The 137,497-nt window shown below is 50.5% G+C and overlaps 7 protein-coding genes and 2 long non-coding RNA genes across 14 annotated transcripts in view; 3 read left to right on the forward strand and 6 right to left on the reverse strand.

The window, feature by feature from the left end:
• Positions 1–4,027: 4,027 nt before the first annotated feature.
• SELENOS (selenoprotein S) lies at positions 4,028–9,414 on the reverse strand. Its single transcript, XM_027466182.3, has 6 exons — positions 9,254–9,414; positions 8,777–8,914; positions 7,563–7,669; positions 6,999–7,088; positions 6,817–6,895; positions 4,028–4,855 (listed from the first exon to the last, which is right to left on the reverse strand). Exons 1-6 carry the CDS (start codon positions 9,330–9,332, stop codon positions 4,776–4,778), a joined length of 573 nt encoding a protein of 190 aa, XP_027321983.2. The 5' UTR covers positions 9,333–9,414; the 3' UTR covers positions 4,028–4,775.
• A 328-nt stretch (positions 9,415–9,742) lies between these two features.
• Positions 9,743–15,370, reverse strand: SNRPA1 (small nuclear ribonucleoprotein polypeptide A'). The gene is made up of 9 exons (XM_038185149.2): positions 15,155–15,370; positions 14,722–14,869; positions 14,150–14,228; positions 13,176–13,222; positions 12,949–13,051; positions 12,330–12,409; positions 10,903–10,978; positions 10,417–10,510; positions 9,743–9,908 (listed from the first exon to the last, which is right to left on the reverse strand). The coding sequence occupies exons 1-9, from the start codon at positions 15,234–15,236 to the stop codon at positions 9,850–9,852; spliced, it is 768 nt and encodes a 255-aa protein (XP_038041077.1). The 5' UTR covers positions 15,237–15,370; the 3' UTR covers positions 9,743–9,849.
• Positions 15,371–19,539: 4,169 nt separating this feature from the next.
• On the reverse strand, positions 19,540–42,771 carry PCSK6 (proprotein convertase subtilisin/kexin type 6). 2 transcript variants are annotated; one of them, XM_038185092.2, is made up of 21 exons: positions 42,525–42,766; positions 39,870–39,974; positions 36,597–36,707; positions 36,000–36,143; positions 35,715–35,791; positions 35,290–35,378; positions 32,780–32,952; positions 29,683–29,895; positions 28,575–28,675; positions 27,796–27,899; positions 27,468–27,585; positions 26,537–26,725; positions 26,238–26,374; positions 25,016–25,189; positions 24,559–24,661; positions 23,921–24,117; positions 23,462–23,549; positions 23,157–23,248; positions 22,146–22,275; positions 21,455–21,567; positions 19,540–21,068 (listed from the first exon to the last, which is right to left on the reverse strand). In XM_038185092.2, the coding sequence occupies exons 1-21, from the start codon at positions 42,726–42,728 to the stop codon at positions 20,971–20,973; spliced, it is 2,760 nt and encodes a 919-aa protein (XP_038041020.1). In that variant the 5' UTR covers positions 42,729–42,766; the 3' UTR covers positions 19,540–20,970. The 2 variants fall into 2 exon arrangements, with proteins under 2 accessions (XP_038041020.1, XP_038041021.1); XM_038185093.2 differs by lacking the exons at positions 19,540–21,068; positions 21,455–21,567; positions 22,146–22,275; ... (4 more) ...; positions 25,016–25,189; positions 26,238–26,374 and having other exon boundaries at positions 26,543–26,725; positions 27,468–27,581; positions 42,525–42,771.
• A 3,000-nt stretch (positions 42,772–45,771) lies between these two features.
• LOC101792996 (uncharacterized) lies at positions 45,772–55,754 on the reverse strand. 2 transcript variants are annotated; one of them, XR_005268646.2, is made up of 6 exons: positions 53,771–55,754; positions 52,716–52,798; positions 51,770–51,822; positions 48,945–49,063; positions 48,068–48,166; positions 45,772–47,864 (listed from the first exon to the last, which is right to left on the reverse strand). It is a non-coding gene; the product is annotated as an uncharacterized lncRNA (long non-coding RNA). The 2 variants fall into 2 exon arrangements; XR_003499836.3 differs by lacking the exon at positions 51,770–51,822 and having other exon boundaries at positions 53,771–55,751.
• Positions 55,755–56,048: 294 nt separating this feature from the next.
• PLEKHO2 (pleckstrin homology domain containing O2) lies at positions 56,049–83,902 on the forward strand. The gene is made up of 6 exons (XM_027465571.3): positions 56,049–56,317; positions 60,350–60,502; positions 67,017–67,133; positions 73,857–73,961; positions 76,669–76,767; positions 79,180–83,902. Exons 1-6 carry the CDS (start codon positions 56,309–56,311, stop codon positions 80,407–80,409), a joined length of 1,713 nt encoding a protein of 570 aa, XP_027321372.3. The 5' UTR covers positions 56,049–56,308; the 3' UTR covers positions 80,410–83,902.
• Positions 69,332–79,183, reverse strand: LOC106014384 (uncharacterized). Its single transcript, XR_003499701.3, has 3 exons — positions 77,006–79,183; positions 73,303–73,447; positions 69,332–72,692 (listed from the first exon to the last, which is right to left on the reverse strand). It is a non-coding gene; the product is annotated as an uncharacterized lncRNA (long non-coding RNA).
• A 13,367-nt stretch (positions 83,903–97,269) lies between the features above and the next one.
• On the forward strand, positions 97,270–111,570 carry ANKDD1A (ankyrin repeat and death domain containing 1A). 2 transcript variants are annotated; one of them, XM_038184800.2, is made up of 15 exons: positions 97,270–97,461; positions 100,416–100,519; positions 101,181–101,279; positions 101,855–101,953; positions 102,444–102,548; positions 103,159–103,257; positions 103,699–103,797; positions 104,783–104,881; positions 105,407–105,505; positions 105,745–105,843; positions 106,812–106,910; positions 108,026–108,121; positions 109,503–109,704; positions 110,115–110,246; positions 110,632–111,570. In XM_038184800.2, the coding sequence occupies exons 1-15, from the start codon at positions 97,428–97,430 to the stop codon at positions 110,691–110,693; spliced, it is 1,527 nt and encodes a 508-aa protein (XP_038040728.2). In that variant the 5' UTR covers positions 97,270–97,427; the 3' UTR covers positions 110,694–111,570. The 2 variants fall into 2 exon arrangements, with proteins under 2 accessions (XP_038040728.2, XP_038040729.2); XM_038184801.2 differs by lacking the exon at positions 97,270–97,461 and adding an exon at positions 97,590–98,297.
• A 225-nt stretch (positions 111,571–111,795) lies between these two features.
• SPG21 (SPG21 abhydrolase domain containing, maspardin) lies at positions 111,796–122,315 on the reverse strand. Of its 2 annotated transcripts, none has more exons than XM_027465569.3 (9): positions 122,252–122,315; positions 120,175–120,268; positions 115,965–116,126; positions 115,039–115,119; positions 114,307–114,452; positions 113,650–113,758; positions 113,059–113,166; positions 112,762–112,902; positions 111,796–112,443 (listed from the first exon to the last, which is right to left on the reverse strand). In XM_027465569.3, exons 2-9 carry the CDS (start codon positions 120,235–120,237, stop codon positions 112,321–112,323), a joined length of 933 nt encoding a protein of 310 aa, XP_027321370.1. In that variant the 5' UTR covers positions 120,238–120,268; positions 122,252–122,315; the 3' UTR covers positions 111,796–112,320. The 2 variants fall into 2 exon arrangements, with proteins under 2 accessions (XP_027321370.1, XP_038040730.1); XM_038184802.2 differs by having other exon boundaries at positions 122,196–122,309.
• Positions 122,316–124,365: 2,050 nt separating this feature from the next.
• Positions 124,366–137,497, forward strand: part of CLPX (caseinolytic mitochondrial matrix peptidase chaperone subunit X) — a 21,749-nt gene continuing 8,617 nt past the window's right edge. For both annotated transcript variants that reach the window (XM_038184950.2, XM_038184951.2), the window contains exons 1-5: positions 124,366–124,558; positions 128,383–128,543; positions 129,925–130,042; positions 134,835–134,989; positions 136,041–136,200. In XM_038184950.2, the coding sequence (XP_038040878.1) occupies positions 124,501–124,558; positions 128,383–128,543; positions 129,925–130,042; positions 134,835–134,989; positions 136,041–136,200 (652 nt within the window). In that variant the 5' untranslated portion in view covers positions 124,366–124,500. The remainder of the gene's footprint in view (positions 124,559–128,382; positions 128,544–129,924; positions 130,043–134,834; positions 134,990–136,040; positions 136,201–137,497) is intronic.

Below are 137,497 nucleotides of genomic sequence, written 5' to 3' on the forward strand. Positions count from 1 at the left end.
CTGGGCTAGGTGCTCTTCCAAGGTCCCTTCCAAACCCCGATTTCAGGATATCCATTTTTCCTTCTGTTCTCTTTAAATAGAGTTTGTTAAGTTCTTTTCCTCGCCCTCCCTACCTCGGTGTTACCCGCGGTACCAGCACTGAAGCTGAGCTCGGTAAGCAGCACAAAAGATTTGCAAACTGTGGCGGACACAGAGGAAGGAATTAAATTATTAATTTCTCACTGGAGATCTTGCTCCGTGCTCAAAGTGCCTTTTAACAGGTGTGCGCTTCAAAACAAAAGCAATCACAGAAGAAAGAGGAATCAGAGCAGAGGCTGCGTGCCTGCCACAAAAGAAATCTGCAATAAAATGAGTACACTCACACACAGCTCACCACCAAAACCGAGCTGAGGAGAGCTATTCCATTGCAGCCACTGGCTGCTTCATAAAAACTCATGGAAGTTTTTGAAGATGCTGGCTCCGGAGCTGGGAATATAGGCAGGGTGTGTGTCAGGATTGGAACAGCTGGGCTGGAAGCTCACAGCCATCCAGCTACAGCAGTGCAACCGGGCCAGGACACCACCCAGCCAGCAGCCGTATGCTTTTCCTTTGTGGTCGCAGAGCTGTTCCAAAAGCTAAGCTTTCATTCCAAAACGGGGAGGAAAAAAAGAAAGCCACATCTTCAGCCTATCCAAGCCTAGCCCAGCTTTTTTTTTTTTTCTACAGCTGGAAATTATATAGTTTCAGTGTTCAGTGACAGCACGGACAGCAACGCGCTGTGGCACGCTCCTGGCTAACCTGGCCACCGAAAAGGTGTCGCCTCATGGCCTGGACACGCTCAGAGAACTTCCAAAGCGTGGATCTGATCTGCTGTAGAGATGTGAGCTGATGTGCAGCCAGGCTTGAGAAAACGCTGCTGCCAGAACTGGGAACAGCCTCGCTGAGTGCAGGAGGCATGAATTAGTGTGAGGATGGTTCAGGCGCAGTCATTAACCATAGCACTGCTGGCAAAACAGCCCAGGGTTTGCCACGCTGGATGTCCTCTCGTTCAGAGAGCTCTCTGAACGCAAACACTCTTTAGCCATCTTCTTAGGGAGGGGGAAAAGACACACACAAAAAACCCAATCCAACCCAAACACCTGAACTGGGTATCAGCACAGCCCAAGGATGAAGCCTGACTGCATACAGAGCCACAGCTGAGCAGCCCCAGTCCTTGAGTTCGGAATCAAAACAACACAGGGCTGCATAAACCACAGTGACAGACAGCTGTTAGCTCTGTCCTTACACACCTACAAAGTCCCTGCCAGGAGAGCAGTTCCTTGCAGAAATGGGTGATCGTTTTCCTTCACACGATCTTGAACAACACACAGGTAATTCTGGGATGCCTGGGAACAGCTCTGCTAACAGCCTTCCTGTTTGTCACTCCCACAAGTCCATCTTCTGCTGTTATTAAATATTTCCAGTGTAAGAAACATTTCTGTTTGTTAACATCTACGTATGTGATGCATTATCGCTCTTAGAAGCTTTTCTTCATTTTACAGTGTTTTTGAAAGGCCCAAGTAAAGCCAAATAAATTTTGAGTGACGTGGCTTTTGCTCAGTTCTAATTCCAGTGCTCAGTACTTCTTGGTGAAGATTTATCAGAATGATGCATAGACCAAACCTCATCAAAAATTTAAAGAAAACAAAACCCTGTGTTTCTTCAGCATTTACCTCATCTGAAAGGCAACGAGAAATACTTACCTACATTTCTCAATCAACTGACATTTACAGAATGTTTTTGTACCTCTGTACATTGGTTGACTCGGGACTTTTCAATACCCATGACAGATTTACTGTTCAGCAGCTGAGTACCATTATGTGTAGCACATTAACACCATTTTATCAGCTCTAAGTTTATCTTGTTTCTTCCAGATAAAGAGATTTCCAGAACATCTGCATCAGTAGAGTAAGAGAGCTCTTGCATAACTGCTGTAAATGGAAAAAAAAATATATCTCCTGAAGGCTTTTTAATATGCTCTTTCATAATTTAAACTTCTTGGGAATTCATACCAAAACAGGAACAATGGATTTATTAGAGGGTTCACTTTCACCTAATGCCTTCTGCATGCTTCACTCTTCAGCTGTAAAGCAACAAGCAGCCACGTTTCCATACTTGTTTGTGGTCAAGGGAGATCTTTCTATTTGAAGTCAGAGGAAAAACCCTTCCATCTGTTTGCGTAGTTTGTGAGCCAAAAGGAAAAGTTTTACAAACTGAGGTTCTTGCTCCCACTCTGTTCAATAGCTTAGAAGCGTATGATCAAGAAAAATTTAAGGACTTTAGGGTTGGAAAAAAAAAATAAGGGAGAGAGAAAGTTGAAGTTGCAAGAAATATGTAAATCACTTTGTTCTCCCTGGATATGTCTCAACATCTTAAGAGTTGGGCAAAAATCCATATCCCAGCCCCGGCCAGAAGCAAGTTTTGGGACACAGAGAAAGATTAGCATATACTCAGCTCAGACCTGCTTATTTATTCCTTTAAATGCTTTTACTGAGCTAAATCAACCCATCTTCACCACTTCATCAAGACAAGGAATTCTGTACCTTTAAGACAACAATCTCCCACGGCTCTTTTTCCGAAGACACCACCTCAGACTTGCCTATTTCCCCAAACAGAAGGGGAAAACGTTTCTCACAGGCACGAGCAAGATAACTTAGCCCTCCCCCGGATGAAGATCTTGAAAAATATTTCCCCACCTCTGTTTTTTTCTGCCTTATTAAAGAAGAAAACCTGACGTGACATTCTGCGCTCTGTGTCACAATGGAAATTGAAGGTTATGTATCAAAACGCACAGAAGCCAGGAAATGAAAACTAGTTTCCATAGGAACCTTAATGGCCTTCTCACTTCATCTTCCACATGCATTTTAGTACACACTTCATAGGTCTGAAGGAAAAGGTAATCCACTTTTCCATTTCATTTCTTGGCTACTTTAAAACTCCCAAGTAACGTGCCCCTGCTACATTTACAGTCATAGGAAATCAGAGAGGATCAGGTGACACCTAGAAGGCGCAGTCTCTGCATGAGCAGTGCATTCGGAGCTGGCAGTCACACGTACAGATGGACACAAATAATTCAAACACAAGTGGAGACAAAAAAACAGTATGCATTTGCTAGTCATAGGCTCTTTTCAGCCTCCCTGCAGCCCACCCCCCCAAAAAAAAAAGAGAGAAAAAAAAAAGCTGCACCCTTTTGCGCTGCATGAGCTGACAGCAAGGTAAGAACACACCCCAGCATCTCACCAGGCTACGGAGGGCAGCGGGACAGCCACGCAACGTAGCAAGGCTCTCATTTCACACCCTGAGACGCCTTTAGAACAGCAAGTTGAATGCATTAAGTTCTCAGCGAACCTGAGGTGTAGCCCTGATGCTGTGTGGCTAAACCTACAGGCAGTCCTGCTGCCCAGAAACAAGGCACCGCACAGGTCTCAGCACAGCTCGTGGCTTCTCTTTTCCTTTTGAACATCTTGCAGCTCAAGCTGAACACGCCCATGTAAACACTCCTCCACAAACCCTATTTGTCAGTAGCAACTTGAAAAGAAACCCTCTGCTGTGCCAAGAGCAAAAGACTTTGTTATACATATTTCCTTGATTTAGATTCAGCTATAGCTGGAGAATTTAACAACTACTCATCCAACCTACCCCACCTCACAGTCACTTACTAGGGGTGGGGAATGGGGAGTTTCATTCTTTAAACTTGAGGAAAGTTTGATTTGGTCTTCACCTGAAGAAGATTCTTCTAGGAATCATGATTTGGAAGAGCACACCCAAATAAAAATAATAATAATAAAAAAAAAACTTAAAGGAACCGCTTAAAATGACAAACCAAACCAAAACTATTGTTTATGGTGCTAGCCAAATGAAAATCACTTCACTTGATCTCTCGAATGTTTTGCTTTACACATACACACAAAACGCTCTAGCGTTTTGCTTTGTACACATTTATTGCACTACAACATATGCCTTCTATAGAAAAGATGCCGTAGAAAAGCACAAGACTGTAAATACCAGATTTAGGATTTGTTGGCAATTGTATTTAATATTAACGGTATCTTGTTTTTACAAAGCAGTTGAAATTGGAAAAAAAAAAAAAAGAATAGCAAGAAACCCCCATCTGCTGTCTAGCATCAGTAATCCTCACTGGTTTGTTCACCATTTCTAAGGAAAACATCATTCAAGGTAGCTTGTCACAGAGACTCTTCTAAAGTAACTGGCCTTCAGTGCAAATCCAGGGCGTTTGTCAGGTCATCTGGGTTTTCTCAAAGTCCCTCCTCCAAATATTGAAGGCATCTGCCAATGACAATATTCTTCCCTTCTAAAGACCTTCCAGCCAAACACAGTAAATCCCATTACAGGTCTGAGGATGGCAAATATCCTCTTTTTACACAGGTAAACTGAGGCCTAGATCCTTCATTCACCAGCTCAAGGCCAGTCTTTTGAAAGGCCAGCCACAGAATCCTGCTCTCAATCACAAGTGACACATCTGGGCTGGAGACTAGGCTTCCTCACTACAGAGGGAAGAAAATGAACTGATTGTACTAACTTTGTTTCTTTCTTCCTCCTCTCTAAGAGAACCGGGTATTTTTCTTGTGTAGTATCGCCTGCTGTTAGTATATGCAAATGATGTAAAATCTGTTTTTAAATGAACACCTGCACTAAACCACACCCCAAAGGAGTCACTGTGACACGCCAACTGTAGGCAGTCAGACAGTGGGTAGGAGTAAGCCTGCTAGTGATGTGAGACACTAGGGAGGTTAGCCTCATCCACCTGCTGACGGGCCCCTGCGGCCTGGTCTCCAGGAACACGTTCCGCCTCCTTCTCCAGACAGGGGGTTATAGCCTAGAAGAACACACGAGAAATCCACCGTGTTAATACTCATCAACACACAAGTCCAAAATAAATTTCACAAGTATTTGCACCTTATTTTTACTTACTGCACAGGCAGCGACTTAAGGAAAATGAAAGCAGAGAAAATATCCAGACCTGAGATGGTTTATTTTATAGGGCTAACAGTAAAAGCCATTGCAAAACATTTCTGTTTTAATTTGACCAATTTGGATTAAATTAAATTGATTTCAATTGCCATATAATTTCGCTAAATCTGCATTAAAGCCTTAATGCTGCTCTGCAGTTGCTGTAGAGCAGTAAGAGTTTATCTGTTCTCCCAGAGCCCGACTAGTTAAGGACTTACAATAATCTTTAATTCCAGTCCTGTACCGAATATTTTGAAGGTCAAAAAGCAGATTCTACTACTACAAGATAATATTTAAATGAATTTGAGAAGCCAAGTGCACACAGTGAGGCAACTTCAGTTGAACCTCCCAATGCCATGCTACAGGCAACTTCATTTTATGAGCATGCACTTGGAAAGGTACAGCTTGGCAAACATATTTGATTTGTTCTGTACAAGGCAAAGAAAAGGAAAACCAAAAGCCTTGCTAACCAAGCAGGTTTCAAAGCAACCTGTTCCACTGAAACTTCAAGCACCACCTCCATCTTTGAAGTTTGTTTTTGTTGTACAAGCTAAGTTCTGCTTTCTAGCTTAATTCAGCAGCTGAACAGCGCAGATGGTTCTTTCACTTCATCCTTAGCTAACTCATGAGAAGATCAGAGACCTCTAATTCCATAATCCGTTAAACTTAAGCAAAGATTTTGCTTAGGTTGAAAATAGGACAGGTAGCAGCTGGAAGGATGCCTCAACCTAGTTGCCCTGATCATGTTTCTCAGCACATGAAAGAACCATGTGCTAAGAATTAGCACACATTTCTCATTCCTGGTAGCAGTAAATATTCTGTGCGACAGCTACAAAGATATCTGACAGCATCAGACATTTATATCAATATTAACTCATATCAAACACCCTAAAATGAATCAATCCGTAATACTCAAAGCAGAAATTTCAGCACTGAACAGTTACTGAGGTATAGCACATATAAATGAAGGATCTTCAGGTCTGATACATTTAAATGAAGTGACTTGTTCACTGCTGCACCCTAAGTATGTTTCCCTTTTAGTCTGATATGGTTGAGGTTGTCTAGGATGATCCCTTCTGCTATGGAAAATTGTAATTAGAATATTATATCCAAATTAGCACTCGCTAATGGCAAAGGCTGTTTGGCCAAGAGGAGAGGAAGGAGAGGAGCTGCCTGGCTGATCTAGAGCAGTGACCCTTACGGGGAGGATTTCTGGCTACAGAAAACAGTCAATCCATCGAAACAGATTTCAGTGGTTGACAGTGAGTTTAATGAAACCACCCTACGGTGGTTTGTCAGAGTTGGTAACAGTTTTATACCTCTGCAGGATTAGCATATTCAATAGGTTGTTACTGTAATACCCAATTAACAAGGTCACATCTACCTTAATGAGGTGTTTTGTGTCCCTGAGTCTACATAACAGAACGTAAAATATTTTCTTCCTGCATTGAGTTAGTAGTACAGGTGACTGGAAGACAGGTCAGATATTAAGTTATTGGACTTCTCCAACAACAGGGGAGGGTTCCCAGAAATATTGCAAGAACCTGTATTTTTGAGTACAACAATCTCCCTAAGTTATGGCAAAAGCATTTACAAGAAAACTGAAATATTGCCTCCCTGGGGAAAAGCATGACAGAAACTGCCCGCTACGTTTTGTACAAAGTGTAAGCAGACCACAATGGGTAAAGCAGAGAACTTGTTCATAAGGTACATTTTGTTTTCTCCCTGCACAAGAGGAAAATTAGAGGTAATTACACAATGACTTTGTGCACAGGTAGGTAAATGCTCCATTTCAAACTCAAAACATCTTAAGGATTTCATACTCACCACCTCCTCGCAAAGGCTTTTTGTTTGGTTTAGATTTCGGGACTGCTGCTGAGGTGGAGGCACCAGATTCTACTTCTTGCTGTTCACAAAAGTAAACGTTACTCAGAATTTAGTCAATGTGAGCTTTGACTAAACTAATCACACATACATAACCGTAACCTGGTTAACAACTCAGCCGTTACCTGACTCAGTTTCAGGTTTCCTTTGTAACTTTTTCCTTCTTGCATGCTTTCCCACATTGCTATCTTCTGCCTTCGCTTCTCTTCTTCAAGCTAGGAGACAAATTGAGGATATGTAAGATGATTTTACAACTAACAGAATTGCCCATGCTACAGGAACAGCTACAACAGACCCATCAAAACCCAGAGGATCTATCTTTACTTGATGCAGTACCTCAGCTCTGCGAGTACTCAAATCTTCCCAACAACAGGACTGCAACCCCCTCTTCCCCAGTACACACAAGACTAAATCTGCAACTTCTTTTGACCCCTTCATGCTTAAAAATATTTTGGAAGTAAAACAGAACTAAGTGGAAAGCTTAAATCATCAGTCTGTAAGTGCTGAGTAAAGAATGGTGCATCTGATGGCCATTTGAAGCACAGCGGGGGGTTCTATGGAAGAAAACCTGTTTTTTAAATGAACGAGCCAGCTACGTATTTACATCCCAATGTATTATCAAAGGTTCTCCCTTCTCTCTTCTGAAGTAATGAATGCAAAAAAAATAAATAAATTCATATTTAAGTTACCTGTCTTTGTTTTTCTTTGTATCTTTCTGCTTGTGCATTCAGCTCCTCTTGCATCCTGAGGCGAGCTGCTGCCAAAGCTTCCTGTCTCCTTACCACCAGGTCGGGCTCTAGGAAATTGCAGAATAGTTTGCAAAGCAGTTCGAAATAAATTCTAAATGGTATCCTCAAGGAATGGTAATAAGGAAAGGTTCCCATCCCTCGCTGCAGCAGTTTTGCAGAACATCACAGCTCAAGTCCAGTTTGCAGCTTATCTTTTACAGTAATTCATACACTGATTTAAATCTCATAATATTTGAATATTTTTAGAGCAATTACTTCAATGGACTTTTAATGAATACAGACACCCACGTAACAAACCCATCAAAATTAAAATTCCAGCTTCTAGAATATTTGCTTCTATTTCTGAAGGATTTGTTTGACACCAGTAACTTCAGAAATACCACCCATGCTTCGCAGGGATTCCATTTTTACCCGGAGAGCTTGTTTTGTGCAGAAGCACACGGCAATCAGCCCACGTTCCCTCCTGCTCCTTCTGGCAATGGGTCCTGCTGGCTGGATTACGGCAGCGGGGCACGGGCAGATTTGATCTGTTCCGTCAGTGGAGAAATTACTCACAAATCTCAAACATTTCAATGTAAGGACAAGTGAGTGACACTTTCTGAGGTCACACCAACTGCCGTGCCAGCCAGAGGGCTCAGTGCCAGGCACTTTTCTTTCAGCAGACGTGTAAGTACAGCTTGTGCTTTACAGCAGCAGGTCTTGGAGTGGGGCAGGATCATGTGTACTGTGTAAGGACTGCGTAAGGTTTTCCACCTCTGCCACGCTGCAGAAGGCAACGCACACAGGAGGCAGCTACACCCCAAATGTACATAATCCTGATGGAGTCAGGGCTCCTTCCCTCCTTATCATGTCACTTCCTAACAACCCCACCACAACACAGACTTTCGATAACATTTCTCTTGTTCTAACCTTTCCCCACCAGTCTCTTCAGCAAGATCTACAAGCTTCCATGGGCCTAAACAGGGCCTTCATAGTTAAACCCCCCCAAAGCAATATCTCTTTTTGCTGTCATTAAGCAAGATCCTGCCTGTGTGGAAACCAACAGCTGCCAGCCATCCAGTGGCGACTGAGGAGCGCCAGGAGGCACCTAGAGGCTGACACCCACATCCCAGCACCACCACACAGCCCCGAGGAGGACAGGAGGCTTTACTGACCGATATCTGCTGCATCAACCGCTCCCGCCCGGCCGCCCTGCCTGGCGGCCAGGCTTTGGGATATCTTCTGGACGATGACATAGATGACCACGCAGCCCAGAAGGATGTACCAGCCGTAGTTGGACAGCAGCGAGCCCACTGCGATGGGGACGAGGCGTAGGTTAGGGCGGGCTGCCTGCCACCGCCAGCCTCACACCCCTCCCACCCCAAAACGCCCCTCAGCTCCCCTCACAGCCCTCACCCTGAGCCTGGCTCCCCTGTAACCCACCCCCAGCACCAAATCTCACCTTCAGCTCCCCTCACAGCCCCCCCCCAGTCCCGTTTCTCCCCTCAGCCCCCTCACAGCCCCCCCTCAGCCCCGGTTCCCCTCAGACGCCCAGGCCCCGGCCCCCCTCAGGCCTCAGGCGCAGGCCCCAGCCCCCCTCACAGCCCCTCCTGGGCTCCGGTCCCCCCCCAGCTCCCCTCCCCGGTGCCCACCCGCGTGCCGCAGCAGCTCGGCACCGCCCGGGCCCCGCTCCAGCTCCGCTTCGCCGCCCCCGGGGCCCCCCAGATCCATCCCCGGCCTCCGCCGCCTCCCCCTCTTCCTCCTCCTTCTCCTCCTCTTCCTCCTTCCGGCCAGGCACCGCCCCGCCAATCACCGCCCGCCCCGTGCCGTGCCCCGCCCACTGGGAGGCAGCAGGGAGCCAATGATGGTAAAGGAACCCCGCCTCGCGGACCAATAGCTGGGCGCCAGAGTGGAAAGGGGGCGGGATCAGCACGGCGAGAGCCAATCAGGAAAGGCGAATGGACCAACGGGGGCGCAAGGGCAGGGAACGGTCCCACCTCCCTTTCGGCCCGCGCGGGATTTCCATATAAGGTCTGGCCACGCCCCCACCCTCGGAGGACCGCCCATTCCCACCATGACCACGCCCCCAGCCCCAAGCCACGCCCCCTTGTCCACAGACCACGCCCCCAGCAGCAGCTGAGCACCGCCGGGCCCCGGCCCCGCTCCTTTATTGAGGGCTGAGCGCGGCGCGGCCCCAAAAGACCCCCCCCAACAGCCCCACAGGCTGCAGCCGCCCCCCCACACCCCGCTAGGATCCGTTGGGAACGGTGTCTTCTTCCATCTCCTCCTCCGCGTCCTCGGCCGGACCTGGGGGGACAGGCGGGGTTCAGTGAGGAACATCATAATGCATAATAACCCAAATTGTTAACAAACGCCCCAAAAAAGGCTGATTGTGCGGGTCTAGGCTGCAGATGATGAGCGATGGTGGGAGCCTGAAGCTTTGGGGTGTCTGTTCAGAGGTCCCAAAGACCCCCCAGGAACTCCCAAAGACCCCCCGGGAACTCCCCGCGCCCCACCTAACGCTCCGTACAATAGGGTGAGTCCCAAAATAATGGGATCATTGTTTTTTAAACAACAATAGGGTTTACAGCTGGTGTTTTGGCACCTTGTTGTCCCCATGAGACCCTGTGCCAGTTCTGAACCGCACATGGCAGCCAGGCAGACCCCCGCTGGCTGCAGAGCCTTAGGGATGATCCCCGGTCACTCTGGCCACCAATTTATGGGAGTTTTGAAGAGTTTTTTCAACTCTTGCACTGTTTGGCCCTTCCACGGAATGGGGATTGTTTGGAAACCAGAAGTAGAAGCAGCGCGTGACCTGGTTTTCGCTCTCTGCCGGGTATCTGACCAGCCTGCAGCAAGCCTTTCAGCCTCTCCACTTCAGCCAAAGTCGAGGCATTCGCTATGGCAGTCTGAAAAACAGGCAAAAAAGCACAATGGATCTTCACACGCAGCACATCAGTCTTTAAAATAATCATACTGAGTTTTTTTCAGTGAAGTGAAGCTAAGCTTTTACATCCTAGAAGGTTCTACATATGACAAAGCACAATCTTACTTCCTCCCTTATTAAGCAAGCTGTTCTACCCTGGGAGAACTCTAAGCCCAGGACATTCGGTTAAATTCTCAAAAAACAGGCATGTCATAGAAGAAAACTTACAGGAAAAGCACCTGCAACAAACAGGATGTACTGTTCTGTTCATCTGAGCAGAGTCAGATGTTGCCAGGAAAAAAAACACTTGTTCTGTTTGGATTCACTATTTTTCTCCTCAATTTTTGTCCCCATGTGCTGTCCTGCCGTACCTACCTTAATTGCCTCCACGTCACCTGGGGAGGGCCCGGTTTTCTTTTTGTCTGTTTGCAGACCAGCGCCTGGATTGAAGCTTCAAAGAAAAAAAAAAAGTAAAGTATCATTACACCCTGGGAGGAGCAGGTGCTTCTCTTACTTCCAAACCAGGTTTGGAAGCATTTCAGTCAATCAAGTGTAGTATCTTATCTTTGTTAACAAACTGATACAGTGAATTGCCTCCTTCAGAAACACCAGCAACTTGTCCTCAGGGTCCCAATCCCCCCCCCACCTTTCATCTGCTCATAATGAGAGGCAGAGCATAATTTATGAAGTGTTTGATGTGAGCTGCTCGATTTGGATGTTGCTGAACACTCTGTTTTGTCTCTCACCATTACAAAAGCAGGGTGGATAAATACAGGGTAAAGGAAATTGGGGTTTCCTTTTCTTAAAGATCTAATATGCCCTTGTGGCAACCTACGTTAAAGCCTGCACTACTCTAGGTAAAATCTTAAACTGCTTTTCAGAGTTACCTGCTTTAAGAAAAAAATAAATGTTTGTAGTCTGAAAATGGGAGTTACTGACTAAGCAGCAGGAGAGAATTTCCTGAAATGCCAACCCAGCCTCAGGAACCTGCAACCTCTTCCGCAGCTACAGGGAGGTGTTTTTTTTTTTTTTTATATGTTTATCAAACTATTTAGTTTTAGAACAAGTAAATCAGTGATCTATCAGACCTGAACCCTTTTTTATTCACAAACCGTTGTGAAAGGCCACCTGTTACAGTTTTAGGTGATAAATACATTTGAGTTACTTCTGTTACTTTGCTAGGAATTTGAAAATGCTGTTGCCATGCCGGATCTGAATTCTGTTTTCCAAACAACTCGATGAAAAATTAAACAAAATGAAGGCCAGGTTTGATGGGGCCCTGGACAACCTGATCTAGTGGGTGACATCCCTGCCCACGGCAGGAGGGTTGGAACAAGGTGATATTTAAGGTTTCTTCCAACCTGAGCCATTCCGTGATGTACCATTTAAGAACCACACTAAATAAGCAAATATTTTAACATTTGTGAACTAAATGTTTTCCTCTGCATTTATCCTCCTAGTTAAAGCAGGTTCTACTGTTTATAGTCCCTAGCAAAACATAAGATTTTTCAGTTACCAATCATCTAGAGTGAAAAAATAAATACACAAATGGCCACCTCTTTGCAGTAAAGTCACAAAGGGGAAAAAAGATAAGAATCCACCCTGACCAAATATCTCTTTCAGAAATATTTCTGAGATGTATTCACCACCATCCAAAAATTAGCCAGAAGTGCCTCGTGAAATCACGCTACCAAAGTTAACCCCTCCTGCCAATGAGGGACATTTCGGTGCAGTGCGTAGTGCCGCACGCCAAGTGGTGTTTCTGAAGGAGAACGCCAGTGGAAATTTATTTTTCATCTTACGTTTTTGTTCTCCTGGCAATATCCTTTGCAAGCTGTGCACCCCGTTTGCCCTTGAACATTTTCTCTGCCTCCTGTCGCTCCTACAGCGATACCACACACACAAAGTTAATTTGAGAACATTGCATTTTGCAAAGTTGCTGTCTTTGCAAAGAAAGATGCTTTGGCTCATCTTGATCAGCGAACATTGGCACACGGAGAGCAGACGTAACAACAAGCACATAAACATTGCCCAAACACTCAGACTCAAGGCCTATCAGCCGAACGCTCTGAAAAACAACAGCTCTCCCACACTGCATCTTCACTGAGAACAGAGGGCTCCGCTGTGATTTCTCGTTCCTTTCTCCAGATCTCTTTCTACCAACAAAACTAGCCAGCCAGAAGAGAATCAGACTAAAACGATGGCAGTAAAACATAGTTAAACGTAATTAAGCAGATTAGATTCTTAACGGAATGAAATCATAAAAGAAAGCAAAGCATGTGTTTTAAAGCCACTTAGGATTCATAGTTCCAATACAACTGACAAATATGGAAAAAAGCTTACTGTTGCCACTAAAGTTTCAAGAACGTAACAAGAAAAAAGGTTTTCATCTTGTGCTGAATCAGAAAATGGCAGACTTACTTTGAGTTTGACTTTCTGAAAATCCAGGACTCTGACTTGAGGAACTTTGTGGATTACATACAGTCTGTAATGCTTCTTATTTGTTACAGGGTTCCTTAAAATGCTACAAAGTAAATAAAGTTTACAAAGAGGTACTTAATATGAAATATATTAAAATAAATTAAGATATATCTATATTCATATATAGAGGGGGGGGAAAAAAAACTTCTCTTTTCAAGATTACCTACCTCAGGTACGTCAACGATTTAATACTTGATAATGGATCCAGTTCACCCTACATAATGGGAACACAGAAACAATTTTGAATGCATTTAATAGGAATCCAATATTTCAAAACAAAGTTCCTAAACTTCTACCAGTCTTTTTTAGTTACTGCTTCATAGTCAGAATAATCTCACATTCATTTCAAGCTTAATTCTGTGAAAATGTAGACAAATAGCAGCATTTGTACTGTGGCAAAGGACTGCAGCAAGTCAGTAATGTTTCAAACAACACTCCTATATGCAATTTAAGGCAGCCAACTGAGCCAAAAGTCTTGATTTCTACTATGGAAAAGATGCATTCTAGAAACAGGGAGAAAAAAAGAGCAACAAATCAAGTTTCAGTTTTAACAAATAATTAAGAATTAGAAAGCTCCAAGGAGACCTGCTGGTTTAAGTCTGCTCAAATGCTACACAAAGGATTCCAATCTGCTCATCTTTACACGTAACACCACTAACAAAACCAATGAAATTGTGCTCAGGCTCTTGGCTAATGAATTAAATAATTCATACAGAGAATATTAGATGCACTTGGGTTTTCCAGTTTTGAATAAGTGACCAAAAAGAAATTTTAAAAGAGAATTTTCATAATTTTTTTAAAAACGGAGACTGTTTGTTCAGTCCAATATTGGACCTAAAAGTACTTAATTTCAAAGTAATTAGATCACCTTTGTGAATGCTCCTCACCAGACTCTCAAGTGCACTTTAGACATCAAATAGAATTAATTAAATTAACTACTGTTAAACAGGAAACCCTCCAAGACTTTTTTGACTGCTGTTCCACAGAACACTGCAACTAAGGTTAATTAAAATATACACACCAGTATACACACCACTCTACCAAATTCAGATGGTATTTCTCTAAATAAAAAGGTTAATTAGAAAGATGACAAACCACAAAATTTAGCACTGTTTGGGTTTATTCTGCATCAGTAGCTTACCAATTCAGCAATGTTATTGTTGGTGAGAACGAGCTCCGTGAGGCTGGGCAGAGCCTGTTCAAGTCCCTCACCGATCCGACTGAAGAAGAACAAAAATTCAAATGTTTAACTTAGGCTGGAAATTAGCAACGGTGAAAACACACAAATATGAAAATAGAGAGCTTCTCTCTTAAACACAACCAACTCTGACACAGACAGAAGTTTGGATTAGCATCAGCTACAAGACTTTTTCTAATCAAAGCAGCATAAAATACCAGCTGGCACTGTAAGAGCATTAGATGCAAAATCTGTGCTACATTTGTTCAATTACAGGTATGCCTGTTTGCCTGTTCGTTATGGGCATGGTAAATGAACTCCAAAGATTCTAGCCAAGTTCCAGACTCTGTGTGTCCTTATTCTGTCTGCAAAGTGAAGCCTGATCTGGGACAGATTTTTGCAATGAACAAAGCAAGCAAACCAGGGAGGTTATACAGTATTAATTGCCCTTTTTTCGCCACAAAACAAACATTTCTACAACTATTCTGCACTGGCAGACGCTCCTCTGCCCCAGGGCCCCAAGCACAGCCCCTCACCAAATCCTGTTGTTATTCATCAGGAGAGTTTTCAGCCTCCTCAGCAGGGGGAACCCATCCAGCTTGCGGATCTCGTTGTCAGAGAAATCGATGGCATCGAACTGGTCCAGAGTGGCGCCTAAATTCTCGATGACGGGGATTTTATAGCCTGGGGAAAAGAGAAACGCGAGGCGGGAATTAGAGGGTGGCTACAGGTGAGTAAAACATGGCGAAAAACAGGGCCTGGGGGAGATGCTTGGACAAAAAGATTGCTAAAAAAAACCCTGCAGGACGCCTTCACCCCGCTCCCACACGGCATAAATCCTCCACCAGCCCCCACAGAGCCAAAAAACGAATCCTTGGGCCCAAAACCAGCCCCACAAGGCCGGGCCCAGCTCCCCCCCCGGGGCCCAGCTCCCCCCTCAGGGGCCCGGCTCCCCCCTCATCCCCGCACCGCGCAGGTCGAGCTCTCGGTCTCGGACGGCGTTGGTGTACTGCGCCGCCTGCTCGATCAGCTCCGCCGTGAGCTTCACCATCCCTCCGAGCCCCCGTTAGGCCACACCAGGCCGCGCCAGGCCGAGCCGAGCCGATCCGAGCCGTGCCCGCCCCGCTCCGCCAGGCCCCGCCGCCCAGAGCCGAGCAGGCGCCGCCCGGCCCCCGGCTCCTCCTCCGCGAAATGGCGGCCGCGGAGGGCGGGGAAGAGAGGGGAGGTGCTCGGCTTTGGGTTCAGTTCCGTCACTTGAACAATAAATAAATTCTTCCTCACGTGGCGATGAAGCTTTTTGTGGTTTAATTTGTGCTCGTTACCCCTTGTGCTATCACTGGCCACCAGTTAGATGAATTTGGTCCCATCCCCTTTACACTTACCCCCCTGGTAATTATAGAGGTTGATAAGATCCCCTCTCAAATCTTCTCTTCTCTAGGCTAAACAGGTCCAGCTTGCTTAGTCCTTCTTCATAGGACAGATGCTCCAATTCCTAAATTATTTTTGTGGCTCTACACTGAATCCTTTCCAGAAGCTCTATGTCCCTTTTGTCACTGAATGATGGAGGAGCATGGAGTCCAGCTCCCAGCTCCACACAGGACCACCCAAAAACCAAACCATGTGTCTGAGAGCAGTGTCCTAAATTCTACTTGAACTCTTCCAGGCTCTGTGCTATGTCAGCTACCCAGGGTAGCCTGTGCCAGTGCCCAACCAAGTCACACTGTTCCCTTTTTCCCTCATATCCTCCTAGATCTCACCACTTTTAATGTCCTTAAACAGTGCTTTTCCATGCTTTTGGAACCTTGTCCCCCTCAGGGAGCTGGGGGGAGCGACACCAAGGGTCCAGGGGAGCAGCTTTGATCAGGTGTGGCCTTGATTTGGGGAGTTTGGGCAATCCCCCATAAGCGCAGCCATAGCACCGCAGCACTTCGGCAGCTCGTCAGCAGAGGGAACTGATGTCCTACAAACGCCTCAGCCTTTGGCCAAAGCAGCCCCAAGCGTCCCAGGGTGTCTCTGACACCCCTCACTCCCCAGGCCTCGAAGGTGGTGGAAAACTTTTGGTCTTTGATCTGTCTGTGGCAGCGCTGCTGAGAAGGGCAGCGATCCTTCTCTGTGGGCTCCTAGCAGCAATTGTGAGTGTTGAGGGAAAAGGTACAAAATCAGAAGTTTTTTCACCCCAAGCCCTCCTCTCATGGATGACATGACCCTGCCAGGGGCCACTGCAATCTCCTTTGTGGCAAAATCCATGTTGAGCTGCAGTTTCTCCACGTACCCCACGGCTCAGTTCTGTGCACAGCCAGAGAGAGAGCGCAGAGCCCCACATCCAGGCACATCTATCAACAGAGTAAAGGCTTGGGTTTGCTACCCATTAAACCCTAAAGCAGGCAGAAGCTGTTACCAGAACTTCCCTCTCTGCTTCTGGCATTACAGATCAGACTAGGTCTGCAGGAATCCAGGCAGAGCAGGCTGGAGACCTGCTCTCCATGGGCTGACCAGCAGCAAGCAGGCTGCTTTCCCTTGGACAGTAGCTGCTTGTGCTTCTAGCCAGTGGGACTGTGCTTTTTTCAGACAAATACTGCTCCTTTCCTGCTACACAGCCAGGACAGCCTCACACAGTAATTACAGCTCTCAGTGCTTTCCACCATCCCAGCAGCAGTTTGAGTTTTGCTCCTGAATACAGGGCTGCCCATAAACACCTTCCCACTGCAGCGCTCGAGACAGTTGCTCTGGCATCTCCACATGCTTTCCAGCTCCCAGGGAAGAAATGATGGGCTGGGAGCTCTGCAGGCTCCAGCACAGCATTCACCTTTTGCCTTCACAAGACAAAGCACACTTTCAAGTGGCATCACCCCCCTCCTGCCCCACTTTACGGATTTGGAAAGCTGAGGAAGAGCTGGGTGTATCTCTCGGGGAGCTGAGATGGCTCAGCCTGCCATGCCCGGGCAGGCAGCTTCACTTCAGTGTAAATCAGGTCCAAGGCTGGTGAGCTGCCTGGCATTAACGTCAGGTTGTCACAGCCAAGGCGCTTGGCCCCGTTGGCAGGGCTCGGCTGGCAGCAGCAGCGCTTTGCGGATGGGTGAGCCCCAGTGCAGATGACGCTAACTGGAGGTGGCATGGGAAGGAAGTGGTTGGTCACCCCCAGGTCCCCAAATCCTCTTGAATGTCACCAAGCCACCACCTCTGTGACCCTGGAAAAATACTTCTCCAGCCCTCAAGGCTCCTTCTGTGAGATGAGGCAGAATGATTTCTGCCTCTCCCGCTATCTAGGGAAGGATTTTATTTTTCTGGGCGCTGTGACATTTCTGTGAACTCAGAGGATGTGATGATAGTTTAAATGCTGCAGCCACGTTTGGCACCGCACAGGGATGGCTCATACTTTTCTTTTGGGAGCATCCAGCGGCGGCATCCTGTGAGTGACGCCTGGCTTGGTCCCCAGGATTACAGTGTCAGCGCTGGCTCCGTTCTGGCTGGCGATGCCTGCGGAGGTGTCGGCTGGGGTCACTTGGTTCCTGGGCTCCCTGCTAAAGAAACACCCTCACTGCTCTCTGTGACCAATGCTACATACGAAAGCACACAGTCAGGTTTTTATAACATCTGCGTTTCTTTAAAAGAAGCTAGGAGAGAGCAAGAGAGAGAGGTGTCATGAGCAGAGACAAAGAATTAGCAGCGTGGTTGCGCATGACTCAGGAATCACACGATGGGAAAGTCGATGCAACCTTCAGTCATTTCGGGCAGGCACTGAAAGGAGATTCTCTTCAGCCTCCTGGGAAGCAGGTCCTGCCCCTGACAAGGCTAAACAAAACGGGGACCTTTCTCCTTGAGCACAGTATAGCAGCGTGCCTCAGCTCCCTGGCTGTAATGGAGCCGTAACTGAGAGCAGACAGATTCTTGGTGTCAGGTACGGTACACGAGCTCTTAAAAGCCCCTGCTTTGTAATGGAAAGTCAAAACGATGATTTTTAAGATGTGTGTTCTCCACCTGCCAGCTATGAAATGGCCGATGGCTGCGAACGCAACCTCACAGCCAAACAGCAAATGAGGAGTCAGGCTACTCTAAGAAGATTTTCCAGAAAACAGCTATTATGGATCGGTCACTGGTGCCAAGAGACAATAGAGAAATGTGCTTTAATACACTGCCTAAGTATTCGTTTATCTTGAAGAGACAGCCACTTTGATCCTTGGAGCATACCAGTGTCGGAGAGACTTTAATAGCTCCAAGCTAGCATTGCAATAGCTTAGATAAATAATCTGAATTTTATTACTTTCCAAGAATGATTTCTGAGGGAGTTAGAGCCTTGGGAAACACTGGAAGCTGGTGTTGTTGCACGAACCCAATGTGTAGAATTTATTTCTTTTCCCGGCAGGCCGGAGGGCAGCAGAAAGCCAGATAAAGCTGCGACTGCTAGGCATTGGTCATCTTAAATTGCATTGCTTCACCCACGGTGTATTTTTGTATTTTAAGTTATGCCAAGGATGCAAGGGTAAACAGTTTTTTTTTCTCTTTTTTTTTCTTTTTTTTTTTTTTAGCATTTCAGTAGTTGTGAATAAACCATTGAGCAGCGTTACAGGCAGGCTGCTGTGAGCCAGAACTGGAAGTCAGAGCTGACGCAGTGCTCCTGCTTCACAGCTCCTGTTTTTGACAGTGACACAGCAACAGAAATTAAAGTTTGTTATTTTACAACCAAAGTGGCAGAAGCCAGAAGCATTTCACCCCACTTCTGACCTCTGGTTTGGCCCGAGACCAAAAAGGGGATCCCAGAGCAACAGAAGGACTCAGTACGTGATACATCATCTGGTTAATTCACGTTTATCAGATGATAAATGGGCAGAACTGCAAGACGCACAAGCCCTCAGCAGCGCAGCTCTGAGACAGCATCTTCCCTCGACTTGGACGCGCTGATTCTTGTGGCTCCCTTCCAGCTCGGGATATTCCACGACTCCCTCATGAGAGGGCTCAGTTCTTTCCTTTTTCACGCTTAAAAAGCTCAATTCCAGATACCCAGGCACTACCCTGGGTGCCTGACCCAGGGTAAAACCCTGTAAAAGAAACCCAAAAAGGCTCCACGGCTCCCTCCATCCCCACCACACCAGCCAGAGAGGGGAGGGTGGCCCCATGGCCACCAGCCCACGCTGCGGCCAGGACTGCACCGCGAGCTCTGCAGGCAAAAGACCTTTTTTTGAGAAGAAACACGAGCTTTTTTGCACGTGCACCATCTGCTCAGGAGCCGCTTCTCCTGCAGGAGCTGGGCTGATCGGAGAGGCTCCAGCGAGGGCAGCAAAGCAAAGCGAGGTGCAGCACCACCGCCCTGCCCTGCCTCCCGAGGTAGGAATTTGGAAAAAGCACAGACCCGTGGCTCAGGGGAGATCAATAGTTTATTAACTTAAAGGTCGGTTCGCCAAAGCTCCGTCTTTGCGAGGGTTTGGTCCGCCGCTGGCGGTGTGGCTCTCGCCCCTTCGCCTGGCGGAGGTAAGCTCTGTCGGGCAAGCCCAGGCAGGGCGCGTCGTCACAGCCGAAAACAAGCAGGGATTAGCCCAGCTCCGGGAGGAGGAGCGGGTGACAATCAGCACTGCGAGTTTCACTGGCAAGAGGTTTAACTCCTTAAATCTATTAACAATGAGAAATCAGAACATGCAGCGCAAGGGGAAGGCTGTTTACATACGTCTGGTGAAAAGAGCGTCTCGGCAAGGTCGGAGAGGATAAGGACGTAAGACAAGATTCCCCGCTCCCCATATAAAAAATAGTCTACAGAGGAAAACAAGGACTGTATAAGTTATTAAAAAAAAAAAAAATCCGTAAAACAACATAGCCAGGGATATTTTAAACACAATTATATAAACACCACATGACGCACTATTAAGAGAGAGCATGGAAAGGTTTGTTTCGGGGGAGGGTTTTGCAGAATTAAGAGCTTCCTGGCCAGATCCCTGGAATGTCTCTTTTTTTTTGAAACAGATGCCCGAGAAAAAAAAAAAAATCACTGCCGTGAACAGGAGGGTTTGTGAGAGGTATACCAGCAAACCGGGGGAAGGACGGTGATGCGAAATGCTGGGACGGGTTGGGAAGCCACCTCGTTCAGCTCCCAGAGGACGGCTCTAGCTCCTTCCAGAACTGAACTAAACAGCAATTAGGGAGGGAAATTAATTTTACAGTAAGGCTGCGGCCCCCCAGGCTGCTCCACGTGGATGAACCCTCCCCAAACCTCCTTGCGGATGCCCGGCTCCTGCCTGCCCGTGGAGCCACCGTGATCCCTGGAGCTCTGGTTACGGCCACGCTGAGGGCTGAACCCAAACGGGGGTGGCAGGGTGGGCTGCACAGCCTGCTCCCGAGCCACCCAACTCCTCGTTTTCCTGCAGGTGCTGAGCACGGTGCTGGCTGCGGGCAGTGCAGGGCGCTGGCACCGTCACCCAGCGGGGCTCAGCCCCGGCTCGTGTCCCAGCAGCCAGGATCCCGCCAGCCGCGCACATCAGTAGGATTTCTGCGAAGAACCAAGCTTGGGCACACGGATCACGCCTTGCTCCCTGCTCACGAGGAGTGTTTGAGAGTATTAATATCACCGCCTGCATGGTGCCTGAGCGGGCTCGGTCAGTCGGGCTACGATCCGATCTCTGCTCAACGTATTGCTATAGGAACGAGCTGACAGTGATATTAAAGCTATCAAACTTACGAGGGAACGCTTGACAGCACCATGTAAACTCTCCCGAAGCTGAAAAAATAAACTTTTGTCCTAAACGTTTGGCGAAACTGGGCTGGCAGTCGGTGGAAGTCCTGGATGCAGCCGCTGAACTTTACCCGGCCATGAGACATGTCTGACAGCAGAACTGCACAAACAGCTTCTTCTCACACAGCTTGTTGGATTTCACCATCTCACAGAAAGTCTTGTCAGCTGGCGAGGCGAGGAACAAGAGAAAAAAGAGAGCAGATTAACATTTTAAATAAACAAACATCGCACGGAACAGGCGGTGCAATTCGTTCCAGTGTTTGCGGAGAGAGAATTGTAAAGGAGTCGCTTCTTAAGGGCATCTTTCACGGGGGTTTGATGAAGGAACAAAGGAGCTTTGCAGAGAGTGGGAGAATTAGCCCCGAGACTAAAACACAGCAAAGTACAAACTCTTGGATAGGGTTGAGCAACAGGCAGACATCCAGCAGCTCTGCCAGCGTGCCCACCGCAGCCGTGCCCCGGGAAGCCGGCAGCTTTGGGCTTTACCCTGCAAAGGGAATCCCCAGAAACCCTCAATTTTTGCAGCCGGGGGTTAGGCCACGGGCTCTTACCGTTGGTGCAGGTCTCGTTGGTCACACAGGAGCCGCCGAGGAGGCTGAAACCTTCCTTACACCTGATGCAGGTCCCGCTGGAGCCCTCGCAGGCCGAGCAGTGGTCCTCACACCTGGGGACGAGACCCCGCAGCGCTGAGCTGGTCGCCCAAAACGGGGAAAACACCGAATCCTAACCTTCATCCCCTGTAAAGCCAGCACGTGGGCTAGGGAAACCCACAGCAGGCAGGGAGTGTGCTGTGAGACAGTTCCTGGAGTCCCCACGGTGCTTTTGCCTTTCGCCCTTCCCTGGCACGCCGGCCCTAAGGATGCTGCAGCAGGTCCCCTGCGGCACCTCCAGCCCCGTGCTGGGTGCAGGAACGGGTTAATGCCACGGCCGCAGGGCAAAGACTCTGGTTGAGAGCTGGAATATTTGCCTAAATATCATCACCCTCCCTCCCACGCCTCCCCAAGGAGCCTGGGGCCAGGGCTGAGCCCCTCCACGTAGCCCTAAGACACCTTGGCTGGGTGGCTCTTAAAAATAAATAAAAAAAAATAACAAAGAGGAGGGAGCCAGCTCGGCGCTGCCTTGCCCTATGGATTTATTTCCCCGTAAACAGCCCCAGCTGCGAGCCGTTTTCATTCCTTTTCATTTAATTTTGTATTTTGGTTTTGATTTTTCCCTCGTTCCCCACGGGAGGAGGCACCGTACCTCTTGCAGACCTTGCTGGGCAGCCCGTGGCTGTCGGCGGGGTAGAAACCCTCCCGGCAGGCGGGGACGCAGCGCCACTGGGGCGCGGGGGCCTCGGGGGAGCAGGGGGTGCACTCTTCCTCGCCTGGCCCTGTGGATAAACAAGGTGCTGATGGGGTCCTGCACCCTGCTTCCACCCCAAAAACCCAGCCGGCATCCTGCCCTGGGAGCCCTCTGCAGCTGGTAACGGGCTCGGCTGGGGACATCGCATTGAAATCCCCTCCCTGTTCCCTCCAGAGAAATGGTTACGTGGGAAAAGGAGAGAGGAAAGGGCTCGAAAAAAAAACCTGTGGTGAAGTATATTTACACTGCCTGGAATAAGAATTACAAAGGAAGTCGTTTTCTTAAGGGATTAGGAGTCCGTCCCCTTCCTCGCTCGCCAACGGGATCAATAAATATTTGGGGTTTAGTCCTAGGCAATTGCCCGCGTGTGATGAATGCGACTGAGCGCTGAGCCTGACTTGTCCAGAGATCACATTATCAGATCCATGATGATGCTGAGAGCAGACACAAGCACGAACCATGGAAAATAGTGGGGCTTTCAAACGGCAAAAAAAGGCAAAATTCAGGCAACTTGGGGACGCGGGTGGGTGTGGGGAGGGCAGGGCCCCGGGGCCAGCACACGTCGGGCACCCCACATTTCTACATGCTGCCGAGCCATCCTCCATCCCTCCGGGAGGGTTTCACAGCCTCCCCCGCAACCTTATTAAACCAAAGCACCTGGCTTCAGAGGGGAGAGCAGGAAATAAAGAACGGCTCTAATAAAAATCGAAAAACTCCCTAAAAGCCTTTCCAACGGGAACACATCCCAGCACCTGCAGCGTGCACGCGTGGGAGCCAGGGATGCTGCTGAGCTGCGTCCCCGGGGCGCTTCCCCACGGGCATGGTTATCCAGGGGGGTAAAAGCAGGGAAAACAACGCAGCCCAAAGATTTGGGGTTTTCACGTGCAGGTGCTGGGGGTGAGGACGTACCTGTGCCAGCGGGGCAGCTCTCGCACCGCCGGGGCTCGCGGCTGAGGTACATGGTGGGCAGGCACTCCGGCACGCAGCTCTCCCCCGCCAGGCTGCCAGCAAAGCACAAAGGACGTTGGCACCCACACCACGGGCTGCAGGGACCCGAAGCAGCCCGTCCCCAGCTCTCCCTGCACCCCGGCTGCTCCCCGAGCACGGCACCGTGGCCGTACCCCACTGGGTGCAATATTTCGGGGGGTGCTGGCAGATCTGCAGGGATGCAGAGGGGGTGAAGGCGTAAAACCTCACCCGTGCTGGTGTTTTACCTGAAGCCGTCTTTGCATGCAGTACATTTATCCGGCTCGCCCAGACATTTTTTACAGCTTTGGTGGCATTTCAGACAGCGTTTCTGACCTTTCCAAATTAAAAAAAAAAAGAAAGAACAACCAAAGAGGTGAGGATGGCACCTGGACAGGGATTTGCCATCGGTGGGCAGAGCCGCACAGCACAGGGATGGGACGTGTGGCCCCCCAGCAAGCCCCCCGTGCCCTTCTCTGCCACTCCGTGCTACGAATTAATACATTTAGCAGGCAGCTAGGATCATTAATAACAATTCCCTCTAATTAACAGCTCTGAGTGGCCACGTTTTGCCCCCTCCATCCTCAGGGACAGCAGGATGGGGCTGTCCCAGAGCCAGCGCAGGGCAGCGGAGGGGATTTCTCCTCCTGCAAACGGCGTGAGCACACCCGGGGGATGATTTACAAGTGGTTTACGAGCTCCCTTACGTTCCTCGGCGTAGAAGCCGGGCGGGCAGAGGGGCAGGCAGGCGCCCATCTCGGGGTGGTGGTAGAGGCTCCTCTTGCACGCCGTGCACTGGCCGGGGCCCCTGCCCACGCAGCTCTCGCAGCCCTTGTAGCACCGCCGGCACCTCCGCGCTGCCTTGTCGCCGAAAAACCCCGCGGGGCACGAGCTGACACACATCCTGGGGGGGAAGAGAGGCTCTGCGAGCTCCGTGCTCAGCCCCTGACTTGGTGTTGAATGTTTCCCATCCCTGCCCACCCCGCATCCGTCGCATCCCACACAGCCCAGAGAGCGGCGGAGCCTTCCCGAAACACTGCATCCCCCCTCCCTGCCTCGTTTTCTTCTTCAGGTTTCGGTTGTCTTGGATGCTGTGGCTCTGAAACGCAGAGCTGGGGATCCTCCAGCCCCGGCTTCAGCAGGACAATAACAAACTTCCCATTTCGGAAGTCATTTGGCACCTCAGCTCTGTCCCTTGGGCACCGACCCCAGCACGACTTCACCTCCAGCTCCGTGTCCCCCAAGCCACCCTACCCCGGGGCACAGCCCCCCTGTGCCTACCCCATCTCCCCTCCATCCATCCCCTGGGCTCCCTGCCCCGTGCAGACACCCCGCAGCCCCTCACCTGCCGCTTTTCACGCTGCCCAGGCTGTAGTGGATGCAGTTCAGGCACTGGTCGGCACTGGGGCCGTCGCAGCCCTGGTCACCGCACTCGGGGTGGCAGGGACCTGCGGGTGACACCAGCTCAGGCAGGGGGACCGAGGCTGAGGAGGGACCCCGCGGGCTGGGAGGGCACAGCCGGTCCCTCCCCGGGCAGCCAAACACGGGGACACATCTCACTGTGCACACCGGGGTGGTGGGCAGGGGATTTTTTTGGGTTTGGGTTTGTTGTTTTTCCTCCCCAGCCGCCCCCGGCACCAATTTGTGGCGGCAGTGCCGACAGGCTGCTTTTTTTTTTTTTTCTCCCCACCTTCTAATTTCGCCATCCTGCTGCCCCACGCACCACTCCTCCTCCCTGCCAACCCCCCCAGCCCACCCAGTTCATCCCAGTTTCTGTTTTGGGGGTTCTTGGGGGCTCTTACCCGCGTACTCCTCCTCCTCCTCCGCCACCTCCACCTGGCCCTGCAGGAAGGCCGCCCTCGACGGCTCCATCTCCGGGGCCTCCGGCGTCCTCACACGGGGCTGGGGGGCCCCCAGCGTGTTGTAGGGGTGCTCGGCCGTCCCGTAGAAGAGGAGGCTCCACTCCTTCAGCTTCCCTGCGGGGCACAGGCGCTGTCACCCGGACCCACCCTCACCTTGACCCACGCTGCGCTCCGAGCGCGGCGCCACCCAAAGCGCTGACCCCGCACCCCAAATTTTACCCCAATTGTGATAAAATCCCATTTGTCTTTGACTTTAAATTTTCGCCTCCCAATTTCACAACCGAGTGCCTACAAAGGGCAGCTCCCCACCAGTGGCAGAGGGAAGGTACCAGCCCTGGCCATGAGCATCTCCCCGTCCTTCCCTCCCGTTTCACCCTCTCTGCTTCTTTTTTACGGGGTGGTTTCGTGTGCTCCTTTTGGTTTTGTTTTTTTTTTTCTGTACAGCCAGGTAGGGCACAGCCCTGGGGCAGCGTGCAGCTCACTCCCCTCGTGGGAGGGGATCAGAAAGACCAGCTGAAAACTAAACCCAGGGGGCAAAGCAGCTCCGGGAGGGGGGGGCGCGTTTTGGTGCTGGAGTTCAAAAAGATTTCGGGCTCGTGGCAGCAAACAGCAACGCCTTCCCGGGCAATTAACCCCCACGTGCCAGACAGCGGCGTGGGTGAGGTTTTTAATTTGCTGCTGGCTTTCTGGCAGTGCTGAGGTGAATCTGCACGCCCCCACAAGGAGCTCCAGCCCGAGGCGTGATGTTTCGTGCCCCGCTGCCCCTTTCCTCGGGGTTGGATCCTGCCAGCTTGGCTCCTGGGGACACGGCGGGGCTGGGGACAGGCAGGGGGGGCCGGCCGAGGACAGGCACCCCCTGCCCGCACGGTGGCAGCCTGAGGGGCACCGTCCCCTCATGCTGCTGTTGCAAGACCGGCCCACGCTGCAGATGTTCCAGCAGTGAAGCCAAACAAACACCCAAAAATTACAGCTCTCGTCTTTCCTCCTTGTGCCTCGGTACGGTGTAATTTTGGAAACCTCGCTCTCGATTGCAGTAAATTCACCAGGGGGGAGAAGGAGGGGGGACACGGACCTGCTGCTGGCTCGGCCCAGCCTTTGCACAACAGCATTTGGGGTTTTTTGCCCACTTTGGGGAGTGCCCCCTGGGGTTTTGTGCCCTTACCTTGCGCGGCGGGGCTGCGCACCTGGGACGGCGTGTCCTGGATCTCCAGCGTCCACTCCCCCGCCGCCCTCTCCCCCCAGCAGTGCACCGTCATGAACTCCCAGCCCTTGAAGCCCTCGTTGGAGTGGTCGAAAACCCTGCAAGGAGCAGCATGAACACCACAGTCGATCAGAAGAGGTTTTGCTGAATTAAGGATGCGTTAAAACACCCCTGCGCGCACCCACCCTTGCGCGGAGCCCCCTCGCGCGCGCTCCCCACCTCCCCAAAAACCCCGGGCAGGCTCCCTTGGCTGCTCTCACCTCCTGGCCAGGAGCTGCGACCTGGTCCCCGCCGGCGAGATGAGGCTGATCTGCAGGTCCCCGCGGCGCGGGTGCGCGATGCTGAGCCGCACCACCACGTGCTCCAGGTACTGCACGTGCTGCTCGCGCTGCTCGCTGCAGGCGCTGCTCAGGGTGCTGGCGCGCAGAACGTGGTCGGGGCGGATGTACCTGCCGGGGGCAGGGGGCAATCCTAATTAATAAACCCCGCTGCAACTCCCCAGCACTCAAAAACACCAGGCGCAAAGGCGATGGCTGCTCCTCGCCGATTAAAAAACCCTTTTGAATCCCACCGATGGGAGCTGGGAACCCAAATACCATTAACCCTGGGTAGAAATGGCTGGAGCGAGGGGTTAATTATGCTCATGTTAAGCAGAGGACTAATTAATGAGACTAAATTTGGGATTATTTCCTTCGGCTCCTTCTTAACACTGCGTTCCCATCAGCAGACACCCGGTTGTGTTTAAACCTGGCCTCCCACTGCCCCATGGCAAAGAGCAGCAAACCATTGCCTCCTCCAGCACCAAGCCATCCTCCTCGCAGGGGGAAATGCTGAATTGCTCAACGGCAGCGAGCTGCTTTTGAACCGCCTCTAAGATCTACGCCTCACGGCTTGCAAGGGCGCTTCTTTATTGCAATTACCAGCGCAGCTCCTCTCCGGGTTGTAATTAGTGTCTGTATCAGATAAATAGTTTCATGCACAACCTTGGCTCCGAGTCCCTTCCTGCTTTGCATACTCACAGGCACAGAAAGGGAGGAATAAACCATCCCCTGTTGGAGCTGGTCCTGCAGGACCTCCTGCCCTAGTGTCTCAGACACCAAAAAAAGAGGAGAAATGTCTCTGGCTTGCCCACAAGGCTCACACTGACCCCAAATTCACAGCCCCAGTTCTCCCAAGGTGCCCGCCACTCACTTGGGCACCCTGTCCAGGCTTCCCACGCAGACGTGCTGGGGGGGCACCGTCTTCCACTTCTTGGCTTCCACCACAATAGCTTCTGCATCCACCAGCCCGAAGCCATATAGATGGCTAACTGGAAAGAGAGAAGGCTCAGAAACCCCCCGCTCTGCCTGCCAGACCCTCCTCTCCTCCTCGAGCATCCTCCGACCGGCCGGGGCAGGAGGTGCTCCAACACACGGAGCTCATCGACCCGCCCAGCTTACACCCCAAAAATACCCCAGGAAAACACCAGGAGCAGCCTGTGGTGGGACGCTGCTTGCCAAAAGGGACATCGAGTGCTCACCTTTATGCCCTGCTCCGTTGGTTTTCCAGTCGGCTGCCCGCAGGTGCACCGGCCGCGAGGTCCTGACCAGCAGGTGCTGGACGTCCCTCCAGGTGAGCAGGGGGCTGCAAGGAGACAGGGTCACGGCACGGCAGCAGGGACCCCAAAATCGGGTTAAAAAAGGGTCTTTTTTAAGCTCATGTAGAACGTGCAGTGGTTATTTCCATGCTCACCCCCTGCGTGGGGGGTGCCCAAGCAGAGGGGGAGCGCCCCAGGGATGCTGCGTGCATGGGTGCTGCAGGGATTTCTTCCTATAAAAGGTTATTTAGCTCTCACACTAAATATATTTATTATATATATATAAATACACACACGTGGTGCTGCACACTGAGCGCTGGGTGCTTTAGGCATCACCCAAAACCCCAACCCAGGGATATTTGTGCAGAATTTCCCATGCTTGCTTTCCTGACAGTCTCAGCGTCTCGAGCTGTGATGGATAGTGCTCTCAAAACAGCGTTTAGGAAAACAAAATTCAATTTATTCCTTCTCATCATAGCGGGGCCCGCAGCCTGAGCGTCTGGCTGTCAGCAGTTTCGGGGCACCGAGCGAAAACCCTGCCTTATCCCACAAAGCCCAACTCTCCACCAGATGGGAACGAGTGGAGAATTAGCTCAACAACACACCTGCGGGGTGATCAGCTGCCAAACAACAGCCCTGCATCAAACCCGGCCCCAAAGGAGCAAATCAGAGCGACTTTGCCCCGCTTTGAGCCACCCCAAAGGAAAAAAAAAAACACTTACTTGGCTTCCAAAGCCAAGGCGATGATGCCAGCCACCATGGGGGCAGACACAGAGGTGCCGGTGTGGCCGTCGGTGCAGCGGTGCCGGAGGTCCGTGGTGACCTGGGGAGAGAGGAGCTGCAGCCCTGGGGTGCCCGAGGTGCTCCCGGCACCGACCCCAAAGCTCCAGGTTTGCTCACGGTGCGGCTCACGGGGAGCTGAGGTCTGGATACCAAACCCTTGCCACAGCATCAGCCCCAAAAAGGGTCTGCAGGCACATCTGGCACGTGAGAAAACACCTATACTGACATTTGCCTTTGCTAAAAGGTGCAAGTATTTGAAAATAAAATTAAAAAAAAAATAATGAATTTTGCTGTGGATCAGCTGGAGGAGAAGTTGGGGTGGGAGCAGAGCTGGCAGCAATACGCGCCCACGGGCTGGGGTTGAGCCACTCCGAATCAAATGCTGTCCTTAAAAGCTCCTTAAAAGCTCCTCCAGCTCCTTGCATCAGGCAAGAATTCCCATTTGCATGGGGAGAAAAAAATAAAAACACAAAAGAAAGCCATTTCCAGCTCTTCTGTTTCAGGAAGGAGCAGGGTGCTTGAGCACTAGCTCAGAAAGCGGAGGTGGGCAGAGACGCCCAGTTGGTTAATTGTGTTTTTTTTTTTTTTTTTTTTTTTTTTAATAGGCTGCTGGGTTTTGAGTTATCCTGGTGATTTCTGAAGGGGATGTGGCACCTGGTTCCTGACCGAGCTGCTCGCCAAAATTGCTGCTGCCTGGTGCGCCCACCTGCAGCACGGCAAGGGCTTTGGCTGGGCTTAACGCATCCCCGCCAACCGCCTCCATCCCTCCTCTTCAATCTCTGTCTCAAGCTAAAATCCTCCAAATTCCCCACTTTTTTTTTTTCTCTTAACAACACGAAAGTGAGCACAAACTTTGGGGGGCAGGCGAATATTTCCATTTTTGCATTTTTTCATGGGGGAAAACAGATTTCCGAGCTCTTCCCAAGCACGAAACAACCGCAGCCGTACTGAGCAGTTCCACTCTCACCCAAAAAAAAAGAAAACCCAAACAAAACCCAAAACCCAAGCAAAACCCACCCGCCACGTCCAAGCAGCAGCCAAACTCACGATTTTCCGCTCGTAAAAGGCGCCGCTGCTGTAGGTGGTGGCCAGGGTGGAGGCGCACTCCTCCAGGTACCAGGGCTTGTAGCCGTTCTCGGTGGTGCTGCTGATGGAGATGGTGTAGATGCTGTTGGTGTAGCCATCACAGGAGCAGTAGTCGCCCTCCCGGCCGCCGTTTCCCGACGCCCAGACAAAAATGGAGCCCAGCCCCCTGCGACCCTGCGGGCAGAGAGGGGAAGGGGTGAGGAGAGGCGAGGTTTGGGTGGGATGAAGGTGGGGAAGGGTGCGGGGACGAGGGGACGGTGGTGGGGCACAGCCCTCGCTGTGCTGAGCATCACCCGGGGTTTGGGGCAGGGTTGGGGGGCTGGTGAGGGCACAAGGATGGGGTCAGGATGAAAGTACCAAGTTTTAAGTGTTTTTTTCCCCCCCTGTGCAAGAGCAGACGGGTCACCCCACCCCATACATCCAGGAGGAACATCACGACCACCCCCCAAACCTCGTGCCTGCTTCTCTGCAGCCCACGGAGCCCATCAGGAACGCACCCACCGCCCACCCAAACCACGCGAAAGCTTCCTGCAAGGCATCTTTAAGGCTTTTTTTTGTTTTGTTTTGTTTTGTTCCTCCCCCATCGCTTGGCAGGAAGATCTGATGGAGCATCCCCATCGGGCACGCCTGCGGCAGCCCAGCGAGGGGATGGGGACGGGAGCGGCCGTGCAGACCTCCCCGGAGCCGGGGAAAGTCCCGGGTGGGAACAGCAGCCCTGCTGCTAACAAGGGGCCCCTAATGAAGCTGGGGCCCCTAATGAAGCTGGGGGTGCAGCACAGGAAGCCCCCATTCACTGTCCCTTGGGTGGTGCCTTATGGCACGTCCCGGTGCTTGGGGACATCCCGGAGCACAGCGCAGGTACCGACGCCGACCGGCGAAGCCCAGCCCCACAGCCTGGTGTATCCCGCTCCTTTTTGCTAAAATCCCCTTCCCCGAAATGGCTGCTTCCCTCTCCTTTCTCCGCGGAGGCCGGGAGCAGCCGGGGCGAGCCCCATCCTCCCCGGGGAGCTCGCCCGGGCAGGTCCGGCGCTCGCCTCCCTCCCACTGCTTGGCTCTGCCTCCGCGGAAAAAAATGCGAGGGCAGAGGAATTCGCTGGGCTTCCTCGTGTTCCCCAAGCACTCGGGGAGAGGGCTGCTTTGCTACCTGCTCCCCAAATCAGGGCAGAGGCTCCGAGCTGCCCCTGGTGCTCGGGCTCAGCCCAGCTCCTGCCCTGCTGTACGCAGGGTTTCGCTCCCCGGGCGCACGCCGAGGATTTCCTAGCGAGGGGGGACGGAGCTGTAAGGAAAACAGCCACCACGAAGGACAGGATCGTGCTGCCCCGTGTCTCAAAAAGCTTGCTGGGAGCCCTGGTCCCAGTTTCTCAAGCTCCACGCATGTGGATGTGCAGATGGACAAGCGGCATGGACACGTGGATGGCTGCGCACGGTGGCCACCAAGAGCCATCAGCAAGGAAGCCCCCGCTGGCTCGTGGCAACACTGAAATAGGAATTTCTGTGCAGACACCCCCTAAACCACTCGAAACCCCTTCCCCAGCAGAGATTTGGGACCAAACCACCGGTGAGACATGGCCATGAAGCGTCCCCTGCTCCTGCAGCACTGCCAGGGCTCGGGCAGCCGCCCGGCAATGCTTAATTAGCACCAGGATAAATAAACCCCATTAGCTCGGGAGCTAACAAGGTGTGGCTGGAGGAGCAAGAACCACGAGGAGAAATCACCCCGGCACGGCCCTGTGGCGAGCAGATAAAGGTTATTTGAACATTTCCATTAAAAGCTCGATTTGAAGGATTTATAACTCAATTACAGCCGGTGGCTCGGGCTGAAGGTTGCCACCGTCTGCCTACGGCTTCCCTCGTTATTTACGGGGAGGTGGGGGGCAATTAAGGGCTGTGCATGCGGGATGGGGGTGCCCCATGGGGACAGGAGCTTTGGGAACCCAAATCAGCTCGGTACCAGCTGGGAACACCAAGCTGGGGCGCGCTGCCCCTCGCCAAATCCTGCTTCACCCCAAAAAACAGGGGAAATAAAGGCAGGGAGGGCTCAAGGTGGGGAGAAATGGGCACAGAGAGCACCCAGGGACGCAGGATCCATCCTCACCCCAATCCTCCCCCCTCGCCCAACCCTTCCCCGCTGCTCTCAGCCTTTAAATCCGAGCAGATTTGGAGAAATCCTCCTGAAACGGCGGGTCCAGGCGGGGACCCCGCTGCCGCCGGCTCCCTCCCGCATGGAAAAAAAAAAACAAAAAACGAAAAAAAAAAAAAGCTCTAAAAAGCAGCCTGCTCGCTGTATTTACACGGCGTGAACTCCCAGGCACTTCAATGAATTCCTCTTCGGCCCCGGCAGGAAATCAAGTAAATAGTGGGAAAACCACCCCACCCTCCTGAGAGATAACACGGGCAGCGCGGCGCGGGGACAGGAGGAAACCCAGGGAGGAATTGGGTTGGGGAGGCAAAACCCGACCCCGAGCTGCCCCAAAAGACGGGAGGAGCCCACCCTGTGCCCCCCACCACCCCATGTACCCACTGAGGGGCCACTGAAGGGCTTTGCCATGTGATTTTAGCCAATACTTGGCTTTAAAAAAAATAATAATATTAAAGAAAGGGAGAGCTTTGAGGATGCCAATCTGAATTTTCCCTGCACCCACGTGAGCCAGCGCCGAGCCCACCCCTCCAACCCCTGAACCCTGGAGGACCCTGCGGCAGGACCTGCTTCCCACCCTGGCTACAAACCTCAATTTTGGGTGGAAAAACACAGAAACGCTGCACGTGACCCCCTGGGAAGGGATAACGGGGAGCTGGGGAGGGCGGAGAGGGGGAGATGGAGAGGCTGCGGGTGGGGGGCACCTCGCCGTGGGGTTTCCCCATGGGGTGCTCTGGGTTGGAGCATCCCAGCACGGGATACTCCGGCCACGTGCGGGGTCCCACCGCCGCCGAGTCCCTCGGGGGACCGGGAGCCACCAGAGGGGGATTTGCCCCTGGGGTCGGGGTTTGGGGGGCCGGGCAGGGGTCCCGCGGGGCCGGGGAGGAGTGCCAGCGCGGCTGGGCGCTGCGCGATCCACACCTTTTTAATGCCATGCTCAAAAGCCTGCTTGGCCAACAGACCGGGTCCATCAACTGTCTTCCCGTCATCATCGGGCCCCCAGCTCGCGCTGTAAATGTCAATGTAATCGGGTCTGATGCCAAGCGACTTCGCTTCGACAACATCTGTTACATCTCCATCTAACATACGAATGCCTAAAAGCACAAAAACATCAGACGTTAGGGGCGGGATGGCTCGCGTGGAAAGCGCAAGGCTCGCAACCGAAAGGCCCTCAGTGGTGGTGGTGGTGAGGGGCTGGGCGCTGCTTTGGGATCTCTGCTCCTGCTTTCTGCCCTGCTGGCTTCATCGCCAGCTGGGGTTTTGGGGAGGGTGGCGAAAAAATCAGCTCCGTCAGGGCTGGGCTGGAGAGATTTAGCAGGGGAGAGATACGCTGCCAGCCCCAAACTCCCCGTGCTAAAGGCTTGTTCTCCCCTTTTTCCCCTTTTAACTCAAGAACCCCGCTGTCCCTGGGTGTGGGCAGCATTTCCCAGGTGCCTGAGGTCCCCCAGTGCCGCAGGAGGACCGGGACCCCCGCTTGTGCCCGTCCCCGTGCCCCTATCACCACCGGGACGGTGCCGGGGGCAGCAGCAGCCCCAGGAGGAGGCTGCACGGCCGTGGGAGCATCGCCCGCTCCCAACCACTGCAGGAAAAGCCATGAAACAAACCTATGGTCCCTGTAACGCCACCGGCACACCTCAGGGACACCGACCCCAAGGCAACGTGGCCAGGAACCGACTGAGAAGGGACCTGAAAGAATCGGGACCGCAGGTTGAGAGCTGGGTGAAATGATGCCGTCAGCATCGGCAGCTGGAGAGGGACACAAAGTGCCTGTCCCAGGGCCTTGGTATCATCCCAGAGCCTTATCACCATCCCAGAGCCTTGTCATTGTCCCACAGCCTTGTCACCATCCCAGAGCCTTGCTATCAGCATCGGGGGCAGCCCCCAGCCCATCCCACCCCCCCCCCCAAGCACCAGGAGAGCCGGTGCCGGGAATTTCAGCTCCGCGTTTCGCCATCCGGGGAGACTCCAGCTTACAAAACCACGCTTCCCCCTTCCACATGTGCATTTCTTAAGGAAAACAAACGCGGGCAGATGTGGTTACAGCCGCAGCTGCGCTCTGGACCACGGTCAACTCCAAGACATTTTTCTGACGCTGTCCCCAGCCGGCCAAAAACAAGCTTCAAAATGCAGGAGGGGGGAGCGCAGCAGCTCCCGAGCACTCCCTTCCCTTTCCCTGCCGTGTTCCCTTCCCTTTCCTTGCCGTGTGAACGAGAAGAGGCAAGGGGAAGAGGTGGGGAGCGGGGCCGGGTGCCGGCACCCAGCGCCAAAGCAGCCGCGGGATGGATGCCGGGTCCTGAGCACGCCCCAACAGCCCCCAGAGCCCGCTTCTGCTCCACCCCGCAGCAAAATGCAGCCCGGAGGGAAAACCCAGCCCCGTCCCAGGGCTGGATAACAGAGGCTGGAAGCTAAACGGGCTCCTTTCCACGCAGGCAGGGACAGCAGCCTCCAAAACAGGCGTCAAGGAGGGAGAGGAGAGGCGCGGGAGCCCTTTTTGGGGCACCCCGATGGATTTCGCCCAGGGCGCACGACGAGCGACGCAGGAGCGCACACGCACGAGCCAAGGAAGGAAGCAAAATGAGACAGGACCCGTAACAAAGGCACCAAGCAGCTCATCTCCACGGACACCCCCTGGGGAAATGGGAGCAGCCTTTGCGACCCTGCTGCCCCCCCCGGTTGCCCTCCCCAGGATGACCCCTTCCAGCGGGGCTTTCCCAGCACGGGGACCCCACGGCCAGCCCCGCACCGAGGAATTTCCAATTTCCCCATGGGAAGCAGCTTCCATGCAACGCTGGGATGCGAGGGATTGAGACCCTGGGTGCTTGGGGCCGGGATCCCAACATGGGGGTGTCGGGGGGGGCACAGACCCCTTTTACCAAGCCCCTGTCCTGCTGTAGCCCCGCCAGGATGAGGGGCTGACCCCCCACACACCTCCGCAGGCATTTTGCTTTCCCCACCAAGGTGTGGTGGGGTCCCCAGACTGCTCCTGAGCGGCTCATTTACAGACGTTGACCCCATAGACAAGCCATTGCTGGTGCCACCACACAGACCCCCCCAAAAAAGACTTTTAGGGCAAAACCCCTCCATTCTCGATCAGCCTCACGGTGAGGGCACGACCCCAGCAGCAGGTTTCCACCCCAAAACACAAGAAGCCAGCATCCCCCCAACCCCAGGTCTCCTGTATGTGTCTGGGGACCCCCACCCTCCCCACGGCCCCCCCAGGCTCCCTGCTCCCCCCACCAGGATTTGCCCAGACACTCAATAATCCACATTGGTGCCGACATCACCAAGCGCAAACCCTTCTCCCGGCAAAATTTGGAGGGGGACAACACCCCACCACCCCCCTACCCCTCACCAGGAGCCCACCCCCAAGCAGGACGCCCCTGGGGGGGGGGACACAAAGGGCAGGGAGCCGCGGGCAGCGCCAGCCTCACCTCCGATGCGGGCGTTGTAGGCGATGCCCACCACGCAGTACGAGTTGTTGGCTGCCGCCGCCACCTCCCCTGCGCAGCGCGTGCCGTGCCTGCGGGGACAAAAACCCCGTCAGCAGACGTCCCACGGCCAAGGCCAACCCCCCCCCAGCACCCAAAAGCCAGCCCTAAGACTGGGCAGTGAAAGAAAGCCCCCCAGGAGCTGCAGAGCCCTTACCCAAAGCCCCAGCGAGGGATGGGGACGGAGGAAATTCGCTCCGTGCGTTTTGCGCCCCAACGCGACTCGCTCCCGGCGGTGCCATTTGGCTTTTCCCTTTCCCACCCGCTGCCACGGCCCAGTCCTGCTTTAACCAAAGCCCAGAAAGTGTTTGAAACTTTATTATTATTATTATTATTATTATTATTATTATTAATTATTATTAACGTACTTATTCTCGTTGCTGGCATCGTAGCGCGGCGTCGGGTCGTGGTCGTTCCCGTTGACATCGTAGCTTGCCAGAGGGTCCTGAAGAAGGTTTTACCGTTAGGTCCTGCTTGTTGGCACAGCAGCCCCCGCCCTGCTGGGGTTTCCCCAATCCCCAATTTTCCTTCTTAAAAACACCCCGAGCATTTCAAAACCCTCTTCTCCCAACCTCTCACTGCACAGGCTGTGCCCGGGCTCTGAAATCGTCCCCAAATTCCCCCCTAGCCCTGGCACCGGGCGCCCCACTCACGTAGTTCTGCAGCAGGTCGGGGTGGTTCCTCTCTATCCCGTCGTCGAGGATGGTGACCACCACGTTCCTGCCCGTGTAGCCCCGCTGCCAGGCGGCGAGGACGTTCATCTCCGACCTGCAGCGGCTGCCTCTGTCCCCACAGTGCTGCGGGCAGGAGCACAGAGCCTGATTTCCACAGCCCACCCAGCTCAGAGCGCGTTTAATCCCCTCCAAAGCGTTTTGCCATCCTGCTCCTTCCACCTAACTCACAGATTTGTTACAGCCTCACTCCCTTGATCGACCCCCCCGGCAGCAGCCGGCCCGGGGAGCGCCACCTCCCCATTTTTCCTCCTCTCTCCCCCTTTCAAACACTTCAGGCTCTTCAGTTCTCCAGTTCCCGTTTCCTCCCTGCGCTCAGCCTTAAACAAATTTTCCTGTCAAACACAGATCGATGAGGCAGGCAGGAGGAAAACCACAGTGCCAAGAGACGGCTGCGGCTCTACCAAGGGGAAAAACACCCACGTGGGGACCACAGCCCGGGGATGCCGATGCCCTAAAGGCTTCAAACCGGCCCCTCCTGGGGCTGGAAAGCCAGGGGGGAAGCAAGGAGACACGCACCAGGTACCACATGTTGGGCCACACCGGGTCGTTGAAGGGCAGCGCGTGCGGCTCGCCGCGGACGTGCCTCTTCACCCGCCGCTTCACCTCCTGCTGCTGCAGCCAGTCCACCTGCAAGCACACGGAGAGAGGCTTCGTTTCGGGAGGCCAGACGGCCAGACAGACAGAGCTCAGCTCCTCGTGGGCTCCGAGCCCGGGAACTGATCCCTCTCACGGAGCAAAACGCATCGCCGGCGAGCGCGTGCCTCGACCGTGCCGGCTGAGCGAAGCCTGGAAGCACGCACGGGGGTCCCGCTGGAGACAAAACGCGTGCTGCAGCGCTTCCTCGGAGAAGCCCGGCTGCTAGGAGGGGCTCAGGCGCTTGGCTTCGCTCTGAGCTCATCCTGCTCCCAGCTGCAGAGCCGAACGGGACAGCAAAAAGTGCCCGGGGGCTGCCGGCGGTGCCAAAATGCGCCCCAGGAGGGCATGGGGGCACCCCAAGGTTTCAGATCTCCCGAGGTTTAAGGCAAAGAGACAAACAAGGCTGGTTAGGAGCAGTTTATAAAACACATAACCAAAAGTTTTCTTTGTGCTGGAGCAGAAGGAAAAGCTTATCCACGGAGCCAACCTCCCCCAAAACTTTTTGCCCCCCATGGCTCATTGCTTTCGGTGGCGCTGGCTGCCTTCGTGGGGATGGCTCAGCTCTTCGGACGAAGGTTTTTCAACAAGCATAAGAAAAACCCAAAAGGCAAGGTTTTTGCGTGGCTTATTTACGCGGGAGCCGCCAGCTGAAGCAGCTTCTCCTCGCCTGGTTTATGGCTTTATGGCTGTGATTTACCGGGATCAAAGCGGCCAGGGGAGCGGGGCGTATCGAATCAGGCCATTTCCAGCCTCGAGCTTGGGTGTTAAACCAATATATTCTCCAGGAAAATAAAAACACATTGAAACAAACGAGGAAAAAAAAAAAACACAACATAATTCATACGAAAATATCTCCCCGTAGCTCCTCGGCTGCTGATAGCGCCGCTTTGGTTATGCAGCGATGGGTTTGAATATGGGAAGGGAAAATAAAAATGCAACCGCACGGTCTGGTTTAAAGGAAGATGGATTAAATACGGGAATGTGCCCAATTCCATGGCTTTTCTCCTCAAAGCAGTGCTCCCAGGCCGTGTCTCCCAGCCCTCGCCTTCGGATGCGGCACCTTCACCCCAAACGCCCCGCAGCCAGCGCGCAAGGCAGGATGCACCCCAGAAGCCTTGCGTGGAGCAGATCTTTAATTTAATTTAATTCACTGTCAAATTGGTGGCATCACTGCGCTGATTTGGGGCAGTCGGTGCCAAAATTGATGCCGCCGGCATCCGAAAATGAGCAGCAGCAGCGGGAAGGAGCCCGGGGCCAGCCCTGCTGGGGGCTTGCGAAATTCCCAGCGGCTTCCATCAGCCCTTCACGGGGGGGGGAAGCTTCTCGGAAATTATACAAGGAAAAAAAAAAAGAAAGAGAAGAATGGCTTTTTGCTGCAAGAAGCGGCCCAAATTGTTACGCCACAGTCCTGAGCCTGGGGTCCTGGCTCGCTGCTCCCTCCCAGCCCTGCTGGCCGGCCCTAATTAGCGCTAACGAGGCACCCGAGGACCCAAGAGGAGGTGCAGGCACCACGGAGCCGAACCCTGGCTGGGGACAGGGGCAGCTTTTGCACCACTTTAGGATTTCCAGGGGTGAAAATCAGGCCACAAACCCCTCACACCTCCAGGAAAGCAACAGCTTGGCTCGTTCAGCTGGAGACGGAGCAGGTAAAACAGAGCTGGGACATCACAGGTGGCTCCAGCACGTGCCCATAAAGCCCAAAAAGCAGTCGGAAGGTTATGGGGTTTGCTATGGGGTTGTGCCATCCCCTGGTGCTGCTTTTCTATTAAAACTCGCCGCAGTAATTGGCATTTTTGGGCGCCAGGCACGGGCTGCAGCTCACAGCATGGCGCAGCCGTGCTCCGTGCGTCTTCTCACCGCCACAATCTGCCCCAAAAAATCTCTGGGTTTGCTAAATCCCCCCACCCCCTGCCGTGCCGTTTGGCTGACACCATCCCCACGGGGAGCAGCCCCCAGCTGCGGCTCCATCACCCCAAAAAGGGGTCTCTGGGGGGGCAGAACTTGGGTCCCCGTGGGGACCAGCACCGCAGGGGCTGGCACGCTTCGTCTCCATCCTTCTGCCAGTGCCTGGGGGGGGGACACAGCCCCCACGGCACCAACCCCCGTGGCGGAGCAGACCCATAAAGGCCGGGGCTGGAACAATAGCCCCCTGGAAGCCCCGAGACGTGGAACATCTGCAAACGATTGAGCCGAGCGCGCCGGGGCTGTGGGGTTCCTGCAAGATTTGTTTCCATCTTCGCCGTCCCGGCCCGAGACGCCGCGTTTCCCCCGTGCCTTGCGGGGCTTTTTTGGGTTTTGTGCTCGCTTCGTCCACGCCGTGCATGAGAACTCGGTGCCGTGCAGATGCCAGGACACCTCCGAAACGACTCGGAAACACGCAGGGGAAAAAGGGGAGGGGGAGACAGTGTGCGCCAGGAGGGCTTGGACCCCACGTGGCGGCCAAGAACAGAAGCTCATTGCTCCAACATCAGCCCGTGGAGCTCGGAGAGCTGAGCCCCAGCAGCCAGGAAGCCAGCTGGCTCAGCTTATAGGGCAGCAGCGCTCCCAGACCCCATTAAACGGGCGCGTTTCCATCGGAGGTGGGAACTCATCGCCTGCTCCGCTGCCTCCCCGAGGGCGAGCGGCTTTGGCGCCTGCACAGCCACCTCCCCGGCCACACCTGAGGTTTTTTTTTTTTTTCCCCTCTGCACCGCCCCGTGCTCGCCCATCCTGGTTCCCCCACCCCCTATGGCTTTTGTCAGCCCAGCTGCAGCCCCAATCCCTTCGGGTGCTCGCTGTAGGACGAGGCGAGGCGCGGCACGGCCGATGATTTCACGCGCAGCAACCCTGGAGACAGCAAATGTTGTGGCAACTGCATCAACACCCCGCGCAGGGCAGCCTCGCTGAGCCGGGAGGGGTTTTTTTGGGTTGTTTTCCCCCCCTTTTCTTGCTCCCATCCTTCGGGCAGATGTTAGCATTTTGTCCTTTCCGAGGATTTTTCACCCTTGATTGCCTTTCCCCGTCTTAAACGGGGTTGGAATCCAGGGGTAACGCGCTGCCATCACCCCCGAGCTGTGGCTCAGAGCATCCTGCGGTGCTCAAGGAGACTCCGGGGTTTTATGGGGGAGACTCTGGGGTTTTATGGGGGTCCCCGGGGCCCCCCCGGCCCCCTACCTTGGGGTCCATGCGCAGGAAGGTGTGCGGGCCCCGGCTGCTCAGCGTCGAGCGCTTGAACGTCTTGCTGTGGTGGAAGTGGTAGTAGTTCTCCAAGCTCCCGATCTGGAAGAGATTTGTTTTACCAGGGGAGGTGGGCACAAGGCTGATACCTTTTCTTCACAGATTCGGGAAGCCCCACGCTCCCCTGATAACTTTTTGTCCCTATTTTGGGGACAAAGGGCCCCCAATTTTGCAGGAAAATGCGGCACCACCCTGTGGGCACAGGGATGGGGTGACCCCAAAGCTGGGACGTGCAGGGCTGTGCCAGGCGCCTGCAGCGCCGTAGGGTTTCCTTCCATCCCCTGGGGGTTGGAAATTGGTGCAAAAAGCAAAAAAATAAATAAAAAAATCCCACCCTGCAGCAAAGAGCAGTTGCAAAATAACCCCGCTGCCGGCTCCCAGGGGGTTGTCACCACCCCTCTGGCATCCCATCTGCGTCCCCAAGAGCCACCCCGTGCTGGAGCTGGGCACCGCAGGGACCGGGGGGAGCTGTCCTCACGTCCCCGTGTCCCCAAATCCCAGGCAGAGCCAGGCAGACAGGGGCTGCTTCCACGTTCAGCGCCCTTTACAGCTCCGCTTTGCAGCCCCACTCCGTGCACTCGGGAAGGTGCAGGAGGAGTCTCAAAACTGCCCAGATTTTGGGGAAGCTCAGATGCTCCTGTTCCCCTGCTCCTGTTCCCTCATTCTTTGGGGATTTATTGAAGGAAAAGTGAAAAAAAATCTTGTCCAGGGGGAGCTAAGTGGAGAGGAGGAGGGAGGGAGGTTGGGCCTGGGGACCTCCGTGGGCACCCTTCAATGTAAGATAACCTAAGGAGGAAAGCTTAAAAATGGGATTTCCACCTAAAAAAAAACTAAAAGTGATGGAGGCTGATCCCTTCTGGCTCGCTGGATGAGCACGGGCACCCTCCAGCTCCCTCCTGGCAGCCCAGCACCCCAAAAGGCTTCAAAGTTCCCTGGGGAAGGGTGGACCGGAGACCCCTCCCGATGGGATCACCCCACGAATTTCATTCCCAATGCTAAGAAGCGATTCGGCCACAAGGGAAGCGCTTTTCGGGAGCTGTGCACCACCGAGTTCAGCACCAGAGCTGGGCAGAGCGTTTTGGGGCCAGCTGCTCCCCTCCCACCACCGGGCAGGTCCTCGGGCACATCCCCGGGGACAGATCCAGTGAGGGTCCCCAGTGGGGGTCCCCTGCCTGCTCGTGCCATGGGGACTTGGTCTGCTCCCCCCAGGGTCCCAGCTGCTGCTTTCTGCCTTCAGCAGCCCCAAGTGGTTGGATTCAAGCCTGGAGCGATCCCACTGAGAGCCAGCACCCCCCAGATGACAAAAATTCAGCAAAACCCCAAATCCATCCCCAAACAAGCCCTGCCATGGGCACCCACATCCAGGACTGCCATATACATGGGAAACCTTCACGACTCACTCTGCTGGCCACTGAACAAGTTAAAAACGGGGCAAATCCCTGTGGGGACAGGGACAGGGCCAGGCTGTGCCCCCCGGGACGCAGACACCCGGCCCCTCGCAGCGCCCTGGGCCTGCCCCAGCTCGCCCCAGGAGATGGAGGCGAACAAAGGGCTGGGAGCAAGCAGGGGGTGTCGGGGGGTGTGTGAGGTACCCCTCCTGCTGCTGGGCTGTTGGCTGCTCTTATAGAAAAGCCCAACAAGCGATGTGATCCCCCAGCACAACGCCAGTGAGGTGACCGAGGGCTTTAGGGCGCCTTTGGGTATGGGGACACGCAGGGGGGACCTGGTTTTGGCACAGGCAGCACCCAACGCGGGCACCTTGGGGAGCCAAAAACAACCCCGAGGTGGCAATTCCCAGCCGGGGGGCTGCAGGGCAAGGTCCCCCATGGCATTGGGGTTGTCCCCAGGGAGATCCCGGAGAAGGGTTGGGGACGGAGAGCGGCCGAGGGGAAGCCCCCGAGGTGCTCGGGGGAGGCTGCGCCAGGATCACCCTGATGCAAGCGCAGAAATATTTCCCTTGGTCCGCAGCCTGCTGGGGCAGAGGGAGGGACACGGCCACGGGACGCCGGCGTGTGGGGTCAGGGGATGCTCCTGCAGCCACCGAGACGGCGAAACCCCAAAGCTGGGCTGGGGTTGGGCTGCTGGGAGCCGGGACAAGGGGGACGCGCGCCCCAGGCAGCCCCATGGCGGAGCGGTAATTAGCGCCCAGCCAGTAATTAAAGCCGGGGCTCTCCCAGGAGGTAAAGCTGGGGAGGAAGCAGTGCAGGTAGGGGGCACAGGGGGGGGTGCTGGCCCTATTCTTTGCCCCCCCAATTTGCCCCCCCCCTTTCACGGCAGCCCCCTGGCACTCAGTACCCATCCCAATAGGGCTGGGACAGGGACAAGGTCGGACTTTCCACCCTAGGAGACACCTCCAAGCGGGGTGCGGGGGGTCACCCCAAAACCCCACAAACCCCACAATCAGAGTAAAAACCACAAACTTAAAAGAAAAAAAAAAAAAACAAACCCACCCATAACAGGGGGGGAGGCAGCAGCACCCCCCCCGCGCCCCGCAGCTCTCCCCCAACCGCCGCAAACTTTCCCAAACCCTTCGACCCCCCCAAACCGAGACCCCACAACCCAAAAAGCTCCCCCAAAACCTCCCCCCTTTACCTGCCCCAGGCTGCGGTACCCGTAGGCGGCGGCCAAGCGGGCGGCTTCGGCGGGGCCCCCCCGCACCCTGACGGCCCAGTGGTTGGTATAGACGGGGCGGGGGGGGTCGGCAGCCACCCCCCGGGCACCCAGGGCCAGGGAGAGGGCCAGGAGGCAGAGGAGAGATGAAGAAGAGGAGGAAGAAGAGGAGGCAGCAGCGGGCATGGTGCGCGCCGCGGGGCCGAGCTGGGCGGAGCGGGGAGCGGCGGCTTTTAAAGCGGCCCCCGGAGCACGGCGGGGGCGGGGGGATGCTCCGGGAGGGGTGGGGAGGGACCGAAGGGGGGTTTGGAGGGGGTTTGGGGGGGGGTTGGGGGGGGGTTTGGGGGGGTGGGGATCCGCGGCGCCCTGTGGCTGGGTGCTGGGGGGGGCTCTGGGGGGACCCACCGCGGGTCCAGGACGCACGGGGATACCCCCCTGTGTACCCGGGGATCCCCCCCCTTCGGGGTCCTGTACCCCCAGATATCCCCCCCATACCCCCAAATATTCCCAAGTGCCCTCGGGTATCCCCCCCCATCCCATACCCCCGGGTATCCCCCCCTTGGGGTCCCATACCCCCAGATATCCCCCCATACCCTTGGGTATCCCCCCCCATCCCATACCCCCAGATATCCCCCCCCTCAGTCCCATACCCCCAGGTACCCCCCCGGTACCCCTGGGTATCTCCTCTCTGCTGTCCCCCCCCTTTTTCCCCCTAAATCACCCCCCCATGTGCACCCTTCCTACACCCCCTGTGCACCCCCAGCCCTGAGCAGCCCCCAAATGCCCCCCCCAGCAGCCCTCCCCACACCCCCCTTAAGCACTGCACCCCAAAACCTCCCTTCACCCCCCCTCCTGTGTACCCCCAGACCCCCCCTGCATCCTGTGCCCCCCCCCAGCACTGCCCAGCCCCCCTGGCAGCCCCCCCAGCCAAAACACTGCCAGCCCCAGGGGGCTTCAGGAGGGGTTTGGAGGGGACCAAGGGGGGGCTGGATGCTGGGGAGCCCCCCGGGGGGGTTCAGTCTTTACGCAGAGGCCAGCCTGGGTGGGGGGGCTCTGTCCTTGGTGTCCTGGCTGGCCGGTGAGCCCCCCACCCCCCCAATTTTCGGCACCCAGCCTGCCAGGTCGTGGTGAACCTGACCTTAGCGCTCGATAAATCGGCCACGGGTGAACTTCGGCCAGCTCGGGAGCTGCCCCCGGGGGAGCTGCCCCACACCACAGCGGGGTTTGAGCTCTCTCTGCCTGGCCCCGTGCCCTAAAAACAGAGCCACTGCCGTCACCAGGTGCCCTTAACCAATTTAAGGGGGATTTATGGGGTTTCTGTTCCGCACCACGGGGCCCAAACCATCCCCTTTGCACCCTCGAGGGGAAATTAAATCCGTGTTAGCCGCAGAGGCAGCGCTGCTGAGGAACAGCTTTTGGTTTCCAACAAAAAATATGGGTTATGAACCACTCGCATCCCTGCTTTATGGGTTTTTCCTCGAGTTTCCCTGTTCGTAGGGCGATGGACAGAGCTGGTGGGCGCTGTGCGTGCAGAAAAGTTGTTGGAGCCCAGCAGGAGGGGAGGAGAAGGTGGCTTGGCACTGCTGGCCGGAGCTGGTGCCCACGGGTGCCCCCCTCTCACCGCCGTGATTTCACCATTCACCGCTTGCGCCCTGCCGATTTTTCACCCCAAAAGTGGAAAAGCTGGGGGAAAAGGGCTTCAGCTGGAAGAGCAGCGGCTTTGCTCCGCTCCGCGTGCCAGCCAGGGAGGCGCCGGGTGCTGGCTGACCCCGGTGCTGCCCGCGAGGCAGACTTTGGCCCCGCGCGCTCTGCGTCGTGGTGCGCCGGGGCAGAGCCTTCCCCTTAACTCTTTTCCATGCTGACTCCCAGCCCGGCGAGACGCAGGCGAGGCAATCGAGCCCATCAGAGCAGAGATTACGGCAGGGATGGGGTCCAACCCCGGTTATCTGCTTGCTGTGCCCGCTCCCGGTGCGCTGGGATGCGCAGCGAGGCCGCCGGGACGCGGCCAAACCCCGTTTGCGTGCGGGGCGCTGAGAAGGATCGTGCCTTCATGCGAGCCCTGCACCTGGAAATAGCTTTTTCTGTAGCTCCCAGGCTTAACCAAATGAGGGAAAATTGGGCTGGTGTAATTAAAGCAGTGTGGTTCCCGATCCTGGCTGCACTCGGGAGTTGTTCTGCAGCTCGGCTTTGGTGAAAAATCCCCGGCTGGCTCTGGCCGCTCGCCACAGGGATGCCCACGGTCAGCCTGGTGCAGCTCCCACCCCATTCGGAGCAGATGTTCCGCGTTCAGTCCTGCTCGTGGAAAAATCCCGTGCGGCAAGGAGCTACCTGCGCAGCCCCACAGCCCAAAAATGAGGATCTGCAGCCCCCCTGGAGCTGCACCCCCACGGCTGATGGCTCGCGTAAGGGAGCGGGCGCTGTCGGTGCTGCCGCTGCTCGCAAACCACAGCTCCGAGCCTGCGCCTTGGGACCTTCCTGGGTGGATTTCCAGGAAATTTGTGCTTGACGGAGAAATGCTGCACCTGCCTCTTGCGCCCCGGCACTTCTGGGGGAGATTTGGAGGAAAAAGGTGCTGGGAGAGAGCTCCCATCAAGGGTGGAAGAACCCCGAATCACCCAAGGAGGGATGTGCTGATGGTTTTTCCGCCATCCTGCAGCTCTCCCGGCCATCAGAAGCTGGAGACGGCAGCAAAAAAAGATTTAAATTGGGTATTAGAGAGGCAGCACTGACGGCAGCCCGGCCAAGGTGTGGGCACATTTGGATGCTGTGCTGCTCCAGGTGGGGCTGGAGGTTGGCAGCAGGCTCCTTCTGCTCTGGGTTTCTGTAATTTGAGGGAAATTTGCAGTGTTTTCTATCATCTGGTGCGCTCCTCCTCTCCAGAAAGATTAAATCTCCATCATCAGGAGCCGGCGTGGCGGGTGAGAAGATTTCCCAGACTAGTCAAAGTGTCATCCTGGTAAAAATGCCAGTAATAAAAAATAAAAGGAAAGGGCCCACTATGGACTCAGGCCTGTAAAAAAAACCTCCGAAAGATGGATCTGGAAGTTTAAAAACAATTTTCGGCACCGAAGCTCAGCTGCTAACGGCTGCTCCAGGGATGGAGAGGCCCAGCGCAGACATTTGTGGTGTGGGGAAAATTGATCAATTAAAAAAAAATCAACCAATGTGCCTGGTCTTGAATTAAAAAAAAAAAAAAAAAAAAGGGAAAGAAACCAGATGTTTTTACCCGTCTCGGATTGCTTTTGGTTTTATTGCTGTTTAAGAAATGAGGGGGATGAAGGAGATGCCCGAGCGGGGCTTGGGGGGGGGTGCTCCAGCCCCTTGCTGCGTCCCCAGGGAGCGTCCTCAGCTCCGAGCCCCCCTGGGGACACCCAGCCGAGCCCCACCACGTCCCAGAGCAGCGTCCCAGCACAGGAGCTGGCACTGGTGCCAAGAGGGAGCTTGTAATAAAGCCAGGACAAAGCCAACCCCACCCACTGGAATAGCAGGTCTGGCCAAGGCTGGTTTACGCGGGCGCCGGGCAGGGGCCGTGCCATCGCCGCACGGAGGAGGATATTTCGGGTCCCCCCCTCCCCTGGCCGGAGCCACACGTCTCTCGCTGTTATTATGTCTGTCCCCAAGGGCTAAAATGTCTGTCCCAGGGCTAAAATTGGGCCCCCGCGCAGCGGCGTCGGGGCTCTCCGAGCGCTGCCCACGTGGCCAAGAAGGATCTGAGTCACCGGGCAGGGACGGCCGCCCGCTCCTCGCCCCGGGGGCTTTTGCAAAGCAAATTGCAACTCCTCTGCCGTGTCCCCTGGTGGGTGACATCCCCCCGGACCCGCTGTGACCGATGTGGGAGGCCCCCACGGTGTTTTCACGCCCGGGTTCAGCAGATGTGGTGGCGGCAGAGCGGGCACCGGGAGCACGAACGTGCGGGGTGAGAGGCGAGCCGGGGGGTGGAGAGATGCCGAGATCAAAACAAAAGCGATTTCAGAATAAAATCCAACAGCCAAGGGAAAACACGGCGTGTCCCTGCCAAGACTATCATTTATGCCAATTAAAAAACAAACAACAAAAAAATTATTGGCATGGCAATAAGGAGAGCAGCGTGGTATTTCCTGAAAAGGGTGTGGGGAGCATCCTTGGAAAGTCTTCCCTGCACAATGTGCTTGCTGTTTCCAGAAAAATAAAGTTTGCCCTGACCCACCTGTCCCCCAGAAGCGACTATTTAGGGCTGTAACATGGTCCTTGTTTCAGCCGGGCCGAGGAGAACAAATGTCACTGGCTGAACCTGTCTCACGGCACGGCAATTGGCAACTTTTCCCAGCCCTGAGGTCTGGGTATTTACCTGCAGTCCCGTAATTGCTGTGAAACTTGAAAAAAAAAAAGCACTCTGCCCCTAGGGCTGGGCTGCAGCAGCCCATCTGAGGTTGGGGGAGAGCTGGTCACGCGTGTTCCCACAACCCCAGAAAGCCGGGGCTGGGACACGCTCCCCAGCGGGGCGTGGGGACGTGCTCCGGGCTCACCCAGGGCGTATCCGGAGGTTTCGGCGGCGCAGCAGGGACTGCCAAAGCCCAGCCTCCAGGAGCTAGTACCTTTTGCACAGCACTTGAAGGGGGAGCACGGAAAACAAACAAAAGCCCACAGATTTTTTTTTGCTTTCCTCCTGATCCTGCCCATCCCTCCCAGGAGCTGCAGCCAGGCGGTGTTTGCGCCATGAGACCCGGCGCTGCCGGAGGACGCGGGGCGATGCCGAAGAGAAGCAGCTCCACCTAGGCAAGCGCTGCTGCTACCGCAGAGCCGTGCTGCCGTGCTGCTGGATCAGCCATCGGACATCCAACATCAGCCACCCAACTTCACCCGTTCATCACCAAACGTCAGATATTGGCCATCAACCATTGACCATCAACCATTGACCGTCAACCATTGACCGTCAACCATTGACCGTCAACCATCAGCCATTGACTGTCAACCATCACCCAGTGACCACCAACCATCGACCATCAACCATTGGCCATTGATTATCAACACTGGACCATCAACCGTGGACCATTGACTATCGAGCATGGGCCATCAACCATCGATCACTGGCCATCGACCACCGCCCCATCCGGCTGGCCCCGTGGGCTTCTCCCGGTGTCGTCTGGTTCAAGCTGCAGCCTGGTTTCAAAGTGCAATGGCTGATTTAGGGCTAATTTCAAAGTTTTCTTCTCACCACAGAAAAATGACACCTTCAAAATGTTCATTTTCTGCCCCAACAAGGCCGGCAAATTGGGCGGCAATGTCTGTTTTCAGCCAGGCGCCGCTTGCAAGGACACACCGAGAGCATCGGGAGGGCAAATCCTGTAGGAAACAAAATTCAGCAGCAATAAAAAGCAGTCTCAAGTGGGAAAAAAAACCCTTGACGGGCTTCGAAATTGCTTAATGACAGTGGTGTAAGGCACAGCAGAGCCCTGGACGTGTCTGGATTAGCCCCACAGAAATTTGCGTCGGCAACTGGTGGTAAATTCGGGCTTCCCCACAGGAGACAGCAGCGAGACGCTCACCTGGGCACATGTTGAAAGCTGCTTATTAGTCCTCATCAAGGCTAATTAGGCTCCAAATCGGAATCAGATGTCCAACAGAATGTTAAACAGCCATTAGCACTTTTAGACAAGGAGAGAAAAAAAAAAAAAAAGAAAAAGAGAAATGCAGAGCAACATTTATTGAGTGCCAGCCAGGCTCCGCGTGTTCGGATTGATGCTGCCGTACGGGGGGCTGCGACTTCTTAACGGCTTTGCCAATTAAATCACTATTACTGACCAATTAAGCAGAAATCAGCCTGGTTTTAAGTGATATCTGATGAAGCTGGTCCTGCAGCTCCAACAAACAAGGGGAAGGAGCAGTTTCTGGCTGCCGGCCCCACAGGGATGCTGGGGAAAGCTTTCTGCCCACCCTCCCCACCAAAACTCCTCATTTTTATTTTTCCAGGGGGAAACACACCCAAAACCAAGAGGGACGTGGCAAAACCTTTTGGGGCCAGCATGGAAATGGGCAGGAAATGAGGGGAAATGGGGAAATGGGACGCTCTGGGGGGGCGGCCTCACCCCTGGCCCCCTCGGCAGGTTGCTGCCATCGTGCGCAGCCGGGGCCGGGCGCTCGCAGCCTTTTCCAAATATTATCCTACTGCTTTCTTTCAGCCTGCAGATAAATGGGCCTCTTCAGCGGGCATTGAGCTCGCTCTGTTCCAACGTTTTCTTTAGGGCGGCAGAGGGAAAGTTTGGATTACGCCGAGCTACTGAATCCGGCTTTTATGGGTGAGCTGCGAGGGGGGTTCTGCCAAGCGAAAATAGGGCCAGTGTGCTTTTTTTATTATTTTTTTTTTCTGGTTTCATTCTGAAATAGGGAGGAGCCCACACTGCACCTTCATCGCCTGGGTTTTACCTCCTGTCCCGTGCCTGGGCTGCTCGGCATCGCTGTACTTGGCATTTCCAGCTCTGCTCAGAGAGGGTCCTTTGGATCCTCTATCCAAAAGGTGCTTCCTCCACAGCCTTAATAGGTTTCTGAAGTTAAATAACACAAATAAAACCATAAAAATTTCAAACCAAACCTAAAAAAGAAACACCAAAAGCCAAAAAAAAAGCCCCCACCTGAATCACGAGTAGGAATGGGGAATAGGGGCTGGGTGGGAGCAGCAAAGCCCCAGCACCCAGCAGAGCCCCTAGGGGCTGCGGGGCCAAGGAAATTGTGACACAATGGCCCAGGGGGTGGTGGAACTGGAGGCAGGACAAGAATGAGCCAAATTTGGGAACAATTCTCTGCAAGGACTGCGAAAGGAGCCCCTCTGGGGCTGGATGAAGGGACCCGGGGAGGCTCCTCCTAACCCGAATTACTCCGTGGTTCAGCCACCAGCAGGGAGGGCGCAGGGCGATGGCGCAAGCCCGGCCTCTCCCCAGAGATGGAGGGGGGGCAATTAGTGGAAGGAAAATGAGGAGATGCTGGCTGTGGCTCTGGGAGTCCGCAGCCTGCTATCACCTGGAAGGGAGCATCGCTAAAGGCTTGTCCTGGCCTCGTACGCTGCCCTAAATGTCTCCAAGAGGGATTTTTGGAGCCTGGGTGGGCTGAGGGGTGCTGGGTGCACCCCGGGGGGCGCATCCTGCCCGGGGGGAGCCGCAGCTCCGGCAGCTGCGCTCGGCGGGCGCTAGGTGGGGATGGCAGCACGCACACAGAGGGCTGTGGTCCCGGAGAGCAGCAGCAGGAGGAGGAGGAGGAGGAGGAAGATCGAGGGTTGGAGGTCTCCGGGGCTGCTGCTGGAGGCTCTCACCTCGGTGGGCTCCGAGGGCGCAGAGGGTCCCGGCCAAAACACGGGCACCGTGTGCTCGGTTAGGTTCTGCTCGCCCTGCCTGAGCATCGCCAGCTGCTGCAGCCCAGGGGGGCCCAAAAAATATCTGCAATTTGGGTGTTTTGTCCTGTTAACCGGGAGCATTTGCCCTCCCAAAGAGCTCCCCCCGAGGGGATGCTGCCTGGTGCCCAGGTGTGCGCATTGCTCAGGCGCTGCCACCCGAACAGGGAGGGGAGATTTTGGGGTGTTTATCGGCAGACACCAGCCACAAACAGCACCAGGGGGGGATTCACACACTGCAAAAAAAGGGGGAAAACACCACAGAAAAAGGGCAAACAGTCCTGTGTTGGATGGCGAGAGCCTTGGCCAGGCTGCAGAAAGGCATTTACAAATGTCACTGGAGTTATTGAGTCAGCCCGCACGGCCAGGGGATGCTAAATGCACTTTCATCATCTGGAAGGGGGAAAATGGCCCAATTCCACGTGGAGCAGAAACTAATTTGCAAAGTTCACAGCCCCAGGGCTTCGTAACCTTTCCTGTGACAAACGGCCGGAGCTGGCTGATGGCTCCTGCGGGCCTGATCCTGCTGGGGAGCTCGTGGTGTTTGGGGGGGTGAGGGCAGGGACGGGGCTTCTCTCTCTGTGCATGCAGCATGCCCCAGCCAGGGGCAAAGAGGAGAGTATTTCTACCCCAAAATATAGCCAAAACGGTGGTGCAGCCCTGGAAAATGGGGGTTGCCTGGGGACGCAGCGCCCCGCTGGGTCTGTACGTGCCGGTGGCAGCTCGGCTGGATGCTGCCTCCCACCCCAGCACCGAGGCTGCCACCAGCCAGGAGCACCTCACCGCCGCGGAGGTAATGAGATTCCACGTTTATTACCAGCATTAATTACGTTGTGCAATTCCAGAAGGGAAGCATTGCCCACTGATGCTTCTCGGCCAAACCTCCTCCTGTGGCCACAGCGCATTTTGTCTCCAAGCCGTGGCGAGGCTGCAATTCAGGCAGCCCTCTGAGAGCCCCCCGGCCTCGACACCAACAGAGGGCGAAGTTTTGGGGCACCAAATGTTAGCACTCGCTGTGTGCCCGCATCCCTGAATCCCTATATCCCTGTATCCCTTTATCCCTATGTCCCTGCATCCCTACATCCCTGTATGTGCCACCTGCTCGGCCACGTGCAAGCCCTCCAAAGCCCATCCCGGGCACAATGGGCAAACACGAGAAGTCCTTCATGTGGAAGAATTTACTTGCCAGCACTCACTGTAAATCCCTCCTTAAGCTGCTTGATCCCAACCTGCTTCCCAAGCCGACCCAAAATCAGAGCGAGGCCCTAAGCTGCTCTGATCCGTGCCAGCCCGGCGATGTTTCTGGGGTCCTGAAAACCAAGTGCCTCAGGAATACCCAACCCTTCCTCTAGAAGGTTTTTAAGGAAAGATGAGGTTTTATTTTTTATCTGGAAATAGATTTTATTTTATTTAAGTTTTAAAAAGGGGCTAATTGGCCCCACAAACACAAACTTTGCATTTCTTTTCAAACTATTCTGAGCTGGTCTAAAACCAGAAGGCTTGGGGGATTTTTTTATCATGCTGTCTCCCGCTATTTCCTTCAATCTGAACTGATTTATCTCACTTTTCCTCCTGTTTCTATCTTTCAGATCAGCCCCCAGATGAAAAATCCCCCTCTCACCCCACAGCACGTGGGTTTCCCGGGCTGGTGCCGGCAGCGTGCAGGATGCGGCCACCCTGCGTGCTCACCACAAGGCAAACCAGACCCGCCCCAAGAGAGCTTCTCACGAAGCTCCCTGCAAACCCAACCAGAAATGAGTGCCTCCGCCTCCAACAGCCCCATTTTGCCAGCTAAATCCCTTCGCCACCAAAAAAAAAAAAACCAGTAAAACTCGGCAGCAGCTGGCAAGGTGGTGCGCTGACTTACCAGTGAGTCCCCAAACACAACGCCTGGGATGCCACGTTCCCAATTTCATAGAACTGTAATTTAAGAAAAAAATAATAATAAAAAAATCAACCACAAACTATTTCCATTTTGAAATCAAACAGTTTACTTCTTTTGTTAAGTTTGAGGGCGCCCCGAAGGCAGCACGTGGCGATTTGGGGCCATTCAGGCTTTGATTTTCTGGGGCTTTTTCCCGACACGCAGTGGTTTGCAGGGCCGTGCTGTACTCAGCTTTCACCATTTAGGATTTCAGTGCAGTTGACAGCTCTGATTACAGTCCGTGAGCTGCAAGGCTACGCCGAGAAACCATCCTCGACCGCCGCAGGACCAAAATCCCCAAATCTCCCTTCCCTGTCCCCGCTGCCGAGGAGCCACGGCAGCATCTGCAGGGGATTAGAGCCTCCCTCGTTCCCAGCCTCAATTTATTCCTGTCCGGTTGTTCTGGCCCCATTTGTTCTGGTGCCAACATTGTCTTCCAGCCCCGCTAGCTCGTCTCCCTTCCTGGTGCTTCCCCTTGATGTATTAATAGCGGGCCAGCAGCTCTTTGTTCCGCACGCCCGACGCACGCCGCGAGGGGGGATTTCGCTTTTTAGACCAGGGGATGAGGAAAGAAAGGGCGGCCAGCTGAGCCCGGGCTGAGCCGCCTCAGCTCCCCGGGGAGCTCCCACCAGGGGCTGGATTCAGCAGGCACCGAGGTTCAGGAGAAGCCCCCAGCTCGGTGGCACCGCCGTGCCAAAACAGCCCCCAAAACAAGGGGAGCAGCGAGGAGAAATCTCCTGGCATCCTGTTCGCCCCCAAGGCTGCGGTGCCAATGTCACTGGGTTGCTCGGTACACTGCCCATAGCTGTGTTCAGGTTGTTGCTTAATTTTGGCTTTTTTCCCTTTCTTTTTTTACCCCAAAGCCCACAGCACATCTCCCCAAACTCACGTTCACAGCGGAGGCGGTGGCTGCGGTTCACCAGCAGGGTCTGTGCCTTCGAACGGGGGGCGCGCGGCATTGCTGAGCAGCACCTGGCAGGAGCATCAATCAGGACATCGATTGGAGCATAAAATATGGATTTACCCCCTTCTGCCACTTCCCTGCATTCCCCATGTGCTCATCCAAAAGGGTTTCAGACACCCGCAGAGGCTGGGCACACACAGAAGCCATGCAGGTTTTACACTTCTGGTGGGGTTCCCCAAAAAAATGGTGGCCACTAAGAAATCCTACAAATATATAAAATACAATGTCATTATCTGCCACCAGCCCGGGAGCACCAACCTCCCTCCAGCCCCGCTGCAGCCTCCCCCTTAATGGGGGGATGAGGAGTGAGCAGGAGAGAGGGCGGCCGTGGTTTTGGGGTCTCCCTGTCCAGGTGGAGCCCCAAAGGCAGCCCGGATTTGCAGCCCAGCGAGCGCTGACACCAACAATCGCAGTGTGTTTACATCCCAGCTTCCAGCCAAAGGAGCAGAGGGGGGGTTATTTGGGGTGTTTTTTGGTCACTGACTGCTGGAAACATCCCCAAAGGCCAGGAACAGTGCAGAGCCCATGGAAGGCAGAGGGGAGACAGCACCTGGGGCATGCTGAGTGCTGCGGGATGGGTGCGGGACGATGGGTGCGGGAGGATGCCCCGACCCCATTACAGGGAAATTGATTTTGGTCAGCAGAAATCATCCCTTGCTGTGAAAGGCCTGGGGGTGCTGAGCAGCGGGTGCTGGGACAGCTCTTCCAAGCCACCTCTGGGCCCAGACCTGGTCCCCTTCGCCTAGAGAAGCCAACCAAAGCCAACCAAAAGCCATCTCCATTTGGACAATTTAAGACAACCGAAGGCGTCCCCATTTTGCCCCGGCAAGCCACCTCCTTTCCCACAGCAGGGAGACGTGGAGGTGCTGCAGGACCCCAAATGCCACCACCCTGCAGCAGGGAAGTGCCCATGTGTGCGGCCAGGAGGGGTTAAAACCCAGGGCTTGGTTACAAACAGAGGTCCTTGCGCCGTGACTCACCAGCACGAGCTCCTCGTGCCACGTGCGGCTCCATCCCGCTCGTCCCAGCAGCACCACGCCGCTTCTTGTCAATGAATGCGATGCTGGGTGGGCTCCTGCCCCCGTGCTGTCATCAGACGGCGTTTCTGGACCAGCCTCCACCTTCTCACACGACCAGCATCTTCCTCACCTTCCTCTCGTGGACTGCAGCTCCTCCCGGGGACGAGGGGAGCGCGATGCTCTCCGTGCGCTCGCGGCAGCTGATAAACCACAGCGCCGCGGCCGTCCCCGTGCACACGCCCTCACATGCACAGTGACTGCATGCTAAAAATATTCTTCACTTTTTCGCCGATTAAAATTTTCCGGGAGAGTCAGAAGCACGGCCTACAGCCTCTCTGCCCTGCCAGATGTTTCCCCTCGTGCCTGGGATTTTTTTTTTTATTGCTTCAGAGCCTTGCTGCAATACCACCTATCCCATCCGAGAGCTGGGAAAACTTAAACCAAGAGCAAACGTTTTTAAACCAACCCTAAAGCTGCTCTTGGGCAGCACAAAGCTGTCCCCAGCACGGCCACGGCTCCGAATTTCTGCCTGGGGGTCCTGGTCCCACCTTTCCGAGGTGCCTGGCATGGGATAGGGGTGAGGAAACCGAAGGGCTCGGGTGCTCACAACCCAGCAGCTGCTTGCCCAGCACCACATCGGTGCTTTCTGGGCCCGATGCTGCTGCCAGCAGTGGCAGGAGGGGCAGCGAGGCCGCCGAAAGTGTTTACGCAGCAGAGGTATCGCCTCGGCGAGACCGGCGCCTCTGCCAAAGCCACGGCTGAGCTGATGGGGAGGAGGTGCCGCCAGGGTGTTCCTCTCCCGTGACCACTAATAGCTGTTTGTGCGCTCCCAGCTCCGGTCCCGGGTCCGACCCCGTACAAGTGGAGCACACGGGGGCCCCGCCGTACCCTCTCCATCTCCCCTTTGCTTTTCCCAGCGCCTTCAGCCCCCCGACACAACCCTCGCCCATCGCAGCAGGTGCAACGTGCAGCATCCTCAAGCCTCAGGTGGGATGCTGCAATTGCTTCCTGGCAGCCCCAGGATTTCCCATTCCGAACCCAGGGTGATTCCCTGCTCCTCCACTAGCCCCGTCCACGCAGGATTTGGGACAACCAGCCCCCGTGGGTGCTCAGTGCCTCTTCCATCACTGCCACCTCCTGTTTTCCTCCAAGACACATTTAACCGTGAGGGAACCGCTGCCGATGCTTTTCTCCTCTCCTTCTCACCCTCTATCTTCCCCACCACGAACAATGGAGGCAAGGTTTGCAGAGGGAGGTGATATCTTTTTTTAGCCCGACTGAAATAATTAGGAGAAAAACAGGCAGGCTGTTGGGTACACGAGCCCTTCAGCAGGCCCGAAATAGAAGCAGAAAGTCTGCGAAGCTGAATGCCAGCGGAGAACAATAGCTGGAGCGTGACTAGTTGTGTTAACCAGTTCTGCCCCCCAAGACCACTTCCCAGCTGCTTCCCTTGGGGCTGAGACGAGGCACGGCCCCAAAACTTGCTGGCATGGGAGCACCGCGCCGCCCTGGGGCCGAGGGGGCCGTGCTGGTGCGTGGAGCTGAGCCCCAGGAGATGCACCGGGGCTTTGCTCCGTGATGGAGCCACGATGCTCGGTGCCCACACGGCACCTGCGTGGGCATCCCTCGCCTCGCTGCGTCCTGCACCCCGTCCTGCTGCTCCTGTGCTGCTGTCCCCTGTCCCCATGGCACTGTCGCACCCTGCCTGACCGTGGGGAGCCTCCAATTCCAGGGACCCTGTCCTAGTGTGGGGTCTGGCCTGACCCCTGGGGACCCTAACCTGGCTGTGGGGACGCTGGCTGACCCTCAGGGACCTGTCGCACCTGCACGGTCCTTTGCTGCACCCCAGGGACTGTGGCACACCGATGGGTACCCTGTCCCACCCCACGGTCCCTGTCCCACCTCCACTCTCCATATCCCATAACCCTAGCACCCTACCCCACCCCATGCTCCATATCCCACCCCACAGACCCTCTCCCACCCCTCTGCTCCATACCCCCCCCCAGACACATCCCACCCGGGGGGGACCTGTCCCCAAAAACGACATCCCCTCCTCCACACCATACATCCCCCTCCCACACCCCAGATCCCACCCCACACCCCCCGTCCCACCCTAGAACCCCCCCTTCCCCATCCCCACGACCCCCTCCCACACCCCCATGCCCCTTTTTTTTCCCTCGGCTCCTCCACCGGGCGCTGCCTCCCCGCGCACCGGGGCCGTGCCGGGCGGAGCCGTGCCGGGTTAGGGGGGGGGGGATCCCCGCCTCCTCGGGGCCGCGCTCGCAGCTCCGGAAACCGGCGCTGCTGCTGCTGCTGCTGCTGCTCGCCAAGAAGTTGGTGCAGAGGACACAGCCCGGCTTGGCCCGGCTAAGCCCGGCCCGGCTAAGCCCGGCTCGGCTCGGCTCGGCTCGGCATGCCCGGCCACCCGGAGCCGCGCTGCGCAGCGGGACGCAACCGGCCGCGGAGCCCCTGAGGAGCACCCCCAGGTCCCTGCTAGCCATGGAGCAAGTGAGTAAGGGCCCTGCCGAGCCGTGCCGAGCCGTGCCGAGCTGTTCCCAGCCGTTCCCAGCCGTTCCCAGCCGGGACAGGGCTGGATGGGATGGGACGAGTTGGGTTGCGTTGGGTTGGGTTGGGTTTGGAGCCCCTCGGTGCCTCCGCCGGCTGCCAAGCGTATGGGGCAGCCCCCGGCCCCGCTGGTCTTTAAATTTTTTTTTGCTTAATTATTCTGATGATTATTACTTTCTGTAATTCTTCCTGGCTTTTTTTTTTTTGCAGCCGGCGCCCCCGCTTCCAACTTTCCTCCCCTGTCGCGCTCGGGGCGGACAAGCGGCGGCAGAGCCGGGCGTGCCGGAGCCCGCAGCCTTCGTAGGGTCTGTCCTCTCCTCCTCCTCTTCTTCCTCCTTCTTTTTCTCCTCCTCCTCCTCCTCCTGCTCCTCCCGTGTCCCTGCCGGCCGTGCGCCCCCCCAGACACGCGTGGGGTTTCACGCCCGGGCGGTCCCAGCCCCACGACCCCCCCCCAATAATTGCTGCCGGTGCACAAAGGCTTCGGTGTGCGTGGAGCTGGGAGCCGCTGCCTGCCTCCAGTCCCCTTATTTCAGCTCCCAAAAATGCGGCGAGAAGGAAATCTCCTCCCCAAACGGGCAGCGGGGAGGCTGCAGAGCGACCCGACTTGGTCGGGACCGAAAGTTGTCATTATCCACTGGCATCCGTGAAATTAATCCACGGCACAAAAACGGCGTCCAGCTGGCACCCAGCCCGAGGGGCAGGAGCGAGGAGGCTTTGGGGGGGCCGCTCGGTGAAGAAATCCTCCAGGGAGCCCTTTGGGGACAGGGCCCCAGCTGCAGCTTGCCGAGGCTCACGTGGATCCCAGCGGGTTGTGCCCGGGGAGATGGTTCATCCACACAGGCCGGGGAGAAGTGGAAGTGCCACCAGGCTTGTCGGAAGGGAAAGTGGAAGGGCAGAAAAAGATTTGAGGTCTGGGAAGGCGTCTGGAGATGGATTCGTCTTGTGTAGATGGCATGGGATGAGCTGGCTGCTCTTGCTTTGAACGGAGCGATTGGGACAGCGAGCCACTTCTGGGCAGCGTGTGGGACCTGTAAAAACACCGCCACGACGGGGCTGCTGGGCTTTTGTTGTTGTTTGAAGCCATGAAAAGAGTGTGGTTTTGTGGGCCCTTAAAGTGCTGGGGGAGGGAGGGAGAAAGAATCGCCGAATTGTTAAATAAAAAGCCATCCTGTGCCCCTGCAGGATGCTGGGCTCTGCTAAGCTGTAAAACTGAAGCGTAAGCCAGGCTGTAAGAGTCAAGCTCGTGCTGCACTTCTGGTGCCCATGCTAGAAATTGCAAAAACAACTTGTATGGAGTGGCTTTGGGACCCGTGCCTTTGGCCTCGGCCAGTGACAGGACAACTCAGATCTTCCCTCGTTTACGCTGGCTCGCTTGGCTGATGTCAGTGGGTTTATTCTCGTGGGTTTACACCAGCGTCGGGCATGAATCCAGCCCCAGAACATCCTGGAAAGGATATCTTAGCATTTCTTGCCTCCAGCAGAAGGAATCCCCGCAGAAAGCTGAATTGACAACAGCAAATCGTCTCTTTGTGCCGCGCTCCAATTTTAGTCATGGAATCGCAGGCAGCGGGTGCAGGGTGGACACAAAGTCCTGCTCTGATGGTGCCCTTCCCTGGCAAACCTCCCCTGGTCCTCGGAGCCTTAAGGACGCGGGACCAGAGGGCCACACAGGCAGCTGGGGCTCAGGAGACTGCTGCACGATCCCATCCCATCTCATCCTTCCTCTTCTATCAGGCTGCAAAGGGCTCTCGCAGGCAGGAGGCTCCGGGTCTGGGTGGCAGAGGCAGGCTGTGTCTCCTCCTCCTGCAGAAATCCTTGGCACTAGGAGCTTCTTGTTGGGGACAAGTTGGGGTCTGGCACCCCGGGGCAGGTGGGGACTCAGAGATCCTCCCTGCGGATGCTCCAGGCTGTAGCCTTGCAGCTCGGCCTGTCCCAGGAGTGCTGGCATGAAAATAAACTCCAGCAAAACTGGCTACCGGGGCAGGTTGCTTTTTCAGAAGTAGCTGTGCCGTGCTGCGACCTGACGGTGAGCACTTCTTTCGTAAAACCACAGAAAACGGTAGTTTTCAGTCTGTAGAGAGCAGAGGCCACAGGCAGACTTATTTGGCACGTGTTTTCTTTCAGATAGCCCTTCTGCCATCTGCAGAGGGAGGGGGGAAGAATGGTAAAAATGAATCTGCCCAGCAAAAGGAACCTACAAAAAAAAATCAAGAAGTACAAACATTTGGGGGTAATGGCAAGCCGGGTGGCTCTTGGTTTGGAGTCGCTACTCGTACGGGTACAGCCGTGCAAAGGAGTGAGGGTGAAGTCCAGGCCAGTTGTCTAAAAATGACTTCAAAGGGTGCTCAATCAGGAGACCAACAGGTCTATATTTGTGCAGCGATTGATGTTTACTGAAATAGCAGATCACAAGTGAATACAACTTCCTGGCAACCTAAAAAGTCAACTTAAAGAAACCCGCAGTACCCCTCGTTTCCCGGAAAACTTTTTTATGCTCTATCATCCTGTATTGGGGCGCCGCTCGGTACAACTGAAACAACTTCTGCAGAGTGTGCCAAGAACGTTGTACCCCTTTCTGTGGGGTTTACTTTTACAGGAGGGCGTTTGGTTTGGTTTCTTGTGCCTGGTCTGCGCCTACCTGGAGACGGGAAGCCTCTCCCCGACCTCGCTGGAGGCTGGAAGAAGTGCCCGTGCGCAGGGAATTTAATCTGTTTTTCCTCTCGTTGTGGGTGCAAGATCTGTCTTTAGAGGAACAGCTCACCCAAATGCAATCCAAGGGTGTGTTCGCTGGGAGTCTGGTGCATGAAAACAGATTTGTTAGCAAGGGTTTCCTCCGAGTTTTTGGAACTCGTCTGTACTCACTCGCTCTATCCCTACTCCCTTCTGGCCATGGGAGTGTCCGGCTCTGACTCCTTCCGATGCACATGGGATTTCCTTGTGTTAAGAAACACGATGGCTACAGCCACACTGGTTTGGTTTGTTTGGTTTGTTTTCTTTTTCCTAGGAGAAAAGGTTTCATTCAGCAGCTAGCCAGGACCGTTTGGGGATGCTCGGTCTCCTGCCTCTGTCACACATCCTTACTCAGAGGAAACGCATCGCGTTTTTGCAGTGGGGTTATTGTCATCACAGGCAACAGCGGTGCCGTGTCCCAGGAGGAAAGCCAAGTTTTGGGCTAACTGCGTGGCTCCTGGACGGGTGCTGGAGGATTTGGGGTTGGCCTCCTTGTAAGGGTCACGAGTTTGGCGAGGTGTTTTCGTAAGCGGCTGTGGCTCAGCTGAAGGCAGCGAGCAGCGCTCCTCTGCTTGCTCCTGGGGAAGAGCCTCACGGCAGCAGCCCCGCCAGAGCCCGTGTGCCGGGCCAGAAGCATCTCAGTGCGGGTGTGATGCAGTCCTGGCCCTCCAGGGCAAAGCTGTGTTGGTCACGGGAGCCTTGCAGTGTCACTGCAGCCGGTGGCAAGCGGAGAGCAAAGCAGTTGTGCGTGTTGGGACAGGTCACAGTGACTCCGTGCGAGCAGGGCAGCTCTGAGAGCAAAGCGAGACATTGAGGAGCTTGCAGAAGTGACTGTGGGCAAAACAGGAGTGTTGGTACTAAAGGGGCACTCGGTGCGCCAGCCAGAGGGGAGAACCTTCCCCGAAAGGGGAGCAAAGAGCCACAGGAAGCAGAGGCACAGGGGGACTCACTGCCACCCCAGCAGCATCCTCAGCAGTGGCCGAGGTCTGTGCTGTCCACTCACTGACTCTGTCCCAAAGGTTTGGCTGTCGGGGGGGAGCTGGCTGAACTTTCCTCTTCTTTGCAGAAGTTTTCTCTGGAAGTTTTCTCCCAGGCTTTGTTCCGTGCGATCTGGTGGGGAGGGAGCACATGCGGTGGGTGCTGGGGTCTGCTCCGGGCAGGCTTTCTGAAGGCTGTCATCAGATGGATGGGAAGTGCTTTTAACGTGATTCCTTCTCCCTTCTGCTTTTCTTGGTGCCCTTGCAGGATACAAAGGAGGAGGTCTCAGAGAAACCAAAGTCAGCTCTGAACGCAGAGAAATTCGGCTGGATTAAGAAAAGCAGTGGGGGACTCCTGGGCCTGTGGAAGGATCGTTACGTCCAGCTACGGAAAACGCAGCTTGTGGTCTTTGAGGATGAGGTATGGTCACAGCTAACTGCCTTGAATAAAGGCCCTCAGTGACACACATTCCTGCATTTTTCACTCTTCCCTCCAGCCCATTCCTTTCAAAAGGACTTCTCCAGATATCTTTGGGAAGGTTAAATGCTGTGAAGAAGAGACAGCTGCTGCGTTTTAGGGTATATTATATATCATAAATATTTCAGCCAGTAAATATTTTGACAGTGCTATTGTCAAAAAAAAAAAAATATGGGGGCAGGACATCCTGTGACAAGGCAAACAGAGTACAACTTTGGGCGGAAGCAGGATATGTGCTAGTAGTTTTTGGCATTTAAAGGCTAAAACTGCATTGTAGCAGACCGGCTGCCCACCTGCTGCTAGAGGGGCTGACAGGCGGCCCCGCAGCTGTTTGGCACCCCTCAAGGAGCTGGAGCTGCTCCTAGCCAGACTTTTCAGGGTTTCATTTAGGCACTGCTGGGCGCAGGGCAAGATCCTGAGCGCTTGCCTTCCTCCTTAAAAGGGGACACAGTTTGGGTTTGGCTCATCTCTTCCTGTTAGCTGAGCAAGCCAGCGCTGAGGGAAGGACCCCTGGGAGCCTTATCCTGAACTTCCCTAGATAAATTGCGTGCCGTAAGTTCACGGCCTCATTTAGAGCTGTTTCTAATCAAATAAGAAAGAAGAGCCAAGCCAAATCTGCCCTGCATCTTCATGCGAGAGGAATGGAAAGTTCAGGGCCAGTCCTGCTAGGCTGCAGCGGGACTGCTCGCACAGGTGGAGAATTCCTGAGCCTGCCCCTCCTGAGAGCTGAATTTGCCACAGCAGTCACATAAACAGCAGCCCAGAGAGATTTGAGACGGGGGCAGCTAAATCCAAGCCCTGCTGGTGCGTGGTGGCTTGAAGCAGCCTCGGGGCTGAGGTTTTTGCATGCATGTGTCAGGAGGAGTGTCAGGAATTGTCAGCGCACAGCCCCACGAGGACCGTGCGCCTGCGCGGCGTCTGACACAAGGGGTCCGGGTCAGTCGTGGGCATCAGGAGGATAGAAAATAAAAGCAACGTCAAGTTTCTGTGCTTCATGTCAAGGGAACAAGAATGGGGAAATGTTTCAGCAGTTGCACTGCTGTGGTGGTTTCAGGAACAGCGGGACTGACAAATGAGTTTGGTTCTCTTTTTGAAAGGAAAAAAAAACCTTAGCATTGCCTAATATAGAAGATTTGTTATGAGCAGTTTAGGTTAAATGGCATCACCTCCTCCTGTACGCTGAACCCTCCTGCTCTTTCCAAATCCCGAGGCTTTCTGGAGGCGTTCGTTCTTAGTTTTGAAATGTCATGATGAGTGCAAGAATACCAAAATGAGAAGTCAGCGTCAGGTGATGAGCAGCTTGGAAGGCAGGCAAAGCAGTGGGGATTTCGAGACCTGCAGCTCTTACACAGCCTGGTCCTGCGAGCTATCGCAGAGCTATCCCTCTGCAGATTGCATCCAAGTCCCCCAGACACCTGTTGACTCCAGCTGAAGCTACAGGAACAAATGGATTTGAGTCCATAAACATGACATAGGTTTTTTTTAGAGGGCACGACTTAAAAACCCAGATCTATGGAGGTTCTTATTACCACAGGGGAAAAGGAAGCTTTTAAAGTAAGATTAATTTTCACAGACATTCAGAAGAAGGAAAAATCCCGATCATTTAAAGGGTTATTTTATTATCTCAACGAGGAAAATGGCATTTGTAACAACCAGACATAATGTTTTCTGGTAGCCTGCGGACTGTGGTAACATCCTGTAATAAATTGCATCTGTGAGCTACGGTAGCTACAAGGCCCCATTATTGTAAATAAGGGATCATGTTAATATCTATAGGCTATTAAACAGGCTTACAGTGAAGTCAAATATCTTAGGAGAGGAAATTGCTGCAAAATTGTCTGATAGCTCAATAGGAGAGCATGTGTTTGTGCAGACTTACTGCAGGGAAACTGAAGGAAATGGCAATTTTCTGTACTCAGGAGGGGTCCCGTTAGCTCAGAATCGTGGCAGTTTGTGTTTATTACTGTATTTATCTTCCAGTAACGTGAGTCAGGGCAGCGTTGCTGTCTCTGTCTCACAATTGGGGAACTAAGTTTCTGAGATGAGAAGTGACTTGCCCAATGTCAAAGGAGAGCCTGTGGTGCAGCGTGCTCCGGTGGCTTTTATTTCCGGATCTCGATCTGCATTTTTTTTTGCTTTTAGGAAGAAACTTTTAAAAATGGGATCGTTCAGTGCTTGCTGGACGGGAGGTTTAACAGCCCTAGAAAAAGAAAAGAGAGCGTTGGGCAGCAGAAATACACAGTTATGCATCCTAAGTTAGACTGAAGTAGGTTAAATGGGAGGGAGATCAGCTCCTGTGTGCGAGGCCAGGTTTGGAGCCTGCGTATTGGAACTGCTCTAAGCCCATCAGATTTCCAGGAAATGAGCTAGTGACTTGGACACACCGTCCCGTTATCAGCCCCTGGTGTGCTGGAGCCCTTCGTGCAGAGGTGCTCGTACTGCCTTCAGCAGTTGTTTCACACGCAGGCACACTTGGTTATGCAATTGCACGAGCTGGCAGCTGCCCTGGTCTCTGCAGTTTGGGTGTGCAGAGTAACAGCAGAGCAGAAGGCCAACAAAAGATCCTGGCAATAACATTTTAAGTACAGCCTGAGCATAACACAAACACCGTATTTTAGCATCATCAATGGAAATCTCCTGGAATGTACTTCTGACCCCCCTGGGAAGCCTGTTCCCCATATTGCATCTGCTCATCAGCCTTTTGGGCTGTTTTAACACGGAGCAACCTCCCGAAGGCAAACTGCAGTCGGCTATTGTGTTCCTGGCAGCAGATGGCGGGTGCAAGTCGCCGCACCTCGCCGCGCTGCGGGTTTCAGCGGGCTGATGCAATATCAAATGTGATGTATTTCTTCTTAGCTGCTCCTGTTCCAGCTCCAGCACCCTACAGCTGCACCCTCACGTCAGCTAAGACCCGGTTAAGAGGGACACACATCCAACGTGCACATTGCATAGCCAGATGTCAGGAGAGGTGCCCCGATGCAAATCCGCGCAGCTCCGCGGTGTTTGGATACTGGGGACGTTACTGAGAAGTCTCAGGGACAGGCATGTTGGGCACAAACCCACACAGAACCAGCAGGCAGGTTATTTTATAATGGTGTTTCTTGTCTTGCTGTCTCTGCATGTTCTTGCTGGAATAAAAATTAAGCCCACAGAGCTACAGAGGGCACACGAAGAACGGGAGATCCTATGCAGGGAGGCTAAACAAATCAATGCCGTCACTCCATAAATTAGAGAGAGTGAGTCTTTTGGATTAGAAGTTGGATTTTTTTTTGGTTAAAAGTTTCAATAATTTTTTTAAAGAGTAGCATATGTCAGGGCAAAAGTCATCTTGGCAAAGCATCTTCTAGAGGCCAGAGGATCCACCCGGCATTTGGCTTCCTGCATGGTCTCAGTGGCGCAGTTAAAACCTGCATTTCTCCACGGGTGAAGTGACAGCAATGTGTACCCAAACGTGATTTACTAACACGCTTTGAGATCCTCAGCTGGAGAAGAGGATTTTTGTTTCAAGGGGTTTAGAGATGTACAGAGAATGGAGGGTCACAGACCATGAACGTGGCTCAGCGATGAGGTCCTGGCAATGTTGCTTTCAGATAAATGAAAATTTCCGTGCAACTTTTCTCCTTTTTATCACCTCTTCATTCAGGAAACTGTAGGTTTGCCAAATGTGATTCTTTGGTTAAGCTCATGCATTAATATGTATAGGCATTCAGTAATTTTCTTCCTAAGGGCCAAGCAAGTGAAACACAGACACATATATGTTGAAGTAGCAGCGCCTGCTCTACGAATAGCTGATGGAATTGTTTTTCTGCATTAAATCGTGAGTGTAGGGGTTTCTGTACCAGGATTTTAACGTGTCTTATTGATTGTCCCTTACAGCGAGTGCAAAAGCAATTTAAAAAACACGCACTGAAATCTGTAGAGGGAAGGAGGCCTGAAGGGAATTCCCTGTTCCCTGGTCACATCTCTGTGGCTATGTGAGAGGTGGCAGATCGGCAGCAGATGCGGTGCCGTGGGGCAGCCTGCTGAGCTAAATGCAGGCAGCTAAATTCAGCCTTTGTGTCTCAGCACGATGGAACAGAGTTGCTTTAACTTCCTTGGGATGCTGGAGGTGAAATGCAGCAGGAACTTGGCTAAAAAGTGTTTGAGACCAGTCTGTAGGGGCAGGGCTGCTAAAAGCAACCTTGTCCCTGCCCGATGCTGAGCATCCTCTGGGTCGCAGGGGGTCGGAGGGACCTGGAGACCTGTGGCAGGGGCAGGCCCTTGGTCTTTATCTGAGCTGTGCAGAGCAGACATAAAGGATCTCTTTGTGACCAGGTAGGCACACAGAGGGGCTGGCCACTCGCCAAGGGTAAAACGGAGACAAAAGGCCCCATTCTGGCACCGCCTGAGCTCACAAACTTTTTCCCTTGCCTCATGCTTGGAGTTTTCATATTTCTCTGGCTGCTTTCTCCTCTGCCATCCCAGAGGAGGAGAACTTACTTGAGGGGTTCCAGGGTCTGTGATGAAGGAGCTTACACCTTGCAAAGTCAAGGCAGTTCCCCTGTGAGGCAGGGCCCTGCGTGTCCCCACGCTCCATGCCTTTATTCCCCAGCCAGGCCATAATCCCAAAGCCTCCCCAGGGAGGAGGGGGGTGGCTGAAAGTCAAGACTATGACACAGCAAAGCCACAGCTCCTCAACCTGCTGAGCCCTTGTCCCCTAGCTCTGTCACAGCCCGTGACTGTTCTTAAAACGTGGAGGACGGCTGGTGTGGGATGTGGGGGCAGTTTCCTGCCCAAGAGGCAGGAAGGATGGCGTGGACGAGGAGGGTGACACAGAGCCAGCGGGCTCTGCTGGGGGCAGAGCCGCCCTCCAAGGATGGGCAGGTTTGCCAGGAGGCTTTGTGCTGCTCTCTTATCAGTGCCCAGCCAAGCCACGTCCATCCCGAGCCCAGCAAACCTTCGCGGAGGAGCTGGCAACCGCGGCAGTCGTGTGGCAGCGCTGGGATGTGGGTGGTCATCCACCAAAGGGCAGGATGAGATCACCCCGTCCCCTAACACGTGTATCCCTGACCTCAGCCTCCTCTATCATTTGTTGGCTGCCGAGGAGTTATTATTTCCATCCCCGTCCTTTCGCTGTGACGTTGCAAAACAAGGCAGCAGGAGCCTCGCGCCTTCAAAGGGCTCAGCAGCGTCAGCAGGATTTTATCTGCGAGGTTTTAGGTTTGGGCAGGATCCGTCTCCTCCTCCTAATGTACCTTTCGCCAGTTCTCTGGTCACATTCACCTACTCAGTGCTAAGCGAAATAAACAGTCATGTCATTAAAATAATAAACCGAAATTAGATCCAGACATCCCTCGGTGGCTCAGAACTTGCTGTGAGTACTCACGCTCACTCTGCTGGGCCCCCATCTCCAGACAGGAGGGTTAAAAAAACCTAACGCAGCCCCAGCTCTGTGCAGTGACTTAAATGTCAAGTGGTAAGCGAAGGAAATTCCCCGCAGCCCACTTCCCTCTGAACTCTCCATTCCCTGCCTCCAGCCACGCAGTAACTTCCTGGCTACGACAACGTTTCCTCACCCCACACCCCCTCGCTGCTACAGGAATTGCTAAATACAAACCCGCCGGGGTGCGAGCCGCTGCCCTGGGAGCGGCCTCAGAGCTGGGGATGGTCCCGGCTGGAGGTTTTAATTTTGGGTGGTAATAGGGAGGTTCACGAGGCGTGCTGACGGCAGCGCTTTAGCGGCAAGAACTGCTCCGCGATGCTCACTGCTTCTTTGTGTGATACGTAGCAAAGGGAGTTTTGGGGCTGTTGGTGGCTGAGACACGGAGAATATCCTATGATCTGCCCGGCGTTACGCTGCCGTTCCTATTAGGGCTGGTGCTCTGCGGCCGAGCTGAGCCACGCACCACCAGTGGAATTTGAGTTATGTTCGGGGGTGAAAGGAGCCAAGTTCGTGGCCTGCAGTCGTCGGTGGAGATACAGCAGAGGGGAATATTCCCCAGCGAGACGCTGGCCCCGACAGCTGTGCTGGCTGTACAGGACTCTATTTCCAGTCCTCAGTGTTTTGACAGCTCAGGGCATGCCTGTGAGAGGAGCTGTGGCTGCCACTGACCTTGTCCTGCGATGCCTGTGCCACCTTCTGCCCTGTGGAGAAGCAGAATAACATCGCCTTCATTCATTGCAGGGGGGAGGTGATTTAGCCAGGCCGAGCGGGAGTTTGGGGGTGCTCTTTTGGGGGTGTTATTTGCTCAGCCGCTGCGGACCACTAGCCACAAATCAGCCTGTAGCTTAGAGACCTGGGTGTTTTCTTGGTGGGATACCAGCCTGATTTATGGGGGCTTGCTGTCTGCACACAGATTTATTTTGAAGGCAGAAGAGCTTTTTAGACAGATGCAATGGGAAGACATGCAGAGGTTGGTGGTATATGACTGATGTCAGTGCTTCCTATTCATGATAATTTTTATTTCCCCCTCTGCAGGATGAACAGAAATGCATCGAAACAGTGGAACTGGAGAGTTACGACAAGTGCCAGGAAGTGCGTGCACTACTCAAAAAGAAAAACCGTTTCATTTTAATCCGCTCCCCGGGTAAGAAGGTAGGATTGCCTTTCTCATCACCCTCAATTCTGCTAATTCCAAAATGAGTCCCCAGGCAGCTGTGCCCAGTGCAGACGAAAGGCTCTGAGATAGCTCTTTGGCAGCTGGGAGAAATGACCTGTGGCTGAGAATGCAATATGCAAAGAGGAACACTATTGTCCTGTAGACTTTCTTACCGTGTTGGTGAATCAGCCTTCCTGCTACTCAGTTTACAAGAACATTTTCCTCTTGATATTTTTTGGCCTTATCACTTTCGTTCTTGCAATACTCCCTGAACAGTGGAGAATGTCCCACGTGCTCTGGGCTCTGTTGTTCCCCACGTGCTCTGGGCGAGGAAGTGTCCCTGTCCCAGCTGTGTGTGCTGCAGCTTTGCTGAAGTTCCAGTGAAATCAGTGATCCTGCCCCATGTCCTGAGACAGTTCCTGAACCTGGAGATATACTCATGTGAGCAACTCCAGTGCAACGTTGCTTGCAGCCAAACAGCTCCTGGAAAAAAAGATTTATTCTGCAAATTTAATGAAACTACAACCTCAGGTTCCTGTGGTCGTGGTTATATCCAGGACCAAATAACCAGGCTGGTGCCACAGAGAAGTCACACATCCACCAAGCTCTGACTGGCTGCAGGGATGAGCTTGCCTTCCTGTGCATGTCCATCATCACCACACATACTTTGGAGGTTTTTCTGCACTCCTCCTTGCTACGTGTCAGCATCTTTTTGGGCTGGGATGTTGCTGGTGTTGCTCTTAGATAACTCACTCTTAGATTCTAATTCCAATGCGATTTTGTTGGCTTAAAAGATCTCATAAAACCTCCAGATCCGAGAGGTTGTGAGGGGACACGCAGCATCCTAATTTCCATAAGAATATGAAGGGCCAAAAATATCAACTGACATGCATTCCCTCATCTCCATTCTGTTTGAATAAATGGAGATTGTTTAGTCGTCGTTGTCACTGCTGCTTATTCTGTCCCTCCTGTCACTGAGCGTTTACTCATCTAACAGTGCCTCGGGGCTCCAGCTGAGTTCAGAGCATCGTGGTGCTAAACCTGGTTCCAAACAAGTCAGGAACTGTCCTCCTGTCCCAAAATACTCACGTGGAGCGGGGTGGGAGTGGAGAGGGAAGGTGAATGATGCGTGTTTTTCAAGTAGGCGCTGCCTGTATCGGGGAGAAAAGGGATATTAAGCAAAATGCACCAAGGTTATGGCAGCCTGGAAATATGAACCTGTGCCAGTGAGCTCCTGCTCAGCACGGGGTTACAGAGCAGTGAGTGTCTCCAGGTCGGCTGGGGGTTTAGTGTTTGTTTTGTAGCTTCATTAATCACAAATAATGTCAATTTTAGATCAAAAGTGCCTAGCCCTGGCAGGCTTGCTGTGTTTTCTGGAGGGTGCCTGAACCACCACAACTGCCCCTGCTGAATCCCTCTGGCTACTCCGTGTGTGCACACCTACTCCCAGGGAGGCTAGGAACAGCCTGTGTGTGCTCACAGACGGGCAGCACATTAGGAATTATTTTCATTATTTGCAAGGCTATTACTTAGGCAAATTGTGTAGTAGCTGCATGTGTTTCTGCTCTGCTGAATGAACCAACAAAGGGCGTGAGACCTGTTCTTAAACCTTTAATTTCTTGCTAGGAGAAAGCTATGCCCAAATTCTGCATCGAAAGGGAAAATTCACCCTTTTGGTATGCTGGCAAGTTTACAGCTCCCCTGGTTTTCATGCCAGTGATTAAATGGAGACCTAGATAGAGGCCACTTTTTATAAGGCTCTTTTGGTGAAAAGGAGGGCTTTTATAAGTGAAAAGTTCCCTGTTTGCTACTCCCTCCCACCCTGCTTTTGGCTGGGAATCTGGTGCGGGTGTTGACACACAACATACTTCTGCAGATGTTAGAACAAGCTTCCTTTAGGAGGCCAATGTACACAAGTGGCCTTCTTCTGTTTTGAAACTGCAGCTGTGGCAATAGATGTCTGCCGAACGTTTTCCTTTTAGGAGACTTGCTGCCAGCTGCAGTGTGCACTGCAATTTGCAGTCACCCTATGGACTGGCTTGCCAAGCCCTTCCAGATCTTGCTCAGTTTCTTTGCCCCCTGTCCTGAGCACAATGCCAGAGAATGCAGAAAGTAAGTGTGTAACTGGGAAAAGTCATTTATACTTCATTGCACAGACTGAAGGTTCCCTGTTGAAAGCAAGGACCCTCGGTTAGCTGTAGGGGAATCCAGGTTTACATCTCTGATGTGACGTTTCTGAAGAGCAGAGGACACTTGCAAAGAGCAAAGAGTAAAACAGAAACCGTTCAACCCCTCTCCAGTGTCTGAAGGGCCTGTGCCCAGTATAGCTCTGCTTTTATTAAATTGGGCAGTTAAAAATACTTTGCAGTAAGAGTTGCACCCGAATAAATAAGTTGCCTTGCTAAACATTGATCTTTGATGGCAGCACCCGAGATTCTGCTTGCCCTAGTCACAAGGATGACATTTTTCTTAAGCCATGACAGTATGAGCATGTCACACGCCTGCACTGGTCAGCTCCATGCGTGGAAGTGAAACAAAGCGCTGCCCTGAGCTTCGATTATTCAGCAAAGGAAGCTGGAAATGAGCAAAAGACCCATTCTGCTTAGCAATCTCAAATGCTTTGTGCCACCCGCAGCAGTTGGATGAAAATTGTTGGATACGGAGAGCTGAGCAGAGAACTTGTAAGAAAGGGCAGCAACCTCGGCTTGGAGGCTTTAAAATGTACTCACGATGCAAAGAGCAGTGTAAACTGCCTGGAGACTACAGAGATTGGCACGAGGCTGGTGTTCAGCAGGTCTGAGAGCCGTCAGCTACGGGGAGGAATGGCAAGAAAGAGACTGGTAGGAAGGGAGAGTGCGCCAGCAAGTGCTGCAGCTTACCACGTCCTTCCCCAGCGCTGCCAGGCACCAGCTCAGCACCTGCGCTCAGGGCTGGAAACTTTCACTGCTTATTTTTCCCTTCGTCAACTTTGGAGGGGCCTGGATCTGGAAGCTGTAAGAGATTGCAGTGAAGCACGTTTGCCCTGTGCTCTGGGGTCCGAGTTTGGCAGAGTTTGGCAGAGGCGCTGCGTTATTCCCAGCGCTGAGGCAGCTCTTGGTTCAGCTGCAAAAAAAACCACGAGGATCTCTTGACAGTCCCTTTGCTTTTGTTTTTCCTTCTGTGATCCAACCTGACAAGGACCCAAATTCATGCACGAGAAGGCAGGAGATGACCTCACATCTGGCAGACGGGCTCCGGCGTGTTCTTGATAGCTGCTGACCCAGCTGTGCTCTGGCATCTGCCGGAGGTGACCACCCGGTGCCAAAAGGCAGCAGAAGGGATCACGTTCCTACACCTCAGGCAGCTCACAGTCCAGTTTATCCCTGACCCACTGGCAGTTGAAGCTTTGCACTGAAATGGCTGAGAAATTGGGGGTTTCTGTCACCCACCTCTGCGACTGGCTGGCAACAACGAGTGGAAAAACTGAGCTGTTATTGGTAAATGTCTTAAACTGCAGCTTTTCACTTAGTGAAAGCACAATGGGATGGCGCTGGGAGCACTTCTGCTCCCTAAAAGGCAGGGTGAGCGTAGCCACTTGGGTCTCCCTGCCTGCAGGCTGACTGATGTCTCCGAGGAGAGGTGGAGCAGTCAGGGAATGTGCTCGCTGTCATTACAGGCAGTGGCCGGAGTGGGAGCCTCTTTTGTTGCGTGACATCCAGGCAGTGATTCAGCAGGAGCTGGCTGGCCGTGCCGTGCTCTGCGCTGACTTACAGTAAATTACGTACCCTGTGTTCGTGGCTCACAATGGTGGCTATCACAGTAGGGTCAGCCACGACAGCTTTTCCTGGCACACCAGGCTGTTGTTCATGACTCAGGCTCAGCTGGCTTCAGCAGGCAGGAGAGCCGATGTGCTGCCCTGCCGCCTGCCCTCTGCCTTTAGGTTTGGTGTCACCGAGTCCCCACCTGAAAGTGCTGCTGGAGATCAGACCCTGCCTAAAGCTGTGCAGGGGTGTATCCTCTGATACCTGTCAACACTCAGATTAGTAAAAATACAAAGTCAATTCATTTGTTCCTTCTCTGTGGAGGAGCTGGGGATCTCCCACCAGTGCTACAGCGGCAGGCAGAACTGAGAACAACTCCTCCAGCTTGTTCCTGTGTCTTCTGGGCTTTGACACGAGCTTCCACCCCCCCGTGGGTTAGCCTCCTCCCCTGTGCCTGCGGTGGAGGACACGAGCCACAGAGGGATGCAGACACGCAAGGGACTGCGAGGGAACAATAAGGCTCTGTCTGGCAGCATCACGAGTGCCAGCCTCGGAGCCCCAGCAACCTGCCTTTTCCGTGGTACGGGTGGATATTGGGCTAAAAAGGAGAAAAACGTTCTTGAAGAAGGCTCGTTCTGCTGCCTTGGGAGCATCTTCCTGTGCATCCCCCTCCCCATGCTGTTGCTGGGTCTGCGTTAGGTGGCTGCAGCAAGTGGTCAGCACTAAAAGGTGCAGGCTGGAGGGAGACTTCAGCTTCTTGTTACTGACGAGCAGCCCCCAGAGCCCTCGCTCTGCCCTGCTGCTCAGCCGCTAGCTGACACCAGCACTTAGTCACAGTCCCAGCTCTGGGAGGCCAGCAGCTTTTGTCCGGGGCCGAGAATGAGGCACAGAAAGTGGCATTAGAATAGGAAGCTTGAAGTGAGGCAGGAATCCTTCCCTTGAACAACATGTACGAAGCTTTCTAAACCCCAGTGTGGGCTGCCAGGTCTTTGCCAGGCAGTGTGACAGCTCAGCTGCTCACAAGTGGAGCTTTCTCATAAGCTTTTGTAATCACAAAGCTTTGGGGCAAAATCGTTTCCAAACAAAAAAGTTTTTAAGCACACACAAAACCAGGCCTGCTCGGGCTAAAACAAAACCTGGCTGTCACTGTGTTTTGGAGCCTTGCCTTCCCTTAGGTTCCCCGGTTAGCATGATCCTCCTGTGCCCTAGACAAAGAGCTCTTTTTGCAGAGTGCTGTGGTGCAGGCCCTAACCTCTCCTCTGGGCTCTTAGGAAGACGTGTGGCCCCAATCACCTTACGTGCAAACTAATCAAACAAACACACTTCCCCAAAATTGCTGCTTAACTCCCTGCTGGCTGTGCTGTTTGTGAGGGTGCTGCACCTTGTCGTTGTGATGTGCAGGTGCAAAACTGTGGCACTGAAGTGAGCAATAAATGCAGAAAGGAAGGGCAGTAGGTTTCTAGCAGAATAGCAGGGCTGGATGTAAGGAGATAACGCCTTAGCTCTGCAGAATTTCCGATGCTGCTGCTTTGGTCAGGAGAGCATCCCAGTAGGGATGTCCAGAGTATAGGTATGTAAGATTTAAGTTGCTGAGACCCAAAACAGTTGCCACTTTGTTGTACCATAAACAAAACAGGAAGCTGCTAAAAGCATTCAGCTGTCAGTCACCCTGAGCTTTGTCTCCCTCATTTTATACAGTCCGGAGGTTCTGACCCTCTTGTGATTCCAGAATGTGGGGCCTGATTTACAAAAAGGCTGAGGCATTGCTCTTGAAGGCAATGCAAAGATGTTGGATAGCTGTAGCATGTTAAATACCTGAAAAACAAAACAAAACAAAACAAAACACAAATGAGACCCTTCCAGTATGTGTTTTGGATGAGCCTGTCCATAGCTGCTCACCTCATCTGTGAAAAGCAGCTAATTGCTCTGAAAAGTTATTTGTGAAGCCCACAGACATTGTGGTGATAAGCAGCAAAGAAGAGATCATCAACAGAATCAGTAATTGTGTCTTCAGGGCAGGGCTTGAGCAGAGTGCACTCAGTAAGACATATTGATCAGTAAGAGCACCTCCCCTGTCATTAGGGCCGGTGATAGGAGGAATTTGTGCAGCACAGCTGAGTTCAGGCTGCCTAGGTGACTTCGGGATTGTCTAATTTTTGAGTGCTTGATTTTGCCACTCGCAGGATGTTCTTTAGCACGAGAGTCTGCCCGTGTGCCTGCACAGAGCAGGTGAAGGCACACAGTGGAGCTATTTGGATCTAAGCTGGTCTGCCACTTGTAAAGATGGTGTTTCTCTCACCTGAAGGGTACTTTTGGGGCAAAGCTACGCAGTACCGTTCAAACCCCAGAAATTTTCTGTCTGTGGTGTCTGCTGCTTTATTTTTTCATTTGCAAACGGAAAGATACGGTGAATTCGTTCACTTACGCCGCCCTCGTGCTGCATCCTATCCACACGCAGCTGAAGCCAGGGCCCTGGATTCCTGTATCGCTTCTGTTCTGCAGAGCCACAGGAACAGGGAAGCGGGCAGAGCCCGCAGCATGCAGGTTTCCTACTGCTCTCTTCTCGCAGCCTGTGGGGAAGTTGGGGATAAAGTACTTTATTGCCTTTGAACCACCACAAAACAAGTCGGACTTTCAATCTGATTCACTACGCACGGTTTGACCATTCCCTGTACAAATTTACGCTGCCATAAGACCTTCTCCACGTGTTTTGCAGAAGTAAAAAACTCTCACTTTCTTATTTCTGTATTTATTAGCGGCGAAAATAAAACTAGAGCAACAAACAGTTCAGCATAACAAAATTCTGTTCGTGGGAGCTGTGATGCGAAATGCTTGCCAAAGTGCAAAGGAATCTGTAGTTTAAACACAGGTTGGAACTGGATGTTAAATAAAAACTGAAGGGATATACAGAGAGCAGAAAGCTGCCTCTCTGTTCCTGACGAGAAACGCTTAGGCAAAATTCTCTCTCCACTTTTGCAGGTTCATGATATCAAATTTCAAGCTCCGACTTTGGAAGAAAAGGAATCGTGGATAAAAGCTCTTAATGAAGGGATCAATAGAGGCAAAAACAAAGTATTTGATGAGGTAAGAGAAACAGTTTTCAACCCCAGTATTTCTGTGTCAGTTCTCATTCACTGCTGTTTGAGCTAGGAAGAGAACTTGCCCGAGACCCCACGCTGCATGCCAGGCATGGTCAAAGGAAAGAGAAAGCCCATTCACAGCTGGTATGCAGGGCAGACCAAGCTGCATCCCCACGGGCTAGGAGCTTTTAGTCCCTCCAGTTCTCAGCCCAAGAAGCTAGAACATGCAGAGAAGTGTTGGAGCCCTTCTGCCTCTTGCTGCTTTCCCCTCTCTTCTGGCAGGGTTAGATGCAGGGGCAGCAGGGTGAGTAAATGTGTGCCAGAGGCATGCTCTGTGCTGCTGACAGCTAATGTCTCACTGGGAGGCCCATGGGACACCAGAGCTCACCAAAGTTAGTGGAAGATGGTCTGGGGGCTTCAGGGGGTTTTGGATCAGCCCCTCAGCGAATGCTCTGATGTTCCCCTGTCCTGGAGGAAGCCGCTGGGGCACAGAAGCAGCTCCACCAAGTCAGTAAGGACTCGTCTCCCCCCAATGTTGTGATTCTCAGCACCAAGTAGCCTGGAAATGGAGGTGTTTGGTTAGGACATAGCCCAGTCTTCAAGACTGGAAAAATCTGCAGTGACTCAGTCCAGCAGCTATTCTGCCTCCAGTCTGGAGTCCAGTGGAAAGTTACTCCGTGGCTTGTCAGCCCGGCTGCTCTCCTGCCTGCCTCTCAGCTGGCCCCAGCACCTGCACGCCCCAGTCCTCCTCTCCTCCTGATGTGCAGAGGCAAGGATGAAAATCGCACATCCCGGAGGCTGACTAACCGTGCTCAGCTCCCCTTTCGTGTGTGATCAGCCCCAGAGCAAACTGAAAGAGCACTACCAATTCTGCAGTTGTTTCTGTAACCGAAAGGAAGTGCACAAAACCACCGCCACGGGAATCACACAAGAGCTGGGCAGGGTAGCTAGGAGACTAAGAAATCAGCAAGATGTGTCGAGCAGAGGAAACCAAAGCAGTGAGTAAAAGTCAAGGGCTGAGCCCTGTCGGTGTGGTGCTAGAAAATTCAAACCCTGAGAGCTTGGTCTTTGCTTTTACAAGGCAAAAGCTGGAGGAGAGGCTGAGATGTGCTCCTTTTTTTGCTTGGGTAAATGACATCCAGCGTCAGGTTTTTGCTGGCAGCTGGGAGCAGCAGGGAGGATGTTACAAAGTGGAGCAGCAGAGAGCTGAGCAGCCAGGCCTGCTCTCACGTTACAGCGGGTGGGAGATGAGATGTCCTGTAACACAGCGCTGCTCAGCCCTTGCTGGAGACCTGACGCCATCCCTGAGCTGTCCGGAGGGGCACGGCAGTGGGCAGCAAAGCCCAGCACGGCGTGGTGGGGTCTGGGGTCTTAATCTGGAGGTTCTGCTCCTTAGGAGGACCTGGATACTCAGAGAGAGACAGCTTTTAATTCTCCTTCATTGCAATTAGCATCAGACCTCGGATTTAAAGTGTTGCTGCACAGGCTAGGCACAAGCTGATGGCTCAGGCTTGGAGCAGCTCCACTGAAAGCTGTAAAAGTGCCCTGCTGTATCAGCCAGGGATTGGGACCCAATTTTTCCTTTTAAACCCTTCTTTCACCCTCACCAGCTTTTCTTACAGGACAGCCTTGTGGTCCGAAGGGCAGCAAACCGTGCTGACCTTTCACCGTCCTCCACACTGGCTCTGACCCTCAGCTGTGGCCAGCAGAAAATGGGAGAGCTGCCCAGAGAGCAGAGCTGCACGACAGCCCTTCCTGGCTGCCCACGCCTCAACCCAGCACTGCCACCCCTGCCACCACGCTGAGGACAACCTCAGAGTGCCTGGGCTGGCTTTAGAGGCTCTGCTGCCCATGGGATGCCTGTCCCCAGCCCCAGGAGGGTGGCAGACAGTGAGAAATACCTGCAGTGGGGTTGGGCCCTCCCAAGCTGGGCTGCCCAGAGAGGTTGTGGAGTCTCCATCCTTGGAGATCTCCCTGGAGGTCTCCAGGAGCCATCTGGACGTGGTCCTGGGCAACCTGCTCTCGGTGGCCCTGCTGATGGCCTCCAGAACTACCCTCCAACCTTCACCACCCTGTGGAACCTCACTGCCCGTGTGTGGGAGGCAGTGGATTTCTACTCTGATGCCGGGAAATGAATTTGTTAATTCAGCTACAGTTGCAATTAATCCAGGTCACTGCTCACACCTTCTATTCAGCTTCCTGCAGTCATTAGAGCTGTACAAGGGAAGGTCTATTCCGAAGAACTGCTGATACAGTTCACCGTCGGGTCACGGTTATTAATGGGCTTTCACCTCCGAGATGGCAACAGCAATTTCGGTGCCGTGCTCTGCCACACGCAGGAGCTGTTCCAAGCCCAGGCTGGGGTGGGGACAGCAAAGCCCACTGGTGCCCTTCTGTGTCCTGCCCTTTTGGCAGAGGGAGGGTTGGTGATTATGGACCTGAAGGTTGGGTGCTTTGCTCTGGAGTGCCTTTTAGATAAATGCCATTCTGCAGGTGATCGGTGCCTTAAATGTCCATCATGTACTATGGGGCTGTGCAAGCAAACTGTGCCTAAAGTCTGAGGCTAAGATTGTAATGGTGGAATATTCAAAAATCTTCCTGGATCCCAACGCTGCGTCCCTTCCTGTGTGCCAACACCACCTTTATAGACAGATCATAAGAAACTAATACCTCTTTTCTTTCCTCTCTCCCTCCCGTTCCCCCTTTTAAAGGTGAAAGTAGACGAGAGCCTTTCCTTGGACCATGTAACTCGGGACAGAGTGAAGATGACCCAAGGTCGCCGGCCACCCACGAGAAGCCACCTGAAGGAGGTAGGTGCCCTGCCTGGGGACTGAGCCATCTCCCAGCTGGGACCAGCACGAGCTGCACAGCCGCTGCTCCATCCAGCCACCAGCAAACCCCCAGGGAAAACCCAGGTGCCCGGAGAAAGCTCACAAGGAAAACAGCTTCCCCTGGGAAAGACGGTGCCAGCACCTCTTTAGCAACCCTCCAGGTTCCCATAGATCTGTAACTGCTGCAACGTGTTACGATATATTTAGCTTTCCATACCTCACGAGCCACTGCGCTGTCTGCTGAGAGCCATTACGGTTTCACTTTAATCAGAAGAGACCGAAGCTCCTATATTTATTTTCTAAGAAGTGATGATTTTTGTAGCCACAATGGTCTGACGGCCCAAGAACTGCGTGGTCTGTGGAGAGAAGCAGTATTTTTTATTAAACTAACTGGAAAAAGCAGGCAAGCTCTCGGGTTTACAAACCCTTCCTTCGGTCTGAACCAGAATACATTATTCTCCCAGGCGGCTTTATAGACTGGCCTGCCTACTCGTAACTGATTTTCTGGGTCTGTCACTTAAAAAAAGAAGGAAAGAAAGAGCACCACAGAATAAACCTGCGGTTCATTTCTATGGGAGAAGTTCTTATTAATGCGGGATTCCTGTGATTTACGAATAAGCTTCCACAGACAGATATGTTAGGAGGCCATTAATCTAAAGCAACGAAGGTTTTTAAATCAAACCTTCTTACTTCACACTTCCCAGGCTCTGAGTTATGTGTCTGCACAGCTCTCAGATGACCCTACTGCAGGAAATGAGATGCCCCAGGAGTTTTAACTTTGCATAGAAATGGAGGGAGAGTGTCTCTTCTAGAGAAATGCACGGGGATGGATCCCAGGTTCCCATCTATCCCTCCAGAAAACAGCAGAACAAAACCCGACAGAAGCTGGAGAAGCAACGCTGTGTAGATTCTCTGATGCCTAGAATGGGTTCAGTAAGGCAGGAAGCCAGCTCACTGTTTTCATGAGATGCTTCAGATATCTGCAAGAGCTCTCACTTTCGGCCAAATCTGGGGGAAACTGGCTTGCAAATTCAAAAGCAGGAATGAGGGGAAAGGGGGAGGACAGAGCCTGCAGAAAGATGGGTGTCACAGGTAGCTGCAGCGCTGTGAAGGGAATGGGATGATTTTTTTTTCAGTGCCAAAGCAGGCCAGGTAAGGAGGGGTGAGGGCCAAGCAGCCAGGATGCAGCTTGCCTCTGTGTGTCTTAGGGGCTGGAAAGGCAAAAGATGCTTCACCTAAACTCTCCGCGCTGCAGGAGGCTGCCCGGAGCTGCAGCTGGGGCCCTCACACAGGAACTGCCATCACATTTCTGCCCCCAGGGTGCCGAGCTCACACCCTGTAGCGTGTTTACCGCGTCCACCCTTTTTAGGATATCCCTCCCCTGCTCGAGAGGTTTGCACGCAGCCTGTGGTTTGAAGGTCTGATGGGCTGAGGCTTGGCCCCAGCGAGGCAGCGGTGAAATCAGGCTGAAGGGAGAGAGCAGAAGGCAACAGTCTTGCAAGAGCATCCCTGCTCAAGTGGCCTCAACACATGCTGACCATCCAAAGATTGGTTTGTTTTACATGTTCAAGTGGAAATAGGGCAGTCCTGAAAGCAGCTTTGAGGAAAACATCTGTAAATGAAAGGGGTAGGGAGATACAGCTAACCAGGATGAAGAGTTCAGGTTGTGCAGAGCTGAGAGCACAACACCAAGAGGAGAACAGAGACGCTAAGGTTATGGTGGAGCACGTTTTGAGATGGTCTGCTCAAAGGAAGTCGTAAAAAAAATAATTCTGTGCTTTAGTCCTCATTCTTGACTGCTTGTGGCTATTGGCTTTGTTATTCTTGTGCAAGTCGCTGCGCTATCAGGTGGAAAATAACTCAGCAGCAAAAACGCTCACGGCAGTCACAGAACATGTTGGTCTGGAGGAAAAACGGGGCTGTGCAGAGGGACGGGGGTGCTCCATTTGATGCTTTCGAGATTTGCCGCAGCGTACGTGAGCTGACCCTGCTTCCTGCTTTGTCGGGTGAAGTGTTCGGGACTCACGATTATCCCAGCTCATTAAATTCTGGCACAGCAGATCTCACTGGCTTTCACTTAGCAGATGAATGCAATGCTGTTAGAGGGGGGCTCGGGGTGATGCTGCACAGGAGAAGCTCCGTAGATTGCTCTTGAGCTGTAGAAGCAGCTGCTCTTGAGAGCACCATTTCTGTAATCAGTCAGATTCTCCTGGCAGTTTTGACAGATGTAAGTATAAATAGGGGGTGGATGTGTGAAGCAGTAATCCCCTGCCTTCGCCTTTCAGCTTCAGTTTTATGCTGCGAGTGTTTATACCGCTGTATCCATAGCAATTCCTTGAAGTTAAAGGATTGATGGAATAGAAATTGAAAAAGTTCCCTCTTGTGTTTCAGGCTGCCAAGTCTACGTCAGATGGTATTCTGAGACTAGATCTGGATATGGTAGACAATGGACCACCCACCTTTGACTCCACTATCAGCGAAAGTGACAATTCGCCACCTCAGAAAGAAACTCCAAAGCCACCCATGCCGCCTACAAAACCCACGGGCACAAAAGAAAGCCAAGATGCAGAGAACAGCGTTTCTGACCAGGAACACAAAACGCCTCTGCCTCCAGATCAGAAGCTTAAGGAAGGCTTAGCATCAAAGGACGATGTAAATGCCAAGGAAAAGGACTCTGTAAGCAGAGAGGAGAATGTGGAAGAATCCAAGGCACCAGGTGAGGAGAACAGAGAGAAACTTGCTGAGCTCAGCAGCAAGGGCACATCAAAACCTCCAGTTCCTCTTCCCAAGAACGTGCCAGACAAGCTAAAAGTGGCTTGGGACCAACCGGTGTCTGAACTTGAAAACACAGAAGACTTGAAATCATCAGGAGACGGTAGCAAAGACAGCCCTGCTGAGACTGCTGCTGCAGATGTTACAAAACCTCCTGCTCCTCCTCCTAAGATCCTGTCAGAAAAGATGCTGGCCACTATGAACTCCAGCCACGGCGACCTGGAAGCTGGGGGCTTGGAGGATCTGGGGTCTGGCAGCTCCGAGCCCCCGGTGAACGGCGTCGAAGGCAGCAAAGTAGCAGAGTCCACATCCCCAACAGCTGAACCTAAAGAAGAAAACGGGACAAGCTTGGCTGAGAAGGAACAGCAAAGTTCAGCAGAACAGACACCAAGTTCCTTAGCTACAGAAACAGGCCAGGAGAGTGTAAAAGAAACTATCGAGAGGAAAACCTCCATAGAAAACACTTCGGGCCTCAAACTTCGCAGTTCGTCTCTGGGAGACTTACTGTCAGATTCCAAAAATACCCAGACAGCACTTCCAGGGCAAAGTATCCCCAAGGATTCCCATCACTGCTTAGCTAAAATGGAGGAGAAAGTTGCGAGCGAAAGGGAAAAGGCAGAAAAACTTCTGCAGAAGGTTTTACATGGGGGGCTGGAGCAGGTCCAGGAGGGGAACGGACCCCCAGTGATGGCAGAGACATTACTCAACGAGGCAGTAGAACAACTTCGGCAAGCTACGCAAGTCTTGCAAGAAATTAAAGGTCTCGGAGAACTGAAAAAAGAAGCAACACAGAAACAGAAAGAAAAGCAAAAGGATCTAGTGACTCTCTATAGGAGAAGTGCTCCCTGACACACTCTTCCAAGAAGCTTGGTTTTTGAAATCAAGGCTAAACGTTTGCCATTTATGATTTGTACCGTTGCTAGGCCAGTGTTCAAGAGGTGGTGTTTTGCTGTGCATGCACCATGTTTATGGGACAGAACTGAGCTCTCAGTTATAGCCTCTTCCTCTCTTTCTTCATGCTGTACGTACCAGTCCGGTTCTAATCCTCTCAGCACAGCAGAAGGTTACAGGACAGCTTCAAAAATGTGAATGGTTTTTAGGGACTTGATCCAAAGTACTTTCAAATCAATGGATCAGGCCTTAAAAATTTCTGGTAGTCAAACCGAGTCAGAATTTTGAAAGGAGCAGAAAGGTTTCCCTAGCAAAAGCCCCCGTCTGTCTGTATTTGCAAGCAGATACCAGATTACACTGGCACCTATCCGGTTTTTCCACTTCAATCATTTAAAGATAAATCCAGTCAGAGAATATTTTACTTTGTTTATACACTTGCTGGCAAGGTTTCCTGGAGCACCTGGCCCAGTGACATCTAGGAATGTAAGGATAAATGGCTTAAACTTCTCCGAGGATGCTCGTAAAACCACATCCACAGTTAGTGACCGCACGCAGAGGCAAGCAAAACTGGCCAGCTCCTGCCTACGAGGAGTGTCCTCAGACCTAGGCACTCTTCTGAGTCCGGCCAGGCAATGCTCTAGGTGGGCTAAGCCTTGTGTAAATGAATGCAGGTTTCAATGCATCATTGCCAGGCACGTATTAATTGTCCCTGTTTCATTAACAGGGAAACTGAGGCAAGGATTAAGAGCAGGTTACACTTGGCCTTGGAAGCAGCGTGTTGCAGCAGCACAACATGCTCATTTTTAAGGACCATCCCTACCTGGTAACTCTGAATCCCCACTTTGTAATTGGGAACGATTAGCCAGGCGTTTTGAGAGCTTGTGTCCAGGAGATGCCCAGGGTCTTTCCAGGAGCGCCTGTCCTTAAGAAGCTCATTTGTTAAGGATGTTCCCTTAGCTGTTGGCTCCCCATTGTTGGGATGCTAACTGATAGGAGCAGGCATATCAGGCAGCTGGTCTGGGTGAGATCCCTCGTCCTATTCAGCAGGTTTCTACCTGCTGTGTCCTGGCTAGCCTGAGAGCCACGGTTTGGCACAGGCATCTGCAACTGGAGTATGGAGGGAAAGGCATTTTGTGCGCACAACTTTGGGGCTGGTCCCTGCGGCTTAAGTATATGAAAATAAAAAAGCATTGCTATGTAAGGGGCTGAGGAAAGCGTTGCAGGAGGCTCTGGCACAATTCCCACAGCTCCCCCACCCACCTGCTGAAAGCAATCACAATTCCCATGGTTTCTCGTGATTAAAGTTGTGATAAAATCCTGTCTTTGCACTGCTGCTGTACAGTGCTGTACCTGAGCTGAGTCCCCTCTCCTGTTCCGTACAGTATTTGCTCTCAGGAGAATCGTATGACATCCTGAAGGGCTTCTCCTTTGCTTAAGCCAGACTCTGGAAGCACAGAAAAGGATGATTTTTCCAGACTGGTTTTAAGGAGTGACACGCTACCTTATCTTTTTTCTCTCATTGTCAGCACTTTTCTTCTGTTATTCTTTGTGTAATTCCCCAGGTTCCACAAGGCTGCAGTGGGCTGCAAACACCTCCCTTTGCAGCAGCCCAGTGAAGCTTCATCTGCACCTCTTCTTAGGCTAGCCCATGTGCTCTTCAGATCTGAGCAGAGAAATGTTGTCTTTGGGCTTCCAAATATCCTGATTTTCACCACCCAGAGCCATCAGGACAGGTAGTGAGTGACTAGAGCTGATGCTTCCATATCTTCTGATTTGGATTAAAGCAGCCAGGGTGGTCTCTCCCCCTCTCAGGACAGCTGTAGACAATGCATGGAAAATCACTTCTGATTCTCTCACGTGGGAGGTTCTCCACAGTCAGACACTCAGGGCTCAGGTGCCACAAAAGCTTTGCGTTGAGACAAAAAGATTCCTACGTCCTAAGCCCACTGCCAGGCACACAGCCTGGAGGAAACTCTGGATCTGTGTGATTTGCTGCTGTAGATTGAATGTGAACCGTGGGTCTTACTTGCCTTCCAGATATTTTTAGGACAAGGGCTAATCATATAGACAATACTCTGTGCCTATCTGCTATCTAAATGTATTTTTCTGCATGTGCACTTTTGTTTACCGAACACTGTGTGGTATGAATGTGAGCTGTCAGAACCTGGTGCGCACTGGAAGTCGAGGGACATCAGCTTCAGAGAGCAGGCAGGCGTTTGCAGGATGCAGGTCTGTAACAAGAGAGAAACCAGATGGGGAAAAGGAGATCACACTAACAGGAAGACACATGAACCGGGGCAAACTCCGGGTGCAGGTTCATATCCCCAGGTGGAAGCCAGTCCTGACCTCCAGGATGGGCAAATCAAAGCCTGGAACTGAAAACTCATGAGCATGGAGGTAATTTATGGGAAGGTCAGTCCCCTAATGCACATACAAATGCTTCTGCTCTCACGGGTGTTTCTTGTGGCAGTGTGTTCTGTGGGTACCGTCTGGCAAAGCGCTGATGAAGATACCGAGACATCCCTATCTGTTACAGCCAGACCTCCAGGATGTGCTTATATTTACTGTATATTTTTATATAATACTGGATATTCTAATGAATAAATGTCTGACATTTTACTGAATACCCATCAGTAGGAATCTTAACAGAAAAAAAACCACCAAACAACCCTATCTGTTAGGAAATGAGCACATTAAATCATTTTACAAGCTACAGCTAATGACGGTTTTTGCTGTACTAACAGAACTTACTAGATTTGTATTATTTCTTGTAAATAGGTATAACTTAAGTGGAATCTCCATAGCACCTGGTAACTCTACTGCTGAAAACATTCCGTTGGAGACTTTTTAACTCTTTTTTCTAATAGGGTTAGCAGTTTCATCCTAAAATGTCTAGCCCAGCCCTAAGCCTGATTCATCTGGACTTCCCAGAAAACAACGGATCATGTTGCTTCTGCAGTTTTCCCACTTTGTTCTTCTCATTCTGGTGATAAGCTGGGCTCTGCCTAAGGCAGGAGGGTGGGCTACCTTGTAGCTGCCCTCTGGAGTGCTTCTAGATGCTCCTCTGTTAATGGCAGTGCTGGTCACAGTCAGAGATGGGATCCTGGCCTCTTAAGCCTTTGCTCTGACCTCCTGCAGCACCTCCCATCTTCAGCGTACGTCCTGCCACCACGCACTTTTTTGTTTCTCCCCTTAAACACCTGATTTCTGGCTGCACTAAGGCTGCCTTCTTGTGCCTGGCAACCCTGTGGGCATGGAGCGCTGGGGCGTGAGGCTGTGCTTCAGGCCGTGCCACCAGGTTACATTTGTGACAGGAAGGAAGTGAGCTTACAAGCAAGCGAAATGTGGATGACTCTGAGAAGCAGCTGCCGCAGCCAGAGGAAAGGCAGCACTTTGGCTCCTGCTTGTAACGAGCTTTGAGATTTGGCAATAAACCCCCTTTTAAATATCAGCTGTTTAAGAGCCATTTGTCCTAAAACAGGGGCAAAGAGGAGCCAGGAGGACTGGCAGCCGGGGGCTTTGCTGCGGAGGAGGGCGCGTTGCACGGCTGTGGTCAGGCTGGGGCGAGCAAGCTGCTGTGCTAACCACAAGCCTGGAGGAAGGAGAAGCACTGGGGCTTGCGGGTGGCACCCAGCTGGGCTGCTGCACCCAACCAAGTGCAGGCTCTGGCAGCGCTCTCGGGGCCGTCCTTAACGCCTTGATGTGGATTCTGGTGTGTAGCGAATGTGAAACTCACCCAGCGGTCATCCCCACGGTGCTGAGCAGCAGCAGAGCTTCGTTCCCCTGCACGGATGCCAGTGAGCTAGAGGAAGGCAGGAACTGGCATCGTAGCGAGTGCTTCCCTTCTGTGAAACTGGGTGGAAACTGGCCAGTGGGTTCAGAAGTTACAAGGAAGCAGGGAAAAAGAATGCAAGCGTGCATGCCATCCTATTGCACAAGCTCGGCTTCGTCTGGGTAAATGTGCTTGTTAAACTGTGAAGGCCACTGCTGGGAAGGGGGCAATTCCCCAAGGGAATTTCCAAAAGACTCGGTTGATTTCTACAGATATGCTACAGAAAAAAAAGCTATTTCTCCTCTTCCGAGAAAGCAGACAACACATCACATTTGGGCCTCAAATTGATGTTGGTAAGGAAGGGCAGTGTCTAGCACTAAGTAAAGCCCGTGAAACATGATTAAAAAGCCCATGAAAATGAAAACATACATTGTATTGGCACATGAAACATTTGCATGACTGCGTTTAATTCAACGCACGGCCATAGTTTACTAATTAGAAGAGACTGTGTTATTTCATAATCTGAAATAGAGAATGGGGGTCCTAGGTTTCATCCAGTGATCCTGCAGAGCTCAATAATTTGCATCTGAGAAAGAGCAGAAAGAGCTCTTCCAGTCCCAGGGTGCCAAAGGATTTACTACAGCATTGGCTAGTGTACTGCGGTGACTTATTATTCTCGCTATTAAAAAATGTGTGTTTTATCTTAAACATGAATCGTCAACAGCAAAGCTCTCCAAGATTTCCCCTTCCAGTTAGAAAATCTGCCAGCACAGAACATATCCACTGTGTTTAGAGAACAGAGATCCCTGTTTTGTTATGCTATGCAAGTTCACATACTTCGGAAAGCCAGTGCTTCATTTGTTCCAGGAAACTTAGTCACTGTGTTCTTCTAGTGCCTTACCTCATGGCTCTGCAACCCACAATATTCCTGCGAAAACAGCCGATGTGATGTTACAAAGCATCAACGATTTCTTTCTCGGCAGCAACCCCGCTGTCTGGGGCAGCGTGAGGAACTTTAAGCAATGTGTTTTCCATCCACTCCTCGCCTCTTCGCAGTATCAGTGACAAATCAGCCCGAAAAATGTCCCCTCGGAGAGCAAGGGGGGCTGACCCTCGCACCTGCGGCTGCTCGGCGTTGGTCCCCTCTCCCTGACCTACTGGGCTGCTCAGTTCAGGGTTGGTAAAGCTGTGTCTGAGGACACTGAAGCAATCCTTCCTTACTGCATATGTATTACAAAGCACTGGCGCTCAGAGCTGTAGATAAAAAGAGAAAGCTTCAGTGGAATATTACAAACCCCATTTGCAAGAAGCTATTACGGGAGGGATGGTTGTCTGCAGCGTATCACACTCACCGCGTAAAGGGAAAAATAAATTGGCTTAATTTGCAGCAAAGAAGATGGAAGAGTTCAGAAAGGTCTTCCAGGCACAGGGTGGGGATATTCTGGAACGGGATCTGCAGGAGGACCTCCATCAGCAGGATTTAAGAGCAGAAATGCAGCGAGGGTGGGGCTGTGTTCCCTCTTCTGCACGGAACAGCGGATGGAGCCACTGCCTGCGGTCCTGTCCGGCCATATGGCTCCTGCAGGGCACTGGCAGAAGCCTCAGCAAGCAGGCGTAGTGGCTAATAAACCCCACGGGCTGCTCAGTCCTTTAACCTTGTTTGCCCTCTCACTGGGGATCATGCGGAACGCGTGGAGCAGCGGGATGACAAACAGTGCGGTGCTCTGCAAGTCCCAGCTCACACTGCCTTGCTCTCCCCAGCTTTCCTCCTCTCCTTTTCCAGCCTTCAGCTCTCTTCTCTCCCTTTTCCCATTTCATGCCCCTCCTCAGGCAGAAGAATTCCTTCAGAGATAGCTCAGCACTCTGACAGAAGCTCTCCATAACTTCTGGATGCGTCCCTGCCAAGAAAACCTCCTTACTCCTCGCCCCCGTTGGATCCATGGGACAGTTTACTCATCCCCATGGGGATAAGTTTGTGCTCTGTAACACGGGCAGTTTACAATGAATTTTAAAACAATTTGCTCAAAATAAATGAATGGAACTGAAATGCTGGGAAACAAAGCCAGAACTAGCTCCATTTTTTTTCTTTTTTTTTGACTAAACATTATTGGCAATTCTTGTGTAGCATCTTCCAGTGTGCAGACCTTACGGAGATGTTCTGGCCTAAAAGAGAAAGCCACCTGGAGCTGACTGCAAGGGAAGAGAGCAGGCAGTGGGAAGGCAGCGCTCAGTACTCGCCCTAATTCACAGGTAGGGATGTGGCATGTATGCAACATAAACAGATCCAGACCCTCCTTCCCCTTAGAACTACTCAGAAATTAGGAAAAATCTGAGTTTGTTACTGGCTTCCCCTTACCCCTTACTTAATTCCCTCTTGGTGTCTAAATGGTTTTCAGATGCTCAGTAAAATTTTAAACGATATTCATATTTTCCCCTCACACCCACAAAAAAACTCAAATAGTTTTGGAGGAAAAATATTTTTGCTTTCCAATGAAACCTACCTTGCACAAAAATAAATGCTTCTTAATGCTAATCAGTTTTATATGTGAATCACCACTGCACACTGAGGTATCTGTCACTGCAGCTGGCAAAAATACTCGAAGATCTCCAGAAGTCCAGCGGACATGCAAGCCAGCATGACTCAGAGTCTCAGGGTGAAGAACCGAGCAAACAAAACCCCGAGTTCCTCTGCTATTTCATTCGCAACAAGAATTTCAGTTTTGAAATGCTGGCAAAATGCTCAGCGTTTGTTTAGAGCACATCACCATGACAGCACAGCGCTGCCCGGTGCCTAACGCCCTGCGTGTATCTGCGAGGAACAGTGGTGAAGGGGAAGTGGAGCTCAGGGAAAGATCAGGGCCAGATGTCACAGGGGAGCTCGCAGCAGGTCCTGATCCAAACCTACGTCCTCCAGCGCCGGTCCCACGCGGGTGATCAGCCTGATCAGCCTTCCCGTCCAAGCCACCGAGCCTCCCATCAGCTTTCTCCGGTCCAACGCTGAATTTTCAACAGCACGGGTTGAATGTCCTGAGCCAGGCAAATGAATTCCGCTGGTTTCCAAGTGCCAAGAGCTAATGAACTTCTGCAGGGCTGTCACTGCGAACAATAGTCGTGTGTTTGAATGACGGAGCTCTCAGCTTCACCACGCTTCTGCCTGTCTGTCCGAGCGGGTTCAAAACCACCTACCTCCAACCGTGCAACCAGGGCCTCGCTGCAATCGCAGGCAAGAAATTTTCTGGCAAAACATTTTCAGGTTAAAGCAGCAACCCAAAGCTGTTAACAGAGGATTAGGTATTTAGAAAAGTGTCCCGGTTTTAAAAAATGTACAAAAACATTTTGAAAAGCTGACGATTCAGAAGTGGGCATTTTTGCTCTGGGGCATGAAAACACGATGTCAACACCTCAGCTAATCTTTAGGTAATTTTCTCAACGAGTTTTTAAAAGGCTGAAGCAGATCTTACATGTTTGGCTGGAGCTCGGGTAATTACTTCCTGTCTAATTACGTAAGTTTTCAAAAAGTTTTATTTTCTGCCTTGATCTTCATAGGGGAAGAGAATTTAAACCCTTGGGAAAGCTCAGAAGATGGTGAAGCTCTTTAAGTCTGGATCTGGACAGACAGAATAGGATTCCTGTGCGTTTCGGTCCTCCAGATAGGGCACTGGGATCAATCCTGTTCCTCTGTGACTCTTCCCTCCAAGGAGCAGCGTTTCACTCTCTGTTGGTGCAGTCACACCGTGGGTTGCAGCCCATTTGTTTCGGCTCAAGGCAGCAGCAACTGCACAGGTTTGGGGTTGGTTTTAACGGGTCTGCTATTGCCCGGAGAGAAAGTGCCATTTTTTAGGACATGCACAGTACATTTACAGATGTCACAAGCGCCACCGTCCCTATAGGACAGGGAGAACTCGGGCTGTTCTCCACAGCTCCCACTCAGCCCTTGGTGGCAGAGGCAGAGGGCCCAGATCCAACGTCCCCAGACCCTTTCTGCACCCACGAGGGGAGCCAGCCCTTTGGGTTTTGTCTGCAGTTTCCAGACTCAGCAATCACAAGCGACCAACAGAAGCCAGCAGAGATTAATTATATTTTTCTCCCGAGTGGGTAGGTGCTCGACTGCAGAGCGCCGTGGCTGTAACTCAGCCGTGTTACAAGACATCTCCAGCACGAAGGAGCTGGAGCAGGAGGTAATTGAGGGCTGGCTCCCGGAGGGAATTTTCCCTTAAAAGGATAACTACATTGTCATGATGAAACCAGCTCGCTTCCACTGCCCGCAGAGCTTTTTGCAAACACGTCTGCCGGAGCTGGGGGCGGTGGCAATTTTTCCAGCAGACTGCTAGGAGCAGCAGGGCAGTGGCTACTGCTCCAAATGCTCCAGGGTCTCTGGCCTGTCTCAGCCGTCCTCTCCCGTGAAGGGCAGCCCCAGAAGGTCACTCCAGTGCCACGTAACAAGAAGCCAGCTCCTGCCGTCCGCTCAGGGAAAAGGGATACCTCAGCTAGGGTTGCAGGCAGAGAAGCCAGCCTCACACAAAGTGCTCGTGCTCAAAATCCGAAATGTTTTCAGAGGGGCAGGCAGGATGCCAGCTGAAAGCATACCAAAGCCACGCAGGAATTTTTCCAATTAAATCTTTTTTTTCCACCAGAAAATACCCGAAACCCCAGCTTCTAATCTGAGAGCCCGTGGAATGCTTCTGAAGAAAGCTCTTCCAGGGGGGGTAAAGGCACACGATGAGAGAGCTGAACCCTTGCGTGGCCTCTCCCCCAGCAGCAGGCTGCTGATAAGGGAGAGCCAGGTTTGGGGCCAAAACCCTCTTCTGCCTTGCTCAGAACGGTGACTCAAGCCTCAGCCCAGAGGAAACCACCTTACCTCGAACACGACTGCTGCTCCAGGCCTGAGAGCCTTCCCCACAGCCCACCCAGCTGGAGTTCTGCTCTGTGTTCTCTTGTGCAGCGCAGAAGGGCTGCAAACACTGCGGGTTTTGGAAGGAATGATATGGGAAAGATGGGTTTGGGCCCGGCTGTAGTGCCAGTCACAGGTTCCCACCTCACATCTAAAGCCTCTCTGTGCACATCTTGGGTGAGATTTTAAAAATCTGAGATTTTGCAATCTGGCTGATGCTCATGCGGTCTCTCTAGCACAAAATAATCCACCCATCGTGCCACGAACGGAGCAGGGAGCAGAAAGTAAAACACCAAAACACCACCCCTTCCTCTGAGGACTAGCAGCCTACACGGACCCCAAGCAGCTCCTGGCCTTGTTTCACAGCAGGGAGCCGAGGCATGGGGCAGAAGCCCGGGTTGCTGGCGAGATGAATTTGCCAAATAGCTGGCCCTCAACAAGCCACCATCACTGAGGCAGGATCAGTTAGTGCTGAGCACCTGTAAGAGGCAGACCAGCAGCAGCTCCCTGCAGGCACAGCGGTCAGCTCAGGAGCTGCAGGACCTCTGCAGCCGTTCCTGGATCTGTCTGGTGCTTGCTCTTTCTGCTGACAGCTCCTCTGTGAAGTGTCAGCTTGAACTGGTCCCATTTCAGGAACTCTGCAAGCAGCTATGGAGAACCAGCACTCTTCCTCTTGGCTGTAGGGGTAGAAAACTTCACTTTCTGATCAGTACTTCTCTGCAAAGAGGAGCTTCATCAGGGGAAGTGTGCTAGCGCCGATAAACAGAAACTCATCCCGAGATAACGAGCAGAAAGCTGGAGAGGTACAGGTGTCTACAGGCACAGACCGGTTGCCGTTTGGCTTTCCCTTTCTCTGAGTAATACCAGGAAAATGAATCAGGCTCTATTTCTGAGTCACAGCGAGTGAAGGTAAACTTCCTCTCCAGACGAGGAGAACCTGGGCAGGTGGAGGAAGAGCCGTGCGTGTCCTCATGTGCTGGATAAACACATGGAGCTGCGCGAATCCTGCCCCAGGGCCTGATTTCTGCAGGCCTGTCCCAGAGGAAGCCCCTGTGCTGATAAACGTGACAACATCTGCCTTCTGCTTCCTGTGCTGCGCGCAAATTATCGCTCTCTGCAGATAGCTCTCTCCCTTCTCGGAGAGAAAAACCTGGGCTTGGGGTTTTTTAAAGGCCCGCTGAGACCGGCTGCCATCGGAGCCAGCTCGTTGTGTGTGTGCTCACACGCCACGCGCACCCTCTAGCTGCTTGAGCAATATCATCCCACATCTGCCCGGGGTTGTTTGTTCCCTCATCCCTCCTTCTACCAGCTCCACGTGCTGGAAACAGGAGCAGGGCAGGCAGAGTGCTCTGCACTTGTGCTCTCTCCATGAGCAGAGCGGAGCTGACGCCCAGCTGAGCCCCCTCACCTCCTCCAAATAAATGACATTATTTTTTCCAGGCTGCTCGTGCCCAGAAGCGAGGAAAATCAGCCCCTGGAAATCAGCAGCCCGTGTGGGAGCTGGTTTGGCGCCAATCACCAGAAACTCCAGCAGCAGGTTTGAAAGGGAAGCCTGGTGGGCTGCGATAAAATAGAAGCCATCAGTCGGCGATTTGACATCTGCAGAGCTCCTCGCAAAGCACACGGCTCCAGCTGCCGCCCCAGCCCCCTCCCCTCGCCTCCGACTCCAGGACCATGAAATTACTCATTAGGCCTGGAACAAACTTTCGGTGCACTTGCATGTGGCTGGGGACAGAGACAGATGTTGCGGGCTCGGGAAGAAAATTGCTGAGAGACAGAAAAACACTTCCAAAGCTGCGCTGCTGCCTCCTGACAGCGTGCTCCTGGCTCCTGCTGCACGCCGTGCCTTACCATGGAGTTAGAAACAAAAGCACCGGTGGCATCGCAGCTCTATCGACCCTTTGCCTCCGCTTTGATTTTATTAAATGCCCAAACATAAGTGTTTTTTTGCATTGCTTAAAATTTTGCATTGAGCCTTACGGGATGACGTTGGAGAAGCTCGGGGCTGTGCCTCTGGCAGGAGGTTTCAGCACGCGAGGTTTACTGGTTACAAAATCCCACATTTCAGCTGCGCTCCTCCTGATAAAAGCAGGGACTGCGCTCCTCCTGATAAAAGCAGGGACGGGATTGCCTTTAGGAGCCAGACAGTCCTCAGAGGGCCAGGAAGCAGGGGACCCGCCCTCGTTTACACATGCAGAAAGTGAGAATAAAAACATTGCCCGCAGGCACGTCAGTGAGGGGATTGGGAAGCAGCGTCCATCAGGGCTGGGTTTATAGGATGCAGCCACCCCCACCTCCCATAACCAACTCTCGCTCGGTTAAACCATCACATGCAAACCTGGTAGGGAAGGGACACCAGCCCCAGCACAGGCAGGGAGGAATATTTCTGCCCTTTTGATCTTTCCCTGCTGCACTTGCTTTCCTTCGCACTGTAGATGTTTAAAGAGGGTATCAGGCTAATATTCCTGGCCTTGAAAGCCCAGGCTGACCTCAGCTAGCAAGGGGAACAGTTCAAAGCAGAGCCAGGATGACCACTGGGATCTGATAATGGCTGCAAGATTGAGGTTGTCCCACCAGATATCTCCCAGCTGCTGGTCACATCTCCGACTTCAGAGAATTTGAGCACAAGGAGCTTTCACAGACCTCCTCACTGCCAAGCATCACAGAAATAGTGCACCTCCCCTCCCTGTAGTACTTTTCCTAAGATATCATTCAGGAGTAAATAGCCACTGAGCAGATTTCTTTTTGCTTCTCACACATTCCCGCAGGATGGCGGTGAGCTCAGCTCTCCACAAGTGCAAGGAGAAGGAACGGAGTTAGAAGATGTCGTGAAGTGGTGTCAGCGAAGGGCAGAGATAACAGGAGTGACCCGATCACCAGGAACAACCCCGGCGACAGTGTTAATTGAGTGTAAGCTGCACTTTCAGAGCTACACAGAAGCTTAAGCCCATTTATCTTTTCAAGGGATTTAAAGGCCTAAGAGCTTTGGAAAATGGCACGGACAGGACGGGAAAGTTCAAATCACCAACTGCAACTTCCAGGCACTGTTAGCAGGGATTGACCCGTCTGTGTCAACCCCACACAGTGCCTTGCCAGGCAAGACTTGCTCACCTGCTCTCTCTGGCATTCCCTGGGCTCCTCGAGACTTTTCCTTCAACCCAAACAAACAAAACCCCTTGCGTTTCTCTAGCACATGATTTCATCCTGATCCCGTAATACTGGATTCTTCCTGAGCCTGGAGACAGAGAAGATTGCTTTGTGGTACAGCGTGCTTCCTGACCTAGAGCAAGAGCTCTGCTGAAATACCTCCTTCTGCATCGTCTGAGAGGCTACGCAGGATAAGCAGAGTCTGGGGAGGCAGGAAAAATGGAATTATAGGCTTGTGAAATGGACACTGACAAAAAAAAAAAAAAAAAAAGAAATGAAGTGCTAAGCTCACTCAGAGGCCGTCTGTGTTTAATCCAGTCATCAGACAGTCTCTGTTTAACTAAATATTTGATTTCAGAATTGAGCCTGAATCATTACTGGCAAAGGTTTCAAGCTCCACAGGTCCCTCTAACAAGCTGCTCCTTCTTGGGAGCCCTGCAAGGAGGTGAATACAGCCTTTGAGGAAAGTGATGGATCCTTCCTCAGGCTTCCAGAGCGGGTCTGTGGAGTGCCGTTAGGTTTCCACTGTCTCTGAAAGCTTCGTATGTTTGACTGTTGGAAGCTACAGGGCTGCTGTTTGTTTGTGTACATTGCTGGGACATTCCCAGAGGATTTTTGGCTTCGCAGCATGTCCCAGCAACAGAGTTATCAAAGGAAGCACCAAAAATAACCTAGCCTACAGGACAACTCAAAGCCTGGCCCAGATAAAAAAAAATAACCAGCTGGAGCCACACATGAAGACATGCAGACAGAGCCCTACCGTGGATTCCATGCTGCTGGGACACATCTGAAGGAGCAGCTTGCAAACCACGACACAAAATCTGTACATTTAGTTTCTCTCACACCCACAGCAAGGACGTAAAGTAGCACAAACACACAATGCCCCATGGCATCACACCAAAGGGCCCAAAGGAACTCATTTGGGTGCTTCCACGCAGAGCCCTCCGTGGCTACCCCAGCACCTTGTGCTGTTTGACACCCAGCCGTGTAAGGACAGTGACAGTCCATTAACACGGGACGAGGAATGTGGTCGGGCCCTCTCCCACGCAGCATTTAATTTCCTGACCGTGGCAGCAAATGCCAGAAAAGACAACCCTCCAGGGCAGGAGGCTGCTCCCTGAGCTGGGCTCCCCCACTGTGGGCAGCTCCAGGGAAGCAGAGGCTTGGCTTCCCGGGCTGCAATCAGCTGCAGGCAGGAGGAGTCACCTTCCAGATTTGCTTCCAAAGGAAATAAATTCAAGTCCGATCTGCTAAACCTTTTGGTAAGCAACTGTTTCTGCATAAACACATGCTGGTTTGTGGGCTGCATTACATGGTTAGCTGCAAATCTGACTGACTTTAAAAATCACTGTGTATACAACCGAACCAGAGGGCAAACAGAGGCGCGTTTTAAAATGGCATGGATTTAAACGGCCTGACTCATGATTTCTGAAAGCTGGAGATTGAAAATAACGATTATCCTAAACTAACACATAAAAACTGGGCACAAATGGCTATGTCAGAGAGCTTCACTTCTAAGCAAGAAAGAGCACGAAGCCAGCTTAGATTTCTTCATGTGAAATAAAGTCAAAGACCTTTCTGAAGACGGGGTCAGTATCAGACATATATTGCAAAAAGAGCTCAAGTTATCACCTCCCCCTGTCATCTGTTACGGTACAGCATCAGAGGGAAAATCCAAGTGCTCTTTTAGGTCTGTTAGCTAATAAATGGATCGCTGGGCAAGTGTTTAGCACTGTTAATAAATCCCTGCAACATTCTGTTCTCGGTGTCAGCAGAAAGCCTTCATCCCTTCCACACCTGAACACAAACCTATTTGGTAAGGATGGAAGGAACTGCCTACACTGCTTTTTTTCTGCCTGCTGCAAACACCCAAGCCCACAGATGCAAACTTCCAGTATGTCTGTGCTACTGCTCTTCTGAGATCAGCATTATTCCCAGATCACTCCCAGCTGATTCAAGTTCTGGGCCAGGTGCAGACAATGATGCTAACAGTGGCAGGTTAAATCTGGACAGCTTTCCATCCCCAGGTCTCTCACAGCATAAGGAAAGAGTGGCAAGAGCCAGAGGTGCCACCCAAGGCTGGCATGTTGCTGGGCCAGGCACTGTACCTATATATGAGCAGGGATTATTGCCTGCCCTTTTCAGAGCTGTTTCCCCAGCCCTCAGGCACTAGGGTACCCAGTGGGGAAGGCTCAGCCCTTCGCAGTCATTCCCGCTGGCACCGCTCCAATTTGTCTAAGACACTTAAATATTCATCACGAGAGAGCAAGCGTCCGTCTAGCCGGGTGTGCAGCCTCCTCTCGAGGGAGACAGGACACCTGCCTTCTACACTCCCTGCTCCATCAAATCATTAATTATTTAAAATAACAGGAAAGGGCAAGAAAAACTCTCTGCACCAGACAAGCTTGCAGCCTGCTGTTTACAGTACTCTCTGGGGTCCTGTAGAGATCAGGGTTTCCATCTCCCCTCAGGCAGAGGCAAGGATCAAACCCAGCTTTTCCTTCTCCCAGGGGAGGATGCTCTACCAGAAGGGCTTCCCCTGGACCCGGACAGCCCTTATGTTTGCTTTTCCTACCAGAGAGTGATTATTATTTTTTTTAATTCAATTTGAACAAAAGGCAAACAAAACACAAATCCAAAGCTCTAAGACCAGCAGCTAATCACAGACCCCCACGCACAATCTGTGACTGTTCAGGAGCTCGGGGTCCACTGGGGCGAGAGGCAGCGCTCTCCATCTCTCCATTTCTCAGCTGCAGCCCCTGCCGGTGGTCCCTGCAGCAAAACAGCTGCATCAGTGCAGCGCTTGGCTGCACAGCCCTCAGCAGCACGCCTCCGATGAGATGGAAACCGATGGCTCAGCCCAGCACTGAAGTTAGTTCTGGTGTCTCTGCACAGGGTGTAGCTGCGCCCACAGAAGGATTTTTCTCTATGAGCAGAGGTCTTTACACCTCCACATCCCTCTGGCTACTGATTTGGCTTTGGGCCTGCCTCACTGCATCTCTCCACGCTCTCTCTCTTGCAGCAGAAGGGTCCCCAGGACAGTGGTGTCCCCCAAGACTGGCCTGAACCAGGGAGCTACAGCCTGGAGTTCCTTGCTCACAGCAAATCGCGGCAGGTAAACAGCACTGGCACCCTCGTGTGGTCGCTGTGATTGCGTGCTCTCACCCAAAACTGGCGGTCCAGCAGGGCTGCAGAGCACAGGGAGATGACTCCTCGGAGGATTCCTTCTGAGGAGGGGAGAGGAGCCCAGGACAAGGGTGAAGTCTGACAGACCGACCGGTTGGCATGGTACAGGGAGGGAATGCAAACCTGGTGCTGCAGGGACTAAGCAGAGAAATTAGAGTTGCGGGGCTAGAAGGGTCCTTGCAAGATCACTTCTATCCTGAGATGGGCCCCTGTGAGCAGCTGCAGAGAACCTCCTATGGATTTGAAGGCCAACAAGCACCACCATTTCCTCAATCAAGCCAACATGCCACTCAAGGTGTTACCCCATATTAAAGACATATTTAATACCCTGTATTAAAGACAAGACAGACTGCAAGCAAACACAGGAAAGCCTAGAAAATGTAAAGAGATGTCATTTAAGTAAAAAAACCACAGTGTCAGAGTTCTTCACAGTATCTGCCCACACTCCTTGTACCTCTGAGCAAGCAGGGCCAGCAGGTGACAGGGTGAAAGCTCCAACATGCAGCCCTCAGCTAGGTGATTTTAACTTTTTTTTCAGTGCTAAGTTGTTGGAAAAGGGGGGTGAGAGAAAGGCAAGGGAGGAATCTGGGACGCCTTTTGCCGGCAGAAGACATAAGAGGTGATTTGACAAGGTCTGGGTAAAGCGCTCTGAACCCTTTGAGTCTACCAGCGGGTTTCCAGGACGGGTCAGAGGCTGCCACCAGAGGCAGTTCCTGCAGTGCAGTCTCGCTTAGAAATGTCTGCTTTCTGTAAACTGACAGCTAGGACCTTGCTTCAGCAGCAGCTGTATCTCACCACTGATACAGACCTCAAACAGCGAGCATCTCGCTCCTGAGGAACAGCCACCAGCTGTTGACACATCCCACAGAACACTCGTGTGCCACATTTACCCCAAAAATTAGATATGGCAAGAAAGCTGTGAGGGTCAGACCCGCTTCAGAGACCTTCTACAGGCTAAATTGAAATGGCTGTGGCAGAAAGAGCAGCTCCCACGTAGCTTCAGGTGAGAAGTGCTGCCAGAGCAGTCACTGCCTGGCACTTGTGAAAAGGCAGCAGCATCTCTCCACCATTCTGCATGGTGGTGGGACATCACTGACAGGACAAGCACCCAGCTTTGTGGTTTCTTGGTACTCACCCACAAATCGGCTGCTTTGGGCCCTGGTTTTTTTCCACTTACCTCAGACCTTTGCAAGACAGATCTGATCCTTTCCCAGCCTCAGCTCAACCAGTGCCCGCTTGCTTCCTCCTAGAATTATCAAAATGGAAAACAAAATCAAAGACAAAACCAGAATGGATGTTGAAATAGGATAATATTAACTAAAAACCTGGGTGAAGAGCATTTTTACCCCCTTCTGCACCTGCTGCTGTGCCTCGGCCATGTGGTGAGAGCCCCCAGAAAGTGCCAACCCTAAACCTTACTTTCAGATAAAATAAAGCAACCTACCCCATGTTTTCCACAGAATAGAAACCCTCTGCCCCCAAATCAGCTTGGAAACAGAATTTAACCACCCACAGCCCCAAAGTGAAGGCACTGAATCACCCTGAGGTAGCAGGCGGCACTGGCTGAAGTAGCGATCATGCGGCACCCTGACTGAAGCATCGGTAGTAGGATTTGCCCCTTGAAGTCATCCTAAAACGTCATATTTTAAATATAAATACATAAATACAATAAATATAAAGCAAGGATTTAAGAAACGCTGCCTGCTGACCCAAGGCCCCCTTCCTCTCTCCCTGTCACGACAAAGCGAATGGGTATGGGCCGGCTGGCCGCTCTGCTGCATGGTGCACCCCCCCAACCCGCGGCGCGAGTGGAAAAGCATCTTTATTGCATTTTATTTCTCTTTAAACACCACTTAAAACAGCCGCTCGGCGGCGGCGTGGCAGCAACACTCGGCCCGCCCGTCAGGCGGCGGAGCCCCGGCCCTCAGCCCGCCCGGGAGGCGGTGGTGGTGGCGGCGGAGGGCGGCTCGGGGCCGCGGCATGGGGGATGAGCTGGCCTCGGAGGCCGACACCCGTGAGTGGGGTCCCGGTGGGGAGGAGGTGGCAGACGCCGTGAGGGGGGGGGATTGAAGGCGGCGACACCGACCCCGGCCTCCCCGGGCCCGCTGCCGCCCTCCGGGGGGCGGCTGAGGTGGGAGGGGGGCTCCCGAGGGGTCCCTGCGGGTGCCCCTCACGGAGCTGCCGGCCCTATGCCGGCGGTGGTTTTAGGAGCAATTTAAACCCAGCTCGAATTCCCCTCAGCTATCGCCCCCCACCTCCTGGGAATAAATGGTGTAAAGATTAATAAAACGTGCGGCTCCCTTCAGAAATAAGCGGGGTGGGTGTGGAGGAATGGAGATGGCTTTAGCCCCCCCAGCGCCCAGGTAACACCAGTGCTCCCAGTTTGGCCTCTCGGCCTCCAGTCACCGGTGTTCCTGGGGTGTCTTTGTGTCCCGCAGGCTCTGGTGGAGCCCAGCAGGTGCTTTTAGCACGTTTCTGTGCATTCGTTTCTTCCCCTTTGCTGCCTTTTAAAATCTCTTATGTAATGCAGTGCCTGCGAGCTGGTGCATTGCACCGAGCAGGAAGCATTTAAATTGTGCTCGGCGTTGTTTGGGATAAACGAATCCATATTCATTACCACGGGATATGAAATACCCCAAAATCCAAGCTTGAAAGAGTGAGAGGAGCTGCTAAATACGTACCAAAACGTTTCTTATCGGTGGGTGTGTGGCACGTTGAGGAGCGCACCTGCATTTACAGGGCTCATTTCCACAGTGTGGGCGCTAAGGAGGAAGCCCGGCCCGTTGAGGTGTTTCCCATATGTCGCTGAAAACAAACAAATTTCAGCTTCTACACCCTGAGCGATGAAAGGTTTGTTATTGCATCGTGGCAGGTGGATGAAAGAATAAGTCAAGTGACGGTTCGGCTTCTCCTGGCAGGGCTGCTGGGGTTTTGTGGGCTCATAAAACACAGGAACGCGTTTCTGCCACCTGGAGAGATGTGATATTTGCTTAACCAAGACCTAGAGTTTACTCTACAGAATGGAGATAAGCACATGGAAGTCGTGTGTAGACATTGGTATTAATAATTTGTGTAAACTCCACATATTTCCAGGTTTTCTCTCAAATTAACTTTCTCTGCTGCCCTAGTAATCCACAGTAGGGTTGCCTTTTTTTCTGCACTCTCCAGAGAGATATGGGGTAGTGCTATTTAGACAGAAAATCTCTTGTTTATCCTCTGAAAGTGATGGGACAGGGACAATAAAATGTTTTGATGGCTTTTTATGGCTTGTGGCTAGTGTCTAGTTGATAACATTTTCTCAGTATTAATGAAGTGTTATGCCTGTAGGTTTGCAGCCCCATAGAATTAGCAGAAGATGTTCACAAGTGGATTATGCATCAGATAATGCTAAGGCAGAGGCTTATCCTTATCTAGATCAGCAGTGAAGCAAGTGGAATTACTTGGATTTACGCAGCTGAGAACCTGCCTGGCATCGTTTGCCTTTCAGCATCCTCCGACTTCATCCATACAGATGAACTATCTGAGCAAAACCGTCCCCGCCTAGGCCAGCTCTTTGCCTCTGCTGAGTCTTCTGGGGGTTGATTTTTGGTGAGGGCAGGCAGCCTGCTTGCTCCTGCAATCCTCGGGCTGTGGGAACCTGTGGAGAGCAGAGCTGCTTGAGGCTTGTTTTGCCTGAGCGTAAGCAGAATGAATTTGCTGATGCTCTGCGTTTGCAGTGTGAATTTGGATTTGGTATTCAGTGCAGTACTCGTAGCTGTTCACCTGTGAGGACCTTCTCACAGGCAGGGACACCTTTTGTGTTACAGAGCAAAGGACAGAGGCCAGGTGTGCTCACAGACATTGACAATCCTGTGCAATCCTGTAAGGAATCGAGAAGTGCTTATAAAGACAAGGTTTGAAAGTGAGGATGAGGTGTGTGTGGCAGCAGCAAGAGTGTGATTGAAGAGTCATGTATAGACTTATGTTTGGCTTAAAACACGAACAGATTTGGTTGACGCAAGCATGTATTCTTCACCGGGGAGAAAACAAATGAAGGTTGCTTTGATTCCCCACTACACTCAAACTGCAGCCTGAGATCTGGAGAAGAATAGAAGGGAGCAGAGTGTCTGTGCCAGCTCTCCAGCAGGATGTGACAGGCTGAGGGTCCTACTCAATCCCTTCTCTAAAGAATTCCCCAAAAGCATTAGGGCAGAGGCAGAGTCCAACAAAGACTGGCAGCAGCCTTGCCAAAAACCTTGAGAGCCTCCCTGTCAGGCCGCAGCAGGCCCAGAATCGCGTTGCCCTCATTTCTTGGCAGGAAGGTTTGTTCGATCAAGGAGAAGATTGCTGAGGCAAGGCCCAGCATGGAGAGTAAACACCCTTAAATTGTGCCTAGCTGTGCAGGACAAATACTGCCATTTGTGTAAATTATGTGCAAGAACTGCCACAGTCTATTAAGAGATGCAACACTAATCACAGCCAGACTGGAGGTTGTGTGCTGCTCGGCTGATTTGGCTCACAAGGCAGCAGGACCACATGTAAGGGCATCTTTGTAGAGCAGCAGGGTGTAAATGGAGGGATGGAGAGAAGGGTCTATGCCTTTTGCTGGAGTCCTCACACCAGCTCTGGGCCTTGGCAGATAACAGACCTCAAATCAAAAGGTTTGAGGGCAGAAAGACCTCACATCAAAAGCTTTTGGGGCTAGAACAAATCCATGCAAACAGGGGACACTGAATTAGAAGAGAATCTGATAGAACAGGAGGAGCACTGATGTGGCACAGGGGTGCTCAGGGAAGGGGAGACAGTGGGAGAAGACGAATCCAGCAGGCATGCTAGCATTAATAGGGCTGAGTTTCTTCCTGGGAGAATATTTCTGCAGTCTGCCTTCCCTGAAGCCACTGGGGCTGGCGAGCTGAAGGGGAGGTTTGTTGGGGCATGCTGCTCCGTGCCTGCTCTGTTTTAATGCCAGCTCTTCTGTCTCTGCTGCAGTGCTTCATTCAGAGAAGGAGTTCCATGATGCAGCAAAGCGCAATGACACGGCCAGGATGGAGGAGCTCATCAAGAGAGGGGTCGACATCAGAGCCAAAAATAACGTGAGTCTTAGGTTTTCCCACCTCCAAGCTGCAGGAAGCGCTGAGGGTGTGTTTGAGAACTGCAGCTCCGAAACACTACCCTCCTCATTAGCTGCTCAATCGGCCGAGGCTTTAAAATACACTTCCCAGTGCCAAATAGGGCCTGTGGCAACTGGGCAGTTTCACAACACTCTGAAACTCAGAGCTTTGGCATCTGGGCCAGACTGGGAAGTTGCAAGCACCAAGGAAGGATAATAATTCATGGTTCCCAGTGGAACCAGTGTGCCAGATACACGTGGCTGCAGCGACTGGCTTTGATTTGGCTGTCTCTGTATGCCGAGGCTGTGGGACTGATTAGCTCCTGGTGCAGGTTTCCCAGTGTTCATCAGTAGGGTCCTGGAAATATGGGTTTGCACCAATCCATCCATCCATGGGCAATGATACTTCACACTCCTGTGCTGTCGCTGTGGTCCCTAACTTCAATTTCTGAGCAGAAGGTGACTAGCAGAGGTCACTGCCTGACAGCAGAGAAAGAAGAAAGAGGGCTATGGCCAAAGAAAACCCAGTATGGTGCGGGGAATTCTGGCTCCCTGGATGGCAGATTTGGGTTTGCAGGGAGGGTGGTGGATACACGTGCATTGTGCATACATCAGCTTCGCCTCTCTCCTTCCTTCTCCTCCAGACAGACCGAACTGCCCTGCACTGGGCCGCGGGAGCAGGGAACGTGGACGCTGTGCGACTGCTCCTGGACCACGACGTGCCGGTGGATGACGAAGACAGTGTATGAAGGCAGATCTCCCTTGTCTGTTCTGTAAATGTGTTGTGTGTTGGGAGAGTGCTGAGGGCTGGGTGCTGGGTTAGGGGCTGCACCTTAGTCCTGAGGGGGTGGCACAAGGTATTGCAGTACTTGGGAAGCTGTGACCTCCCTGCAAAGAAGGTGCAGTGACTTTTTGGAGCAAGCCGGGTTTTAGGGTGCCTCTGTGCATTGTCTTTTGGCCTTTTCCCTGCATGCACAGTGACCAGGAAGTATTCTGGGAGAATGTGAGGCTTTATGTATAGCACAGGGATGCTTGGCTTCTTCTGGTCACGTTGGTGAGGGTTGTAGGAAGACCATGACAGCCTGCAAGATCTCTCTTGCCTGAAACCATTGACTAGGAAGTGGAAGATAAGAGGCAGGTCTCTGCTCTGCTGCTGAGACCATCGGTGGCAGGAATAATAGTAATTGAAGAAACTGGCGGCTAAAAAAAGAGAGAGAAATAAAGGTATTTGGGAAGCTTCGTGAGCAGCTTCCCTCCGGGGTGAGGATGGTGGTGGTTTGCAGTTTAGTTACCAGTATTTCTCTTCTCTTCTGCCCAGTTTGGAATGAATGCCCTCCTCCTGTCTGCATGGTTCGGCCACCTCCGCGTCCTGCATATCCTCGTCAATGCTGGGGCAAAGATTAACTGTGTCAATAAGGTGAGAGAATCGCCGTACCTGGGTTCATCATGCAGAGCCAGAGAGAGGTTTACCTATTAGCTAAAGTAATCGTGTGTGACAGCATCTGCTGCAGGGGCTGCCATCTGCACTTCTGCCTCGTAGGGTGACCTTGGGTGAGGTCATCTTCACCTCCAGGCCTAGATTTATTCCTAAAACAGTTGTGATAATTGTAGCTACAGGGATGTACAGGGCTTCCTCAGCTCACATTTGGGCAGTGCTGCCATGGAAGGTGTTAGAGAACTACTAAATGGGTTTAGGAAATCAGAAGTCCATGCATTTTAAAATAAACCTTGGTTGAAATGAGCATTAATACTTAAGAGTCATAACGTGCTGTCTGCAGCACGAACTAGTTTAGCCCTGGAGGTGCAGGGAGACATCCCATCACTTTGCTAACCAGAATAGGTTGTTAGAAGAGCCTGTCCTGCAGCCTTTGACTTGCTAAACAAACTGGCCTTTATCTCCTCTCCAGCACGGCAGGGGCCTCCTGCACTGTGCGGCTCAGAGGGGACACATCCAGGTGATGGAGTTCATCATGGAGGACCTGGAGGACGTGCATGTGGATAAGACAGACAAGGTGGGAAGGCTCTTCACATGTTTATTTCGCTAGATCTCATCTTGCTTTGCTGAGCTGAGCAGGAATGTTGCCCTTTCTTATAACCAAGGGTAACCCTCTCCCAGCATATTCCAGAATTGGCTGATCTGTTCCTGAAGGCAACGTAGGAACACACTTGTGTTGCTAAATGAAGCAACACAAGATCTGCCTTTCCACAGAAGTGGTTTTGACTCAGTTGGTAACTCGAGTCTCAGATATTAATTACCTTTTTTTATCCCTGGTTGCTATTAGTAAACTTTTAATCATCCTCTATTTATGTGAAATTCACACTGAAAAGATCTCCTTTCCCATGTTTTGTTAGAGTGCTTGGGGTTGTTAGCACCAGTGGGTTAGCACCAGTCTGTTCAGCTTATTTTGTTAGGTTTGTTTAAAGTAACTCAGAATGAAAGTTAACTGCAGAATAAAAGTTAACTGATTTTGAAGTGTAGCACTTTTCCCCTCTGTGGACACGAACTGTGCTGAGCAACAGGGTTATTGCCAAAGGCATTATTGTATTGCTGGCAGCACATGATGTGATCTTGTGCTTTCTGAGACTTGCTTGGAATGCATTTCTTTCTGTTTCTTTTCAAAGATGGACAAGACAGCGTTTCACCTGGCTGCAGAGTATGGGCAGCTGGAAGTGGTGGAGTTCCTGATTCGCCAGGGTTGTTCTCACAATGCTAAAGACGAGGTATGAGCATAAGAACAAGGGAATATAAAGTCCAAGGATCAGAGGATGTGAGAGTCAGGCATGGGATACCAAATGAGGCCAGTGCAGGTTGTCAGTGATTGTACCTGGTTGTGGTATGTCAGGGCTTTTCTTCCTCATCCACCTGCAACCCATTTGCGCCTCAGTCCGTGTAGGATTTCTCTCCAGGACTTTTCAGGCAGATAAATGGCCAGCCAGGTGGGCCATGCTGTGGTTTAAGGTAGCCGGGTTTCTTGCCTCCCTGCTGCTCCTATTACAGGACTGTTTCAGACTATTACTACTGGTTACAACCTCCTCTTCAGTCACCCTGGGTATCCTCTGTGCAAAAGTGTCTTGTATGAACACTCAGTCCAGTGATACATATCTATGCATGAAGTGTGTATATACATATATATATATGTAAGAAGTGGTGTTTCCTTTCAGGAAAATAATACAGCATTGCATTTAGCTGCTAAAAACGGACATCTCTCAGTGCTGCAGAAGATTGTAGATATCGGGGTGGACCTTGATGAGAAGAACTTAGTAAGTACATTTAAACAAATTGAAAAGCACATCAATACTGCTCTTTCTCTCTCTAGAAATACTCTCCTGCCATAGTCGTCAGGCTAAATGGTTACTATTGAGGTTTAGAAGGTAGCTGATTTTATCTAAAATGTATGTTTATAAATGGAGGTTAAACTTGCAGAGTATCAGTGAAAAGCAACATCCTTCTTGAACTAATATCCAATTCTAAAGTGTCTCATTTTCTTCTTACTGTACCTGCAGAGCTACCTTATCACTCTATTATCTCAGTTTTTCTCCCTGACCCTTGTACATTCAAGTGCTTAAATGGTTATTGAATGTGTTTTAAACTAAACTTCAGTGTGCTTTATAGTATTGACTTAGCCACTGAACATATGGCCCTTCTGTTTGAGATCTCTCTTTGAGAGATCCGCTTCAAAAAAATCTGTGGCTAGAACACAGTTAATGACTTAGATAGCAAATATTGGCTTAGTAAAGTATTTATTCCACAGCACACTCCCAATTAAGTGTATCAGCAATTTTTTTTTTAGTCTTATTTGGGTACAGTCCTTGCAAAATATATTTGATTGTCACTAAGACCTGGAAGAAAATGGAAACTACCTACTTTGGTAACTGGTAGTATTTGTTACCCCAGAATAGCTGCCCTGTGTATAAGAGCAGCAATTAACATGAGATTAATTCACTTAGGAATTCTGCTGGTTTCTGTTTTCTTGTAAAGAAATGAGCTCCCTCAGAAGGGGGGAGCAGTGGTTGAGAGCTAGGGGTTTCCAGTTCTGCATTTGTCTGTCTCTGAGATACTCTGGGGAAATAGTTTGTCTTCAGTGCCCATGTGAAATCAATTGGATATCTCTGGCCCTCAGTGTTGGTATTTTAACGTGGATTTGGAAGATGGGGTAGAGGCTTGCTGGATCTCCTTTATCTTGGCCTTGCCTACAGAAGAGCTGCGTGCCTCCTTCTTTGCCTCTCTCATCCTGCCTTGTTCCAGGAAGGACTCACAGCTTTGCACCTGGCTGCTGAGGGTGGGCACTGTGACTGCGTGAAGCTGCTCTTGGAAGTAGGTGCCGATGTCAATACCCAAACCCAGGTGAGCTCTGTGGAGGTAACTCCTTTCCCAAATGCTTTCTCTAGCGTGGCCACAGCACCTGTGGTGCCTGTGCAGCCGTGTGGGAGCAGTCAGCAGCTTGTGCAGGGTTAGCTTCAAGCTTTTAGTCACTTAAGTCTCCAGCAAGAGCCTTGAGGTCCCAGAGGCTAGTCCCACTCTGTAGATTCCTTTCCACTCCCGATGCCACCATGACAGGGCACTTGGAGAAACGTCTTAGATTTGGGAAAATCTAAATTTCCTAGCTGGAAGAAATAGAGAAAAAAAAAATAGAGCAGGAAGTGCAGAGGAAAAACCACACAGCTTTGTATGAAGAGGTGGGTGAAGCTGCCCTGGGACCAGGGGGCTGTGGAGATGATGAAGTTGCCAGTTCTGGGGCATGGGGCTGGTGCAGGAGGGAAGCAGGGATATCTCTGGGGGGATATCTCAGGGATATCTCTGCATAGTCTGTAACAGCTACAGCTTCTGAGAGGAAGCCCTAATATTTGTCTCTTCTGATATGCCTCTCAGAAGAAAATGAACTGCCTTCATTATGCAGCACTGCATGGTTACGTGGAGATCGCCAGGACCCTTTTGGATGCAGGAGCCCACATAGATGCTGTTAACCATGTAAGTAAGTCCCACTCCTTGCTCTCATCACTTCCTAATAAGCAAAGCCGGTTTGTGGAGCTTTACAAGAGCACAAAACAACTCTGCAAGGACCAGTGCTGCTGTGGGGTCTGTGCTTATGGGGAAATATCCCTAGTTCTCCCCGAGTCCAGGTTTGCAGCTGTCTTACTGTGGACATTGTAGGCACAGCACAGTCTTTTTGGTGAGCTCTTCCTAAGCACAGCATCTTCTTTCCACAGCAAAACGCGTCAGCGACCCATATTGCAGTGCTGCAGAACTTCCCAGCAATGGTGAAACTCTTCATCGATGCGGAGTGTGACCTTGACATTCCAGATAATGTAAGCCTGCAGCTCCTGTTTTTTTGTCTTTGAAACGTGAGTCCATTTTGTGGAGGATTTGATCACCTTAGGGACAGGATTAAAGAGGAGTGCTTTAAAATGGGGAGAAGCTGGGAGCACGACTAAGGAAACATGAAGCCTGTGAAATGATTTTGAGTGTTGCAGTGAGGTCATCGCTTGATAGCTCTCAGCACATGGGCTGTGCCATGTCCCTGGGACCTGTGTACAGAGACATTGCATAAGCAGACTCTCTCCTCCCTGCTGGAGTCAGATGGGAAAAAATTCAGGCCAAAAGATATTCTGCAAAATGTTTTGGAGACAGAGAATGGGAAGCAAGCCCTGGAGGTAGCTGGTTGTCTTGCCAGATTTTAATTCTGTGAATGAGTGGCTTTGTTAACAAATTTGTAGCTTATTTGTAACGTTTTGGTTAATTTTCTTCTTTTTTTGTGGTGATGTTCTCTCTTCATGCCACCATAAAATTGCCACATATTGTGTTTGATTTTAATTTTTTTTCACTGAATAATCCCTAAATGCGTACAGATTACAATGCATCCAAATTAAACAGGCCCTGTGTCCCCAGAACAAAGAATTGGCACAGACCCTTTCTTGCCTTGGCCAAGCTATCTGCCTACAGAAAACGTTTAAATAACAAAAAATGTTTTATTCCTATAAGTGACCCCAGGGATCTTTATGGCACTGAAGAGCTTCCTTCTTCAGACTGAAGTGTTATCAGAAACCACTCAGTGCTGGTGCTAGTACAGGGACAAACCAGTTCTGCTCAGCCCGAGGAACCCAGCTCCAGTTCAACGTTGGAGTTTGCTTGGCCTTCAGCTGAAAAAGGGAGGGAGGGGAATGAGGGCAGAGCTGACTGTGTTCTTCCAAAGCTTCCTTCTGGTATTGTTCTGCCCTATTTTCCAGCCTCACACTTGTCCCCTCTGAAGTTTAATCCTTTCACCCTCCTTCTGCAGAGGCAGCAGACCTCGCTCCACATCGCTGCAGAGCACGGCAGGCAGGACATTGCCGAGATGATTCTCATTGCAGGAGTCAATCTGAAGCTGACAGACAAGGTAATTGTCTCTGTGGGTTGAACAGATTCCACAGGGGTACGGAGGGAAAATAGAGACGGTCTTTACTGTTGTTTTTCCTAATTTTCAAGAAAGGCTACTGATAATATTAAAATCTGGGAATTTCCAGGTCTTGAAACAGCACAGAGTAGGTTATTTTGATGTGTTTTCCAGTAAGGAGGTGGCTGGTTCTTAGGAAGACAGAAAACAGTTCATGCAATGAGCAAACTTTTTTCCCAAAGTTGCTCCAGTTCCTGCTACTTCTGCTTTTGCTATTGCATACAATAATAACAAAGATATTATAGAGTAATGACAAATAATATACCACAGGGATCACGGAGCATGTTTTAATAGGTAAAAAGTATCTGGATAGTATAAATCTGGCACCAGGGTCCAGGATTTCTGTCCCTGAAATGAGAAAAAGGAACTCTAGAGGAATCATGCATGTTGTGTGCAGCCTGAAAGCCCCGTAGATGCCTGGAAAATATCGAAGTGGCTTGAGCAGAGATTAACGTAGTGTCTGCCATTTGCACCTGGGTTAAAGCACATGCAGACTCAAATATTAATATATATCCATCAGTTCATCCAAAATTGTGTTCACGTAAGGAGTGCAGTTACATTTTCATGGTCCTATCAGCTTCTCCTAGGAGACCATTTCTAATCATGCATATGTGGATCCTATAAAGTTAATGAGGCTGCATAAATCACTTCAGCTTCATGTGTCAGCAAACCTGCTGTGCAGAAGGCTATAAAAGGCCTAGGATTGCAGCACTGAGCTGGTCCTTTGAAGATTCCACGTTCCTGGGTGCCTGAAAGCACACTGCAATCCCCCTGGGGGTCACAGGATGTGGCAGCCACTGCTGCCCATCTGACAGCCCCCCCATGGCAGCAGAGGAGATGCTGCAGAGCCTGGAAAATGACTCTCTGTGTCCTGCACACAGTAGCTTGAAGTTAATGCACATCTGAGACAATGTTTGCAGGTAGAAAATAGAGGTACAGCTAGGTACAACGCTCAATGGGCTGTGCTGCCTGCTGTTAGACTGCCAGGTGGGCATGAAGATTGAGCCTCCTGAGCATGCAAGGTCTTTTCCAGCTCATTTTTCCCCTTCTAATTGCAGCAAGGAAAAACATCTTTGGATGTCGCTGCCCGAGGCAATCACATCAACGTGGCAGACATGATTATCAAAGCCGATCGGTTTTACAAGTGGGAAAAGGTGAGCAGCGTATATCGCCATCTCCTGTGTTTTACAGGGTAGATGTAGCTTATCCTCTCCCCTGAGATTCCACATTACCAACTGCAAAATGACATCCTGACCTCAACTTTCATTTTAGATAAACAAAAGCCCTCACCATGTCAACTGCAGCTACTTAAGACACTCCTTATTTTTTAGAAAAAAAAGCCTCTGTTGTTAAAAGCCTCAGGCTGTGCTGAAGGGAACAGGGATTTTCAAAGATTCTTTGGCAGTTGTTCCAAAAGCCCTGTAGAAGAGGGTGTGGTATCATTATTTCTTTTTCCCAGAAGGAGAAAATTAAGCTCTGAGCATGGAAATGCTTGGGCTGAGGTCACCAACTGTGACCTTGGAGGTTTCAGCAGCAGAGAGGAGGCAGCTCACCTCTAATCTCCCATGAGCCGAGTGATCATTTCTTGTTGGAGTCATACAACCAACTTCCTTCTCAAACTTCCCCCCAGCTGGGGCTGTTCCTCTTGTGTTTCCCTGAGTGGCACAGCAGTGTCTCCAGCACATAGGGTGCAGCTGCTCATCTGCCTTAACCCCTGAACTGAAACCCTACCTACCCCAAGCCTGTGTCCAACACGATCTGAGCAGAGGGCACAACACAAGCACAGCCAAACACCTCATTCCTTGTGTTTATAGGACTTTGTGCATCCCCCAATACCAGGAAAGACAGTAGTCTAGAGGGGAAGGAAAGGAAGGTGGCACACAGCATTACTTCTGAGGCTGGGCCTGTATCAGGGCCTTGCACGGGCTTCCCAGACAGCCCTAGGCAGAGTCATTTAGCCTCTTTGCAGTCTGGCATGTGAAGGAGGTGTGTGAAGGTTAATTAAATGATTCTGCATACAAGTCCCTGATAAAAGGCACTGTAGAAACGCAAATTGTGATTCGAATGGGCTTCCACAGCAAAGCTGCTATTAACAGATTTGTTAACACACATGGTTAGAGTGAAAAAGACAATAGAAGAAATGTTTCACACCAGAATGAACTCACAGCGACCTGCAGAGCTGAGGATGTGGGAGATAGCAGAACGACAGGTACAGAGGACAGAGGAGGTCTCATTAACACCAGCAGGGCACGTGCAGGTCTCAGTCCAGGAAGCACGATGATGGGCTGATAATCAGTAACACTGACACAACAGAGCATTGCTGTCCCAGCTGCACTGAGATCAGCAGCCAAGGAAACAAGGCAGACCTAGAGCAGATAAACTGCATCTTGTTCTCATGTTAATCTCCTCACTGCCAGCAGGAAAACTCGATTACAGCCTAAAAGCAGCAGGACACTTCAAGTTGAATCTCACACAAAAGACCGTGATAAGAATTCTGCAGCATCTCACACTGAAACTCCTGTTCTGGCTTTGCAGGACAACCTGAACAGTGACTCTGACTCCTGGGTGGCAAAGCACTTGACCTTTAAGCAAGACCACAGGGTGGAAACGCAGCACATTCGCTCAGTAATGTGGAGATTAGCTACTAAATACCTCAAACCTGGTGAATGGAAGAAGCTGGCACATTTCTGGAAATTCACTGATGCACACATTAGAGCCATTGAACAACAATGGACAGGTATAAGACATTACACAGGTATTTTTCATACTTCACGCATAATCCTCTTTAGAACTTCATGGATACCTTAGCACGTTCAGAGTTTTGGAAGCAGATCACCGCTGGTGATCTGTCGGTCACCACAGGGGATCCTGTAGTTTGCACAATGCGAGCGAGGAACCATGCTCTGAAGGTGGAAATTCTGTATTGACATAAAAGGTTGTCTGACAAGCCCAAGTTCATCCATTGCCCGTTCCATCAAGTGGAATATTAATCTACCAATCAGACCACAACCAGGAATTAAGCCAGAATGTACTTCAGAGCTTCATGGTAAAATCCAAAGCATAGGGGTACCCAAACTCAGCAACTCAGCATCTCTAGAGCTATGGGCTGCGATGTGCAGGATTTGATTTGTGGCTTCATTTTGCCAGGTACTAAAAGCTACAGAGAGCATGGCCACAGGATGTTGCTTATCTGGCTTCATGGTGTGATCACAGCAGGAGAAAATCCAATCAAGGGATTGTATGAAGGTCTTGTGGGCATTGGAAGAAGGGATTTGGCTGGTAATGCTTTTGGCTTCCTTTGAATAGCACACACTAAGCACTAGCTGAATTCTGTTGTTTTACAACATACAGAAAAAAACTTGAAAGAAACCAATTCACATGAGCTCAAAGGTACTCCACCCTGTCCCACCCCCTTACTACCACTCTATACATCATTTCTCTTCCCTTTTTTTGGTAAATTAACACATCCTTCCACAGCTTTAAGCCTTCTCTGCAGCAGGATATTTAACAGAGGACAATAACCAGTAAAAACAGATCAAAGAGTTATCCTTTAGTAAACCTACAGCACCACTGAATGGTGTTATAAGATATAACAAGATATAAAACAAGATGTGTAAGATATTCCCACCCCTTAGAACTGAGAACATTCTCTCCTCTTTTACAGAAAGCATTCGGAAAAAAGCAAATGCAGACTCTGCTTCTCCACGGAAGTGCACAGCCATGTAAAACTGAAGGGTAGTAGTGGTTCCTTCACTGATGTGTCATCAGTTGTCTTAAGAGCTACAAGAGAAACACTTGCTCTGTCACTTACCAGAAGGCAGCTGTAACTTAAGGGCTTCTCATCATAAAAAGCTGGTGTCATTGCTGCTTCCTTCCTGGTCTGAAACTACAAGGATATCAGCAAACAGTAGCAGTCTAAAATGCCTCTTTAAAGAGAAGTGAGATTTTATTGGCTCTTCTCTATGTTCTCAATACTGTAATAAGAACTAAGTCTCACTTGCCATAATGTGACCGAGTACCAGGATATACTACAAGATTTTATTGTAACTTGTTTGCAGTGTATTTTTGTATATGAATTTTTAACTGTCAATTTTATAAGCTTTTGTTTACAGGAATGTTCTTTACATACCTTTTTTGCCTCTTTTTTTTTTTGTCTACCATGCGTATCTTAGATTTGTTTTTAACTTTCCTCCTAACTTGGGAGTTTGTTCAGCCAAGTCAAGGCAACTACTTGATCCTTAAGGACTGTGATCTTTAAAGAAAAAATGTATATCACTGTAATATTTATAAATCAAGTGAGTAATTTCTTTAATCCCTAGGTTGCCACTTGAAAATCTCCTTTACCTTAGAACATAGATAGCTCCACTCATCTAAGAGTAAGAGTGAACTTAAGGCTACCTGAAGGCTGATATTCTTGTCCACAGCACTGCTGTGTGGATTTTACTGTTTCAACTCAGAGGTTACCAGTGGTTATTTTACACAGCCTATGATAAGGACATACAATTTTCATAAACACCAATTTGTCTTTTAAGTTTTTGTAGTTTTAGTGTTTCAAGGGAAAAATAATATCTGTATTTCAATAAATCAAAATTCTAAGGTTAAATTTGCACATTGTGTCTTAGTCTTTATTAAAAACATTGACTAATTCTTACTCAAAGCTAACCCAGTGCAACCTTACAGCTATAACTGTTCGATACAAGAGGCAAATTCAAACAGAAGGTACCTTTTAAGTGTTTTTTTTTTTTTTTTTAAAGTATCTGTGGAGGCAAACCAGGACTGTAGTAAGCTACACTACTGTTCTCTTGTAGTCAAAAGAAGAGGCACGTGCTGAACTTGAAGTTTTATTGAAAACCATTTTTAAACAGCTAGCAAGAAAGTTAAAAATTTATTTCAAATAGAAATAAACTAACTTGCAACACAACATATAAAGCAAATAAGTGATGGCAACATTGGCACTTTAACATCTTTTAAACCAAATACTCAACAAAAATATACGTCAGCTTATAAGTACACAACCTGCATGTGGCAATATATACAACTGAGTGAAAATATAAAAAGAAATACTGTTCTGTTCAAGAACATGATAGTGAAGACTTTGGTAGCAAAAATGTCTTTGTTTTTAAAACTGCAGCCTTCAGAGATACTTCCTTGAATTCAAAGACTTAAAATTAAGCAGATGTTCCATTACATTGTTGAAGGTTTATTGTCCACGGGTAGCTCACTGACTATTGATCCTGTTGGAATCGCACAGTGATAATCGGCCAACACAAGAAAAAAGGCAGAGTGGGAACAGATGATTGTACACAGGAAGACCACCAAACCTGATTCCTCATTTTCACTGGCAGTCAGAAACCTACTCTTCTTCTTGCTCGCTGCTGTTATGAAGACTGATTTTTTGGACTTCCAGTTCTTCTGCGCTGACCATTGAGGGGTCGATGGCTGCATACCGGGTACCACGGAACTGCAGTAAGTGGATCTGTAAGACACAGAAATTAACGCTGAAAATGGTGTAGAGGCATAACTGGTAAGAAAAACAGTACTGCTGAGTAACTTTTCTATGAGAATGTAATCAGGGATTGGAGTATAAGAGTTCAGACAAAGGATAGAGGAAATAAGCAGCAGCCAAGCCCCCAAAGCCAACCCTTGATTGATGTGGCTGCTCAGCATCAGCAATCTGGGAGACAGAGTGAACAGAGCTCAGGCAGGTTAAGAAATAAAAGTGAGCACAGAAAAGTTTCCTACTGCTGTTCCAGCTATACATGCTGGTAAATTGGGTTTGAATGCAGGCACTTACTTGAATATATAGGTTGACCTCAGCACTCCTGCAGAGATACGGGAAATTGCCTCCTGTTTTGAGATGAGCTCTTCTGGCATTAGGATAAAGCTTATACATTTCTTCTTTTGCTTCAGTCGAAAGTGCGCTCTGGTCAAATACCTATGGAACGAGTCACAGCAGTTAATTCTGAATCTAGGTTTATTTAAGTAAGTAAATGCTGCAAATATTTATTAAGTTCCTAACACAATAACCACACCCCACCTTCCAAGAGGAGGAAACAGTGATAAAGAAAAGATTAAACTGAGATAAACTTACATCCATAATAGTTACAGGGACGTCTCGAATTTTATGAGGTTCTACATAGGAATTCTGGCAGTTGAGGGTAAGTCTTGAAGCGAGCTCACTCTGGCCCAGACTCTCCAGCTTTCAGTAGAGATAAATATTGGTTAACAACATACTTCAGTGCAGGCAGTTAATGCAACAGTAATAACACAGCCAAAGAGAAGTCAGCTCCTTAGTTCTAAGGGAAACACCACTGCTCTTCAGGTGAAAGTTATAGTTACAATTTAATATCTTCCTTCACGAGACAAATGCTTAAAACATGTTTAGTTAGTTGCTCCTGCCTCCACAGCATAGCCTACAGATATATCCCAGCACATTTCCCCTTTTCCATCTGTTTCTTAAACTCCTCTGTTCCAATCTATACAAACAGGACAGTAAGGGAGACAGTCACACTGCCAGTTAAATTGTAAGGCTGTGACAGCCAACGCCTGCTAAGGATCCATCCCTTACTGTTCACTTCTGGGTAAGTGAAGGAAGCAGCAGAAATCTGTACAACCTCCACTGTGTGCTAAGTGAATCTTTCAGAGATCGACATCACAGCCACTGAAGTACACAGACACCTACCCTGTCCACCATGAAATCAATGCCATCAGCCATTTCAGGATCTACGGGACCAGAGGCAAAATTCCCAAGGACAATTTTTTTCAGCATAAAAGCAGGCATCAGCCAAAAGCTAAAACAGAAAAAAGATGCAATCTTCAAGCACCCAAGACTCCAGAATTAAGATGCTTTGTTGTAAGCGCTCCCTTTTCTTTCACAGACTTTGTGCTTGAATTTCAAATGAAATTGTAAAGAAGCTTTGAGAGCACAGAGATGGAAAACCTTACAGCTAGGTGCTTGAAATGCTCTGGAAAGCTGATAATCTTGTGTGTATTTTAAACATGGTGAATAACACTTCCTTCACTCTGAAGGGTTTTGCTAGAGATCAGGTAGTTTTTTTTTTTTTTTTTTTTTTTTTTTAAATCTGACCACATGTTCTCAGATGATCACAGGAAAGATAAATACAAGACTAGCCTGCCAAATTCCACACTCCCAATTGTGAAGATTTCTATTTCCTTCGTGATGTGACTTTAAAAGTCACACTATTCCACCCCTCACTTCTCTTGCCACAAGTCACACATGCTGGAAACAGGTCAGAAACATGTCCAACCAGGTCAGCGTGACATTTCATCACAAAAAAAACATTAATGCTACCCATCTCATTGTCTCAGTCTTCCTTACCTGTTTGCTGTCCACGTCTGGTTGAAGATGGAAGTGTCACTAAAGGAATTACACAGGATCAGAGAGTGAACTCTGGGGGATTTGTGTGTGTACTCAGCAAATTTTTGAGCCAAAAAGCCTCCCAGAGAAGCTCCAAAAAGGTGAACCTAATTCAATTAGAAAAAAAAAACACAAAAACAGATGTTACATTTGTGAAAAATGACCCTTAAGTGTGTTATTTTGTTATGAAAAATAAGTCATCAAGTTTTATTTTTCCTCACAACTAATTTAAAGGAAAAAAAAACCTCTTTTATACAGGTTCTGTAATTTATAGGATATGATAAACACTGAAAAAAGGAAGTGTTTCCAGATCACAGCTCAAATTTCTGTGTGCTTATCACAGTTAAGTAAAAAGCGAACATTTCACTTCGTCTTCAGTAGCTCTTCCAATCCAAGGTGTTTTATTGGGGCATGCTGTACAACATGAGTTATGAAGGATAACTTTAACAGGGTCTCATGAAAAACTGAAGTTAACCAGTACAATTTAATAGGCCTACAACAGAAGTGAATTTAGACAGAATTTTCAAGGGTGTTGACCTTCAAAAATAAACTAGTTTCAAAAGTAAACTTGCCCCACAGCCTATTTATAGGCTGGTTTTGCATCATTACTATACATTTGCTCTTAAATTAGACTTTTGAAAGTTAGGTTTTTATTGCAACTACACATCCATTTCCCCGTCTCCAGGCACTCACTTTATCCAGCTGAAGGTGGTCTAACAGTTTTCTGAATCCATCACAGAACTCAAGGTGATCCCAGTACACTGGATACTGCAACTGAAACACCACAAAGTTAGAGCAAGCCCGTCTCTGGTCAGTATCCATCAGCTGTCTGCTTGAAACTTGCACCAGTTCTCACAATAAAGGTTTGAAGACAGCAACCTGTCTCGTGCCATGAGGTTCAAGCTCCTCAGCAAGGTCCCTAAGGAAGAACTACCCCTCACTGGGACAAAAATACACAATAGAAAGTTTGGCGGAACAAGTTCGGAGAGGAAAGTGCAGCTTTGCTTCGTTCTGTAATCAAGGGGAAAAGGGAAAAGATACCAGAATGATTTTTCAGTGATTTTGTAGCATGGAAAGTTGGCAGATACAGACTTTGCTAATTGCTGCAGGAGATACTGCAGCACTCAGAATATCACTCAGCAGAAAAATTATTGTACAAACCCATTGTTTCAGTTCAGCTTTGGAGCTGAAGAGAAGCCACAAAAGAGTGGGCTGTTGGGATTTTAAGGAGTGATTTTGCATTTGCAGCTATTCAGGCCGAGAAGCAGGTTATTAATCATCCCTAAGGCAAACACAGAAGCCCTGAACTAACCCACACACTTGTCTCATGGCTAACAAAGATCCAGCTGGAGGCAAAGATGACTCTTGTCCATGGCACACAAGGTAAAGATCAGACTGAGAATTTAGTCGTGTGTATGCACAAGGCTTTGGATAAATGGCTGTGTGAACATACAGCAGATTTTAGCCTCGATCTGCGCGCTACATATTCCGGACTACAAGCTAGCATCACATTTTGGGGGGAATCTCCTGTCAAAACTAAACTAATATTCATTATCCAACCTCCAATTATATCAACACAAAACTATGCTGACTTTTGACAAAGGACTGCGAATACTCACAGCGATAACTCTGTAACCCCAGCCAGTCAGTGCCAAAATCTGCTGGAAAAAAACATCTGCAGTTCCGCTCACGGGAGGAAGAAAGATGAGAGGGCACCGAATGCTCCTGGGTCCCGCATCGTACAGTGACCAGACTTTGCTGTCATCGTCGTCGACTATTATCTGGAGGAAGAGAGGAAAAACACAAGGCTGAGTTTCTTCAACCAACTTCCAGAACTGCTTCTACAAAAATCTGTCACCCAGTAAATATTGTAATACTGAAGACTCTTTGGAACAAGACTCTTTTATTCCTCATCAGAATAGCTTTATTCTCTAAGGCTGCTTACAAACAACACTTACAATGTTTGCGTGGATGCAGTTGGAAGCAGGACTGTGACCAAGCACTGTCAGACCAAACACTTTGTGTGCCTGGACCTAAGCTGAGCAGCTAACACCACGCTGTGCCGGGCCGTGGCATCTCCTGGGATGCACCCTTCTGCAGGCAGCTGGAATATAACACACGTGCTGGCAGGAGTGAGCTGTGTGGGGCTGACAGTGATTGACTGCAGGTCAGGATTTCGACTGGAAAAAAAAATAAATCTCTTCCTTTCTGAGGCAGAGCGGTTTTCTGCACTTTGAAATGGTTTGGAAAGGTACAGCCTGGTCTGGAAACACACACAGATAAACCATGGGAACAGCGAGGCCGTGCCCCAAAGGCTTGAGTTCATACATCACTCTGCAGGCAGAAAAATGTGCTTGGCAGGGGAGCGACCGTGCCACAGCCCAGCACAGAGAGCCGGGATGTCGTTTCTCAGGCCCAAGCACAACAGCCACAGGCTGGGAGCGCTGCTGCAGGGGCAGCTTTTTGACCACTGACACCTGCAGACACTGGGCAAAAGAATTGCAGGTCTGGATACGTGCAATTTACTGAATTAAGCAGCTAGCCCTGCAGATTACTGCTCTGGAACAGTTACATCCCACTGCCAGAGATGGCCACACAACTCCAAAGCAGCACAGCAGAGCTGACCTGGGAAGAAACTGGAGCACCTCGGGGTGTCTGGAGCCCCCAGGACACGCAGCTGGCTGCAGCAGATTATCCACACGCCAGGAGCAACAAGTCCTAGCACAATTATCATCTACAGAAGTACAGGAACTGGGTCAAGGTCTCCTTTTCTAGCAGTGCTGGGGCCGGCCTCATTTCTACCCAGCCTGTTTACCAACGAGCCGTTCTGTATATTTGCTGTGCTGGTTCTCATTCAACCTTCCTCAGCCCTGTGAAAGCACAAAAGCACCAGATCGACGAGCTCGAACCTCTGGGGGAAGCAGGAGTTCATCTCCTCTGCGTCACCAGCTTGCAACTTTCTGAGCAGCGACGTAGGAGCCCAGTTCGCTTTCCCACCGCAGCGGTTAAGCTGCTCAGGGAGTCAGAGACCAGTCTCACAAATCACATTTGCTTGATTAACAAAGCTGCTTGCAATAAAGCCGGTATTTCAGGCTCTGGGAACATGCAAGAAATCACATGATGCTGTTGTTTTGTGGCTTTCACACACAAAAAAATAAAGACTGCATACCAGGGCTTCCCTCAGCACTGAAATAGTTTTAAAAACTCGCACAAAAGCCTTCCCAAAGCCTCCCCAAACCAACCCTTTGCACAGAACTCGCAGTCTCAGCTGTTATTCTCCAGTAACTCTGCCAACACGCAAGGCTGCTGTTTATTTCCAAAGGTGAAGCAACACCTCGCTTTGCACAGCCCTTGAAATCACTGAGCTGGTTCACATCACGGGAACTGAGGCTGGGAGGCAACGTTTCTTTCCTCGAGCCCAGATAATAAACCAGGACGTTTAAAAACTGTTCTATTTGATTTCCAGCCACGTACCGGGTAGTTTAACTGCAGCACAAAAGCAGTGCTCAGTGCTGCACACACAGACAGCAGCACGGGTAAACGCTGAGCTGGTAGGGCCCAGTTTTTTGGTTTAATTTCCTTGTTTGGGTCTATCGATTGAGATCACCTACAGCTTACAAACAGGGTAAAACCTGAATTTATCTTAAACGAGGGGCAGAACTTCCCTTGAGGTTAGCAGGACCAGGGTGTCCTCTGCTGAGGACTTTTAGGTAGGGCTTAGATAAGACAGCAAGTGGTGGATTTTGGGGATACCCCTATATAGTGGTACAGCACCCAGCCTGATTCAACCTGAATTTGTGCTCCCCTCCTTCTCCATTTCAGGCTCAGCACATCAGCCACAAGCATTTACACAGCTGCAGCTCCTGGTGGCAGCTCTGGGCCTCCATGGAGAAACCCCCAGTCCCACCCCCTTGTGGGGAAATCTCAGCCTCCCCATCACGTCTCACCCGAGGCTGCCGACCGCCGTGTAAAAGTCCCCTTCACCACCCTGTGATAAAGAACCACTTCTGCATTTGGAAAAACACCATTCATGTGAAGTAATACTCCAGTTTTCCTCCAAAAAAGACTACTGAATGACCCTGAGGTTGAATGTTTACCTGAGCTGAAGTGTCATACAACTGAGGACTCACCCTGGGGCACTTGTTTGCCTTTGGTGGCCACAAACCCAAGAGGGATCTCCGGGGCAGAGCTGAAGACTTGGCTTAGGAACATTATTTTCTGTGCTGCACTTCCCAAATCTGACAAGAGCAGGAAGGGCAGTGGGGCTGTGCATTTTCTGCTGCTTTCAGGAGGGACATCCTATCCTGTTTTCAACCAAACAGCTCTGGCCCTGCTTCCTTCAACGATGGCTGGTCATTCTCTGCAGTGCAACTGCTCTGCCTAAGCCTTTGGGAGGATAACACAAGCAAATGTACTTTCCCACTCCACCCTGAAACCAGAACTAGTTTACTTCTACCTTCTCCAAACTCCACGTTCATCACCGTAACTTCACTTTACTTTTGAGTAGGCTGAATCACCCAGAGGGAAAGGAATCCCCCAGTCTGAAGGTCAAACAAGCCCTGCCAACAGCAGCTTTGGCTTACACACGTTCTCATTTTTGAGATCCTGAGCAGTCAGCAGCAGCTGAAGGCAGCAGCAGCAGCGTGTACCCTTTGCAACCACATCCTCCGGTTCCTCTCGTTCACTGCGTGGCTGCAGAGCACCTGCACATCCCTGAGCTGAAGCGCTGCCTCCAGGCTTTGCTGCCACGGTGAGGCACAGCCTGGGGGCAGCAGCGTGGCACAAACAAGCCTGGCAGATCCAGCACTGGCCAGGAATGGAAAGAAAATGGATAACCAGAGCCTAGGGAGAGCAAGCAGATCTTTCTTACTTACAGAAGACAGCTAGGTGGCAAAAATAAATGAGAAACCCTGGAAAAAAAAACGTAACCCTTTCAGAAAGGTAATTTCTTAGAGAAATGAACACATCGCCCATCAGAAACAATGCCAGACACATATCAGCGTTGTTCCTTAGGCCTGGGGACACGATCCCTTTAGGGTGGCCCAACCACAACTGACTCGCTGTTGAAAGAGCTCGTGCTGCTCTCACCCCTGCTGCCAGCACCCTCCTGCAGCTCAAACCATCCAGATGAGGGAAGTGAAGCAGCTGGCAGTCAGCTGAGCCCGGGCTGCTGCTGCCAGTTACTGTATAACCACAGCCTCGGTGAGCCTTATCTACAAAGGGATGGCAGAAAGCAGGCCAGGAGCCACGCAGCAGCGCAGGGCCCCGTGCCCTTTGCACACAGAGAGAAGCTCGAGAAGAGAGAAGCTGCACGCCCCAAGCGCTCTCCTGTGAGAGGAAGTGGAGAAATCTGAGCGAGAGGGGAAAGCGGTCAGACGGTGCGATTAAGCAGAAGCCATCCAAAGGACAAGAAGCAGCAGCTTTGCCTTTTTCCACTGCAGCTGAGACATCCTTCCCTTCTCTGCCTGCCAAGAAGCTGCCTTCAGGAGCTCTGCTGCAGCCTGAAGCCCAGGTGTAGGATCCACAGAGGTGGCTCTGGCAGCAGAACAGCGTTGAGCCAGGTCAGTTGTGCTGCCTTGGTGCAGCACAGCTCACGCAGCAGCTCTGGGAACGCGGCTGGCACCAGGACACCAGCCACTGCTGCCCCAGCCCATGAAGCATGTGAAAACTAACAGTGTGCTCCTCATGAGACACATGGGACAACAGTTAGGGGAGCTGGGTCAGTAGCACAGCACAAACGTCCTGCGTTAAGTGGAGTCCGACTGCCCAGTCCTCCCCCTTGGAGCAAGAGGAGGGAGCTGCACACGAGCTGCTCAGAGCTGAACGTACCTTTTTGAGAGGAACCGTGCTTCTGAACCAGTTGTAGTCAGGAGAGACTTTAATCTCTCCCATGATGATTAGAAAAGCCTCAGCGCAGGTCAGCCTGAAACAAAGAAAAACAACGTTTAAAATGGAGAACAGGGCTTTACCTTCGGCACCATGCAAGGCTGTGGCAAGCACACACAAAGCATTCGCAGGGTGAGCCTGCTCTCATCAGTCCTTACACTCCCCTGGCTCGCCGCAACTTCACTTATCCTCAGTTTTCATCACCAGCCACGTAACTGTGCTCCCAGGAGGCTGCCCCGTACTGCTCTAATTAGGAAATGACGATGCTTCTGTAACAGAGCTCTCCCGGGCAGCGCTTGTAGAGAAAGGCAGTTCTGCTGCAGGCTGCGGGCAGCTCGAAAAGCTAGAGCCTATCTGTGCTTTGAGCTTAACTTAATAAAGCATCCAAATTTACGTCTGATGGAATTCAGTCAGCAGTTTAGACTTGAATTATTTCATGGAGCTACTGCCTGAGCATTGAGGCTGCGCTCTCAGCCTGTGGACAAGTGACCCCGCGGAGCCCCGAGGCGCGTTGGGAACAGCAGCTGACCGAGGCTTTATGCAAGTCCCGAGGTTTTAAACCTACCCAAGTAGAAGCCGGCTCTTGTCAGGAGTTAGGAACAACGATGCCCTTGGGGCACACCAATTAATACAGGACTAACTGATCTCAGAATCAGCTGCACACAGAAATCCATTCATTTACTCTGAAATACTTACTTGAGCCAGAACACAGAAGTGTGTTGTACACAAGTAGTGAAATTTTCTCATTAATACTCCATTAAATTGTAGCAAACAACTTTAATGACTTCTAGATTCAACTTTTTAAAGCAGCACGAGACCATTAGCTTCCATTTACACAATAGATGCTATCAAACAGCTCCAAAGCTTGCTGGCCTCACAGCCCTGCCCTGAAAGCCACTTGCCCCAGGAGGTTTCTGTCCTGAGCTCGTACCTGCTGAGCACAACAAACCAAAGCAGCTTTCGATCTCCTTACTTTAGGGTTGCCAAACGTAAATCAATAGGTTTCGTTTCTTAGGTCTTGACAAAAAAAAAGGAGCTCGATGTTCTGAGAGTCACTCAAATGCACCTCATCTTGCAGAAAAGCTGCCAGCATATAGGGTTAGCTAACTTTAGGGTTACAGCTGCACTAACATAGGTTTAATTAACTTTTGGGGCTGCATTACCAGTTATTCTCAACTTCTTCATCTTTCAGCCTTCATTTGCTATCACCCAAGCAGATGAAACCTGAGCTTTAAAAGAAAAAGCACCTCCTAAGATGCACGACGGTGCACACATCCCACATATGGCTGGGTGACGCACCTCGTGCCTAACCGGGGTGTTGGAGGTTGGAAATTCAGCTGCACAGCCCTCGTTTCACTTTTATGTGGCCTCATTTCAGCGCTGCCATCAACTACTCTGCTACTTGTCACAGCCTGGCAGCACATCAAACTACAGCGGAGGCAAAAAAAACACCTTTTGTCCCACAAACACACAACAGATCACAGCGAGTGTCTGCTGGCAGCTCCTTTCTCACACAGGTGCATCAGCAGCTGCTGAGCTCTGCCCCTCGGAGGGGAGAGCAAACAAAGGGTTTCATTTGGCTCCAGGAGCTCCTGGAGGATTTGCTGCAGGCAGCGACCTGCGACCCAAATATTTTATTTCCCTGACACAGAATGGCAGCAGCGGGTTTGTGCACGGCCCGGGGGCTCCTCCAGCTAGAGAGGAGCTGAACCACGGACAAGAGAGGGGAAACACAGCAGAAAAAGATATTTCAACCCAAAAATAATCTCCAAAAAAAGCACAAACTCACCCCAAAATGTAACCCACCCCCCCACCGACCAGCCCCCTGCAACCCCGGCCGAACCAAGCGCCCCGGCGGGCCCCAACCCCACAGCGGCTCCGTGAGGCGAGGCCGCCCCCGGGCCTATCCCGACCCCCGCCCCCCGCCGCCCTCCCGGGGAGCCCCCAGCCCCGCTCCCCCTTACCGGACCCGGGGAAAAAGGGACCCCCCGAGGCCCCCAGCCCTTAACGGGGCCCTCACCGGCCCGGTGGGGGTGGCGGGAGCGGAGCCTTCCTCCCCCCCCTTCCTCCTCCTCCTCCTCCTCCTCCTCCTCCTCCTCCGCCGCCGCCGCCGCCGCCGCCGCCGCCGAGCAGCGGCCCCGCCGCCACTTCCGGGTTCCGCTTCCGCGCCGGTCACGTGACGATATCGCTGCCGAGGCGGAAGAAGTGGAGCCGTTGCTAGGGGGGGTCACGTGGGGTCACGGCAGGCCGCCGATTGGCTGGCGGGCGGTGAGGGGGGAGCCGCCATTATGGGCGCTCTGAGGGGGTTCAGGGCGTCCCGAGGGGTTTGTGGGGTGTTTGTGAAGCACAACGGTCACACGTTTGGTCAATAAAATAATAAAAAAAAAGTGTGACAGCGCCTGGTTAAGCTTCCCTACTGTCCCTGCACCTCTCGCTGTGACCTGTCGCTGCCACCCAGCGGCAGTCGCGGCTGCTCTGCGGGCAAAGGGCTGTGTTTGTAAGGGGAGCGCTCGTTAAACACAAAAATCCAGCTCCCTTCGCCTGAGCCCGTTGTAGTGCCGGTTCTTCTGGTACAAAGTCTGGGGCTTTTCGTCCGTCAAAATCGGTTTTAAAAAAGCTAAATTCCGGGTTGCCCTAAAAAGAAGGGAAGTGGTCCTCAGGTAGTTTCAGAAGATAAACTTCGTCAAAAAAATGTAGTAGGGTGCCCATAAGAATAATATGGTCAATTGAGTTTAAATAATTTATAATTTTTAGATTATAAATATTATAAGTTTAAATAACAGGCTGTTAGAAAGTGCAATAGCACTGCCCATTTTCCATATATAAAGAAATTTGAGCTGCTAAAGCTAGGAGCTGGGGAAATTTTTCATTCAAATCATCCTTCCTAAGCATCATTTGACTGATCTATTTTCAGGGCTTTCAGGTGTTTTCAAGTTCAGAGGGGCTGGCTGAGATCGCCATCCTGGTGCTGTTAGTGGTCCGAATGCTCCGTGAACCAGGTAACAAACCTTTATCCGCAGCAGCACGCTGGATCTGATACCTGCTGGAGGCAACGCTCCTCTCCTCTATGCTGTCGTGGTTTGTGATTGCAAGACAAACAGCTTTTATCAGTGCGTTTCAGCGTGTCCTTGAGCCTAACCTGCTATTCCTGCCCAGCTCCCTGAAAAAGCTCTGCAAACGAAACACAGCGCTGGATTTAATACAGATTAAAATCAGAACGGCAGCTGCCTGGCGGTAGGTGGTAGTGTTAAACCTGTATTTTACAGGGATTAAAAACTGTCTAGACTTCAGCAGAAGTTAAAAATGGCATTCAGCGATCATCCTGTGTACAGTCGTGCATTGTGGTGCAGATTATCCGCTGTTAGAGTGGCCTTTGGCATTCGCTTCAGGGCAACTCAAGTTAATTGCTGTCAGGTAATGTATTCCTGTCTCCGAGTCATTACTAAAATTAACTGTTGGGATCAATTAATTCCATTTAATCAGCACACAGCGGATAGGAGCTGAAGGTGAGCTGGAAGACCTACACAAACCCATCAGTTGCACGTGTATTCTGTGTGAGCTGTGCCTAGAGGATATGCTTGAGATTTACACTTCTGAGATTTACAGGAAGCATTCTTGTCGCATTGCATTTAAGATTTGAAACCAAATAAATAAATAAAAGATTAACATTACAAAAATTATCTTTCATTGCATGAAAAAAAAAAGATGTCTAGTCCCAGCTGGGTTTTGACCAGGCGTTGGTGAAAATCACACATAAATTGTGTGTATTTCTGAGTAACATAGAGTAAAAAGGAAAACTTGTCAGAAGAGAGGAAAGTTGGATTATTTCTCTAAAATTAGCAGTTCGGAACTGCCTGGAATTGCTGTGTGGAGGGGAGGCGCCCGGACTACATACCCCACAATGCACCGCGCCACGGGCAACTGGGCGCTTCACTCTTCCCCCAGGACTACATTTCCCAGAAGCCCCCGCGCGGCCCTCAGCACGGCGTTCCGCGCGGCGCCCCGCGCGCTGCCCGCTGGGAGCTGTAGTCCACGGAGTGTGTGTGTGAGGGGGGGGGGGCAGAACGCTCGGCGCGGTGACTGCCGTCAGCGAGGCGGCGCCGGGAGGGAGGAGGAGGAGAAGGGGGGGTGGGGGGGGTGTTTACGGGGCGGGCGGCAGCGGCGCCGCCAGCCAGGGCCAGGCCTCGGCAGGGGGGGGTGGGGAGCGGCCGGGCCGGGCTAGGCCAGGCCGGGCCGGGCCTCGTCTCACCTCACCTCAGCCGAGCGATAATGTCCGCCTGCCACTGCTGCGCCGCCGCCGCGCGGCTGCTGGGCTCTGCGCGGAGAGGTAACCCCTTCCTCAGCCTCCCCTTCCTCCCCTCCCTCCTCCTCCTCTCAGCTCGGGCCTCCTCCCCGCAGACCAGCCCGGCCGCCATCGGAGCCCTCTGCCCCTTTTCTGGATGTTTTTTACCTCATGAATCCCGTCCCGGCGGCCTGGGCGGGGGCTGTGGGGGAAAGGGGCTCTCCGTGGGGTGTTTCTGTGGGGTGGCAGCGCGCAGCATGCCTCCGAAAGGGGTTTTGTGGGCGCGGGTCGCGCTGTGGGGCTGCGAAATGCAGCTGGATGGGTTGTTTTCAGCCTCAACTTGAAGGATTTCTCACAAAAAACCTGCGCTCAGTCGGCCAAAAATAGTTGTGAGCAACTTAATAGAGAGGTGAGGCTGGGAAAGCAGGAGGAGGCTTGCTGCTTTCCTCCTCGTTTTACCTTTTCTGTCATGTTTCTGTGTGTCGTGAGCACTGACAGGCTGTAGGCTTCTTGTAGCCAAAGGCAGACCACCCCAGAGTTGGGGGGGGGAATTTTTCCTGCTGCCACCTCTGCAACAAGTTTTTGAATGATCAAACCCTCGGGAGGGGCCTGACCAGGCAGGGGAGAAGATTTATTGCCTTCAGGAGGTGAGGCAACTCCTTGCAGGTGATTTTTTATCGGCATCTCTGACATCACCCGTGCTGAAAGGGTTTGGACAAGTCCTTTAAAACAGGCAACGTTCAGAATTTAACTTTGGAACTGTTTTTTTGTTTGTTTGTTTGTGTCATTTATTTTTCTTAATAGATTTTGTATTTTTTAGTCAGACCTAAGATTTCAAAGGGATGTTTACAAGAACAAATGAGACTAAAACACAGTTATGGGACAATAAGATTTTTACATGAGCTTTCTGTAGAATTTATTTTTGAAGTTATTTTGGTGCATTTTGGTTGTTAGAAGAGATCCTATCTTGCGATACAGTTGATGGGTCTGGTCTGATGGTGGGGTGTTGCCTCACTGAGAGGGGAGACCTCTTTTGTCAGTCTCCCTCTGACATCTTTGGGCAACAGATTCTCTCAAAATATTTGAGGCTTGGCCCAAAAGTCAGTATTTCTTTCCTCAGCTGTCAATTTAAGGTTGACATTGCATAAAGGAACTCCCATTTTATCATAACCTGCTAACCTGAATGCCCTGGATAGAAAACACTGCTGCTACCAAAATTCGTAGGTTTACTGCGTGTTCTTTAAGCTGTGTTTCAAAAAAAAAACAGCCAAACCCTGAGTGCAGCTCGTGTGTTTGAGGAGATACTGCCGCGCCAGCCAGCTGCTCTGCCTGAACACTCCCCGGTACCTATCAGTCGCTGGAAGTTGCCAGGCGTGGGGCTGGGATGGCTTTCGAAAATTTGCCTCTGGGCTCAATTATGCAAGCAAGCCGTTGCGATAACTTTCTTCCTACTTCATTCTTCAGCTGTACAGTGAAGTTGTCCAAAAAAAAAAAAAACACACCAGAAAAGTCACTCCTAGGTTGGCCAAACATGAAAGCCTCATCCCCGTGCCTAAAGCTGATGTAGCAATAATATTTTTTCTTCTGGCTTAGCCTCTCCGTACCCTCTGGAGTTCAGCAGATGTGGCAGGGTGAGTTTAATGCTGTTCCCTAAAGGCTGACCCACTCAGGCTTTCGTAAGAGGAACGAGAGAGAGCTTAAGAGCAGCACATGCGTTGCTGACTAGCCCGGGTCTGCTGCCAGCAGCCTGTCAAACGCTGGAGGTGAAGTCGCACAACTGCAGCCTTCGGATCGATAGTGGCACAGTAGGTAACATGGCACCTACCGGCCTGGACACTTGTGAAGCTTCATAGGTCATCTCATAAAGTTTTCAGGGCATTTTCTGTGTCATTCTATTAAAATTAGCCATCTTTGGTACTTACACAGTGCTTAGTAGTAAAATGTTTGGTGTCTCCTTGCAGCAGGAGAGTTGGGATGTTGTTTTTCACTCAGGGAAGTATTTCTTCTTTTCCCCTCTTTAATTTAGAGGTCCTGTCCCAGTTCCCTTTAGAAATGGTGACACAAATCCCTGTAAAGGCACCGTTTGTGAGGACTGAACCCCCAAGACAGGGAATTACTGCAGAACACTATAACATCTTGAATGCTCGCCACAGTTTGTTCTGTACTGACAAGTAAATTTAGCACTCCAGATCCTTGGAGCTCTCTGGGCGTATTCAGTCAACAGGACACAACAGCTTGTGAAAATGAACCCGTATTTTAAGATTACTTCTGGCATGGAGCAAGCCATGGTTCTCCTGTGTTGTAATCTAAGGTGTTTACCCGTGTGGTGTGGCACTCGGCAGAGTTTAAAATTGGAAAATATGCTGATCATTAGACATCCCTGACTAATTTACAGACACAATTAATAACCTCAAATTATCCTTAAGTTCAGGTATCTTAAGCAGCATATATCGTAATAAATAACTTCAACTCATTTGACCCTGTATTCCTGGTTATGACCTGGTAGAAGTCTGAGGGAGTTTTCACAGTCAATTTGGGCTTGTCTGTAGTGCTTTGCTTCTTTATTTCTTTTTTATTTATTGTCTTCTAGTCATTCTTAGCTCTTCCATTGAAAATTAACTGTATTTCTCTTGCAATTTTTATTGTTTTATTTCTTTTTAGAAGACTTTTGGGGGTTTTCTGTAGAATTCTGGCACTTCTGATTTAGCAGATGAAAAAACAAGTCTGAATAACAAGTTTTTAATTATCATTTTTGCTAGATAGCTCTTCTGTTGATAGCAAGCAAGGAGCTCCTGTCAAGCGCATAAAGCAAGTAAGAAATGTGGCAGTTTGAATGAAAGAAAGATAAAAGATACAGATTCCAGACTCGTCTGTTTACGTTGAGAGATGTTGCAATCACAGGCATGACATCTGCTGATTCACATCATACCTAGCCATGAAATGTAATCTTACACGCCCGTTAGTTTCTCAATTAGGCTTTATTCCTGTTGGCAATAAGCTGTTTCAACAAAGGTAAGGTTATGCTGAATTCACTTGTGCCTGTCTGCAAAGAGTCAGTGTGTTCCAAATGCAATTCTACCTTTTAATTTTCCTCAGAACAACTTGTTTTTTTGTCAAGCATTGCTTCAGATTCCTGGAAATTAGTTTTCAGTAGAGTTCACAAGTGAAAGCCAAGTCTGGACGTGTGCTCTGTGTCTCTGAGAAACTTCTTTGTAACTTTCCCTTGATGAGGGAGCATTTCATTGATCTTTTTTCACTTCAGTGTTGGAATTATTTCATGGTGCTAGGTGTTGAGTGTTCATTGTTCTGAGGAGCTGGTTCACAAGCGGGATATTCCCAGTCCCATGATGCAGTGAAACCATGCCTGATATTAGAGGACATGAAAGTACTTTCAGGTCATTTTTGGATGATCCAGGCAACATTTAATGAAATACAGGTCGTCACGTGGATTTATTTTGGATAACAGAAATTTGGGTGTTCAGAGTTGAGTTCTGCTGCTGCAACTTTTGAGCTCTATTTCATGTAAATCAGTTCTGGGGTTTGGTGACATCAAGGTTAGAACTAGGGTATTTTTAATTGACTTTCCAAAATTTGGGTCCTTATAGGTAAATACTACATTTTGAACAGATTGCATGTAAGGAAAACACTGGTTTGGGGTTTTCTTCGTGATTTCCCTAAAGACTTGGATGAAAATATAAAGCAGTATATTGAAGTTATGTAAGTTCTGTATATGTAGTCATAGCCAGAATGCTTTTTGGCCAGGTGCTAACAAGGTAGTTCTGTTATCTGACAGTGATATCAGCCAGAATGTTCTTACAGTGTAACGGTTGATGAAATTAATATTTTTACTTTCATGTTTTCATTTGTAGGTATTACTTGCGGTCGTACACGCGTCCCTGTTTTAGGAAAGCTTGGGACTTTTGAAACTTGTTCCCTCAAACGAATTCCTCTTAGAAACTTTTCAGAAACACCAGCGTATTTTGCTTCAAAGGATGGCGCAAGCAAGGACAGCTCTGGAGAAGGAAGCAAGGTAATCTCCATGCATTCATGTTTTTCTTTTCTTTCTTGAAAATGTTTCCTAAATGTTTTTAGTAGCTCCTTCCTTACTTAAAATCAGAATCTCGAAATTCTGCTAACACTTGGCACTTCCAATCCAAATTGCTGCAGCTGACAGCAAAGAAAAAAATGTATTGAGTTTGTCAGCAAACTATAGAACCGTTCCATAATGCTTTTCCCAGTTTTATTAATCTTTTTACCTACCATAAAGGGACACTTGAACTTGGTAGAACATCATACATTCACAACAGTTTTTAGGAGCTCAGGAGAGAGTAGTAATCACAACTGTTCTTCAAGTCTGCTATTCCCCCATAGGCTTTTAAAAGTAGGTACAGTTTTAAATGTTTTTGTTGTCTTAAATACAACTACCAAATCAGTGCTGACAACTTTGTGAGGACACCACCTTTATTCTTGCTGGTAAATTTTAATCCATTTCCATCCTAGTCTTTCTCTATAATTAAGGTTAATCAACAGCTTCTTCAGATAAATGATTACCTGAGAATAAAATTGCTCTTCAGTCAGCAAACAAGATTTTGAGAACTGAGGTGATAGCTTCTGCCTCGGTATGACACGTCATCACATCTGAGGCACTTTCCAAAGAGTTTTAGTGTTTTGTGCTTGAGAAACAAGTGGGCAAGTAAGGTTAAAAAAAAAATAATACGGGGAAGTATCTTGGAAGAGGGAAGAAATCTTGCATGTTTCCTGAAACATAATAGCTTTTGCTACTAGTCAAGGTATAAAGGCACAAAACAAATACAGATACAACAAATGTTAACTGTAGACACCACTAAGCAGCATAATGTGGAGAAAGACAAGTAGGACTCTGTCAGGGAACTCTGCCTTAGAAGTCAGAAGAGAATTTTTCCAAACGATGTCTGAGATGCTTGTTTTATAGGTCAGATCTGCCCTACAGCCATCTGCCAGCATAGCTACATCTGTCAAGGACATGCAGAGAGTTGTGACATTAGGCACACTTAGAATAAACACGGCTGTGATAATGAAATTACTTTCCATAAGTATGATTTGTTTTCTTCTGTGGGGTTAAAATAAGCTGTGTCGGAATGTACTATTAAAACATTCCTGACACGGTTTAGCTTGTTAGTTCCAGTGCAAATTAAACAGTTTTAATGTAGATATGGGATGCCTCTTCTGTGAGCATCCAGAATTGGTAGAATGGGGAAATGCAGATGTGCAGACACTTCAGAATGTTTGTGTTGTGGTGTTGTCCTGACAATACTTACTTTGTCGTTCAGGTATTACAATATTCACACTACTGGCTTCCATAAACACACTGCTAAATGCCTAACGTAACAGCTCCACTGTTTGGAGCTAATTGTCTGGAAATCTTTTTTTAGAAGTCCGTCGGTGAGGGGGGTGGTAAAAAGTCAAGCTCTGGAAGTTCTGGGAAAGGAGGGAACCAGCTGCGCTGCCCGAAGTGTGGTGACTTGTGCACGCACGTGGAGACCTTTGTCTGTAAGTTTTGATGGATACTTTGCTTTATAAACAGCTGCACATGTAGTTATATTAATGATCTAACACAGTCCTGATAGCTAAATTTTTAAAAACACATTCTATAATTATTTGAAGTTCTACATAGACTAAAAAGGACAATCTGGCCGCATTGGTGTAAGCAAGTATTGCCTCTGTTGATATGTTTGAGTAATTTCCTATGATATGGTGGAGCAGAACATGGTGGTAATATTTGGACAGCGACTGTAAATATGCATTTTTATAATGGCTTGTTACACTTTATGCAGAGGAAGAGATGCTTATGTAAGCATTGCTACTTTACTAATATTTTTTTGTCTATTACATATGTCAGTGTCTGTAATGTAATGTTTCCTTTCCTTGCTAAATAAGTCAGACTAATCCTGCATGTACTGTAACCAAAATGCTTACACAGCAGAGAAATTAGTATATGACAGATGGCTTCCTCTGATGTTCTATTTATGGCAAAATCAGATTCATACTATATTCCAAATAGGAAACAAAGCCCAAATGGAAAATCCAAAACGTATCAGATGCCCGATGTCCAGCAGCGGTAGCAGGCTTTTGTTGAAGTACAGCCCAAATTAATGCCAGTTACGCATTTATGCACCTTTAGGTTCTACCATACACACTGACATTTCTCCGTATTTCAGTACTAATGAGAGCAGCCTAGAACAAAGCTGTCAGAAAGCAAATGTCCCCTGTCAGTTGGTGGGGCTCAAGGAGGAAGTATCAGGCCATAATCAGGCTTGTGCACTGAGAAGCTTAAGAGCAGGACAGCATAAGCTTGTTTAATGGTTGTTAATATCGTAGTTGGTGGAAATGAGCAGGTGTGCTTGTATTCTGCTACCTGTCCAAAACATATTATTAAAATGATTGGGCACCGTGAATCACAAGACAAATCTGTAGTAACAGTATGCTTAAATAAAAGGATCAGTCATCAGTAGCTACTTTTTTTTTTTTTTTGTAAGTCTTTATTTGAAGCTGTAGACAACAAGCACTTCTGAATAACGTAACACCCGCTAATGTAACTAGAAATATAGAAATATAATCCTCTGGGATGTTCTATGCACTGGTCTCTTCCTGGACTACGTGTGGTTGAAAGCAGTGGAAGTAATTTTAACCTGATTTACCTTCCTGCGAGGTGATTCATGGGTAGACAGAGTCATTCTGAAACTGTCTCACTTCAACAAGTGCAGAGAACGCATCAGTGGAGGTCGTGCTTTTATCTGCAAATACCATTCAAGCATTTCCCTGGAGTAGAACAGTCACTGGGTCCCTATACGGCTGAGATTCAATTTAGTATGTTTACATTAGCACTAGGAATCTTTAGGCGTGCCTAAAAACTGTCATACGAAGAAAACTTACTCATACTAATACCATGGGAGAAAATGTCTGGTTAATACAGTCTCAGCTTCAAAAGTAGCAATATGTCACTTGAATCGTGGCATCAGAACGGCACAGGTAACGTTGAAACTGGTCAAATTTATCAGAAGCTTGAAAGTCAAAATATGAAGAAGTCTGCTAGTGAATAATTGAACATAACGGCTTCTCTCATCCTTGCGTGCTCTATTCTGAGACTTCAGGATTTTACAGCCTTAATTTAAAGTCTGTTCAAACTAAGCTCAGTGACACTCAATAACGGAGTGGAGTGGACTTTCTCACTCTATTAATTGTTAACTTAAAATCTTTGTTTTCAATTTTATTTTCTTCATTTGCTCTAATTTCTCAGAAATTCCTCTGAGTCATAGTCAAGTTTTCTCTGGATGTGTTTCTTTCTGGCTTGGTCTGTCACTTTGAGTACACTGCTTCCCAGCCAAATCAAAGAATATAAAGCAGTTGGAAAACAAAAGGGCTGCGTTTAAGTCTCTTAAAAATACAGATGTTAAAAAAAAGGAAAAATTAAGTTCTGAAATGAATGGGTTGCAAGTTCTATTGCACATGTTGTAACTTGATTTTCAGTTAAACATTTGTTGCTTACTTAGCAAAAATGATGATTTCATCCAGTTCTGGTTTGAATTACAGAACTGTGGAGCCCTAAATGTCAAAAGCCAAAGAAAAATAAGGAATTAGCATTTGTTTTGATTTTTAAATATTAGAGTTTTAGTCATTTTGAGAGGAGTAGGGAAAGAAAATACTGAATAAAAGCCACATTTATTAGTGAATTAGTTTGCAGTTAACCATGGAGTGGACAAATCTTGCATGAGGAATTTTTTTGGCTATGGTTTTCCAGTAATTACTTACTGAGGAAGAATGAAACATTTTAATAAATACACCTTTGCCATATTTCTGCAGCAGTTCCTGTATTGTTTTGGTTTGTGGAACTATGCAAGGTGTGTTTTGTGATCAGTGAACTAAGATGTGAGCCTCAGATGCAGTGAAATCCAATAGCTTTAAAGCTGCTTCACATAAGCCTTAACGAGGCACTGCTTTTGCTGTCTCCAGCTGATGCCTTTAGTTCCCATCCTCAAAAGCAAAACTTCCCTGCTACTGCAGGTACCTAACAGGCTACACGCTTCCCTGCTCTTTTTTCCTGATGTCATTTTACCTCATCAGTTCGGTAGGCCATTGTCACAGCCCTACAAGTGTTTTCAAGATTAATCCTCCTCTTGTTTTGACTTCCTGTGCGTGTTGTGGAAGCCCAGCATTTCACTTTGGCAAAGTCAGCTTGTGGGGACTTTAGAAATCTCTATACAAACGCAGCCTCTGGCATGCTACAGTAATGTTGTCTGAATCAAAACCAGCACTTGCTTCTTTGACTATGTCGTACATATTTGCAGATATATTAATGATGCTGAGCTGATTTGACCTGAAAGCTCTTTTCCGTGTTTTTATGTGTCTGGTAACACGACATATGAAAACGTGCCAGTAATTTAAGAATAGAAAAGTTGCTTGAAATATTGAGTGTTCACTTCTGGGAAGATAGCAGTACTTGAACTTGGTTTCCTTCGATTTTGGAGCAGAATCTCAAAATTTTTGGCCAACAGTAGGAGTTCTGTTAAAACTCATTGATACTTGTTTCTAAGATGCTATGTAAATGGTAGAAACTGGCTGGTTTCTCAGTTGTTTTGGTAATAAGTTATGAAATTTGTCAGGGGCAGCCCATACATCAAAGTTTCTCTAACTATTGACCCTGTTGGTCCTGCTGAAAATCAGAAAGTTCTTTTATAACTTTACTGTGTGCTGCTTGGAGTAATTGATACAAATATACTCTGCACAGTGATTTTTTTCATTGATCGATGTTTTACGAATGCATAAAATTCTTATAACCCGCTGTTTATTTTCTTTTTCACCATCCCTGTAGATCTGTAAAGGGGGGCAAGTATTCTCATGGCTATTGCATCCTAAAAAAGCTGTTAGCATTGCCTAGGGAAGGACAACAGCCTCGTGGCGCTGTAGCCAGTAAGGATACCAGGGGTCTTCTGAGTATTTTCATGTGATGCTCTGACTAACGAATAGCTCTATGAGACAAATGTGTGCAAGCAGTTCTCCACTGCAGTCCCGTCAGGCAGATAACACCGATGTGTAGTGTTGCCAGGAGAATTTTCCAGCTGTTTTACAAATTTTCTTTGGAGCAGAGCTAATAAAGCTGTGGTGGTCACAGTATTACATGCTGCAGTATTAAATAATCTGTTAGTCTTATTTATTCAGCCATAATCCGTATTCAGTATTAAAAAAGTAAAATGCTGATGCCAGCTATATGGAAGGCAAAACCAAGCTATAAATAAGCAGCTAGTTTATTGCTAGAGGCTGTTAGTAACTCAGCTGGTACAAGACTCTACAAGCCATTTACTAAAAGATTTTTAAGAGTTCAGAAGTTCTGTCATTGAAGTTCTTCATGCGGTTGTTTTGCTACATTTCCTTTACTATTAATTTAATAAATTTTCTAATATATTTAGTTTTAATCAGTCTTGTTGCACTCAGTTTCTATGTGACAGAATATAGCAATATTGTTAGAAAAGATCCATTTCAGACTATAAACTTATTTTTTCTTTATTTTAGATTATTTCAACTTGGGTTTTCCCAAAGAAATAACGTAGTGCAAGTTCTAGTTTGCGAGTTTTGAAACCAGCCTTTGCAGTCCTTGCTTCTTGAGAAGTGATTCACAAAGTCAGCAGTAGGAGCGTTTGGATTTTGAAAGAAATGTGTTCTGTTCTTGACAACAAAAATAAATAAGCAAATTCTCCAAGTCCTGACCACCTGCTGCATACCATAGCTGGCTCTTGGTGTGTGATGCTGCACTCCATGTCCTGGGCTTAGGTGACCAATTCAAGCACGCTCCGGAGCATCACGCAGCCAGAGGAATGCAGACACCAGGAGCTGCCTTTCCCTGAACCTGCTGCATGCTGCCTTTGAGATTTATATCGCAGATTGCTTTCCCACACTGTAGAATAGCCTGGCTCTAACCACAACATTTTTGCCTGCAGGTTTGAGCTATTAGCACTTCCTGCATAGTTAGAAGCCCTCGTTAATTTTGCATCTCTCTGAGGTGAAGAGTTTCCTCTACCAAGCTTAGCGCTCCTGGAAAAGTACAAAATAGTTTTTGCTTTCCAGCCCCTTGTTTGGTAGCCGTCCTGCATTGTGACTTTGGGCAAATTGCATTCCTTCTGGCAAATTTCTTAGTTCACAAATTGTTCGCCTTAGAAGCTTTAAAAGCAAAGGGAAAGTGTGTGAACAGAGTTGACTGTACAGGTGCTTGTCCTGTGTACTAAAACTCAGGCAACTGAGTGAATACTGAAAAATTTCTCTTACCGTTTCATTTTGCTTTTTTCTGCAGCTTCCACTCGTTTTGTGAAGTGTGAGAAGTGTCACCATTTTTTTGTTGTGCTGTCAGAGGCAGACACAAAAAAGAGCATCATTAAAGAGCCCGAGTCAGCAGCAGAAGCTGTGAAATTGGCATTCCAGCAGAAGCCACCTCCTCCACCGAAAAAGGTACAGTTCTTAATGCCACCCTGATGTTTCCCTATGTTACATCATGCTGGAAGACTTTTCTTCTTAATCTGCATCGTGTGCAATGGTCTGCTGTGACACAGCAACAAACAATAAAGGCGATTAGTTCAAGATTAAACCTTTTAGAGCTTTGTGATGCAGCAGACCGCTGATAAAGGAATAAGTAGATCCCATAAAAGTAGTTGGGCTTGTTTTCCTCTGGCTTTGTCCTGTGACTGAGGTGCAATACCTTAATTTTGGCCTTGTGACCCTGAGGCAACCTCAGTCCTTGCCAACCATGGTATCTTTAATTTCCTGCTCTGACCTTATTTTCTACACCCTGATATTGGCAGCTTCTTTCCGTAGTTGCAAAACCTTTTGTGTGGCCTCTTTCTGGGTGAGATTTGAGGCTAGATGGTGTGTGGCTGCAACCTGCCTACTGCTGCCTCCACATTAAGTCACTTGGTTTCCTCCTTCCAGAAGGAGGAGAGGGAGCTTACTGTGTTCTGCAGTTCCCAGTGGACTGCAATTGTTTCTAAAGCTGCATGTGGCTCCTGGATAGGCCTCTTGTAAGAACTTAACTATACTTGAAATTTCTGTTTCACCCAAATTTGCAAAAGAAAAGGACAATGGTTTCAAATATTAGTAGAAGAGAACTTGCAGACACAATCTAGTTATATAAGTCCCACGTTTTCTAGTAACCCTATCAACAGGAATCTATTTTGTGTTTTAAATATTGGTTTTCTATTTCTCTGTTCTGTAACGTTCTCCAGGTTTTGTTACAGACTGAAATAAGTCAGAACTGTTTAGTCCAACTTTGGGGGTTAGAGCTTGTGCTTATATCCTGTTTTATCCCAAAACCACAGGGTTCAGCTTTGCTTAGTTATCAGGATTTCAGAATGTTTGCCAGAATCTTTGCACACCTTCACAAAATAAAGCAACACTCAAGTTTAATTTTTGAACATCCTGTAAAGTCCTAGCTTTGTCACAATCTACTACTTTTTCTTGCTACAAGGTTGTTTAGAAATGTTACTAATACTGAGTCGTCTTTCAGATTTATAACTACCTCGACAAATATGTTGTTGGTCAGTGTTTTGCCAAGAAGGTGCTTTCGGTAGCTGTGTATAATCATTACAAGAGGATCTACAATAATATTCCAGCTAACCTGAGACAGCAGGCTGAAGTTGAAAAGCAGACTTCTTTAACACCAAGAGGTTTGTCTGATGTTTGGTATTCTTCTGGTCAAATCAAATTCACCCTTTCAGTTCCATAACTTATATTTTTGGATCTCTAATAGTAGTAGTTTATCTGTCATCCAGATCATCAGATTTTCGTTTAGTCATGTTTCCCAAAGGAAATGCTGAAGGCCCCTAAAATGATGTTTGATAGACTTGAATGTCATTAGGTAGAACACAACATTTTCAGAAACCCCTATATATGCAGATTCACTGCATTCAGAGAGTATAGCCCAAAAGTGGACCAGTCTGTTTTCACTGCCGGAACAAAGTAAAGTGGGATAAACACATACTGCATCAGTAAGTTCAGAAAATCTCACCTGAGAAACATACAGTTTTACCTTGACACTGGGTATTCAGTAACTGAAATTATTAAAAAAAAATCTATTAAACTTGAACTTCACTGTGTGTGAACTTCTGTGATTTATTTAAATTGTAATCCAGCAGGTTTATGATGCCATGGGTATTATCTACCTATTACATAGGGTAAACAATAAAATATATAACACTTTTTTACTGGCACGTGTTAGGAGGTGTTTTCCTTTAAGTTTATAACGTGAGCCTCCTAAAGTTTTCTTTCTAATCTCCTTTACTGCTTAATGGCTTAATCTGCAAGCAACAATGCAGATCACAAAGACAATATTTTGCATAGTGGATTTGATGAATTGCTGCCTTTCTAAACTTGCCTGTTGTTGGCAGCATCTGTTGGTCACCATAGTATTGTTCGATATCTAGCAGGTGTAGTTTGAGCTACTCTTGGCAGTACTTTTGCTGCTGGCTAAGTGTGTAGCTATGTTGATCTAATTTATTTTTAGAAGTAGGATTAAGTTGCTGTCTCTGATTCAAAGTGTACCTTGATATTTTTTCTTAAGGTGTTTTGTTCCATATTCCAATTAATAGTACGCTAAGCAAACAAATCTTGTTCTTTTCTGAATTTACTGAAAGAAATAATTAATTGGGGGGGAAAACCTGTTCTGTTAGTGGTAGGAGAGCAGTCTTGTACCTGGCATAGGAAAGTTTCTGATCCTCCACAGAAGATAAAATGGTGTGCACCCAAAGAGGCTGGCAGTGAATGTTTATAACTGAATGTATCTCAAAGTATTACCAATCTTATTTAGTAACACTCAGCTATAAATGCGTGAGTTTAAGGAAGTCTTTTCAACATGAAGTTGTATTATAGCATTTTTTTCCTCCTATAAATGTAAACAAAAATCTAGTTAGAGGTAATAGCCTGTAAATGTTTTTAGTAGTAGATAGCTGGCTGTCATTTTACAAG

This window comes from Anas platyrhynchos, chromosome 11 (assembly GCF_047663525.1).
Source record: "Anas platyrhynchos isolate ZD024472 breed Pekin duck chromosome 11, IASCAAS_PekinDuck_T2T, whole genome shotgun sequence".
Lineage (NCBI taxonomy): Eukaryota > Metazoa > Chordata > Aves > Anseriformes > Anatidae > Anas > Anas platyrhynchos.

Coding starts and splice junctions, on each gene's coding strand:
- SELENOS (XM_027466182.3), bottom strand. CDS start 9,332: ATGGATCTGGGGGGCCCCGGGGGCGGCGAAGCGGAGCTGGAGCGGGGC. Junction 8,915..9,253: donor CGAGCTGCTGCGGCACGCGG/GTGGGCACCGGG, acceptor TCCCCATCGCAG/TGGGCTCGCTGCTGTCCAAC. Junction 6,896..6,998: donor GAAACCTGAAACTGAGTCAG/GTAACGGCTGAG, acceptor TTTTGTGAACAG/CAAGAAGTAGAATCTGGTGC.
- SNRPA1 (XM_038185149.2), bottom strand. CDS start 15,236: ATGGTGAAGCTCACGGCGGAGCTGATCGAGCAGGCGGCGCAGTACACC. Junction 14,870..15,154: donor CCGAGAGCTCGACCTGCGCG/GTGCGGGGATGA, acceptor TCTTTTCCCCAG/GCTATAAAATCCCCGTCATC. Junction 12,410..12,948: donor TTCAGAAAGTCAAACTCAAA/GTAAGTCTGCCA, acceptor GTATCGCTGTAG/GAGCGACAGGAGGCAGAGAA.
- PCSK6 (XM_038185092.2), bottom strand. CDS start 42,728: ATGCCCGCTGCTGCCTCCTCTTCTTCCTCCTCTTCTTCATCTCTCCTC. Junction 25,190..26,237: donor GCGCAGCCCCGCCGCGCAAG/GTAAGGGCACAA, acceptor TGTGCCCCGCAG/GGAAGCTGAAGGAGTGGAGC. Junction 21,568..22,145: donor CCCAGCAAGGTCTGCAAGAG/GTACGGTGCCTC, acceptor TCTCGTCCCCAG/GTGTGAGGACCACTGCTCGG.
- PLEKHO2 (XM_027465571.3), top strand. Junction 60,503..67,016: donor TTGTGGTCTTTGAGGATGAG/GTATGGTCACAG, acceptor CCCCCTCTGCAG/GATGAACAGAAATGCATCGA. Junction 67,134..73,856: donor TCCGCTCCCCGGGTAAGAAG/GTAGGATTGCCT, acceptor CCACTTTTGCAG/GTTCATGATATCAAATTTCA.
- ANKDD1A (XM_038184800.2), top strand. CDS start 97,428: ATGGGGGATGAGCTGGCCTCGGAGGCCGACACCC. Junction 105,844..106,811: donor ACCTTGACATTCCAGATAAT/GTAAGCCTGCAG, acceptor CTCCTTCTGCAG/AGGCAGCAGACCTCGCTCCA. Junction 108,122..109,502: donor GGTTTTACAAGTGGGAAAAG/GTGAGCAGCGTA, acceptor CTGGCTTTGCAG/GACAACCTGAACAGTGACTC.
- SPG21 (XM_027465569.3), bottom strand. CDS start 120,237: ATGGGAGAGATTAAAGTCTCTCCTGACTACAACTGGTTCAGAAGCACG. Junction 116,127..120,174: donor GCACGGTTCCTCTCAAAAAG/GTACGTTCAGCT, acceptor CTCTTCCTCCAG/ATAATAGTCGACGACGATGA. Junction 112,444..112,761: donor AGGTCAACCTATATATTCAA/GTAAGTGCCTGC, acceptor TGTGTCTTACAG/ATCCACTTACTGCAGTTCCG.